Here is a 144179-nt window from a genome sequence, read left to right on the forward strand (position 1 = left end):
GTGATTTTTGAAAAAGGTAAACCATGTAGTCCCGCCGGTAATCACAGATAAACGATTACGATAGGCAACATTACATTGAAACAACATGGGATTTATAAAATTCATATTTTTATACAAAAACCGAAAATAGTTAGTTATAAAGGTGTAGTTACAATAAATTTGTGTATATTGAATATGCAAGGAGAAACAGGATTTGTCAAGTTAAAAATAAATTAATTTTTTATATGTACAATAAAATTTTGATTTAGAATTGGAGGAATTAACACAAAAAATATTTACACTATATGCAATAAATTTTTCATTATAACTCAATAACAAGGAAAGTACTCTAAATTGAGTAAGCTAAAATTGTAAAAAATGGAAGCCGGCCAGAATAATAATGCTAATGAAAAACATATACGTTCTTATAAAACGTATAATGTTTTATTGCCAAATAAAATACCATTTTTTACTTTGGTGCTCAGTGGAATGATAAGATCCAAGACGACATCGGCTTCATCATGAGGCCTACTCCCTACATAAATGTATATGCTTTATTATCTAGACCATCCTTTCGTTATTCGTTCTATTCGGGAACATTCTTGTAAAGCTTTGGCCACCATGGAAGGGTCCATCGTTGTGGCCCAACATTGCAATTTACTTCCAGTTTGTTTTATTTATTTCTAAAAGTAAAAAGTAGAAAATCGTACATTACGCTTATAAAGCAAGCATTTTTAATTGTGTTTCAATTTAAAACATGTTATCAGTTAGTATTTGTTCAATTTTTCGAATTTTATATTGAAATTGGATCTGTAAAGTAAAAAGGTGCATTGGGTCGACATGAATGACGTACAAATATTTTTTTTAATATATTTTTTTCCGATTAACACGCGTGACAGTATTGTTTAGTATAAAAAAGTAAAATGAATTTTATGAATTAAGCAGAATTAGGTGGCGAAGACTTATTGAAATCATACGAAACATAAAACTAAATCGATTACCCGGATATTATATATTTTAGATTTTATTTCACTAAAGAATAGCCCAATTTACCATATAATAAAACGAAATATGGTGTTAAACATACTATCTAATAATATTAGATTGTGAGATCTAACAAATCGTGTGATTATGCAGTCTGTGTGAAGATAAAGTGTAATTTGGTTTTGGGATCAGAATTGGAGTTTTTCTGTGAGCTGAATATACATGTTGTGTTGGTGTCTCACAACAATGATCGATAACGGCCAATTTCAGGTTAACAGCCCACAGATTACGCGAAGAAATCTCAAGATTTTTATTTTGTTTTATTGCCTTGCCAAGCATTGCGTTTGATGAAATTTCAAAGGATTGTTCGACTGCCAATTAGTTACTTAATATTTTTGCAGCATATTTCGATTAATTTTCAGCTTAACTTGATAAAAACGTTGTTTTGGTAGAAAAATGTCAACTGTAATAGTCGAAAATGTTCTTTAGCTTTGAATAAAATTTTAACTTTTTTAAAAGACTAATGCCTGAATTCACACAAACCAAACACAAAAGATTGCAAAATGCTCAAACGAGGAGTTGTGTCCAGGAAAACGGCTGTTTTGAAAATTAAAAATAACAAGTATATTTTACAGAATTTTTTTATTTACTTATATTTTTACTTTTGAGATAGATGGAGATAGATAGATCTAGATAGACAGATAGAGAGAGAGAGAGAGAGAGAGAGAGAGAGAGAGAGAGAGAGAGAGAGAGAGAGAGAGAGAGAGAGTGGTAGGGAATGAAAAAGCAAAAGAGCAGTGTGAAAGTGAGCGAGGGCACTATTTTCACTTCAATTTTCCTCAAGCCGGTTGTAGGTCATTTTTAACCAACATTACAATGAATCATATTTTAAGGATAAATTTACCCTAAATTGTTATAAACCATATCCAAAAGACAGCAGTAGTCGAATTTACTTGACCTCTCATATCTTTACCATTCTTACGTATTTTAAATTCATACAGTTCAGGATAATTGGCTTACAAAACCTTGTAGCAAAAAATTATTAATTTTTGACTAATCTATTTCTTTTTAGAATTACACGTTCAAGCGGGTTTGTATAACGTCCAAAAATTAGCGTTAATTCTGAGCTATTCTGTATTATAAATCCGTTATTAGAATGAAAGTTTGGAATGGTACAAAAATGAGGGGTCAATTAAATTTTTATTATTCTGGTATGCCACGTGTTTTCAAATAAGCGTACTAGAGAGGGTACATTTATTCTTAGCATGAAATTGAAACTTTGTCGTCAGTGTACCTTATCGTAAACCGTATAAATAATTGTTTTCAATTATGATTATAAAAGTAAAGAGTGTCATTCACACTTCCTTAATATATTTTTGAAAAGGTTCTTAAATTTGAATGTGTCGTGAATAAACGGCTTATTGCCATTTGTGCTTACTTTTATAAAAGCGTACATTTTATTTATTTATTTTTAGGTCTGTGTGTGAATTTTAACAAAATTGAGTACACTTTTATGCGTTTTTTCACGTAGAATCCCATGGTGCGTATTATCTTATTTAAATCGTATTTACTATTCAATTGTTATAATTGCTACTTTATATTTCCGCTCAAATTCGCTCTAGTCGGCGCGGCGCAGGCTTGTTAATGGGTTGAAGGGGTGGCTCGACTCGGCTAGGGGGTTGATTCGGTTCAAATAGGGTGTAAAAGGTTACTTACTGTCCGCTGAGCATAAACTTCCTGAAGGGTGGCGCATGCGTTCCCTCCGAGGCGAACCTTTGAAGAACGGCCGACGTTTCCATCAGTCTCTTGAGCGGCTCCTCATGAGAAACATCTCTTCACACCCGGTCTAGATTCCGGTATGTATACCACAACTAGATGTTAGAATAAACCGATGATGATCTCGAATTCGTTAAATGAATTCGTCCGCTGTTCACATTATAATAATATATCGCGGGTGGAAAATCATGATAGGGATCTTTGTTCTAAATTTAAGTAGAATAAATTCTAACGCTAGAAACGAGGCTAGTTGGTATTACTCTATCTATACGTTGTTGTTATACGGTGAAATTAATTTTTTTTTAATAAAACATTCTATCTTCATGATTTGAATTGAAATTACAACCATCAGTATTAAATATTGGTATCATAAAATATTATGTGCAATAGTCAATTTGTGCGCCCACCTATTCACCCACTAAACAGTTGTTTATGAATAGGTAACTTCCGGAACTCCATACAACCTCATTATTTTGCTTATAAATGAAACGTGGTTTTATAAAATTTCTGAAGACAAATATACGTAATTTGTAAGGATCACGTGGCGTCCTGAATAGTTCAATTTATGTTAATGTTGTTTTGGAACATGTAATGGATTTGCAGATAATTAAACAGAATATTGAACCACAAACATTTCGCAGAATAGAATATCTTGTTGTAAACGTTGGTAAGTTCAATTCATTCATAGCATTAGACATCGTCATGTTTTTGGTCCATTCCACTTAGAATCAAAGTTCATAAGAAAACTGTATTCATAACACAAAAACGGCACAGGGAATGGAAAGTTTTTAAAACTCTCCTCCTATATTTCAAAGAATTTTAGCCAATATAATTCAAAAATATGAACTAGATAAATTTTATGCCAACAATATAGATTCCTCTCTTCAAAATCATTTGAGGAACATTTCAAATACATTAGATTATTTTTTGAAGCGGTTAACAAAGAAGGCTTTATGTGGAAATGAATGAAATGTGGTTTGATAAACATTCTGTGAATGGTTTAAGTCATATGATAGAAAATGGTAAAATTTATTCAGCCAGTACTAAGTCATTGTCCTAAGATAATCTTAGTACAATCCAAAAATATAAAAGTCAAAAATAATAACAAAAAATGTTCGCCAACATTTGGGGAAGATTAATTTTTCTCACCAATTTATTAACCACTGTGTACAAAGTTAGCGCAATTACAAACTTTATTGCGGAAAATCGTAAAGTACAAACAGACGGGCTAATGTGAAAAGTGTTTTGAAGAAATTAAACAGTACCTCTGTTCACCCGCAATTTTGTCTTTTATGACAAAAATAAAGATACAGTAATAGAAGTAGAGTCAAGTTTAGGCTTAGGAGCAGTTCTCAAGAATAAGGAATTTTATACCCAGTAAGATATTTTATAAAGATATTAACTCCAAGTCAAATAAAAAAAGAAATAATATATAATGCTTGCAATAAAAGAGGCAATATTATATTGGCAACATTATTCCATCGGTTAAGAGGTTGTAGTAACATCAGAACATGTACCACTTATAAACTTAAAATCTAAATCAAGAAGTGATGAAGCATTGGGCGATTTGGTACTATATTTGGCTCAAAATAACTTTAAATTCATTTCTAAAAAAGGTAAATATAATATAGAAGCTCATGCTTTATCTAGAAATCCACTGTTGGATGATCAAAATTCCAATAAAAATAAAATTGAAACCTCACATGTGATTTTAAGGGATGGTGATAAAATCTTTAAAATATCAAATAACCGAAAAAGAATTTATGTTTCTGGAAAGTTTGGTTAATATTTAACAGATAAAATACACCAATATTGTAGACATATTGGTAGCTGTCAGAGATAGTAGTCAGATAGCTGAGAAATTAATATCGTTTTACTTTTTCAGGAATAAGGATAAATTAATTAATCAATTCTCTCTCTTTTCACACACTTTCAATCCAATGTGTGTTATCACTGGGACTTTGAAATTGTGCTTATAATTTTAAAAAGTAACTAAAATTTTATCCAAATTGTAAGTAAAATGCACAATATTACATGATGAACTACAGTTCGTAAATTAGACTCCACCTTCGAATTTTGAATTATAATTGCATAAAACATGTTTAGTTCTTTCGAATTATGATATTCTAAGCAATATAAGGTTTGTGTTGCATCAATCATACATTTTAGTTTCTCCGTCATCATTATTTATCACAAATTTAAAATCATTATTTCTGAAAGCACACTGTGCTGTTTTATTCACAATATTTGCTCTAAATACATGTTAGTTGTTGTTTACAGCTTAAATCGAGTTTATGGTTATACAAAATCGCATAAACTAGTTCCCAAATTATACACAACAACAGAATAAAAAAGTAAAATTAACCTATTTACAATCTATATGTTAAATACCCTCATAGTGATTTTAATAAAAATGACCAGCAGACAATATTTAATTATTTGTCTATTAAGAATGTACGTAATATTCCTTTTGTGAAGTCTCTTATCCATTAAACATTTTAGTTTATTCACAACCACGACTCCTCGTAAATTCTAAATGATTGTTAGTAGAAACTTCCGTCATGTTGTTCAAATTTCGCTGTAAATATTAAAAAGTATTTAGGTTTTCGATTAAAAAATGAATACTAATAAAGTAGTACAATCGATAAAAAACTCATTTTTGTTAGAAATACTAACACTACATATAACACACACAACATATAATTACATATAATTTACTTAATATTAGTATTTGATAAGCAAACAAGAAAACTGGAACCATAAATAACCTAAAACAAAATACCACAGTGATAAAAAATTCCTCAAAAATCACTACAATAAATCATAAATAAATATAAATTACAGTCGACCAGGGTCAAGAACAGTTTAAGATTCTAGAGTTCAAAACGTACGTTGCATCGTTCTTTAAAAATTGAAATTATTGTCGAGTTTTTGATGAAATTGTTACTTTATATTCTTCCAAAGAATCCTGGTACTTACATACTGTTTTCTATTATGAAAATCGACTGGAAATGTGCGATCGAAGTTATAACGGTGATAAAACTGTATATGTACAGCGACTAACAATATGACGTAAAATAATATTGTATTTTAGGAAGCTCCCAACCTTATTAAAAATGTAATCAAATCGTAAGATAATGTTTGAAATTACTATAATGCAATGCTTACAATGGATATTTTTTAAGGTATCGTACGGCAATATTATATTAAAATAATAACTAATATTAACTGCCTGAGAAAACATATACACTAACTAAAATCTAACAGTATTAATTGAACGACTAGATATTGCATTAATTATTCTTATTTTTAAAAAATTACATCTTTTGAATATTTTCGTTTTTGATTTGTAACAAGTGGTTTGGAGATGACTAAAAAGGAAGTATAAAATAAAATTTGAAAATTATTTCGGACAAAAATACAATAAAGTTACACAATTTCATAACTTAATAGAAGTATTATTTAATAAGTAAACAAAAAAAATTGGAGCCATGAATATGTACCTAAATCGTAATCCATCGTGATAAAAGTTTCAGTGATTCAAATTTCGCAAATTGCAGTCGACCAAGGTCTAGGTACGTTCAAGATTTTCGAGTTTGCCTTTTAATAAAAGGAGCATGTTTTGTTAACTTGGGAGGTTTTACAGTGTAGAATTGTTGGTTGAAAGACAATTAATTACTTTTGAGAAAGGATCTCTGAATGTTATGCGTACGGGAGGATGTTAAAACTTCGGTACCAAATTTAGATTTAGATCCATTTGACAGATAATGATTAACTAATTAATATCGAATTATTGACTGCATAAAATTGTTTTGAAATTTGACTTGTAAAAAAGTACTATTTATAAAACATTTGTTGATACATTTTTTGGACAAGAATTTATAAGCTTACAAAATCAAACATACACAGTTTTCTATATATTGTGATTGTTCATTTCTGATCAAAACCCTGACAAACATCAAGTACTTGGTTACGAATAGATGAGAAATATAATGTGTGTCTGTATTTACTGGCTTAAAAAGGGGTACGAGGAACAATTATTATTTGTATGAATGTATTGATTGAATGTAATTAAATAAAATTTGACAAACCAAATTACATACGCCGCACATTTAATACGTCGCAACCAAGAACCAAACACAATAGAAACAAAAATTCATCTAGGGTTCTAAACTTCGTAGAGGTCATTAGACGATTGAAAAAAGACTAAATGCTGGGTTCACCGAGCTTTCGGCACTTTATAGTGCCATTATCAGGGCCTATTTTATTACAAACGCAAATCAATAAAAAGTAACATACAAATAACAATTAATGTAATAAAATGATATATGTACTTTCCCAAGGTCAAGAAAACAATTAATATAAAAACTATTGTACAATTGTTTTGGGTTTAAGGCTATGGAGCATATGGCCAGCATAATTTTTGTTCTGACTAGCAATTTCTTTCAGGTACTTTTGTGATCACAGAGAATATTTACAAAAAATTTTTTTTTATATATTTAAAATTAAATTAATATCCCTATCTACAGAAACTATGTACAAAAGATTTTAATTACCTCTACGAAGATTGCATCCCTACGTAGATTATCTGCAGGTCCATCAACGAACATCAAACAAAAATACTTTAAATATAACGCACAAAAATGACAAAAACTAAACGCACTGGAGAATTTAGAGATACACAAACAAATAACACTTAAAGACGTACAACTTATAAAATTTACAAACCAACCACACCATTAAAAATACAACACAACAAAAAACGCACACGTTTAAAAGAAAACAACAAACAATGCAACGCCCCTTACTGCAAACACACCTAACGACAACCGACGGACCCAATGTCATATAAACCCTAATCGGACAAAATGACGGGCAATTTCTCACCCGACGCTATGCCGGTTCAGCATGAGTTCATCGACTATCAGACCCACACCCGTCATCTCATAATTTAGCGTGAAAGTAAAGACCTCGAGAATATTCGAATACGAATGAAGTTTGGTGTGTGAATGTAATTTATTAGCGTGAATCTTCGCCAATTACCCCGAGGAATATCAAGTACACTAGGACAGTGTGAATGAGGTCCAGTGTGTGTGAGTAATTTATTTACCGCATGGAGGGGCCCTTCCCCAATTAACTCAAGGAATATCACGTATACTGCCAAGTGTGAACGAAGTCTGGTGTAAATGTAATTATTAGCGTAAACAGTTCCTTTCCCAATTAACAGAAGGAATATTGAATATCCTGGGCGGGATACATTACCAGATTAACTTGTTTTAAACGAATATATTTTGTTATATGTGTGAAGTCCGTTAGATTATCATTTGTTTTAATTAATTAAGGTTTTTAGTTGAAATAAAAAAGTAAGTGTCACCAGCGGGATTCGAACCCGAGATTGGTCGCCGAGAATCAAATAGATTACACGACATTTGAAAAATGGCAAAAGAACGGAAAATTCAAAAGGTGTGGTTGAGATGGGAAGTTAGTGGCCGAGTGGATCGAAGTCACAATAGCTCAAGTGGTAGAGCAGCAGCGTATCTAGCCGAAGATCGTGGGTTCGAATCCCGCTCGTGACACTGACTTTTTTTATGTTTCATTACTGACTTGTTTTTATAATTCATTAACAAAGGACATTCTGAATCTACAGTTCCGGCAACCGCCGGGCAAAGATTACCGCCGAATTTCTTACAAAAGATTGGAACCGGTCACCCAAACCCCATCAACGTGTATATTACTGGTCTACAGGATCAGAACAATGAATAAGAAAAACTTATATGCGAGACGCCAAAGAACAGAACGGAAAAGAAGTGAGCTGGCAATGACTAAAGGTGCTTGCCGACAATAAAACAGTAGAATATATTATTTACGTACCATCTATACATTAAATTTTTAAAAAAATTACTTAAACCCTCCATTTGATTTTTGTTTATGGTATGGTGAAAAAGGATACTAGGAAGCGGAGTTTGCACTCCCCAAGCACTGCAGCTTATTGTACCGATTTTTGTTTAATTTCTTCTAAAAAAATATGCGTACACGTTTCAACATCTTAAAATACATAAAATTTAACAAATTTATAGAATAATAATTGTTAATAGGCAATCATACATATGAATCAATAATTAAACTCACGTGATACTCGCGACAAATCACCGTACAAATATATATTTTATATGCAAGAAAACGTTAACTAACTGCAATGTCATTCGTATTTTTCCGTCAGAAAGATGAATTTGAATATATTGATTTCAACCTGCTAAACTCACGTTTTCAATACTGCACCCTTTTAGTGAAAGCCTTTTAAAAATATGTTATTAATTCTGCTTTATTTGACACAAACGTACGTTAATGCATTAATAAATAATGGCATTTGGCATCACGTTTTTTGTTATTACTAAAAAGCACTGTACACATGTAACACAAACTTTTTGCAAAAAAAAAAATCTCCGTCATATTTGCATTTATTTCCTAAAGTAGGATTATTTATTTATAAAGGTATAAAGCTATTTTAAACCATTTAGAGTTAAAATCGTTTTAAATTCATTTAAAATTAATGCATAACTGTAAATCAAGTTTTATGGATGTTTATTAACAAGAAAAATAAGACGATCAATAAATACCATTTCTATATATTCACAGTTAAAAGTATGTGATTTATTTAGTATTATTACATCTGCAAAACTGTGTAGATGTAATGATATCCCTATGTCCGTTCTCAACAAAATAATTCTAGTGAAATTATATTTTTCCACGATTCCAGCTTAAATAAAAGTCCAGAGCAAATCCAACATGCTTAAATTAATTAGTAACGTGGTTTGCGCCCACTTCAGATATTATATCTCACAAAGGAATTCACTAAAGGTGAACTTACAGAGCTATAAAAAGGAAAAAATTAGAAGGGAATTTCGGCAACATAGCATATTTCCTTTATTACAGGAATGTGAATTGAAACGGAGACAAATCATCCGAGCCTTTTCCAATGAGATTATTATAAAATTAGCTAGCTCCACGTCGAGCTCTGCAGATGCGTTATTTATTTTTTAAAGCACTATGAATAAAGCAGCTTTAGCTCTTATCGGATTATGCTGAAATGCCATGCCGGCCGAAACAGTCGCCGCTTTAATGTTTAAAACGCATTTCTTAATCTACAGTATTTACTAGTTTACTAACATGAATGAAATGTTTCCTCGATCTCACCACAACGATGCATTTTCTAAATGTTACTATTATGTTGTTGAACTATATGTTGACGCTGGAACACAGGTAGAACTGTAATACACTGTGAGCTTGTTCTTTCTACTAGATAAATATATTTATTATTAGCCCAGTTCAGACTAAGAAGTGAAATTTTCATCCTTAAGTAATTTTTATTTGGAGATCGTGAGATGCGATCTGGTGTGATGTAGGTTTACAAAAACATTTTCTTTATCGTGTCAACGTTTCGATCTTTATTGAGATCATCTTCAGGGCCTGGGATTTATAAACATTGTTTAAATTCACTATTTTCGTGGTCCCCTTGACCAATTTTATCTTTCAATTAATTAGGGTTTTTAGTTGAGATAAAAAAGTCAGTGTCACGAGCGGGATTCGAACCCACGATCTTCGGCTAGATACGCCGCTGCTCTACCACTTGAGCTATCGTGACTTCGATCCAGATTTGAAAAATGGCTAAAAGGAGGGGAATTCAAAAGGTTGTAAGTTGAGATGGGAAGTTGGTCCCCGAGTGGATCGAAGTCACGATAATTCATTTGGTCAATCTGACCACGAAATAAAATGGAGTTAATACAAATGATGTTACAAAACCTATTTTTGTGTATAAAATATATATCCATGCCATCATTTGCATTTCATAATAGGAAATAACTAAAGCATGTTTAATTTAATAAGATTAGGTTAACGACAACAAAATCATAACGTTAACGAATACAAGTCGATATTTTAATTTTTTAAAGTAGATAGTCTTACACACACACACACACACACACACACACACACACACACACACACACAGAGGGAGAGAGGCACACATTAACATACATTAAATTAAAGATCGTTTTATATGTATACAGGGTAAGTTAACTTCTTCGTTCCATCACGATTCAGCCAAACTAAAAGGAATTAATGTTTAACAAACAGAACGTGATTAAAAATTAATATGTTGATGCTTGAGGCTTTTGAATATTCTCAAAAAGGATTAAAATGTTTTATCCTAAAAACCATCACCAAATGAAATTTGCACCGGACCACAGCGACCTGTTAAACAGCGTTATCTGAGGAGATTGTTGTAAAATTTTTCTTTTGGTACCATGATCAATTACGTTACTATCAATTAAAATGATAAATAAATAAATGGATTCTAGTTTCAAGCAGTTGGTTAAGATTTCGACTTGAGAACCGTGCCTACATATAATAAACTGATTGCACTGTTGAATTTAGCGTTAAATAACTTAAAAATGTGTATTGGTATCTTGCCATTTGATATAGTTAAGTCGTTACCTATATCCCGTCATCCAGGAGGTTGCAATTTATTCACGTTTCCGTAGAGACCACCGTAGGAAAAGTAATTGCATAAATTGAATTTATATAAAAAAGGATCAGCCCGCTTTTTCTGCCGACTCGTCCGTTGCTGCCGGGTCGGCTCCGCCAGGTCCTTTCTTGATACTCCTATATAACGATAACTGTGGCCAATGCTGAAATAGTAAGGTAAAAAAAATTCAGAAAGTTAAGTTTAAGTAATCAAAAAAAAGAGTTAAACTCCCCCTGTATATAAAAATATAGAAGTTTATTGGTTAAGCGAACATTGAAGGACTTAAATTTGCATTGTCTAAGAGGATTTAACCATTTTCACCCCATTTCAAATTAACGTTCTATACATTTTTTCCTATTTTTATAGACTTCATCTTTTGTGCCATCCAATATATAGCGTTTTGGGTAATATTGGGGAACAGCTCGACCAACGCTCTTTTAACATTTCCTTGTTTTTACAATATACGATTTATTTTCTTCTTTACGTTTTCCATGGCAGCCGTGTTTAATCAATTGAAATGTAGTTTAAATTGTCTCAGAAATATTTTTGCCGGCGGATTCTTCTCCAGTATTACTAAATTAATAGAATGGTCTTCGTTAAGTGACGGCATTGTTATCGAATGTTCGGTTCACTTTCTCTAAATTTACTCTGGAACACCAGGGATTGATAAAGTTCATTTCAATACACCGTTCGATTATAATTAATATGCCTCTTAAATCTTTCGGTTGAGAAACTTAAAGGGGTAGGGGCAGTTTTTAGGACGAACAGTGGGTTTGTTTTTATATTTTTATTTACTCTACTTGTAGTCAATGTATTTAATTTTGATACGCATTTCCTTTTTAAGTTGGTAATTTCTGGTTAAGCATCAGGCATCAAACGTTTACCCAATTTCAGAAATTTCTCAACGTCATATCGTTAATCAAAAATGTTGCCACTTTTGGGTACTATTTTATCAAACACTAGTTGGTCTATGTTCTTATATAACCAATTCGTATCTAGCGCTTTTTTTGTAAATAGTGGCTCGTTATTTTTGGAAAAATTCCGAAATTCGCGTCAATATGTCTCACCTTTTTTCATCAGTTAACATATTATTTATCCGTTCTTAGGTGTTACTTTTCTCTGTACGATTCTTTTCCCTATTATTGATTTACAAAATGCACAAAAAAATTGTTACAACATAATGAAGAGTTTTGGAGAAAGGTTTACCGAAATTTGTTAACATGATGTTAACTATATTCACTGATATCGCTTGATTTGTTAAGGATTTCAAATTTCATATAATGACAAACGAATTGTTTGATTTGGAGGCAAAAACCAAGAAACCAAGTTTGAATTTAATTGCGAGACTCGTATTTGCGTCGCTCGAGGCTAGGGGTTCGAATCCAGTCGTAGGCCTTTGACTTTGTATGAGTTTAATTTGGAAAAAATATTGCACTGTCGTTGAGCGCTTCTGTATGACAGCCTTTACAAACACGAAACAGCTGTCAACACTTTCACGACATCCGATAACATTTGAAGACTAATTGGGAAATCTTGCGATTATTCTCTAGGCATAACCACTCAGTTAATTCAGTATAATCGACGACTGAAGAGGGAAATAATCAAAGATCATAATGTCAGATGGTGTTCTCAGAATTAAAGCTCTAGACTAAAACACATCCCATTTGCTAAGGAATTTCCATTCAATTTTTATTTTTTCTTTATTTACAGGTATTTTATATATTGTCTGCGTGATTAAAATTTTTGTCATATGTTCCGAGTGATTATTATAAACGTTGACCAATTTAAGTTGACAGCTTTTAGCAAAAGACACTTTTGCAATTCATGTCGAGAGACGTGGTTGTAGAACTCCTTTAACCTGATGATGCGCTAAAAGCTCGAAATCCGGGGCGTTGGAAAACAACTTACTCTGAGTAGAAACTGTCTTTTTAAAAAGGATTGAACACCGCACTCACTCCACCATTGATCATTTCTACCTGAGGAAGCTTCCATAGGTCATATCAGAATGACGTGTGGTTTCTAGTGAGTAATAAAACTGTTTGGTGCAACTCTTTACGTTGCCATTCTTTGTATTGTTCTGAACCGCGTTAAAACTGGCGTTATCTCAGAACCTTTTGTCACGAAAATAACAGTGATTTGATTGTACAAAACTATCACACAATGTGGTTCTAAATAAGGAGAAATAATTCAAGGAAATTTTTAATATTTGTTTAAAAACATATTTAACAAATATGTAAAATTGTTCTTTATTTATGGAATTTAATAAAACGAGAGGAGATCGTTTTGCGGGCTCTTTTGTAAGGGGAGAGTCAAAAGAATTCTCTTTTCTTACAACCAGAAAAGGTCAAGTTTGAAGAGTTTACTAATATTTATTTATACCATTATGTTGGCTTCAGTCAATATACGTCGTATAAATTGTATTCTAGTAAAATATCTATTACATTAAGAATCTTCCGACTTTATGTATTACAAACATACATATTAAAATAGTAATATGACTACAGCTATTAACGTAAAAAAATCTTCTTGTGATCTTTCTTGTTGCGATTTTGTTATAATTAAGTTGATCTAGTTAAAATAAATATGCTTATATTACAAAATACAAATGATATGACTTTCTTTGATGGACATGAAAGGCCACGTATATGTATGGTAAATGAAAATATAGCTTTTCTTTACTTTATTTGTAATAACATTCCAAAAAAAGAAAGTTTATTATTATATTTATAATTGTGTTGTTGTTTGCATAATTGTTACATAGTCAGCAGCAGGAAGTTTTCATTTTTTATCCTTGAATTTTATTTAACAGACAAATGGCGAGAGAGAGACATAGATAAATAGATAGATAGAAAGAGATAGAGAGAGAGAGAGATAGATAGAGAGAGAGCGAGAGAGAGAGAGAGAGAGAGAGAGAGAGAGAGAGATCGTGATTGTAAAAATAAATTAAGCCATGTTTACGTCGAATTCAAATTTCATACTTTATTTTAGCTTAAATCATTGTCAGTGAATGAATATGTGTACACAATATTGTCTGAACATTTTAAGTATGGAAACAGAAGAAATGCTTTTTACCTTAAGTAATGGCGTGGAACAAATGAGATAAAAAGGTGTTCACCAGAAGGCGAAAACGTGCTTTTTATTGGTCGGAATTCGTCTTGAGCTCATGTTTAATTTATTAAATGTGAGACCGTTTTTAGCGATGATACTTCTGAGAATGTAAACACGATTCGCTGGATGAGAGGACTCCTTTAAAAGGGTTTGTAATGAGATTCTTGATTTCTAATGGGGGAATCGGGCGCCTTGCAATTTGTCCCCAATTTGCAAATACGCAAATGTGTAACGGGGCCTTTTTTTCAAATTTGTTCCTTTTCGACGACGGTGGCTAACTTGAATTCATGTAAAGGGTTAATCGTATATATTATTAATCGTAATCTACCTTGCAATCGGTGAATTTCCCCCGGAATAAATAATTGTTTTACGGTGTAATATACGCACACAACTACATTTATTTTAAAAAACATTTTTGAAATTGTATTTCTGAAAATAAAATCTACTTGTGACAGAACTGCACAATATAAAATTAATTTAAAGTTGTGGCTTACTCCATGGGACGAAAAGCTATATAATTCACGATGTTTGTAAGATGTTAACTCATGTTAACTCGAATAGAGAGTAAGAGTGTCCAGTAAGATCGGGAACGCCCCTTCTTGTCTTAGCATGTTAAATGTTAATTTTTCTGCAATGGTGTGGCGATTGGTAGAATCAGAAATAAAGCTATAACAGTCCTTGAAGGCTTGTATTGTTTGTTACGGTTTGTTTTGTGTTAAATTGTAAGATGCCAGAAGTTCGAAAAAAAGGAAAATTGATCAACTCTTTCATATAAAATGTTATCTATGCATTCCAAAAGTACTAACAAATGACACGCTTCAATTCATGTCGACATAACTAACTTGTATCCTAACATCTAACAGCCTACAACTTCATAAGATAGGGGAAGTAATTATAAATGAGATTATAAGAACAGGTCAGAAATTAACAAAAGAAATGTATTGGTCTGATTTAATTAATGCGTATTTAAGAATAAAAATACGTGTAAACAAAAAACAGCTGTTTAATTCATGGCTGCCATGTTGGTTACCTACGCCCTAACGGATAGCAATGTGATTACATTTTCGACCTAACATCTAACATCGACCCTGGCCTGTTAGATCGAGCAATGTTAACTAGCCGATTCTTACGAGTGTACGTCATCATTTTTCTCGATCTAACAGGGCCTAACAGACTTAACAGGGTTAACACACGGGTCGTGAATACCGCTAATGTTGAACTTCTGTAAGCAGGATTGGATTAATTCGTTGATAAATGGAATGTCGAAGTCGTAGGTAATGGCAAAAAGGAGGGAAAATTCAAAAAGTGGGGTTGAGATTGGAAGTTATTGTCCGAGTGGATCGAGGTCACGATAGCTCAAGTGGTAGAGCAGCGGCGTATCTAGCCGAAGATCGTGGGATCGAATCCCGCTCGTGACACTGACTTTTTTATCTCAACTAAAAACCTTAAGTAATTGAAAGATATTAATTGGTCAAGCGGACCACGAACTCTAGTGAATTTAATAATGTATCGGGTTGTCCGGAAAATAATGCAGGATTTTAAGTTTTCATTAAAAAAAATCTATATAAAATATTCTGTTTACGTTTACAGGATTACTCATTTGTATGAATGTCAACACTTATTAATCCTCTTCCAAATGATATTGTTTGTTTACCTCTGTAGCATTCCGCTACTTGGAAATAATTCAGTCATCCTTATAATGTCAAAGCGAGAATTTCGTACGATTTTCTTTTACGAGTTTAAACTCGGCCGAAGCGGAGCCCAAACGGCTAGAAACATTAACCAAGTCTGGGGCGAGGGTTGTGTTAATGAGTGCACTGTGCAAAGGTGGTTTAAAAAATTTCGGGAGGGAGATTTCAGCCTTGAAGATGAAGAAGGTCGTGGAAGGCCTTCCTCTCTTAATGATGATGTTCTGCGATCAGTGGTGGAAGAAAACCCCAAAACAACTGTTCGAGAACTTGCAGAGCAACTCAAAGTCAGTAAAACGACCGTCGCTGACCACCTCAAGGCGATTGGAAAAGTGAAAAAACTCGAAAATTGGGTTCCACACTCATTAAACGATCGCCAAAAAATCAGCGCTTTGATGTTTGTGCATCACTTCTTTGTCGAAACAAAAATGACCCATTTCTGGCCAGAATTGTTACATGTGACGAAAAGTGGATTCTCTACGATAACACTAGACGTTCTGGACAGTGGCTCGACAAAGGAGAAGCTCCAATACATTTTCCAAAGCCCCCAACTCATCAAAAAAAGGTAATGGTTACGGTATGGTGGGCTTCATTTGGTTTAATACACTACAGCTTCTTAAATCCTGGCGAAACCATCAATGCTGAATCATACTGTAACCAAATTAATACCATGCATCAGAAATTGGCAGTAATGAAGCCCTCTTTGGTCAATCGGAAAGGGCCCATTTTGTTGCATGACAACGCTCGACCACATGTGTCACGTGTAACGTCACAAAAATTATTGGAGCTTGGCTATGAAACTTTGCCTCACCCACCCTACTCTCCGGACCTCTCGCCTACTGACTACCATTTTTTTAGACACCTGGACCACTACTTACAACACATAATATTCAAAAATCAAACGGAACTGGAAAATGCATTTATTGACTTTATCAATTCTAAAAATTCTGAATTCTACTCAGACGGAATTAATAAGTTACCAACACGTTGGGAGAAATGTATTGAGAGTATGGGAAATTATTTTGATTAAAGAACATTGCTTTAAAGTAACTAGTTTCTTTTTTTTTGTTTAATACCAAAATCCTGCATTATTTTCCGGACAACCCAATAATTATAATAAGGGTCGAAACGAATCAAATTCGTTAGGAAATGGACCTCTGTAATTCAAAAGGATTCATTTGACCAGACTTTCCGGGAAGATCTAAGATTGGACAGAATTTTCTATTTACTCTGACAAAAATTCAATTCCCTGTTTCAAGGTTTTTCAATAGTACTATTCACCGGTCTCAAAATGATTTTTGTTCCAGCGATAATTACTCACCCTAGTACTCATTCATTCACATCAGCGGTTTAGTCAATTATTTTCAAATTGTGGACTGTTTACTTGGAAATTATATACGTAATATTTTTAATTATATGGCTACATGGTAACTGAGTTTTGCTGTTCAGATGGTTTAAGATCTTTAACCCTGCAATATTTTCTGAAGTCAGGTTTGGACTTTTTTTAGAAATCTTTGTCTCAAAATTGTAACGAACCGATCTAAAAACCTCAACACAATTAATTAGTGACCGTTAGTCGATGATTATTTAGAAATCGTGAGGTGCGGTCTGGTGTGATGTAGGTTTCAGAAAAACATTTTCTTTATCGTGGCACGTTTCGAACTTTATTGAGATCATCTTCAGCGCCGGGGGATTTACAACATTGTTTAATTTTAACAAGTACATGTAGGATGTGGAAAAAAGTGAATTTATACAATGTAAAAAAATATTTTTTATATTCAATTTCTTATCACTCAAAGTGTTTGTTTTCTGTCGTGTTGAGAGTGCCAGTGATATATTGCTGTTGTATGTTTATATACGTTGGATTTTGAAGGGGTGGGGAAAAAACATAAACGTAACTTTTTAAAATGGTTTACATCAACAGAGATAAACACAGCATCAATTACAGAACAGACACATGTAAATTCAGTCGCAGGTACGCCAATATCATTAATCAAATTCAATATCGATAATATACATATATCATCACATCACACAAAACATATAACATATAAAACATTCATCACATTCACACATCAAACATTTTTACATAGTATAATTTTTCAACAATTTAGCTTTCCTTTTCCTAATGATCTCCGTCTACATATAAACCTGAAAGGATAATCTGGCCGAACCAACGTTTTTCCCATCTTCGGCTCTTTTCACCGCAAAGAAGCCGACTCTTTATACAAAAATGTCTTTTCTATACCGACTTCCCCACCCTTTCAAAATCCAACGTATATAAACATAAAACAGCAATATCTCACTGGCACTCTCAACACGACACGCAAGAATGGCACAATTACGCAGATAACAAACACTTTGAGTGAGTAGAAATACTTTGATTGAATATAAAAAATATTTTTTTGCATTGTATAAATTCACTTTTTTCCACATCCTACATGTATTTATTAAATTTAAACAATGTTTGTAAATCCCAGTCCCTGAAGATGATCTCAATAAAGATCGAAACGTTGGCACGATAAAGAAAATGTTTTCCTAAAACCTACATAACACCAGACGGCATCTCACGACCACCAAATCACTATATTTTAATTTACGTAATGACAGAAATATTCAATTTATATATTGATTTTTTAGTATTTTGTGTGGTATATTTCGTTTGGCCGACAACATAAAAAAAAAATTATAAATAAATAAATAAGTATCGTGTTAGGTTTTGACGGACCATTACTAATTATCTGTTTCAATTAATTTCAGGTAACGAAGAATTACATTAACGTTAATTGCGTTAATTCTTTTAAAACGTCTAGTCAGATTAAACACCATAATATAAATTATAATTAACTTCCTTGCTCCCGGGCACGAGGGTAAACTGCGTCCACATACAAAACACACAAACACACATACTGACATAAGCACACAAACACTATACACACCCTAGGGCTACCGCCCCTAGGAAGGTTCTTGGGGAGAACTCAAATCCTCACGTACTGGATATGGCACCCCAGTACGGACACAACTCCGCCACACTTCACACTATGTGGTGGCGAGGCGGGGAGCTTGGTACACCACTGATGATTGATGGANTGGGAAATTATTTTGATTAAAGAACATTGCTTTAAAGTAACTAGTTTCTTTTTTTTTGTTTAATACCAAAATCCTGCATTATTTTCCGGACAACCCAATACTTATTAATATGTGTAACTTAGTAAGGAGCTTTGACAATTAGTCTGAGCCCCTTTGATTGGAAGTAGTCTGGAACTTAAGTGGTCTGTAGATCCTTGTTATTATGTACAGTAAGGGGAAAACATTTTTTACATGTAAATGTACACTATGTATATTTTTCTTCATTCAGTGTTGTCCTCAAAGTTTTGCACCAGTCTTTTATACGCTTAAGGTTCACTTGGATGTTGGAGGTTGCTTGGAAAAGATTCGGTTTCATCAAAGTATCTCCGCGCAGGGGGTAATGTATAGCTGTGTTAATAGTATAAAGAATGGGACCAGGAATCCTCCCTTGTGGGACGCGGCCTATACGGTCATTACTCCACCACGCTCTGAAGCAGCGATCAATAAATAATAGTTATGTATATAAGTTTAAGTTTTATAGAGGCATGTCTAGGTCTATTATAGAAAGCTACGTAAGCAGATATAGAAATAAGGTGCCAACGCAATTATTTACGATATAGTTATTACCAGCCTGCAACTTTGAAATTCTATACAGAAAATCAAGGGTGCTTATATAGTATGGGTTGGTGTTTTTTAATCTCATTCGATGTAAAATCAGCTTTTACTTTTATTATGCTTGAAATCGTAGGTTTAGATATTTTAAATTATTTTTCATATTTCTTAACTTTATAAATTATTAATTAAATTGAATTGATTAAATTATTATTATTATAATTCCTAGAAAGGGAACATATAAAGCTCGTTGAAAGATTGAAAGAATTTTTTTTCAAACTGGCCTTATTCCTGATTTTTAATATAAATTTAATATCTAGGATAATCCATGCATCATTCTTCTAATAATTTAAATATAAATGTTTTATCTATTTTAACCTTTCAAAAACACAAGTCAAACTTTAAAATAATTTACATCATTGAAGCAGAAATAATGAAAAATAAATAATCCGCCTGGCGGACAATACCAGCGAGAAATGTCTTGTTACAAAGGACACAGGGTATCCAGGGAATAGCCAGAAGAATAGGGCCTAAGAAAAATCCTTCGGGAACGTCCACTTTAATGAAAAATAGATGTGTTCAAAATGAAATCTTGTTTTATTCGTAGGCAACTGTGGTTTAGCTTACGTTAATGTTCTACTTACCATTCAAAATTATACTCAAGAAACATATAGTGAATATACTTTAAAGAATATTGTTAATTAAATGAAAATAATGTTAACTTTCAACTATTTCAAACCAAATTTATCTGCAAAATTGAATGAAATATGTTGTAATGATGTAATTTAATACATATTTAATTATACAATTTCAAAACCTATTTCAGCTAATTAAATTAGTTTTGATGGGATGACATTCAAACTTAGAATGATATAGTTACAAATATTCTTTTTTAATTTATTATATCTATATGAAAACATGGTTTTCGTTCATTTGTCAACGTTCACCGTTCAACATGCGACTAGAAAATAAATAATAATAACCACATGTATCAAAATAGTCTTAAATTAAACCGAACCCGTAAAAAGAAGTTCGCTCTGAAGTCTATAATAATCCTAAAACCGGAGGAGAATTTCCCAGCAAGCACGTTAACCCACATTTTGATATGGCAACAATTTGGGAGGGTGGAAAATTTGATTAAATTACATTTTTAAATAATTACAAAACCGTTTTGATTAAAGTTAGGGATTAGTCTAATTACCGTTTAATTCCCCCTGTGTTTATTTTCCTTTGCCTAACTAATTAATTTTCCTACGAGTAGAATTCAACCGAAAATCCCGACTGGAGAGGCCATCAAGCCGTTTCTGCCAGGATAAAGCCCTCGGTCAGCTTGACTGGGAAATAAAACGTAATAGGGAATAAAAGTTTAAGGACGGTGCGAAATTACCGGCGAGCTTGAGTGTACGGAATCACTTTTTTGCCTCTTGGCCCTTATAAAATTTAGTTCGCCTACTGGGGAAGAAATGCGGATTGAGCCTTTGCCAACATTCAATTTCCACACCGTGTCGCATAAATAACCGGACTGGCTCCTTTTTATGACCACTTACAAATAATATATATTATCTGAGCTGGAGCTTAACTAACAAGGGACGACCAAGTTGGTGGGTCACGGATTTTTTTAAATGGAAATAATAGTCTGATTTTAATGTTTTATATGGTTGTAAAATGCTTAACAATTTCTTTAAACCGAATTATCAACCATGAAAATCGGTCCGCGAACTTTTAAGAAAGGAATCTCAGTTGCAGAAGGTCGTTGACATTATAGTCGTTTCAACCAGATATGCGGATAATTCTCAAAAATCTTAAATTTTAGGGGCCAAAAAATCGAAAAATTTCAATTAAAAATTTATATTTAGGGTTTCTCGAGGAACTAAGACGAAATTTCATATTAGTTTTACGAATAAGGAAATTTATGTCCTGGTCTATTTGAAAAATATTTGGCTTTTAGAAATTATTTATTAAGGTTATTGATAAATTATCCTTTTTATCTAAGGTCTTGGTTGAGATGAAAAAGTCGTGTCACGAGCGGGATTCGAACCCACGACCTACGGCTTCTATCATGGAAGTCATGATAACTCAACTGGTTAGAGCAGCGGCGGATTTAGCCGTAGTTCGTGGGTTCAATCCAGCTCGCGACACTGACATTTTCTTCTCAACGAAGATCTTAGATAAAAAAGTATAATTGGTTAAAATAATTAATCCTAATTAAGTACAAAAGCGAATTTTTGGGTTTTATTATTCGTATTATTAAAATTATGAATGGTGAACACATGATACTTACCCGATGCAACACTATGCGACGCTACCCGATGCTACCGACGCCTTGTCTCGTTTTGGTAGGGTGTGCACATCTGTGCGACGTCATGCGCACGCCATGTACAGTCACACAGCATGTATCACAGTAATCACTATCACAATCGCAACGCCTCTTTTGTTCTTAATCACTATTTTGAGCAAAAATAAAATGTTAGTTAAATTTTATGAGCACAACCATGTAATAAATTGTTTGTTAAACTTAATTGTTTTAAATAAAGTTATTCCGATGTTTTGATAAATTTTCTTCCTTACCATCATAATTAAATAATTTTGATAAAAACTCTTGAATTTTTGATATCGTTTAATTTGGTTTACATTAAAATAAGAATGTTGTAATTAATAGAAAGACAAAATTACATATACATTGTTTGAAATAAACTACAAAAAATGTGAGTGTCCTGTTATGACGCTTCTCCAGAAAACGGTTTAATTTTATGAGCAAAACCATGAAATAAATTGTTAGTTAAATTTTATGAGGAAAATCGTGTAATGAATTGTTAGTTAACTTCATTATATCCAAAAAAAGGTATTCCGGTGTTTTGATCAATTTTCTACCAAACGATTGAAATTAATTTTTTAAATAATAAACTAATAAATTTTTGATCTCGGTTAGTTAATTTGGTTTATATTAAAATATGTATGTTGTAATTAATATAACGACAATAATACATGTAGTTTGAATAAAAATATGAGTGTCCGGTTCTTTTGTCTTCGACTGTACTCCATGCTACCCGACGAAAATCTGGATAGTGCGGATCGCGTAGCGTAGAGTAGGGTAGTGTTGCGTGGCATCGGGCAGATGTGCACGGGGGTAATACAATCTTATGGAAAAACCGACTTGGATTTGCGACGGGTAGCATCGGGTAGCGTCGCATAGCGTTACATCAGGTGTGTTCCCCGCTTTATTCTGTAAATTGTGAGATGCAGCGATAAAATGTTATATTATATTCTATAGGATTTAATTTTTTTTTACAATTTTACTATAGGAATGAACGTGTTAGGAATAAATAAAGGAATGAACAGAGACAATGTACATAGTTAAACACTCTTTTCAGTATTGCAGAATGTTTGTCATATATATGTATGCGTTATTTGTTTTAATCGTATACGGTTTCATGTATGTTTTTAATATAACTTTTTTTTAATCCTCGTTTATCGTTAATGTTGCAGTCACAGTAAGAATGAAAAATGAATTATGCAAATGACTCTACGTACAAAATGATAAACGAAAATCACGCTTATATTCCCGCTTGCATTGGGAACATCAGAATTGACCGTGCATGGCTAATCGGATTCCGGGGCGGTTTTATTATATCTGTTAATTAACGGTCTGCCGTCGACATGTGCAGATGAAAAACCGATGTACACTGCAGCTCCGTTGGAGTGTAGTGATTTACGAGTCTGAGGGCAAATCCTTTGTGAGGGAAATACGAAAATAAATAAGCAAATTGCTGAAAAAATATTGTGTTTGTCGGGAAGAATCGGTGTAATTTATTCTTTTTCGCATGGCGCCATGTTTGAAGTAATTTAAGTCCGAGGTGCAAGACCTCATGTGACGTGCGTTGGCGTAATACAAGACGGGTCCTTTCATAATAAATCAAACGGATCCAGGGATTGAAGATAATTGAGAAGCACGTTACGTCGAGAAATACTTCTTTGATAACGGTTGACGCAGATTCACACATAGGGAATTAATAGCGTTAATGACATGTTAGATCTCGTTTTTCGTTTCTTAAAAATATATGTCAATTTTACTCAACATAGAAATTAGGTTGTACCATTTTGGTTAAGAACATAAAATTACCACCCAGTTTTAACTGATAAATGAAAAAAGACATTATTTCGTTTAACAAAAAAAGTATATATAACTACCAGCCTTAGAAAAATAAATAGGTAAATAGATGATGAGGGAGAAGGAGATAGATAGAGAGGGAGTTAGAAAGAGGAGAGAGAGAGAGAAACAGAGAGAGAGAAAGATATAGATAGATAGATAGATAGAGAGAGAGAGAGAGAGAGAGTGAGAGAGAGAGATAGAGAGAGAGATTGCTTTATTTAACTTAATTGTCTGTTTTACATAAAGTATGGTAGATATCCATTTACAACATGAATTTTTACTTTTATTAGGTTTACTTTTTGTACTTACAATATTTTGTTTAATTTTTTTATTATTGTATCTAACAGATCCATTAAAATTAATTATCAGTTAAATTAAACAAAGATTTTGCAAACATAGAAAAATCAAATTGTATAAACTTTTCCTTTATACATATGCAGTTTCAGTATATTCTATTAATCTATTAATCGTGCTAAGAGTACATACATGCAAGATATACTTTTAGAGTTTTTATAGGAATTTTGAGATTCACATGCTTTTAAATAATTGGGAAGTTTGTTATACAGTTGAATACTTCTTGGAATAAGTGAATTTTGTTATGATCGTGTTCTGCATAATGGATTTATATACATTTTATTTAGGCGTGTATTGTTGTATCATTTCTACTAGGTAGGATGGTTTATTCGTCAATCGCATATTATTAAATATAGTTAATATTTTATTATGTCTTCTATTTTCAAAAGGTCTAAGGCTTTATATTTGTCATGAATTCTTGAATCATATTTTAGGTTGCTTATATATCATATACATGAATTTAGGACAACTTTTAATTGAGTATTTAGAGAGAGAAAGGGAGGGAGAGGGAGAGGGAGTGGGAGAGAGAGAGAGAGAGAGAGAGAGAGAGAGAGAGAGAGAGAGAGAGAGAAGGAGTGAGAGAGAACAATAAAATTAAACATAATATGTTTCCGTTGTCAAACCTTATTTTTTAATACTTATTTTACAATGGTTCGCAAGAGCAGAAGTCCAACCCTCGGGGTGTAGGTGTTTTTGAAAAAACATTTGTAAGTATGTCGAATGCAGGGCCTCAGGATTCGAACCCGGGCCCTTTACCTTAGAGTGATGAGCGCCGTATCACCGCCTAAACCGTAGCGGCCACCGACGCCCCTTCAACCCTTATTGTTTTTACCTGTTAGGAGACGATACAAGACATTTAACATAAAAAGTTGTTAAAATAGTTAAAGGACGGAGAAATAATAAAACTCTAAATAATGAAAAAGGCATGTCGGTGTGATTTGCCTTCCAGGGTTTGCTTCACACTTATTAATGGGGTCGACACCCAATTTCCTTGATTTTCTTCTTGACCTTATCGACCAACGTTACTCTTTTGAATGTAACCAAATAGATCGTTTTCACCCGGGCTAGAGATATTTTTCTTTTTCGGGACCATTGTTGGCTGAAGACTGAAGGCAATAATTTTGATGAGGAAGTAAAAATAAATTAGTATAAAAAGAGTTCATTTTTCAAAGTATATTTTGCTATTAATGTAAAACGTAAATAATATAACTTTATATTTTTTCATTTATTTATGTTGCTTTATATTTGTTGCTAATGTTTGAGCAATTATATTCTTATTTAATGGTATTCTTATTTAAATCTACTGTGCCTTGATCAGAGAAGTCCAGGTATATCACCATTCTTCAGACCGCGCCACAAGGTTCCTCATTATTTATTTTTTCTTTTTAGTTTGGGTATTTTAGTTAAAGGATGAGTCTGACAGTTTATCCGGCTATAGAAACTCAATTTAATAACTAAAACCTGAAAGCTCATCACTAGGCTTTGAGATCTTTTTTCAATACTGTCCATTTATTGAAATTTCTAATGGAACAATATTGAAAAATAGGTCAATCTCCCCGCTGCCAATAACCTTAGAAGGTAATCGGAGAAGGGGGAGGATGAGGGTAGAAATGAAAGGGCAGCTAAAGGTTAGGCCTGAGCTTTATGTGGAAGGGCTAATCAGGAGCGAACAGGGTGGCCCTATCCAGAGCTTTTCTCCACCGAGACCCGACACTAGAGCTTCACAAGTCTAAAAGCAGATAGGCTTTACCATGCAGGGTATCTAGTGCATAGTGTCGTTTGTCAGTATCTCTAGAATAAATAGTACAATGATTTTTTGAGCATATACTCATTATATATGCTTAAGAGTTCATTAATGAAAAACCGATTTTTCAAGAAAAACAGCGCTCGTTATCAATATTTAACATTTACAAATGGAAAGACTAGTGTACCGTTTATATTTTTAATTATATATATTTTATATTTAAATGTTTTTACATAACATAAATTGCCACAATGAATTATTATCAAATTTCATGTACCAAATGTGTCAAAAACGCATTCTGCTATCGGAAACTGCTTGCAAAGTAATGGAAAATGATTTTGGATTGAAAATCTGACAATAGTATCCTAACAATAGATTTCCCTGACAAATGTATGTCACATTCTAGAATACAAGAAATCTTTTCTCCTTGGTCGTTATCAACTTTAAATCAATCATATAACTTTTCATGGAATTTATTTATTCAGTCATAACAATCAATGCCAGATTGAGAATCTCAAATGAATGTGGTGTAAACAATACGCGTGAAAGATAAGAAAAAGATTAAACAACGCATGTAGTATCGCAGAAGACCTGACCTGCTTGTCGATCCCTTAATTACATTGATCCATCCATAATAATTTAAATATTCACGTAATTTTCGAATTAGTTTTTCAAACAATGTTAGCAAATCAAGCATTTTTTCTTTCTCCATTTTTCTCAAGTGAATCCTGTCAAAAGTACAAAGAAAATATTCTAAATAATTGTTTTGTATTCATACCAATAAAAACGACAAAAACACTATATGTATTTAAAAATTCCTAGATGCCGAAAAGCGATCTGTGCCCACCGATGTGCCCTAAGACTACGCGGTCGCTTTTGGGCTAGAGGTGCCTATGGTGTTATTCCTGTATGGCCTATGCGAAGCCTTGTCAGCATGGTTTTTATATATTATTGTTTGGGAAAATTCAAAAAGTTTTAGTCCCAGCAAATTTGGAACTATAAGCTTTCTAAATAATAATATATAAGGAGGTTCCATTGCAAAGAAGTGCAAAGTTTAAAAGAGAAGTTGATCATGGTTTTTTCCTTTTTCGACGCGTGGACCTGGAACTGCCACAGTTTAGCAGAGTTATTCTATTTTTTGAGCCCAGAGGTTTTTCCAGTCTCCTTTTTCTTTATTTGAAATTAATAGTTTTAAATCAGCTGGGGTCTAGCCCCAACCAACACGACCTTCTTCCCAACTGCATCGATTCCTATTAGCTAGTTGTTCAATGATCTTATTTGTTTGAGAGTCTTCTCCTGAACTTCTGAACTGCACTAAGCTAGTCGGTACATAAGAAAAAATAGCTGTGGTTTTTATTTTTCGTTATGATTAGTGCGAGAATATGTCGTTTAATTCCGCCGTGTACACGGTCGAGGCGGGAGGGAATGGAAATTTTTCTCCCTCATGTATGGTAAAAACATAAAACATATTTTTAATAAGTAATAACACAACAGTAATAGATAGATAGCATTACCCTTGCGACCAATCACCTTCCATGTTCACCAACAGCATTCCAGTCAGACAACTTTGTTTTATATAAAATTACTCATCAAAAATTACTTATATTAATTTTATGATTAATGCTTCATTGGCCACTGCAACTAGACTTTTCAATTCGATATCGTATAGAATTGAATTTTTCCTTTCCAATAGGGATAGCGTCAAAACTGCAGTTGTGAAAAGTCATTGAGAGTTATATAAACATTAATAATTCCTTACAGATTAGACCTTTAAACGTTGAATTATTGTTGAATTTTATAAACTTTGTATTTAAGTTATATTAAAAATTCAAAATGCTAGTATGTTAAATATATTTATATCAGATGATTTATATTCTTTCAATCAATTATTCTTTTTATGTAAGGTTTTGGTTGAGAAGAAAAAGTCAGTGGTACGAGCGGGATTCGAACCCACGACCTTCGGCTCAATACGCTGCTGCTCTGACCACATGAGCTATCGTGACTTCGATCCACTGGGACACTAACTCTCCATTTCAACCTTACACCTTTCGAATTTTCCCTCTTTTTTGCCATTTTTCAAATGTCGAGTAATCAGGATTCGATTCTCAGCGACTTATGAAGTGGCACGTAAAGCTGCTAAAAAAGTAAAAAGAATAATTACTTGAAAGAAGTAATTTGTTTAATTAGACCTCTGTACATAACGGATTATTCTTTATATTATTTTGTCTGAATTTAGATTAAAAATGCATAGATATTGGAGAAAATCTTTTTTTTTTTTTCAGATAAACGTTAAAAAACCGTATCTTCTCGACGGAAAGACTTAGAAAACCCGTTTTGCAAGCATTGTAATTAATTAATGTTTTTATAACTCATACCAAACGAACTCGTATAAATCACACCGGATTTGGATTGTTTTTATAAAAATAATAAGAGAATTTCAACCAATTTTGTACATTGAGTTAAATATGCATTATAAGATAAATAAAATCGCAATGTTGCAACTTTGTTGCAATAGTTAATCACGACAGTTGTACGAGCAGGGGTCGATTGGATTTAAACGTGAAACTTCAGTAAACTGGACTTAGCGAACTACAACTTTTGATGTTTAAACTGCCTACCTTATCGAAATAACAATGACTTCTTTATAGTTTAAACTGTTTTTTATTTTTACGTCAAAAAGAATAGAATAATTTTTTCGCCATTAACTATTTATCTATCACCCCTTAAAAGTCGTAACCCTTGTAACATATTTGCATTTCGCACTTTATCGAAACCTAAATTACTTCCAAAATAAAACACTTATATTCTCAACTAAATACAAATGTTATATTGTTATATTGGGTTGTCCGGAAAATAATGCAGGATTTTAAGTTTTCATTAAAAAAAATCTATCTATATAAAATATTCTGTTTACGTTTACAGGATTACTCATTTGTATGAATGTCAACACTTATTAATCCTCTTCCAAATGATATTGTTTGTTTACCTCTCATTCCGCTACTTGGAAATAATTAATTCAGTCATCCTTATAATGTCAAAGCGAGAATTTCGTACGATTTTCTTTTACGAGTTTAAACTCGGCCGAAGCGGAGCCCAAACGGCTAGAAACATTAACCAAGTCTGGGGCGAGGGTTGTGTTAATGAGTGCACTGNAAAAAAAAAAAAAAAAAAAAAAAAAAAAAAAAAAAAAAAAAAAAAAAAAAAAAAAAAAAAAAAAAAAAAAAAAAAAAAAAAAAAAAAAAAAAAAAAAAAAAAAAAAAAAAAAAAAAAAAAAAAAAAAAAAAAAAAAAAAAAAAAAAAAAAAAAAAAAAAAAAAAAAAAAAAAAAAAAAAAAAAAAAAAAAAAAAAAAAAAAAAAAAAAAAAAAAAAAAAAAAAAAAAAAAAAAAAAAAAAAAAAAAAAAAAAAAAAAAAAAAAAAAAAAAAAAAAAAAAAAAAAAAAAAAAAAAAAAAAAAAATTAACTTCCTTTTTAAGCATTTTGTAAAAATTGCCATTTACGTACTCTAACTCGCAGCAGACAGTAGTAGAGTACAATAGAGTAATTGTTGAAGAAAATCAAATTTTTCTAGTCCATATGTTACTGCTTTTAACAATCTTGAAAACATCCGTGTGTCAACCGAGTCGGGCCTATTCTGTGTCGGGTGTGAACGACGTCCTTCGTGATTCTGATCTTCTGAGGGACACTTACAGTTGCCATAGTATTTATTGACTACAGGTAAAGATATTACCGAAATGAGTGAATGATCATGTATTGAACTGATTGACACTATACCGAGTGTGTTTACTTTCGCTATTTTATGTTTTACGAAAACGAGATCGGCTTCACGCCATTTTCAGTGAGCTGTACAAATGTGTCTCGACTAGACGAAACTGATACAAACCCATTTTTAAATTTCAATTTTACGATGTGCTAGTAAAACATCGAAATGCCGTAACGTGTCCTACAGATACAAGCGAAAAGGAAAAGCTGGCCATAATGATTGAAAAAAATACAAATAAAAATGAGTTTAATATCGAATATTATACCAATTGACCATACTTAATTACATGATATAATATAAATTTGCGTGGAATAATGTTCAACGTGTGCAACAGCATTTGAGGATTTCAGCATTTAGGGGTTTTATAACGTGCAAGCTCATCTCATTCGTGCAAATTACATTATTTTGGGACGCTATCAAAGTCTCTATTGTTTGACGTCTATCTCCCTTAGAGTCAATATGACCAAATGAATTTCCACGGCCCGACGGCCACGGCAATTGCATCGGGAAATAATACGGTTTTGTCGGTGGAGGGACAGGAAAAAGAAGGGGGCCTGTTTGCCGCGAGATAAACCCGAACCCTGTGAGATTTAATTTAAATTTGACATTGCCTTTGTACCGGCTAGCTTGTCTGTCAGAGTGAGTTCGTTAAGGTTGCTATCTCAAAAGGGTCGAGTGGGTATGCCCGTGTTTCAAATCAATCCTAACCGCCCACACGCCCCTATTCAAATACAGAAAACATAACAATTTATTTCTACATGTAAATGGTTGGCTCCATTAGAAAACAAAATAATATTTTTAATATTGTGTGTATACATCTCTTTCGTATGTTGTACATGCGCTAAGAGCATGTATTACATTCGTCAGCAAAAACTGTTCATTAGTATCTTTTTTATTTAGGACAACGGAGTTTTATAATATCACTTGAATTACATGGTTTACAAAACTTTAGAAAGAATACGCCCCTTATTGGCAAAACACACATACATACACAGATAAGTTGATGAAATACTATCTAGTCTACTATAGAAGACGACAGTCAACATCTACAACTTAAGAAGCCACATAATGACGTCTTGAACGGCTAACAGAAAAGCACAACTAGAAAAGAATATTAGGGGTATTCACGATGTTTGTAAGATGTTAACTTATGTTAACTCGAATAGAGATATGTCTAGTATTATCGTGAACCCCATTAGTTTCTTAGCATGTTTATTTTTCCGCAATGCTGGTAGAATCAGAAATAAAGCTATAACAGTCCTTGAAGGTTTGTTGTTGTTTGTTTTGGTTTTCTGTTGTGTTAAATTGTAAGATGTCCGAAGTTAGTAAAAAAGAAAAATTAATCAACTCTTTCGTTCAAAATGCTATCTATGCACTCGAAAAGTACTAACAAATTACTCACTTCAATTCGTGTCGACTACCTAACTTGTAGCCAAACGTCTAACAGCCTACAACTTTATAGGATAGGGGAAGTAATTATAAATGAGATTATAAGAACAGGTCAGAAATTAACAAAAAAAATATATTGGTCTGATTTAATTAATGCGTATTTAAGAATAAAAATACGTGTAAACAAAAAACAGCTGTCAAATTCATGGCTGCCATGTTGGTTACCTACGCCCTAACGGATAACAATGTGACTACATTTTCGACCTAACGTCTAACATCGACCCTAGCCTGTCCTGTAGATCGAGCAATGTTCACTAGCCGATTCTTACGATCTACGTCATCATATTTCTCGATCTAACCGGACCTAACAGACTTAAATCACCTCATTCTACATAAAATGGCCGGATTAAAATACATGACTGACGGAAGAAAAACAGTACTGTTGACTAAAAAGACACACGATAACGAACTAAAACCAATAAAAACCATAGCACAAAAGAACAGCGAAAACACAAATACGATGCAAAATAATAAAAAATTCACACACAATAATTTCAAAAAATATAAACTAACTGGATCACATCACACTTATAAAGGTAAAGAAACGTACAAACTAACGAATCGAGTTAATATAGTAATCATTAAAATAGCACAAGACAGACCACAAAAACAATACGAAAACTACAATACTAACACTAAACACTGACCTAACCGACTTGAAACTAATGAAACATGTATGTACTTCATAAGCAAGCAAATATTTATAAAAAGTGATCGGAAATACAGGACGAAAAGTAAAGAAGAGATGCAGAGAACATATAAGAACTTTAGCGGCAACGGTAGAAAATAAAATTATGCGATACACCTTAAAGAAAACGTCATGAAACTCAGCAATACTAAAAAGCATGAAAGTACCTCAAGACGTTCGAAAAAGACGAAAAACAAATATCCTACAATTCTTAGAAAATACAAACTCAATAAAAATTCACAACAATTCACATAAATCGTTTAAAGCATTCAAAACTCTATATGATTATACAGAAAAAGACAGACTTGATCGATACAAAACCTGACTTAATCATACAAAGGCGTTGAAATAAAATGTATGAGATTATTCGGACACACGCACCCCACTTCATACGACCTTATAAGCGATACTTGGACTTCAGAAAAACACACAGGCTAAACATTGAAGATGGCCAAATGCCAAAACGCCTCGTACAGACCAATCCAGCGAGGATAGGCAGACCAAAATATCGGTAACGACCAAATCATAATTCCAGGATCATAATTCCGCAGACCGCATGGGGAAAAATAGATCACTGGTGAATTCATGGCTATTAGACGGATTCCTAAATATGATGGACCATTACATCTTTTGTTTTACATTATTAGAACGCCAAATTTGGCGTTAAAGTAGCTACTTACAACCTCACAAATCAGATGCCAGTATGAGATATAATCTTATACACGGAAGAACTGAGCAATTTTCAAATGAGGTCGGTATATCTACAAAGCAGTTTGAACATACTTTATATCAAATAAATTGATTATTTTTTAAAATAAGTAGTATTACATTGTCCGAAAAGGTCAAATCAATCTTTACTACCGTTGAATCCGACGAGGAAGGATTTTTGTCGCAACAGTTGCTCACTAAAGATGACCTGAAGCCGATCACGCATGAGTGCAACGTAAACCGCCGAACATAGAATGGCCTGGAGTGATCATTTCAACATAAATTTTGCCTAGTTACTGAACGTACACCAATAAATTTCATTCAACCTTAATACATACAACTGAGTATGCCGAACATATAATTTTTGCCGCGTTACCTCCAAATCACAACTAATCTTTCCCTATCCATGGCTTGAGGTTTTTTATTTCCAAAAATAGGCATTGGATTGGTAAATTTAAATATAATATTTTTAAGCTGACAATTTTGTTTTAATTAATAAATTCATAATAGCACCAGTCTATTAATAAAGTAAAAGGGGTGCGTCGCCTATGCTGCAACAACGATGGCAACACAAAAACAGATTCGTCAGAGAAGAATAACATTTCAACTGTAAGATTATAGGATATTGCTTTTTGGAGCCGAAAAGTTCATCCGGTGTTTGAATTAAGTGCCAAATTGCGTTCCTATTCATTTTTTTTCTCCACGCAAATCATCGATTTGTCCGAAAAGGGTTCTCTGCTTTCCAATCTAGTTTAGGACATCATAGAATATATTTCAGACATAAACAGCCATTTTTTGTTACTAGGTGATAATAATAGTAATTACTATTTAATATTGATTTTGAACTATATGCTATCATTTTTTTTAAGGATATATTGTAAAGCGGGTGCAAAAGAAATTGTAATCGAGGCGTGCACAATGGCGATTAAAACCAAAGCAGAGAATTTATAGAATGGCATCAATTAAAAGCTTGGAGGCCTTATTCCACCTTCCTTATTCCAAACATCATTTTTAGAATTATATATGTCAGCATGAAACTCGTGCAATAAAAAAAGTTTGTTTTTTTATTGATGGAAAACTCGTGTTTCATTAACTTCAGAGATTTTACCATTTACTGGCTTTTCACATGCCTAAATGGTTATTATTGCTTTACCTTATATACTATTGTGGTGGCATCAGTCGTTTTATTATCCATTAAGCTGTGGATTGATAGCGGGCAACTGATTGGTTCGCTACGTTAGGGTCGTAAATTTAGCTAAATAAATTTTTAATATTGCTATTATTTAATTGCAAAATAATAATATTTGACTTTCATGCCAAAAAAAGCTCTTGGCTAGGGATAGATGAGTTTCCTACCAATAAAAAAAAAAACTTACCAACGAACCCTAACCATCCTTAATCAATCATCACTTTTAGGTGACCTTTTAATTTTTTCGGAATATGTAGGGCTCAAAAAAAAAAAAAAAAAATACAAATCGCCATCTAAAACAAATATAATGGGATATCAATAGTTAAATTATTATGATTATTAGTACTAAATTAAATTATTAAAATTACGAGCACAATAGTACAGCATGAACTTTTCGATTAATGAGAATAATTTTCAAAACAACTATCACGACAATCCCTTTGGTTCACTGAAAGTATAGGAAGTATATAGCAAGATGAACTTTACAAACAGATTTTTAAAAAATTCTTGATAATTTTGATCCGACAAATCGAAGAAATTAAAATTCGCCAACAATTAACTGAAATTATTCATTCAGAAAAGCAATAAAACCAACTTTTGCTGTAGGACTAAATCTTTCCACTTCCTAAATGTTCTACTAAAATTTACAGAATTATTATTCAATATAACCGAAATGTACATTTTAATTTGATTTATATTAAAATTATTTATGAACTATAGTGAAAAGCCTAATTTATATGTAACAAGATTGCAGATATATATTTGGATGTCGGGAGTTGCGGTCTGGTGTGACGTAGGTTTTAGAAAAACATTTTCTTTATCGTGCCAACGTTTCGATCTTTATTGAGATCATCTTCAGGGTTCAATGTTTTTTCTCTTTCTTTTCGTATTTTCTCTTTTCACCTTCCTTACGCCCTCTTTCTCTCTCACTCTCTCATTTTTTATGTTCGCATTCCTTTGGCACTCTTAACACGACAAACAAGAATGACACATCTACACGGCAAAGAAATACTTCGAGCCCTGAAGGTGATCTCAATAAAGATCGAAACGTTGGCACGATAAAGAAAACGTTTTTCTAAAACAAACCTACGTCACACCAGTCCGCCTCTCACGAACTCCAAATAATCATCAAGTAACGGTAACTAAACACCACACATTGTAGATATTTGGGACAAAAAAAAAAAAAAAATAGAATTTACATAATAATTTTTTTTTGGACGTTTTTTGAAACAATAATAACTTGAAATATCCATTTGGGCCTGTAAATTGACGGAGTGCTAATATTGCGGTAGTTATGGAGAATTGGCACATTTTTACTCACGCTACCTCTCCGTGAAGGACCGTCTATATTATTCTGCACTCGTTGGATATAAATGAAAGTTTTGGTTGAAGATAATAGTTTACAGAAGTTTTAAAAAACCTCTAACCACCAAAACATTGGAGAAAAACTCGACAGACACCCTCTCACTTAATCTCTTTATTTTTTATTTTCTCTTTTTACTTTCCTTACGCTTTTTCTCACTCTCTCTCTCTCTCGATTTTTATTTTACGTCTTTGCCTTTCTTTCTCTCCCCCTTCTTTTTCTCTCTCTCTCTCTCTCTCTCTCTCTCTCTCTCTCTCTCTCTCTCTCTCTCTCTCTCTCTCTGTCTCACTTTCCCTCTCTCTTTCTCTGTCTTCATTTTTATTTTACGCCTTTGCCTTTCTTTCTCTCCCCCTTCTTTTTCACTCTCTCACCGTCTCACTCTCTATCTCCATTTTTATTTTACGTCTTTGCCTTTCTCTCTCTCTCCCCTTCTCGCGCTCTCTCTCTTAATCGTGTATATTTTATTTTACCTCTCACCTCCCAATCAGTTGCTATCTACCTACAAATTTACTTATCTATCTATCAAATTCTCTTCAGTGACAAAAACTGAACTACAATATAAAAAAATCCGACACGTTTATTTTTTATCTACATACATTTCTTTATTTAATATATTAAAGACTTACTGATAAATTATAATATTTACTTTATTACTTGCTTAAGCCAATTTACAGCTTTTTTTCTGTAGCGCATTATAATTAGCGTGTTTTTTCTAGGTAAGTGGAACAAGTTCGCAGTTTCGTAAGTAGTTTTACAAGTCTCACGTGTTGACGTGTGTAGTTTTACGAATCATTTATCGTCTATTCTCTTTCTTTCTATAATTAACACACATTAGCTAAGGCGATTTTCGTCCAAATAAACGGAACACGTTCGTGGAGGAATTTTAATTAAAACTTTGCACTAAAACTGATCGATGTACCGCTATCGCACATAGAGAGTTCCGATACTGGTTTGAGGTAATCCCCGATGTAATAATGGGAAGAGACAATTTGAAAAGACTCGAAAGAAAGTGAAGCTGAGATTTATCGATGAGAACAAAAACTTTTTTCTGCGAGTAATTCGTTAAAAACTGTCCCGTCTATATTTTATCAAGCAGCCTTCTGCGTTAATAATCCAGCAGTAATGTGTCGCTTAAAATCACAAATAAGTCTGACCTCAATAATTTTTCGGTTGATGACTTAAATTTTGGGATGGACTAAAATTGATTTTTTATTTCTGACTTCTTCTTGCATAAAACTGCAGTCTGAGGCTTGAGGGAAAAGGATTTTTGAAAGAACGCATTGCGGCTTCTTGTCACTGGTGATCTACCGAGAATTTTAATGATCCACTACCCTAAAGCCCTTTTAACCATATTTTACATTTAAGTGGCTTCCGTCCTGCAGGCCCTGGAAGGCAGCACTTGAAAGAAAATTAATTACCATTTAAACTACTCCCGACCCCCTTTTACTTGAGATTTTTACTCATAGTAAAAGGTGAAAAGTAACTATTATATCCTTGTAGAATATTAAATCCTTGGAATTAAATTGATACAGAGCACTTGTAATATAAAAATCTCCATAATGGAATGACTTTCTTTCATATAATTCCTCTAATTTACTGAAAAACTTTTTCTAAGATTTCTCGCCTTCTGAATGCCTCCGATTTTTTTTTATATCACCGAAATGGTCATAACATTTAAACGACTCCGCCGATTTACAGGAACCTTCAGGAATTTAGAATCGTATATCCTGCACGTAGGAGGCACAATGCTGATCCTTGTATAAAAATGACTGGAGATATTAAATAAAACATTTGGCTTTTTTGTTGATTTCATCCTTATTTTTCTCACATAAATGAGTTAAAAATGAAAGCTCGCTGATATCGGCTTAGAGAAGAGAAATGCAGCTATTCATCCATTATAATTCCGGGGGCATTTGAAAAATCCAGAAGAGTTATGAATTTTTAAGTGTCATCGGAGGAAAAAAATCCGGCGAATCCAGCCCACAAATGTCTCTTTTAGAATAGTTATTAAATTAAGTCTAATTTAATTAATTCTAACTGGGTTGAGGTGGGAAGTTAGTGTCCGAGTGGATCGAAGTCACGATAGCTGAAGTGGTAGAGTAGCCGATGGTCGTGGGTTCGAATCGTATACCCTCCCGAATTTTCCTTTCTGCACCATTGAAATCGTATTTGTCCTTCTCGCTCTCAGACTTCAGCCAAAAGTAATTAAATATTATATAGAGATTTATTTATTTATATTATTTTTTATTCATTTATTTTATTTTTTACTGATGGGATAAGAGGAAGGTTTTACATAAAGTGGATATTTTGCAAATAACTATGGAACATAATTATTATCCACTGTAGGTATAAAATGGAATCAAGGTAGCTGAAGCGATTAAATCCCAAAGTAAACAAACCGCCCCGGAACTCAATTTAAGAAATGGAACAAGCCCTCCATGGATCGATAGCATTTCATTTTAAACCGTTGATTTACAGCCCTGGGACATCATTGTACAATTCGAACACTAGGTCGGGAGTGTATAAAAAGCCGGGTAAAAGTTTCGGCAACACACCCTGAAAGGAGATAATGGTAGCTTTTTGCCACCGCAGCGGTACCTGCAACATCCAAGTAATTAAAAACGACCCCCTATTCCTAACAGTCGGGGCTGAAGTGATAAGAAGAAAAAATGCAATGGGCACTTATATAGGGAAAACATTTTCTTTTATGACTGCTTCAAATAAACGCCGGCTCGTCATGTTGACGAAGAAACTTTTTGTACCGCAATATCCAGATCTCTCTTATTCGCGTACTCCTTGTTCAGCCAACTCAATAATAATATTCTTGTTTACATAGAAAACTCTTTAAGGTCTAAATGAAAACATAAAACGTTAATTTTTTTTAAATTCCATTATTTATTGTGAATTTATGTATTACCATACCTATAACAATATATTACATTATTGAATTTGATCGCATCGAGTCTGGTCGCTTAAACCCACCCTCTCCCTCTCGCTCCCTCTCTCTTTTCCCCTCCCCATCTATCTCTCACTTCTCTATCCATATATCTATTTATCTGTGTAGCTAGTCGTTTAAAATGGCTGAACATTTTAAAGCACTAATGTGCTTTGTATTGCATATGATGAATAAGATAGGACTTTCTGCACAACTGTTGTCTATCCAAGTAATCCTTTGTTGGAGCTCTCTCTCTCTCTCTCTCTCTCTCTCTCTCTCTCTCTCTCGCTCTTTCCCCTCTCTCTCTCTCATTCCTCTCTCACTTCTCTATCTATATATCTATCCGTCTATCTATCTATCTATTTCTTAGCCTTTTACTCTCCTCACACTACTATTTTCAGTCCAATTCGCATTGATAATTGAGAGACAAGGATGGAAATGGATAATTGGAAAATTATTTTATAGCTTTTGCATAAAATAAGTTTGTTGTAAATGTTATCTACAAAATTATTGATATGAAGCATAAGCATATACACTTAATTCAAAAGGTTTTGTCCTTGTAGAAACATTTTTCTTAAATGAACCTCTTTACATTCTTGGGTATCACCGTATTTGATAAATCTCTGACATTCGAAGACCTGTGAGATATTTATTTAATGTAACCAAGGTAATGATATATCCAATAAAACAACATATTTTTGTATACTGTACATACATTCGTACACGTAAGGAATTTATTCTCCTGATTTTCTGTCGGTCACACTTCTCCCGGGTGGCACATCACTGACTCCTGAGTAGGTTTCTCGGCCAACTTCGTTCAAGGCAACGTGAAGGATAATTCGGATGGAAGATAGTAGGAAGGCTTAGTGAGACGAATGGTACGAATAAATATTCAGAAAGCGGAAGTTCTGAGGATTTTTGACTGGAACGCTTGGATGGTGTATTGGCTATGCTCGTAGCATAAATCAGCTCCTAATGTCCAAATAAATCGAATTATGTTTTGTAGACTAGTTTGGTTATCACAGTCAGATCTGATTTTGATCCTAAAGTTTTCATACTTATCCAAGTCTGCTGTTCAATACTTGTCAACTTATTCTAGTTTTGGATTTTTTTAACATTAATGATTTACGTGCATTTGTCTTCGTTCAATTAATAATATAATAATATAATAATATAATAAAGATGTTTATTGACAAAAATTATTTACCGTTATACAAAACGAAATATTTCGCTTTACAACATGCTGGAAATGCTAACAACCGTCTGCTGATCGTTCAATTTATGTTAGGTTCGTTACTAGATTTTGAAACAAATTTAACGTTATAAAACATCAGTAAAATGCACAAATGTAATACATATCTTCCTATAAAGTTCTTCAGAAGCATTATTTTGAAATGTTATTTTCAGCATCTTCAATATATTTTTTAAATAAAATTGAAGCTTTAAAAAGAAAAGCATCGCCATTTTATCGAGTAGAAAACAAGAAGAAATAGGTTTTAACCCCATGGGTAGTATGTCTCTATTTGAATTCTCGGAGGGTACGACACGCCCTGGGAAATCCTCGCAGTTTACACTAACGGCTCCTCCCTCACAGTTTACTAACGCTTTCAGCCTTCTTTTTACTCACGGATAGACTTATTGCTGGGTCGTTTTTCAACCGGTACCGTCCCTTGTAACAGGCAGGCAGACCTCTGCTTTTGACCGAATCGCTGGGTAATTAATTTTCACCCTTCTTCCAAACCGGTTCATCGGCTTCCGACAGGGATGTCGGTACTGGATTTATCGGAAACGGCACTGACCCATGCTCCCTTGTTTAATCCCCCTTCCACTTTTATCCCGTTCCTTCAAAATTTTCATCTTAAGGCTTAATTTGTTTTCGTTAGCAGGATATTGTCGTTTCGTTCAATAGGATATCGATAATTAAATCGGTTGTATACTTCTAGATTCACAATTTTGTACACTGAAGCCTGCAGTTTTCATTTCCTCAAACACAGCAGGAAGCCTTTTTCTTGCTTTTTTCAACGTTTTATAAAAAAAAAGGCTGAAATAATTGACAAAGTTGTTTAAATATAATTTATTTATTGTTAGTTACACCTACAACTTTCATTACAATAAGTAAATTCGATAATTCATTATCTAACATGTTAATTAAAAATTATGGGAGAAGCCACCAACTGGTGATATTGCTTATGTATATATATCTNTATATGACTGTTGTTATCCGATAAATGTGGAAAAATAGAATAATAATAAAATAATAAATGAATGAAATTAGGCAAATAAAATTTTTTTAAAAACTTTACTTAAAATTTATACAGTTTTATAAAGTTTTTAATTTTTTTATTTACCTAATTTCATTCATTTATTATTATTCTATTATTCCCTCCATTATATAACAACGGTAATTGGACACATTTTAACACTATTATGACCATTGTTGCTATTACTACATAATTACATATATATATTATTAGCCAAATTGAAGCCACCAGATGTACAAATGAAAACAGGATTACCAATTATTTCTCAACGAGCATGCGAGTAATTATCAAAATTAGTGATTCCCCATTGGTATAACGTTGTATGCTGATGTTTTGGTAGCATCATTTATTCTGGTAGCAATCATTCGAAAATTTCATCGTTCAACTGCTGTCAAGTTTTATCGCTAAATTTACTCTCTCCAATCACACTATGATTTTTTTGAGGAAGGGAGGGAGGGAGAGGGAGAGGGAGGGAGAGNAGAGAGAGAGAGAGAGAGAGAGGAGATAAAAATGTAAAGTGAAGAGAAATGCAAAAAATATGTCCACAGTCCAATCATCGTAACTCTTAATATCTCAGCCTGAAAAATATTAACAATATGTAATTATTCCCATATTACCATTCAAATTAATAATGAGTGGACGTACAGTTTACTTTTTTACAATAACAGTAAACCTCTCTAGAAGGTACAGGAACTACTGTTATTTTCATTCTTTTACTGGAAGAATTTCCTTGTGAGAATATCGAGGCCTGGCAGTATCCAAGATATTATTTTTTTCATAAAATTCTGTAAAGATCAGAACTCAACATTTATTGGGGGAATTGCATAAGTATATGATGGGTATTGTTTAGAACTTATGAGTAGTAAAAATTACTGAACCAAACTTTATTGGACTAATCGATCGGTGAAATTCTCGTTGATTTATTGAACGACTTTTGTCAACGTTTGACATGACATTTAGCGACCATTAATGTTACCTCAAACATGTTTTAGTTTCCCCGTTTTCTCTAATGTAACAACCAAACCTATTAAACAAATGTTTTCAAATAAAGAGCCGTCGTTATTTTTCCAGAAGGAGTACTCCGTCCGTAAGACAATTTACATCCCTGCTTATTCAGCAAGGTGGCCCATTTTATTTACAGTTTACAGTTTAATTCAATGAGAGAATTGCCCCCTACTTGTTCAAAGCAGCGTCAATTAATCAAGTGTGCATTACCAAAGTAGTTTTAATATTAATAGTTGTGTTTTTTACAGAATTTTATTTTGTTATTTCTCAAATGTATCTCAAGAAAAAACAAAATGGTTAAAAGAGGGTATCGGGTCTGACGATAATCTTCGCCGTTTATTGGTTTTCTAAATTAAATAAATTAAAGAGAAGTAATAATTCCACTTACTTAATGGAAAGTTAATTTTAGTCAATTTTTTTTTACAAATCATACACAAAGTTGTGCCAATGTGAAACGGTCATTAGTGAAATTCAAATTCAAATTTAATATACAATCATTAAATGTTACAGGTATTATGTTTTTAACTTCAATTTTGGTTCATTTAAGTCGAATAAATCGAATTAAGTAACAGAATAAAGAAAGTTATAATTAACAAGTTTTTAACGAAGAAATTTTTTTGAGTTTTCATCACAAAATAAATCTGAAAGCAGACAGGGTGCAACCACAACACATAGTACAAGATGTGATGATTTTTATGTTTTTTTATGTAAAAAGTCTTTTAAGGATCAACAAATGGTTTAACTCGTAATTTTGTTAGTTTACACGCCATTTTCAAGCGACCTCTTAATACGTTTCTATGCGCTCTTTTCTCAAAATTAATAATAATAACAAAATATATAAAATAATCAAAATGAAGTTGAACTTCTTTTTTACTTGATATTTTGGATGTAGATAAGGCTCAATTAAAGATAACTAGTAAATGTTTGCCATGTTTTTATTTCGCCCTCCTCAGGATAACACAATTGAAACAAAAAAAATTGAATGTTTTAGTATGTTACCATATATGCCGCAACAAAATGACTGAAATTCTTTTACAATTTATAAAATTGAAAATAAAAAGATTTTATTAGTTTCAAAGTGTAGGATACTCCAGGACATTGCCTCCTTAATAATATATTAATATAAATATACCAAAATTAATTTTAAAAACCAAAACAAATGGTAATTATTGCAAATGGCTAATTGGCAAATGAAAATAGTTGTGGGTTCGAATCCCGCTCGTGTCACTAACTTTTTCATTTCAACCAAAACCTTAGATAAAACGATTAAGTAATCGAAAGAAATAATTTGGTAATAGATTTCGCCGAGAATCGAAACTGATTACACGACATTTGAAAAATGGTAAAAAGAGGGAAGATTCAAAAGGTTGTAGGTTGTGAGGGTCCCAGTGGATCGAAGTGACGATAGCTCAATGTTAGAACAGCGGCGTATTGAGCCGAAGGTCGTGGGTTCGAATCCTGCTCGTGACACAAAATTTTTCATTTCAACCGAAACCTTACATAAAAAGATTACATAATTGAAAGTTATTCAGATGTCGTGAGATGCGGTCGGGAGTGATGTAGGTTTCAGAAATTGAAAGAAGTAATTTGGTCAATAGACCACTAAAACGGAAATGGAAAAAAATAACATTCGTATCATAAATAAGAAACATGAATAATTATTTTTTCTAACCGAATGCTCACATTTTTAGAGAAATTAAGAACACCACTATAAATTGCTCAAATTATCGATTTACGTTTTTAAATTCTCAACCTTAATCTGACAACATAATCATCTGACCATGATAGACATAATATGGATACATATTTTATTTTATTTTGTACTCTATACTTGATTTTTTTAATTATTGTGTTCTTCTATGTTTTTGGTCGTAAATATTTTGTTGCCTATTTTATTATTAAATTTGAACATCACTTTTGTTGCATCTCTTTTTGATCGTGTTCGAAGACTTTCGTATATAACTTATACCTCACTGCTGATATTTGTGTTAATATTTTTCTCAGATACGAGTTTTTTTTTATTATCTCTTCTTAGATGTCATAATTTTTAATTATTAGAGGTTATTCGTTAGAACTTTAATTATAGTTAATCTTTTTTTATTTTCTTCCTCAAATGTGTGTGTTATGGCTTAATTTCATGACCCTTTCAAAAATATGTTAATTATGTATAAGCAGTACGTCTGACGGACCAATCCAGCGAGAAAAGGTAAACGAAAATAATCGGTAACTACCAAACAATTAATAATGATTAGATTTGATTACAAAATGGCCAAAAGTGAAACTATATTTAGTAATAATTGAAAAAATGTTTTATAATGGGGAAGGTATTTTAATGGGAATTATTTCATTGGTTCAAACACAACAGACTTGTCATTATCATTTCAAAGCGAGGTTTCATTGTTTGAATCCAACATATTTATATTACAAAATTTACTGCCAAAGAATAGTTACTGACATTTGTTAAAATTATCTGAATTGATCTACTCCCCCTACAATAAAAAAAGTTCAATGATGTTGAAATGTTCTTGATTATGATACAATATAATAGTAACCAGACGGGTTGTAAAATCAGTCTTATGTAATTTTGACAGAGAGCAATATGAAGTTTGGATCTTAATGTTTAGGTTTTTTTTATTTATCAGTTTATTTTGAATATGTAAATGTACAATTTTATTGAGTTTTCCCCTAGAAATATCATAGTCGCATTTCTATTTCGAGAGAGTAAGAATTCATTTCTGATTAATCATCCTCAAGATCTTTCAGAAGCCGTTTGCTTTTTTACATTTTAATTTATTTGTTTTCGATTCTATGTCTTTTTTAATAAAGAACAAAAATCGAACGATTTCAAAGGATAGTTCACACTTTCCCTTTTGAATGTTTATACCATCGAGGAATTTCGTGGTAGGTGAGGTATAACCTTAGACGCTACTTTAAGGCTAAACAGGGTATAAATTCTAAAACCATTAGCCTGATGAAATCTTCGGTTATCGGTAAAATGTCCCCGTCGTCATGTCTTAAGATAAGACGGAATATATTTTTTTTCTATCTTAAACGAATGCCGGCCTCCGTGTTACTCCGGCCTGAATCTTGGTTGCATTAGTCTCGTAATGATGTCTCAAGTCAACAAGGTAAAAAAGTAGACGTTAATACAATTTATTTAAGTTTAGTGGATCTTGAAATATGTCCAGATGGTATATACAATGTAATAACATTGTTTTTATACTGACGTCATTATTATATAACGTAGTTTTAATTTTTTCTGGAATTTATAATATGTCAATTCATCAGAAATAGTATTAAATCAGCATGACTGGCATTATGGTTTATCTCAGAATTCACTAGTTCAATAAATACTTAAAATTACGTAAAACATATTAGTCTTGAACATTGAATTTAGGTTTATCATCCATTATTATATACCCCGAGAGCCAAAATAAGTGGCCAATAATATTAATAGTTTTAAATTTCTCTTAGACAATCCTCCATGGATTATCTTACAACAATATTTGGTTCTTTTAAAGGATTAGAAGTAAATAAAGCATAGATAAAATCTCGCACTTGTGTTTACAATTGGATTTTGTAAATAAATCTTTGAATAATCTCTCTCTCTTCTTTGTTGGTTTTGTGTAAAGCTTCTTTTGAACGTTCCGGTGGTTTGATATTTTCTTTTTATTTGTACGATTTTTAAGTTTCGAATTTGTTTGAGTGATGGTTTTAAGTGATTCATATCCGGTTAGAATCATAGCATTATTGGACGATGGAAGAAGTTGAGCGTATGTGGCCAGGGTGGATTCGAACCCGGGACCTTTACCTTACAGTGAGGAGCGCCGTTTCAACGCCTAAACTGTTGCAGCCTCGACGTCCCTCGACTTCATCAAACAAGTTAAAAATGCTATTGTCAGTTTACGAACCGTAAGGCGACTTTTAGAAGCAGGATTACAAGCAAGAAGGCCTGCCACTGATCAAGAACTTCTGATATGGCACAGAACAACTCGGTTAAGTGTCGCAAGAAATCACATCAATTGGTCTGAGGAAGATTGGACTAAAATTGGATGGGCGAAAGTTTTTATTTTTTGAGGTCTTTTGATGGCGGAGGGAAGGTTTGAAGAAGAATATGAGAGCAGCATATTTCCCGCATATTTTCTTATATAAAACGACATGTAACCTCTAATTGGTGACAGTTTTTGCAAACTTAACAATGCAAGCCCCACACATCTAGGATCGTTGGTGACTTTTTAGAACGGGGATCAATTCAATGTTTGCAATGGTCAGCATGAAGTGCATACTAAAACCCTATCGGGACGAGTTGTACGGGATGATAAAAGATTGCCTAGCGATGCCAGAGAATATGCTTGAATTAAGAATGGCGCTGTTGGAGGGTATGAAAACATTCCACAGAACTACATTCAAAACCACATATAATGCACGTCGAATGCATGCGGTTATCAACGCAAGAGGAGGAAATACTCCGTTGAATATTTTCTTCATTGTTTCCATAGCAACATTTTGGGTAAAATTGTTTTATCTTTTATCAGTTTAACTAATTTATTTATATAGCTATATTATATTTTTCTTAAAAATATCCAGTAAACAAAAAAATAAAATTATTACAATTGCAAGTATTTACTGAAAAAAAACGAGGGTGGCCATTTTGGCCTCCCAGCGTATTTTATTGAGGCAACTTGTTTTGAAAATTATATTTTTCTACCTGTAGAAATTCTCCCTAGCACAGGATATATTCAATTTTTGCATATTACATCATTACGACGTAATCGGTTAATAGGCCGAGCTAAATTCCAGTCAACTAATTATAATTTTCACCGACGATGTAGTCAGATTTTCTGTTTAGGGGAATGCTTGAAATTGCGTCAATGTTCATCCTTTTCTAAACTCACCAAGTAACAAGGCTAATTTTGTTTTTGTTACAATCAGCACTAAAAGTTGCCCGTTATATAAGAAATGTTGGAAATACTAATCAACGCTTTAACACGGTTTTATTTAAAACGGAGAGCCAGATTAAGCCCCGTTTTAAGGATTAAAGATATTTTTGTCATAAATGGATTACTAATGGGTTATAGGATATACGGACTAAAAGTATTGAGACCATGTCATCAATCATGTCGAACTACCTTTGATATACTAACCATGCAAGATACAACGGGAAAAAAGAAAAAAGACTGAAAACAACGCGTATTTCACATTGGCGGGTTATGTTTAAAAATGAAATTAATTCAATTCATTATTCTTTTTTATCGAGGTCTTGGTTGGGATGAAAAAGTTAGGGTAACGAGCGAGATTAGAACCCACGACTTTCGGGTAAATACACCGCTGCTCTAACAACTCGAGCTATCGTCACTTCGATCCAGTGGGACACCAACTCCCCATCTCAACCTACAACCTTTCGAATTTTTTCGCCTTTTTGCCATTTTTCAAATATTGTATAATCAGGATTCGATTCGCAGCGACTTATGAAGTTTCCACGAGGAGCTGTTAGTTGTGTGATTACTTCTTTACTTATTATATTAATACATACATGTTTAGCGGTCATAATTGATAATATTAATTATTTCAATTAATTATTCTTTTTTTATCTAAGGTCTTGCTTGAGATGAAAAACTTAGTGTCTCGAGCGAGATTCGAACCCGAAGACGAAGGCCGCTAAACATGTATGAATTAATAAAATTAATTTTAAAATAATTGTCCAACCTAATAACCAGAAAATAGTAATACTAGTATTGAGAGTATAAGTAGCAAATTATTATTATTTTTACTTTTTTTGAAGACTGACTTGAAAACAACTAAAATGGAATGGAAACGTGTAGATCGCCGAAAAATTACATTAACAAATGACAATCAATAGAGATTTGCCCCTGAGAGCAGGAACACCCGAGCACGCGATCCGTAGAATACATGGTGTATACTTTATGTGCAACGAAAACATTGAAATTTGCATTTTAATTGAATTAATTTTCGTTTCGATGATAATTGTTGAATCATTACTCTTTAAATGAAACGTACATCATTTTGTAATTATTAACAGGAACATATGTGAAATATGATTTTTCTGAAGTGTTGCATTTATGACAATGGCCCAACCACATATCCTCTAAATGTTCTTTTTCCAATTATGACCAAATTATAAAAAAATACTCCTTTTAATTAATATTTATACTTATCAAGGATTCAGTGATTCAAAATTCAAGATGGAAAATCATTCCTTCTGGCCCAAGCTTTTGAAAGCGTCGGACACCGAAGCATCTTCCACAAACTTAAACGTTTCCTACCCACTCCTTATTACCTTATCATGTACTCCTATTTAATTGACCGCTGCTTAGAGCGAGGTGTGGCAACGAGTACTCAAATATTCAACCAACACAACCCGGTGTCACACAAGGGAGCATTTTTGGCCTCACCCTATATACAGTCTATATTCCTGATTTCCTAAACATCCAGATATCATCATTTTTACCTATGCGCATAACGCCGAAATTCTGCCCTCCAACCTGAAATTTATTCAAGCTACCTCCAGCATGCAATAGCACCTCGAGTTTATCAAAGACTGTTGCTAAAAGTGGAGTCTGATGTAGGAAATTTTTGTAAAAATTACGTTGCAAAAACAGCTACCGATTTCCGCTCAAGTCAATTACTTAAGACTATACTGAGCAGGCTAACGTGAAGCCCCCATACAAAACCTAGGGGCATCAACTTTAAAGAAGACTTGGACAACTAGCAAACTCAACCGACTCTATACAAGACATGAATGCGACCACTTTGGACAAACAGGGTGGAACTATTTGGTCTCACTAACCCATATAAAATCCAGTGCATCCATTCTATTCAAAAAACCATTTCTTTGTCAACGAAATGATTCGACCACTCTTCCATAGTTTCACACAAGCTCTCTATGTATCCTAACACTAATACCCAATTTTTACAACAAATATGAGTCATTCCCCCCAAAAAAGAAATAAAAATTAAATTTTAAAATTATTAAAAATTTCATGGAAAAATAGTCAATTGTAAATCAAATACAGTAATTCCTGTCTACACGAAGGCTTTACGTCTAACTGAGATCTCTCGGACGAGAAGAGCCAGACTCTTTTACGATTCAATTCATGAAAGAAAATTCAAAGAATAGTAGGGAAAATTGGCAAATCCTATGTTTTAGCAGTTGATGTTTAGTAAGTTAAATTGTTTTCTTTTGACGATGAGGGAAATAAAACGTATAAAAACTACCATTTTCCCGTAATATTTTTATTCCTTTATTATTATTTAAAATTAATATTTAAAATACTGCTCAAGTTCGTAACTTTCTTTGGAATAGGTGACAGAAAACTCTTGCACGACAATTTTTAAATCTACACTATAGCTAGATTTTTCTCTGGAGAAATTGTTAATCAAGTAATAATAAACTGACAGAGCAAGGTCTATGGTACATGGTATGTGCGAGTAGTTCGATACCACGAAGATTTCCTATCTTTCCTCGGTCCGATGGGAAAAATGTGCCTTTCTGAAACAGAATCTTCCAATACTTTGAAAATTTCTTCCGTCCCGTCCCAATATATAGCATAATACATCTTTCAGAAATTATAACGAAGAAATCTTTCTTAGTGAAAAACGCGCATTACGAATTGGGCTTAAAATTTTGTATTGGCCACAGCCGTCACTGCCCTTCATGCAAATGATTGTGAATCAACCGCAGTCAAACATCAGAATTGCACCTCACATTTCTTCACGAGTGACAACCAACCGTTCGGTGAAATTTCATGTCATACGAACTAGTTCTAAGTTCATAAATCTTACAAACTGATGTTCGCAAGTTTTTATCTTAACAGAGTATCTCTGAGGCCTATGATCTAAAATTTTTCTAATCTTTCACACCTTCTCGCGCGCACGAGTACTTGTGGCTCCGTTTGATTCAAAAGCTTCCTATAGAAACACGCACAATACACAATCGTATCAAAGTCAAAAACCGAACACTCGTATTTTCTGGCTTATTTCAAACTATATGTATTTTTATCGAGATATTTACATTTTAATAAAAAAAATTACGATAGTTTGAAAGAAAATTCACCAAAACTCTGGAAGATCATTTAGTCATAATGTCAAATTTAACAATTTATTACCTAATTTTCCTCTTAATCGTGCATATTACCTCATCTGGCATCGCAGGAGGGCCTAATGTCTCCTAGGCATAGAGTAAATAAGTGATCGGATATCGTCTTGTGAAACAGAATCCCGTTTGGAGTGAGATTGGAGTGGAGATTACTATCAAGGCAGCCGTTAAATGACGGTTTCATAGTGCTGTAAGATCAATAAAATGATCGTCTCTAGCCGTCGTACATCGCGGTCGGCCATCACCTTTTCTTCGATCGAGACTTCCGGTGGTCTTAAACCTCTGTATCTACAGATCATCGTGGATGGTGGAGCGCAGCATACTTAGAACTGGGACTACGTAACGGACGCTATGCTCAGGCGAAATCTTCTCGACTTAAAACCATGCTTTTAATAAACAAATATTTTACTGTAATCAAATTTATTGTTTTATCAAAGAAAACCTGGCTCTGCAAAGGATGATATTGAACTGATTTTTCTTTATTTTTAACCCTCGAGGAATATCGAGTACTCTGGGGTCAGTGTGTGACGTCTGGAGAGTAAAAGTAATTTATTAGCGTGAAAGGAAGGGGTTGCTTATAGCCCCGCCCCGAGGAATATCGAATACTCTGGGGGAGTGAATGTGACCATACATCTATGTTTGTGGTGATGTACATATATGTATTGTATGTTTTGTTATTATTCTGCATTTTTCAACCTGAGATTCAAACGAAAGACTAGCACTCTAGAATATCAACTTAGTATATATTTGAAATCAGAGAGTCAGTAACCAGATCGAGACGCTCAAATGGCTGCAGTTTAAAACAAAATACGCGCGAAAGAAACAAAAAGAAGGAAAACACGCAGAGGGCCTGCGATGACCTCAGCTGTTTGTCGGCCCATAAACTTCACACTTTATTACAAACTTCCCGCTTTATTTTTAACCTAAAGAGTGTAAATGTAAAATGATTAGTAACACTCTTTAAAGGTTAACAAGTTAACACAAGGTAAGCAACAAGTTATTAATGTTGTGTTTATTATGTTTTACGTCAACTATTAATCTTTATACCTAGTTATTATGGAAAATAAAGAAATAAATACAAGTGTACATTTTGTTTTATACGCAGTATGCGTCTACCAGAAACAGATGATTGGGTTGAATGACTTCGTTGCCCCCCAAAAAAAACACTCGGGTATCAGTATTTCATCAGTAATCCCACTTTGAATAGGATTGACTAGACTTTAGCTTTTTTTATTCTTCACGGATAACAACAGTTATTATTATTAAAAATATTTATTAAATCCATTATAATTAATGGTCTATTGACCAAGTTACTTCTTTCAATCACTTAATCTATTAATGTAAAGTTTTGGTTGAAATGAAAAAGTTAGTGTCACGAGCGGGATTCGAACCCACGACCTTCGGCTCATTACGCCGCTGCTCTACCCCACTTGAGCTGTCGTCACTTCGATCTACTCGAACACCAATTCCCCATCTCAACCTACAACCTTTCGAATTTTTCCTCTTTTTTACCATTTTTCAAATGTCGTGTAAGCAGTATTCGATTCTCGGCGACATATGAAGCGGCCACGGAGAGCTGTTATTGAAGATATATTTCGTTTTACTTATTAAATGTATTATATTTAGTGGTCCGATTGACCAAATAACTTCACTCAATTAATTAATCTTTTTATATGTTTTTTTATGTGAGGTGTTGGTTGAAATGAAAAAGTTAGAGTAAGGAGCGGGATTCGAACCCACGACCTTCGGCTAAATACGCCGCTGCTCTAACCACTTGAGCTACGGTGACTTCGATCCACTCGGACACCAACTCCCCATTTCAACCTACAACTTTTTAAGTTTCCCTCTTTTAATTCATTTATTTAATTTTCATTAATTAAAAACTAACAATATTAAGTATGTCTGGTGATTAGTGACCGTTAATCGATATTTATGTAGAAATCGTGAGATGCGGTCTGGTATGATGTAGGTTTGTAAATCCCAGGCCCTGAAGATGATCTCAATAAAGATCGAAACGTTGGCACGATAAAGAAAATGTTTTTCTGAAACCTACATCATACCAGACCGCATCTCACGATTTCTACATAAATATTAAGTATTTCTACCTTCGAATTGACTTTCCATAGCACAATTCTGATTTCAGATTTTTTTTTGGTGGAATGTGAGGTGTGTAGGTTCACAAGTGAAAGGTTCAACTCTGTACACGTGTGTATGTATGAACATCCGTGTGCAGAATTGAGTTTATAAAAATCTGTTATAAGTAATCTGGCTCTTGTTAATTAGAACCAACATAAATTTACAAGTTTAATTCGTACTTTCAGTTATTTCAGATCAATTGGCCTTCTGGCCTCCACTTTTTATTGTACCGTAAACAATTCATTGTCGAACGCGCCGGGGAAAATAACAAACAAAAGCGCGGAGGGGGCCGCGCGAAGAGGTGCGATAAGGTGTAAAAACAAAACAAAAAAGGAAAAGTGTAAACAAACTGCCGCACGCATTGGTGGGGTTGTGGAAAGGGGAATACGGCAGAGGGGAGCGAGATTTCACAGAACCATTAGTGTTGGTGCATTGAGAGTGTTGCAGAGAGGTGCTTGCTCGGTTTTTGGACATGTGTCGCGTGGTTCGGAGGTGCTTAAATGGCCTTCAATTGCTTTTGGATATCCCTTGTGGAGGTATTTGAAATTCTTAGCCTTGTTGAACACTTATTCGATACAATTTTTATACCAAATATTTGCTTAAGAGTTAAATTCAACAGACAATAGTACAAAAACATGGATAACACCTAAGCACAAATATTGTCGTGTTTAAAAAAAGGTTTTATTGCTAACAATACAAAAGAACTCAACAAAATCATGAAAATAAAACTATTAAAAATATATATTCTGTGAATATTCCCTCACTGTTTTATTTAATAACAGACATTTCTTGTACTAATAGATTCATACACTTATAATGTAATATTATTTATTTAATGGCATTTCCAACTATTCATAAAAGAGGATATTTCTCAATTTAAAATTATATTTGATGCTCTCAGATTACTATTCAATTACTTACTTGAAATGGGTAAAACTGGATATATATGTAATATAATTANATAAAAGAGAAACTATTCAATGATAAATTATCACTCATATTATACTAAATTCTCTATTTCCCTAATTTACAGGATAATTAATATATAGACACGTTGATCTTATTTATTTATAACAAACGATGGATATCTAATTAAATAAATACAACAATTTATCATTGCTGTTGCTAATTATCTACCTACAAAATAATATTAACACCAATTAACTGCAATTTTTTCTCAATATTTAATGATCTACCGATTTTTTTTTACCTAATTGATTTACATATCCTAATGAATTACTATAGTATACCAGCGGTGCTAATAACAAAAAAAGTTCATAAATATGTGAGGAATTTAAATTGAAAAACAGAAATAATAATAACAATCGGGATGGTTAAGGAGTTCAGCTCGCATTTGCCACGCTCACGGTTCTGGGTTCTAATCCTGGGGTAGCCGGTGATTTTTTATACGGGAATAACATTAAAAATTATTGTCAAGTAGTTTGATCTGTCGACAGGAATTACATTGTTTTACTAAACTTTTGTATCCCAAATAACGAAAGTTTTAGTATAAACAAAAGACTAAATGACTAAAGGATAATAAGACTTAAAAAATAAGGAGTAAAATATCCAAAATCATGATGAGACAAATTCACTTTTCAGTTATACTTGATGTAACAATAATTAGTGTATTTTTCCTAATAACAAATTGTTAATCAGGAACAATTAACTAAAAACAATAAGAAATAAAATGTATAACTTATAACAATAAATAATTTAATTTGATTTAATGCAATTGCTTTGCATTCCAGTGATGATTTTTCCTACAATTTTACAACTTAAATACGTATAGTACCCTTTGTTAAACAATACATCAAGTCCATGTTATCAGTTCAACTTTTACATGTACGAACTTTTCACCGGCTTCTTTACTTTTACAATAAATCGTACATAAGTCATAAAGCGTGAAGTGTATAACATTTTTTATAACTTATTAAGTAGTTCATTAAATCAGCTCCACCCTTTTTGGAAGTGCTTATCAATGATTTTTGGAGGTTTAAATTTTGATTGAATTACATTTTCTTGACGATGCTTATTAAGTAATAATCAACTACAAATTTGTACATATAAATCGTATAAAACAAGTTATACTATTTTAAAATATGTGTTTATAAAAAACTGTGATAATGTAGCCTACGTAATGAGGAAAACGAACATGTAGTTGTTGCAGTAAAAATAGTCATACGATGTTTACGTTAAGAACTGTGGATGAATTTATTTTCTGATATCATAATATTTTCAGCGCATCTGTACGAACAGTCAAAATACAATCCACAGATCGAAAACATAACAAGAAATAAAGTAAAATCAAAGGTTTTTTGACATTCTAACAACAAAGAGGGAGGTTAATTGCTTCTCACGGTGCGGCGAGGATATCGTTAACAGATACTTTCTAATGCAAGACTTCATGAGAGAACACTCGAGAAACTTTATAATTAACAGTTTGCAGAAAAATTTGCAGAGTGGGCATTTTCGTAACGTAATGATAGCTGGGTATGTTACTTGGTTTTACAGATACGGAAGGTCAAGCTTCAACGAAAATCACGAACGCTTCGTTACTTAATTTTTTGTTTCTCAAAACGAAGTTAGCAGATTTTAAATGGAGGCCCACCAAACCTTTCTATTATGTACTCTTGATTGTTATAAATTAACATAAGAACAACCAAATCATACGGTTTTTTTACGCTGACTAGAATCTTGAAAATAGAACTTCTCCATGTGAGATATTAAAACATTTTTGGAGGAAAGAAATTATAAGTAATGTAACTTCATAATTTATCTACAGGTATAAAACCTGTACAGAGAGTTCACTTTCAATTTTTGAATTATTGAACTATTATTAGCAATTATACACATTAAAATAAAAGTAAGTTAAAAGAAGACTTGGAAAAATTGCCATTATCCTTTTACTTTGTATTGCTTAACTAAAACAGTTCAATTAAAATATTTTGATAAATTGTTTAATCGTCAAACAGTAATTTACATTAAAATTATGGTCGTTCTATTTGCAGTTTGAGTTTGACTGTGTGAATATACAATTGTTTCTAGTGTTTATTGTCATAACGTTTTCAAGTTTTTATTTTATTATTGCCCATTTTTGTTATAACTGTTTACAGTTTACTACTTTTCGTATTATTCGTGCAAACGAAGTTTTATCTCATCAGTAACTCAAATAAATTTAAAAGAATTTCATGTTTAAAAATCAGTTTTGACTAATAAAAGAATCATCCGGCCTGTTGTAAATATGTAAATAATTAATCAAAGCAAATAAATTAGTGTGACCCGTAAAGGTTTGTAAAATGAATCAACGAACACAGTTTATATTTTTAACGTACTTTCTTATTTCTCCCTTTAACTGATTTAAAAATATAATCGACTTGACAATAATAAAAACGCATTACACGGAATTCGTTAACAAGGTGGAAATTGTTATGAATGTTCTGTATAGGATTGTCGAGAGTAATAAAATTGTTATCGTTTGTTTTGATTGCACTTGTAATCCCCCCGTTAGGCCCCTTTACTCTGCACTTAATAACTTTTTCGAAGGCAAAATAAACTTCATTGAAGCTTAGCGAAAGACGATTATTAAATAGATTTTGAAATGTTACCACTGCTAATTCAACAATGAAATTACTTTACTTAATCGTATATAAAAGCAATATAAGTCATTGATCACAGAAGACTTTAAAAAATCGTATTTAAACCAATTTGTTATATTTTTGAATACATAATGGTATTTCTTTTTTCCCCTAAGACTTATAAACTCGTTCCGGGTTGAAAGCAGCTGCTCCTAATGTGATAGTAGAGAAGGATATATTGATTGAGCTTCTTCTAGAGAAGAGAAATTCTCTCTCGAACCACAAAACTTTAAGAATTCGAAGTGAATAAATTCTAGCATAATATTCTTACCTAAGTAGCCGTAATACTGATAAGTTCTTTGTTATAGCTAAGTTGTTTCAGGTTTCATGTTTTTTCGTAATAATGCCTTGGCTGTCTTTGATTTCGACTGATAATTTTTGAATGTCAATTCTTTTTTAACGAAAAACACGGAAATGAATAAGTACGAAGTATTCAGTGGAAATGTAGTGCAATATAAATTTATTACAAGTAGTCGTGATACATTTTGATCTGGTAGTTGTCTCCAGCGATTTGTCTTGGTTATTTCCTGGTAAATGACTCCATACCGTAGCAACACGATAAAGAGTCAATTTCATCTAAAGAACAATTAAAAGTGGTGGCAAACGTTTTAAAAATGAAAAGTCGAAAGGTTTTTTTTTACGTGTGCTATTTCGGAACTAATAGTGGCCTAGTTAACCCGTGTTCACGTATTGAATAAAGGAAACTCTTTCAAAGTAGGACTTTAGTTTACTTACGACGTGTTAATAAATTATAAAAGAAGTGTTCACAATAAAACAGAAAGGAGGAAATAACTTGAATTTCGTCAGACAGTTTTGAATAACCCACATTTGAACAGATAATATAACAACACGTTTTACTTATCTCTGAGAATAAAGGGAAATCAGTCATTTCGTTATTATTGACAAAAAAACGACAGAACTATTCGAAATGTTTTATTTAATCCACTAATGAGCAGGTACAAGCAAAATAAATATACTGTTCTATACAACGGACCACGTTAGTCGCCATACTTTATATTTGCATCCCTTTCCATTCTTATGAATTTAAGTACTATATAAAAAATTTATGCCAAGACATGACCTAATTATCTCCACTATACTTCGAAACCTTCTCTACAAGGCCAAAGTATTTTAATCGCAATCTTGTTTTATGGAAGTATTCCTTAGACATTCTCATTACTAGAGTTCACAAACTTCCCAACCACAGATCCTCTTACAGACGCAAAATCCTTATTTCTGTTATGTCCAAAACCCTTGAAAAGCCCCTTTTAAAACGTCCAATACTGTAGATACATATAAAATCATTCCTTTTCATCGATTCGGCTTCCCTCCCCATTATTCCCCGATCCAGAGTTTCTCTGCTCTAGAGAATAAAGGGTAATTATTATTAATGTTATATTATTGTTTGGTTGCGTCTCTAGATGGTCAGGGTTGTTGTTGTGTTGGGACTCGCACCCAAACATTCTTAAGTAAGTTAAACGCTTCCTACCCATCCATCAAGGTAAGGCTCTCATCCTGAAATCCTATTTAACTGACCGAGGTGCGGCACGGAATATTCAGATGCATGCCGTCTTCCCACAAGGGAGCATTCTCCTACCTTGCAGTATATCATTTATATTGCTGACTCTTCTATACAGCCCAATATCATCATTACCACCTCGCCTAAAACCTATATTCTAAAATTCTGCCTTCTAACTAGAATTTTATCCTAGCAACCTCAAAGAACTCCTTGAGCTAAGCAAAACGGCTGGTGCAAAAAGTAGATGACAAGACTGAATAAGGAAAAATGTTCCAGTGTGCATTTACATTGGAAAAATCAGTATTGCCCTCCACTGTACACCTACAAACTTTCCACCCCTCGGGTGCAAGGCCAGAAGTTCCGGCCACAAAATAATGGTGTATCCTTGAGAACCTAACGGACACTCTGAAGCGCAAGCTGGCTCGTGTTTCCTGGGGCGCAAGGTCGCCTTAAGCAGGCGCTGCTTGCATTTGGACGGCAGGACCAAGGAAGCGAGGATGCTAAGACTACGCCTACCTAGTCCCTCGAGATGCATTAAAGGATTTGCTGGCTTGAGGGCTGGCCGCGAACGGCGGGTGCTGCATCAGAGTCACACGCGGGTTATCGTGCCAGATCCTGTCTATATATATTTATACATACGGACGGGGGAGGGTGCATAACCATCCGAACAGCGGGGCAGCGTATTTTCGTTACAAGTTCAAGCCCAGCNATATATATATTTACGGACGGGGGAGAGTGCATAACCATCTGAACTGCTGGGAAGCGTATTTTCGTTCCAGGTTCATGCCCAGCTGCATGGGTAAAGAATCGCAGTGGCAGAGTGGTGAGACCCCTGGCGGGTACCTAGAGAAGAGGCTGTGTGTCATTCGTGGCCGTGGACCGTAGTACTTGTGTATGACCTTCCGACCTCGAGGTATAGGATGGATGGGATTGCTTAGAGCGTATAGCCAACGAGGAGCTATAACTACGCTGCCGGCGTCCCTTGAATGCGTGAGGAATGTTGGACGGGAGCAGATGCTTGTCGGTAGTCGGTGGTCGTCTGCCTTTACCGTCTACGGGTTGGTTAGAGTTTCCACTAAAATTGAAACCGCGGCCGGAGCGCATGCGGAGGTTTCGACGCTAGAGGAGACCCAGGGAAATAGAGATGTCATCTCTATCTAGGGAGTGCGTGGAAGGCTTGGACGATACATTTCGAACACTTTTTGGAGTATCCCTTTACGCGAGGCACTGGTTAAGTGCACATCGTTATCCCGCCCCCTCGGAAGGCAAGCGGGAGAAGTCGATCCGTCGGCAGCATACGGCGGGATGATGTAGGCTTCTCCACCTAACCTCACGGAAGAAGCAGATTTTCCATGCGCGGAGGTCGCTCTAACTTGAGAATCTAAACGTGTGATAAGGCCTGACGGCTAGGTGCGCACGCTAAAGAACCTCAATGTTAATATAAGACCCTAGTGTGAACGTATGTACACCTACAACAAAAAACTATTGACTTCTAATCAAGTCAGATACTTAGGACAACAAACTGACGTGGAACTAATTATCAGAAGACAACTACGAAGACTTTTAGGATCGAAATCTGTTTTTACCTTTCAAACTTAACTTATTCTATGGATGACATTAATGAAACTCTGTTCATACACCATCTACAGCCGTATCCAATTTTTCAAATCAAGAGTCCTCAGACAAATTTACTCGACACTAACTTCACTCTCCACAACGATCTAAGAATTCCTTTTGTTAAAGAACAGATTCAATCTCGTTTCACTCCAAGCTTCAGATCCATGATTATTTGGAGATCGTGAGATACGGTCTGGTGTGACGTACATTTAGAAAAACATTTTCTTTATCGTGCCAAGGTCACTAAATACCACACACTTAAGATCTATCCTAACCCTAGTGCACAAGCCCATAAACGTTCCAATCCGGAGAACCAACAACGTCGCCTTAAACGACCATGACCTCGAGATTTCATCGCTCCTTAACCCCCATATTGAGTACCATTGTTGGCAGTTTTCTTTAACTGTACGCTATGACTGTGAGAAAAAACCCATATATGCACCTATTTTTAATAAGTGTACTTATGCGAACAGGATACAAATAAATTATTTATTAAAAAACCTTTTCACGCGTTTTATAATAATTTTTGAATTCGGATGCTTTCTTGTGCAAGAACTTTTGTAACATTTTCTTACAAACGTTCTGTTTGGAGACTTTTGTTTTTCTTAAAAACAATAGCTTTCTAAATTCGACTATTGTCACAACTTGTTAATACAATGGTGTTTATAATTACAGCATTGACTCATACCTCGAATTATCTCTGTCGTTCCAGGTTTGAATTTTCTTCTTAAAAATCACGTTTGATAAATCAAACCCGCTGATATATATTTTTTAATGAATCATATTTTAACTAGGATTTAATTTAAAAAGTGAGCTCGTCGTGTGATTATCCGCTGTTCTCCGAGTGTCGGACATTTGGTCATTGTTGTTAATCTAATCTCCGCCTACGTTCCCTGGTTTGTTTGTTTTTCAAACTGTTTCGCCTTCGTGCCGACATCATTGTAACTGATATTTCTGTATTGCTATCTTTTGTAATTTTATGTCGGAATTGACGAAAAATGTTGGTATTGATTCTAAAACGTCAATTTTTTACGACAAAATTTAGACCAATCTTGTTTTTGACTCGCCAAATGACTATATTTTTAACAAAAATTAAATAGCTACTAATATAAGGGTTAATTTTCTTTTGTATCCAAGCTCCATGTTTCATTTTTTTGCCTATATATGACTTTTTTTAAATAAAATCAGAACAGGCCCGTTCCTTTTGTTGATAACAATGATAAGCGTGAGAAAGGCCCATTACATTATTTGGTCATTGAGGGTGGCAATTAGCCTAGGAATACATTTTAAAACACAGATTCTATCATTAAAGGAGGGTTTGGGCAATTTACTTTGCAGTTCAATTACTCCTTCCTTCCTGATGTCAATTACACATAAACAAATTTGCATAATAGTTTAATTGCATGCTGAATATCAGTTTGTCGCAGCATGTTCCAACGGAAATTTAATTGGAGTATAAAATGAATAAATTATATTTGGCATATTACTGTAAATTTTAGTCATTAGAACATCGGATTAAACAAATTTTATTTATATAAACTTTGCATTAAAATGAATCTATTTTTTTTAATTCAACATTTTTTTAGTAATTGTTCTACAACTATTTTTGTTATCTGTAAAATTTTTGTCGATTAAATACATTCGAATACCTACAAAAAACAAGGTACAAAAGTCATAACATATACTATAATAAATAAAGTCGTTGTGAAATAATGTTGTAAATCGACTAAAATTATGTATAAAAAACCATTATATATTGTTGTTGTTTTTCTCAGGGGGGATGATGGTCAAATAAAGACGACAACCAACTTTTACTCCGCTCCAAACAATATCCAATGCACAATTACTATTGTGGAACCGTTATGATTATGACCATGACTACTTAGACTGGTGTCCTCGAGGCCTTTTCGTGCACTTCTCTTGATGTGAGAATTGCCTTACCGAAGTAGATGACAGCCGGATGTGCCGATTTATCTGGTTTCTCATGACAGAATCGACATGTTTCTGTCCCTGCTTTTCAGCCTCTAGATGGTAGTTAAGAGAGCAGTGGTAGCAGCAATACATAAGTCTATAATTTTCATCAAAAATTGTCTGCTGCGAGGGAATTCCTTCCTTTCCTTGTTGAGAGATTTGTGAATTTCTCGGTCTGACTAGTTGCATTTAGTGTACTGTGGGTGAGAGCCTTTTGTGCCGGTTGGTCAGCCTGATGTTTCCTTCTAAACCTTCTGGTCTCGGAACTCACCTCAAGGTATCCTCTTTGTGTTAGCGGCCATTAGACAATTTAGGCTTTCCCAGACTAATTTGGAGCTTCAAGCACACTCATATAGTGCCTTTATAGCTGCCTGACTGATCCATAATTATGTAAATCCGTGCCCATTACATTTCCCTCTTTATCACCTCCTGTCGCAGAGTTGGATTGCATGGACCTCAGCTTACAATTTAAGGAACAAGTCGAAAGGAATTTGCTTGAGTGTACGAGTCATCGTTGCCATATTAGAGCCACTTCTGAGGGTTGAGTTTACCTTTCTTCTGAAGATATTTGTTATCTTCCATTACATCAAAACTATTTTACCAGCACTGTTTTTGTTTTAAGAAATTTGTATTTTCTAAACAATTTACAAATAAATTAATAAATCTAAAATATAAAATCTGCAAATCAATACACTTTCGAAAATATAAAAATTTAAATAAATGGACCACGAAAGAGCGGTCGCATCTACGGCGCCTGTAAGTTTGCTATCTCTCATTGATAAAATATCTTTGAAAATTAATTATCGGTACCTAAATTGATTTCATACATCATTGAAATCTGAGTTGGGATGTAAACGAAATATGTCGGCACCAGCTTAGACGCAAACTGTCTGCATATTAATGTCCTTGGCCATTGAAACATTGAGATTTAGCTTGAATCTTTTAGAGCTTACATAAGAAATTAATTGAGTTCAAAAATTTGACAAAAATAAATTAATTTCATCTATTCGAACATATTTTTTGTACTATATCCATTTTCTTTATCTTTACGACTTGGATAGTTTAATTCACAGACCTTGTACATAAAACGGCCAATTCAAGTAGATTATGCTTCTTAACCTCCGTACTACCGCAATTTGAAGTTTTATCTTTCTAGATACAGTTATCGAGAGGTTTTTCACAAGGATTCATATAACCATCTTTTGAATTTTTAAAATTGCAACTCTAAATTGAAGGTAATTAATTAAAAAGCTACAATGTAGTAATGTAAATATAGATAATGTAATTATAATATGAATAATGTAGTGAAATCGTTAAACCTTTTTTAAAATTATGTTAACGTTACTATTAGAATTATAGAATCTTCTATAAAATAATTGCTAGTTACAATGTACCTATGTAGCCATATAAAGAAAATAAAAAGATCAATTAATCATTTTATGTAAGGTTTTGGTTGACATGAAAAAGCCAGTACAACGAGCGGGATTCGAACCCATGACCTTGGGCTAGATTCGCCGCTGCTCTAAACATTTGAACTATCGTGACTTCGATTCACTGGGACACCAACTCCCCATCTACAACCTTTCGAATTTTCCCTCCTTTTTGCCATTTTTTCAAATGTCAAATCAGGATTCGATTCTAGACCACGATGCGATAGACCACTAAATATAATGGACTTAATAAAAATAATGAAATTATTAATAAAAAATGTTGAGAATAAAAATTCCCTCTAACTCTCCATCTCTCTCTCTCTCTCTCTCTCTCTCTCTCTCTCTCTCTCTCTCTCTCTCTCTCAATTTAAATCTCTTTCTTTCTCTTGCTCACACACCCACACACACTACACTTTCTTAAAAAGGAATCGTTAAAAAGTTCAGTACTGACTGAGACGGGTGAATTAGTTAAATAAATTCAGAAAAAATAATAATTTTTAATAGTTCCTGTTTTACTGTGAAATCATCGGACGATTATTGACGCCCATCCATTTTAAGTATAGAAATTCCATTATTATCTGGTTTGAAAGTTTATGGTCCGAGAGGAGACAATAATACGTTTTAATCACGAGATAAAACCATTTTTCCTGTACTGTTAGAGCTTGTTCACTAGAAATATGATCTATCTCGTTACCCAGTGATAATAACGCTGCCACGTTAGTGACTCACGTTTCAAATTTTCAAAACCCGGATCCCTTTGTTCGAGGCGTCAATAAAATCAATCGGCTCCAGCCTTGTATTACCTGACTTAATCACCACGGCTCATTCTTTGAGGCACAATGCCTTTTTGAAATCGCTACTTCAACGCCCAAAATTGGCGTACGATTAATCTTAAACCAAAAGATGTAATTGTGCGTTATACGGATATTTTTGGAAGTAGACTATTCCCAATGAATTCATTCCCGTTGATCTAAACTTTTATTGTTATGTTAAACAGCAAGATCGTCGATAACAAATTTAAAAAAAAATGTAATCCGTTATATTTAGTGGTCTATTGACTAAATTGCTTCTTTCAATTAATTAATTAAAAATTTTATGTAAGGTTTTGCTTGAAATGAAAAATCTAGTGCCACGAACGGGATTCGAACCCACGACGTTCGGCTAAATACGCCGCTGCTCTACCACTTGAGCTTCGATCCACTCGGACACCGACTCTCCATCTCATCCAATCATTTCACAATCAAGCACTAATAAAATCGTCAATGGCAGAAAAACCTAGTGACGTCTATAGCATGCATATATTGCTGGGTTTCAATATAACCACTACCAAGCTATCGTATTCGGCGAAAATAAATAACAGTGGCATTAAAATACGCGTAATTAGACCTTTCGAATTATCCCTCCTTTTTGCCATTTTTCAAATGCCGTATAAACAGGGTTCGATTCTCGATATATGAACTGGCCACGGGGAGCTGTTAGTGATATTATACTTCGTTTTACTTATTAAATTCATTATATTTAGTAGTCGGAGTGGATCAAAGTCATACCGCGTGTTTAGTTATATTTTTGAATGTAGAGTGTTGGTTCCAAGGGGATCTATTGAGGAAATAAAGTCCAAATTAGCGGAGACATTGGTTGCTCAGAGAGGAACAGAGTTGTAGATTGAAGGAAATATGATTCCTTGTTTGGTCAGATTAGGTTTCTTTGAATCTGATCCTGCATTTCTTTAAACATTCTTCTAAACTGAAAAGATTGCCCTAGAGGTTTCTGAAAGCCACTAGGTAGTAAATCAAGGTTTGCTGCGGCGGTATCACCTTCATATTTGAGGAGTAGTATATCGTTAATGATAGAAATGTCTGCTACTATATACTGGATAGAGAATAGGACAAAGTATGTTGCCTTGCGAAACTCCCACTTTGTTATAGTGGATAGGTTAGAAGAACGTTTCCTACTTGAAAGTATGGGCCGGAATAATAGGATTTCATGATGAGGTAAGATTAGGTTTTTTTACATAATGAGACGATTATTTTTTATGAAATGATTATTATTATGATGTTCTTTCTGACTTTTAGGTATTACACTTGCAACTTTTTCCTCTGAATTCGTTCAGTATGAATGAACAGTTCAAGAGATTTGATTAATTATGCTTATTATTATGCTTATTACTTTGTGTTTTACGTTCTGTAATGCCGAACGATTAATTGAAAATGCAAAAAATTTTAAATCGCGGATTATAACATGTTCGAATTATCCAAAAACTCTTGTGGAACCAATTGAGATCTATTTCCATCTTGTTTTTTCATTTTTATTTAACTTGTCTCGACATAAATCGCGGCAGCCTTGTTGCCTTAAGGTTTAGGATTTATTTTTACTGATGACCGGATTGTATCAGGAATGCGGGTAATTTGTCAACAGAGACTTAGAAGCCGTGGGGGACGATATGTCAGGAGGAGCCCTACATTTTTTATGTCCCCTTGCAATTGCACCGCCCAAGGGTTGGGGGAACGGAAAAAAGATCCCACTCTACCACTGGTTTGTTCTTCTACACTATGTCATCGATCTTACCAACTATTTGATTATTTTAAAAACATATTATTAGAAATATCAGAGTCTGTTTATGTTATTTTACTTGACTACAATCATTTCCACCGTATTACTCTTGACAAATTGCTGATAAAAAAAGTTGTAGATCTGGCTCATCAAATTTATTATTTAACTAATAAACTAGAATATTTACTATAAAGAATTCAGAGGCTTGCCATTGCTCTAAACTTAACCTAACCAATCTCTAGCGTCAAATTTTAACTTTGCCACAAAATTTACTGTATTTCTTGCATAAAAAAATTATAGAAACTATTATTTATACAAAATAGCATTGAAAATATTAACCCAAATTTAATTTAAATTTCATAGGTGTGTGGAAAACTGGAAAAGGTTCAAGCTTAAGATTTTTTTATGCTTTAGTGGTCAATTGACCAAGTTTCTTCTTTTAACTAATTATTCTTTTTATGTAATTTCTAATCCCGCTCGAAGACCTTAAGATAATTAATAACTTACAAGTTGGAATAGCTAACTAAAATATTATTAAAAAGCTCTTTGTGCAATTAATGACTCAAACAAATCCTGAAAGTTATTTTCAAATGTTAGCCCGTTAATTTCAATTTACAGACCTATTAAACTTACTATAAAGTATATACGTACATAATTAGAGACTTTATTATACGATTTTTCCATAGAGAGTTTATTTGTATATTTTTCTGTTCCCATAATAATTACACATTTTATTATAGGGTAACACCAATGCTTATATATTTGTCTGTACGTATAGAATAGAAATAGAAATAATTTTGCTATGCTATTTTAAAATAAATAACCTTGGGGGAAATTCCTGGAAGTCGTGGTTAAGTTAACTTATAAATCGTAAATATCAAGCTCTCAAGAAATATTACATTACTGTAAAGCGTGAAATGTTCAAAATTGTAACTTGGATTGTTTTAAAAGCTATTTATTTAATAATTTTTCAAGACTAGTAAACCGTAATAATTTCTATTTATTCATGTCATTCATGACTATTATTTTCCCTACTTACCGTACCGTACTAGTCAGAAATCAATTGAAAATAAATAAACGTGCAGGGTGAAAAGTGGTTTCCTGAGATGTAATTGTCATAGGGGGTTCACTTTTAAAATTTACAAGTTGTGTCCGTTCTCACATTTGCTGAAATTTGTCACAAGTAAATATCTCACCCTTCAACAAACGATAACGAGGACAGCACAGAAACTATCGTTGACATCAACAATGAAAAAAGAAGCATTTCTGAAGGAACTTAATTGAAAGGATAAGGTCTTAAATATCAAAAAGGATTGGGAAAAATGAAGAACCTCGATCAAGGCAAGCATTATTTCTTGGTACGCTTTACCTCTAGGGCGAAGGAGGTGCAGGGAGAGCAAATTGTGGCAACAAACAAATAATACGAGCCCCAGTACTCTAGTACCTTTTAAGCAAAAATCCTATATGTACTCAATTCAGTTGCAGAATGAAACAAATACAAATCTATTATGTTGGATATTCCGGAGACTACGAATCACTACAATTGTATAGGCACTTGTGTAATGGTATGAACCAACGCGGTACTGCAAAAGGCAGAAGGGACACTGATTTTCTTATTAACAGACTCTGGTGACCTTAATCCGCAGAAGTTCTGATTTTGGGATGTTTAGCATACGCGAGGAGGACAATGTAAGTGCGTTTAGAGGAAGGAGAGAAAAAGGGAAAATAAAGACCAAGACAGAGCAAAAGCGAAATGGTATATAATAATTAAAAAAATGGAAAGCTACGTAGATAAAAGGAAGGGAAAAAGAAATTGAGAAAGAAATGGGGAAAGGTAAATTAAGAAAGACATGTCTAGATAAGTGTGAGGGGGAAATAAGAAAAGAAGAGTGAGACAGAAAATGATAAAGATAGAGGATATGTAGATATAAAGATAGAGAGAGTCAGAGAAAGTAAAAGAAAGATACACAGACAAACAGAATGAGAAAGGCAGTGATTCAGAGAAAAAGAGAGTAGGAAAGGACTGAGAAATAGAGCAATGAATCATAAATATATAAAGACAAATTAAGTTTTTTAATTTAATTGCAATGAGAACAAAATGACAGAATTTAACACTTATTTATTACAATCTTTGCGTGGACCCCTTCACTTAGGGCAACTCGTGTCACTTATGAGTGTGAGCATATATCAGTGCCACAAATCAAACAAATTAATTAAAGAAAAGAAAAATCGGGACCTGACCCAAAAAGTTAAAACAATAACCTTTTAAATTAAGCAATATTAAAATTTTAAGAAAATAAAATAAAGTGATCAGTGAGCTACGTATCTCCTTGCCATTTACAATTTTAACAAAGAGGTTCCTTCAACAACGATGAATAAGAGTTTTTATTTGGAGATCGTGAGATGCGGTCTGGTGTGATGTAGGTTTGGAAAAATATTTTCTTTATCGTGCCAACGTTTCGATCTTTATTGAGATCATCTTCAGGGCCTGGGATTGATAAACATTGTTTAAATTTTTCAAGTACATGTAGGATGTGAAAGAAATATGAATTTATACAATGATAGAAAATTTTAGATTAAAAAAATGAATTTATACAACGCTAGAAAATTTTAGATTCAATCAAAGTGAGTATATAAACCTGATTACAAAATGTCAAACGTAATTTTCAATTTTTATCAAGATAAAACGCAGGACATAGGATAATATGTAGAAATATCCTTTACTATTTGTTCTGCTAATCTTCGAGAAAGGAAAAAATGTCTATTCTGAAAAATGCTGCATAAAGTTAAAGTTAGAAATAGAAAAAAAAAATATCAGGGGAAAAACCCACCCCAAAGGAATGGGCATGGAGTCGGACGTAGTTTAGCAAATTCTTTTTACACTATAACCGCTGTTAACCCCCTCGTATTGAATTTTTAATAGCCACCATTAGGGAAGTAGAATAAAAAGAGAAGGAACGATTAGAAAGGCCGTTGGGGTGGTTTGGCATTAGGCTTCACTTCATCACTGACATTCTTCAGTTTTGCAAATGCCTTATTAATTACTTTTTTTACACAAGACCCCTCCCACTAGCCGTTATGAATGGGCACACTTTTCCAACGGCTTTAACGGCCAGTTTCTGATGAGTTGTGTGAGTAAAGGAGTAAAAAAGGTTGTCGTAGGTTTTCTTTCGCTGATTTTGTAAAAATTATATCGCGGTTTCACGCGGTGACACAATCTGAAAACGTTGCTGGGTAGAAAAAGAAACGCCAGGAACTGCATGTTTCTTATCTGTTTAAACTTAATTTCTTTAAAAATTGAAACACCTTAAGAAACAATTCTAGTATGACTTTCATTTACATTAAAAACGTTCATATCAAGTATATTCAGGTCACATATCAGCATCATAATTGAAATTAATGAAAAATTATTACCGTAGATTTTAATTATTCTTTCAGATTTACGATTGCAATAATCCTTTTATGAGTGTTGAGCTGATTAGACATATGACATTGTATTAGTCACTTTCAGAAATATATGAACTTTACTCTAAAACCACATTGACCATTATCATTTAAAAAAATCCCGAGTTAAGATTTGGAGAATTATCAAGCAGATATGGACAACAGTTAAACAAGATTATTAATTTAATTTAGTTTAAATTTAGTTTAATTTGACAAGTTTTTATTTCTGCTGAAGATAACCGAGCAATAAAGAATTGGTAAAGAAACGGTGGCAACGTCCGAGAAGTTCTTGCGCTTCGACAGGACGGTCGATACCTCAGCGAGTTTATACTGCATAAGAAAGATCCACCCTACTAAGTCTAAGAATCGGCCATACGCGGATACCACATAAACCCTTATTTTTAGGCCAAAGCCCTTAATGTGTCCGACATGCAGATAAAGTTCGCTCAATTTGTCCCATCTGATGGTGACATTCCTTGGCTAAATATAGAGAGCCATCCGATAAGAAAATTGTGCTCGAGTAAGGCAGCGAATTTTTGGGTTTCGTATTATTAAAATTATGGTGAACACATGCTAAAGCTGGGAAACACTTACCCGATGCAAGCCATCCGACGCTACTCGACGCTAGCGGTGTGGTGGTAGGGTATGCACATCTGTGCGAAGTCAAGCGCACGTCACACAGCATATATCACAATAATCACTATAACGATCACAACGCCTGCCATTAAAATAGGAATGTTGTAATTAATATAATGACAAAATTACATATACTTAGTTTGAAATAAACTACAAAAAATATGAGTGTCCTGTTCTGAAGCGTCGATGAAAATTTTATGAGCAAAACCATGAAATAAATTATTCGTTCATTTTTATGAGTAAAACCATGTAATAAATTGTTAGTTAAATTCATTATATCAAAAAAATGGTATTTTGGTGTTTTGTTCAATTTCTACCAAACCATTAAAATTATTATTTTTAAATAAAAACTAATGAATTTTTGATCCCGGTTAATTTGGTTTATATTAAAATAAGTATGTTGTAATTAATATTACGGCAATAGTACATGTGTCCGGTTCTTTTGCCTTCGACTGTACTCGATGTGACCTGACAAAAATCTGGACAGTGGGGATCGCAGAGCGTAGGGTAGGTTAGCGTAGCATAGCATCGGGCAGATCTGCACGGGGGTAATACAACCTTATGGAAAATTGGACTTGGGATTTGCGTAGCGTCGCATGGCGTTACATTGGGTGTGTTCCTAGATTAACGCGGCCCTGGGCACTTACTCCGTCTACACTCGCGGTTATTCTGTTTTACTGAAACGCGCTTCAGCTTCCTACTACTTCCAGTACTATAAACAATACAATAAAACATTCCTGTTTCCTCCAAAAATCGGAACGTAGGTCACGTTCGCTGCCGTTCTTAACCACAATGCATACTCTTATCGGGTGGCATTCTCACCCTAGCTACTGAGGGTTCCTACTCCCCAGATGTCATCCCAGAATTTTCAGAAAACATAGCAACTAAAATGTATAAGAATTTAAAATATCAGATAAAACTTCCTTTTTAGACAAAATATTAGGAGAAATACGATTTACTTAGTCATCTGGGTTAGCTTCTCTTAGCGTGAAATCATCAGTACGATAAAAAGCTTCGATTTATTTAAATTTGTAAATAAAGATTTATAAAAAATTAGGTAGCAATGGAATGAAATCTTAAAAGAGACGATTACGACGATTGAAGATTATCAAGCTGACAAATGACACACCGCATAATCAGTAATGGGTTATCTCTAAACATTTGGATCAACATTCCATTTAAAGTATTTATATTCTGCATGTACAATGGGACAATGGCACAGATTTGATAAAACGATTTTTGTCCAGTGTGCAAATCTAATTGAAATTCTATTTTCGAGCTGTTGATAAAGCATGCGATTCGGGTTAGAGCAAAACTCTAATTTTAGTTCCTGGTGCCACATGCCTACACTTCCTTATAGCATAGTATAATCTTAAGAAGCGAGGTCGTTCGAGGAAAACGATGACATTTCTCTCGCAATCTCAATTTTAATTCAGCATAATTTGCTGCAAGGAACACGTACAAAATCGCTTAAAGTTTTGTTGAAAACCATACCTATTAAATTAATTGATCAAAATTTTGACGGTCTAACTCGTCTATCTTTTTGTCTTTTTTTGTGCCGACTTCCTTCTTTCCTTTCCGGGGAGATCGCAGCAGTTGGGCTGGCAGTAGCACTAGAGTTGGCGTGATTACCACACTTTTTTTAATAGTTCGTCTGTGTGTGTGTGTGAATTTTTAAATTTTTTCTCTAAATATAACACTTCCCTGTATAAAGTTTTAATTAGAGCCGCAGAATGGGCCGATTACTAACCTCTCTTACATTAGAGAGAGAGAGAGAGAGAAAGAGAGAGAGAGAAATGGCGAGAAAGGGAGAGCGCATCTGAGACTGTCAAAGATATGTACACCATCCTTACGTTAGAGACGGTGTGAACGAGAAAGAAAGAGAAAAGTGAGAGAGCGTGGGAGAGGGAGGGAGAAATAGAAAGAAAGGGAGAGAGAGAGACTGTGACTGGCAAGGATTGGCACAGATACACCACTCTTACCTTAGAAAATTGGTGAGAAGTGAGATAGAGAATGAATGAAATTAAGGCAGACAATCATGTACAGCCCTCCAAAATTTGATACAAATTACAGATAAAGAGAGAAAGGAAATGGTAGAAAGAGTCTAAAAAAGAAGCAGGTCAAAGTAGGAAGGTAGATATAAAGTTGAAGATAAAGAAAATCGGTAGAGAGATAGAGATAAAGAAAGCATAAGAAAAGGTTTGATTACGGAAAAAAGTGTTTCAGGTTATCTACGATTTTATCTTTCTATACATTCCTTGCGGATTATTATTATTATTATTATTATTATTAACATTGAATTAAACAGCAATTGATCCTAATTAAATTTGTTGGTCGTAAACCGGCACATGTAATAAGCCATAATCGTGTAGGAGGTCTAATAATGTGATAAGTCATTTTTCATTGACCCGATCCCCTTGGGAAACCTCCCTTCTCCAATTAAAGCAATTTCCTCGCTCTGAAACCACCCCCCTTTTCTTGAGCACGGGCGTCCTCGGAGAAGAGAAGCCGCGTAGGAGGGAAAACAATTTATCTTAGTTAACCGCCGTCGGCCTGGTAAGAAACAAGGATTTTCACCCCGAAGGGGGAATCTATTTAGACCGGGAAAAAACTTTCCTGTCGAGTTGTTTGTCTCAGAGCAATCACAGCAGATAATTGGGCTGACTTTTACAGTTGAAAAGGCCGTTTTAACGTTTCGTTCCTATCGCTTCTCGTTTATAACTATATTCTAAACAAAAATATAGAATTGTTGCATTTAAACGATTGATGAATACGTGCTGACAAAGTTTACAGATAATTTAGTATTAATATTCATTAATTATGCGTGCGTGTATTCTGTGTATTTCAGTTTGTTCTGTTAGCATGTTTGTGTGAAAGTAATGACTGAATATTTTCAATTATTATTTTAACCAGAGCTTGTTTATTATAGATTGTCCATTATTATATAAATTAATAAATAACCAATAATTTGAGTAAAAATATTATTAATTTATTTGATACAAAAATAAATTACGTTTGATTGTTTAGAAAGATATTTCATCATTAAATAATTAACACACGTGTATTATTTCTTACGAATAACAGAAAGAAACAACCAATATGTCTCGAAATCAATAAATATATCACACAAGTTGGCAAGCTTGTTCCACAGTAAACTAGAGAAAGATGGGCGGATTTGCCAAGGCTCAATCAATCGTTAAATAGAGTTGGCCAAATTATTACAGTACGATTAATGGCATCACAGCATTACCTGGGCTATAATGATACTTAATCCTATTAAAACAAACAAGCATTGAAACCATCATTAATAGTTTAGATTGATTTGCCGATGACCTGCACTCGGGAATGCTTAAAATGCCTGACAGTTCTTACTCACATTTACATGGATATGTATGTACATAAATATGTTTACATGCACACATATATTGCATGGATGGAGAAAATGTGGTGTGTGTGTGTGTGTGTGTGTGTGTGTGTGTGTGTGTATTATGGAGAGAAGTTGATAGGAAGTTAGATATAAACAAATATATGTCAATATGTGTACATATGTAAAGACAAATTCATACACAGATCGAAAGATAGAGAGAATGAGTGAATGAGTGAGTAAGAAGGGGATAGGGAAAAATGTAAAATAAGGTAGGTATAGATTCATGGATGTTGATTTTGAAGATATATACTTCGAAAGATAGATAGAGAGAGAGAGAGAGAGAGAGAGAGAGAGAGAGAGAGAGAGAGAGAGAGACTGAGACAGACAGTCACGTAAAGTACAAAATTACCAAGACACTGATAAAAGTTGAATATTGATAGAAACAGATAAACCGTAAGAAAGTATATATACCTAGTCCTGCCATAAGTTCTGTTACAAGAAAAAGGGCCATTAGGGAATAGAGAAACTTGATAATTTGAAAATATTGGATATATTAGATTTTTTAAAATAAATTTTTTTTCAAATTATTAAGTTTCTCTATTCATAATGGCCCTTTTTCTTGTAACAGAACTTATGGCAGGACTATGTAAAGTTAAAAGTTAGAGAGAACGAAAATGTGGTGCGAAAGAAAAGGGATAAAAAGACAGAGAGAGAATAAGAAAGAGGGAGAGAGGGGAAGAAGGGAGACAGTAAATGTGAGCGATAGAAAAAAAGAGAGAATTAAGTTTTATCTAGAGACGCAACATTTAGTCAATTGCTCGCATTCTTACATTAGAGAGAACGTAAAAGAGACATACATAAATTGAGTTAGATTGATTACGAGTTACGGAAGAAAACAAAAATGTATTTGAAATACAAGATCAGCAGTGAGTAAAGTATATAGTATTTGTAATAATAATAAAATTCACAAAAATATTCTTTATTGCTGGCCTTGCGATAATGAAAATGAGCTGATTTATAGATATTTATTATCATTATCATATCAAACTGAAATTGAAATATTATCGTAACTTTATGTTAAATGCACCTAAAAGTTCTAAAGAGCCCGAACTAATATCTGATTTTGTCTGTTTCAGGAACAAAAGCGGAAGTTGTTCCACACTTCTGTATACGAATCGGAGATTCAGTTGAAAAAGCTCTACATTCAGACATGTAGGCGCCTTCCAGCTTATGGCTGTAAGGTCTACCAAGTCAAGGAGCTTCTTCGAGGAAAGACAAAGAAAAAGGTCAGATATATCACTAAGTATATCTTAGCCGTATCATAAGAAAACAATATTTTTGGAGATGTAAGTTGTTTATTATTGTACCATCGTGTATATAAATTATGATTTATTACAATCACGATTTATCTTCTTATTGATTCGTCGGCTGGAAGCGATGCGATTTCGCCGAGAAGTTTTGCAAATAAAACCACCGTTGGAAAAGGAGAATCGTTTGTACGGATTAGTTTACTGTCGCGCATCGATGATCATTCATAGCGAGGAGTCGCGAAGTAGAAAAAGGACCTTCCTCGGCGCTTCCTTAAACACAGAAACATTAAATAAACCGAGTACGACGGTGGAAAGGCTGATAAAACTTTCACAACGGGGTCAACTTCAATATTTTTTCAATATAATACAAAAAAGAAAGAGAAGTTTTCCAAGTTGAAAATTAATAATCCTATTTATAATTTTGTTAGAACTATTAATTTGTCCCTTTGATTTGCTAATTCGTTTTATTTTCAAAACCATCGTCTTTTCAATGAATATGTCTTTTTTCATTCCACGAATATGATCAAAGCGAAATAAAACCGTGAGATAATCTAGAGCAATCAGTAACATAACAGCCAGTATATAAAAACATCTCCTAGTATTAATTACATCTTTTTATATCTGTGTGGTTCAAACAGATTATTTCCAATTCGAGGGGTTAATTAGAAATATTAAGAACACCCATTAATTTACCTAACATCTGGTATACTTGTAGAGATAAATATATACCACTTTTACACCCCTCATGGTATATAGTTGTCCTACAGAATATCAAATTACAATTTTACTACTTGTGCCGAGTAATTTTTGTTACTAGGTTCCTAAATATGTGAAAAATGTATTATATATATTATGAAAAATGTATACGAATTATCCCGGTACTCTTTTTAATTTAATTTAACTTTAAAAATGTATTGCTTCCTTCTGTAAAAATAAAGTGACTGAGAGACTGAAATATAAACATGTTATGTACCTATCTGCGAGTTTTGTATAAGAAAAATGGAAAGAATTATACTGAGGACGTGATTGTATGAAACAATTGTTGTAGATGAATATTTGTATATGTAGATTAAAAATTCTCTATATATCTATATTTATCCAGCTAATAGACAAGGGGAGTTGTTCCACTTTCCCACTATTTTTATTATAATTATTAAGATTCAATTAATTAAGGTTTTTAAGTTGAGATAAAAAAGTCAGTATCACGAGCGGGATTCGAACTCACGACCTTCGGCTTGATACGCCGCTACTCTACCACTTGAGCTATCGTGACCTCGATCCACTCGGACACCAACTTCCCATCTCAACCCCACCTTTTGAATTTTCCCTCCTTTCTGCCATTTTTCAATTGTCGTATAATCGGATTGGATTCTCGGCGACAAATGAAATGGCCACGGAGAGCTTTAGTGAAGTATACGTATAACGTTAGTGAAAAAAGACTAAAAAGAGAGAAATTAAAACAATGTGACGATGAAATAAAGCGTATGAGTAAGAAAAAAAAATAGGAAGTGTCACAGTGAATGATTGTAATAGATATATGAGATAAATACACACAAATAGAGGAAGATATGAATAAATAGTTTTATAGATAGATATGTTGATTCCTGCACGAAAATAATGATAGATGCAAGATAGATTGATAAAGAGAGAAAGAGAGAGAGAGAGAGAGAGAGAGAGAGAGAGAGAGAGAGAGAGAGAGAGAGAGAGAGACCGACAGACAGACAAATTGCTCGGAAAACTGCATGAAGATAAATGAAATATGTCCATCACGAATGGGATATCTAGGTCTTTGTGGACGATTTGGTTATTGACATAGAAGGGAGTGTTAAGTATGGACTTTTAATTAAAACTATTGGATTGATAGACGGGGATAGTGTTATGGTAGTTGAATATGCGGATTAATCTTTTGAAGACTAGCCGTTCAAAAATCGAGCAATGATTGGGAGATGATTTATAGGTCTGCATAAGGATGGGTCGCTAGACGATTTGTAAAGATATATAGTTGGATATATATATATATATATATATATATATATATATATATATATATATATAGTGAGATAGAGGAAGAAAGGAGAGAGAGAGAGAGTGTGTGTGAGAGAAAGAGAGGAGTAAGGGATTGAAAGAAATTGAAAGAAAGGTAGATATAGATAGATGTTTATATGTTTTCGTATGTAAACATATATAGATAGATATATAGCAAGAGGGAGAGACCGAGAGTGAGAGTGAGAGTGAGATTTAGAGTGGGAGAGAGAGAGAGAGAGAGAGAGAGAGAGAGTGATAGAGAGTGATAGACAGACAGACAGAGATTTAGAGCGAGTATTGCGTCTGCTTGTGTATTCTGTGTTTTCTCTCAAGAGATTACTCAACGTGCTAATGCAAGGATCGATTTCATATATATTATTTTTATAAAACAAGCTAATTTCGCCGCAGAAGGAGAAATCTTATGATTATATATCACGTCAAATGGCGTTGAAAAGTTCGGGTTAAAGAAAACCGCAAGAGAGAGCGAGGCCGAACACTTCCCAACACAGGCGACGTACCGTCAAACCCGCCAACGGGTTTTCATTGTTCACCAACATGCCTCGAGGATATGCCAAGATCATCGCAAACTCGAATGCCGGCAACTCTTCAAATCTTCCAAGCTTCTCGGAAACCGCGATATGCAGTTGGCCGACCGATTCGCCGCTTCGGCTTTATCCTTTATATTTATAATCCTCGCTTATACCCTGCCATGATGATATGGCATATTATGATATATACGCAGGTCGACATAAGATTATTAGTCGATTCGGGAAAAACCATTAGCGAACTGCTCATCTAACTTCCTTACTTTGATATTAATTTCACGAATGTTGGTTTTTCTAACTTAAACTATTACTTTCTATCAAAATTCTCTAGCTAATTACTGTAAAATTCTGAAGGGAGAACATTACAAAACTTAAAACATTACATTGGGTCAAGGAAACCAAACAAATTTGCATAGGCTACATTATAGCAATTTACTTTCTTTAAGTATTAAATTATTCTACTCAGTATCTTCTTTGCGTGCTGTGACATTTTTGCCCCAAACTCTCTCCAAGAAAAGATATTACAGAAAGTCTGTAATTTTCTACAGCTGTATTTTATGTTTTCTAAAGTATTACATTGATGTATTGAAATGAAACAAGCATAAAGTATATTTATTTTAAATACATGTTCAATAAATCATCGTAAATTAATAAAATTTCAAACAAAAATAAAAACATTGAAAAATGTGGAATATTTACGGAAATCTTGGCTCAATCTCTCTGAAGTCAAACCTTGTAAGCTTCACTCTGCCATGACAGCAACGAAGCTTGGCGAACTTCTTCTGGATTGATTTTATATAAAATCACTATAGATCGCATTTATATATAAAATTTAATATAAGAAAGTGCGGTCTAAAGTGGTTCCTTCAGCGTGGTTAGAAATAACCGGCCATATTTGAACATTTGTTACAAATTGCTAAACAAAAAATTGCAGTGACGGTTTATTTTTTGTTTTAATTTGATCAGAATTAATAAAATAGCGATTGAGAGAGTTGAAAATTCGTGAAAACACTCAAAACTTAGCTTTCTTTCAGGCCAAAGAGTTATAATAGAAATAGAGTAAAATTTTACGCCTTCTGGTTAATAAAGTCGGTCTATTTTTTCGATGAATACACCTAATAAGTCCTCTTATTTCTAATTTTCCCAAATTCTCCAATTACACCGTGTTTGGTGTTTCAGTTGATTGTCAGTGTAAAGTTTATTCACTCGATATAGTTTGACCAGCGCGCAACAGGGTATAATTCAAATTTGGCTATTTTTTTTTCGAGGGTTATATCAACCCTCCGGGTGCCGGTGTTTTTGAAACAAGCCCATTTATAAGTATGTCGGGTTCGAATGCAGGGCCGCTGGATTCGAACCCGAGACCTTTATCTTACAGTGATGAACGCCGTGTCAACGCCTAAACCGTTGCGGTCACCGACGCCCCTTAAATTTGGCTATTAAACAGAAATGTATTTAACTACAATTCTATACTAAGAAAAAATCTAAAAGAAATAAATGGATGATGGAAAAAATAAGGAAAACAAACAAAACGGTTGTTAATGAAAAAGGGTGATGTTTTTGCCCTTTGATATGAAACTCCTTCGGGAAATTATTTAAGTCACGTGATCTTCTTTCTCCTTTCGTTTCTTTTTTTCCGCCTTAGGCCGGATCCTCTTTTCTAAGGTAGAAATGAATTTTATTTGGGGCGGAAAACCCAGTCGATCCAAGGCATTTCCTCGCTTATATTTTCATCTGTTCTGATTTTGAGCATTTGCTTTTCAAAAACTATACAAAAATTGTCAATTTTCTAGTCAAATACTTCGGTTTATGAAAGTATAATAAGTAGGTCCTTTTTGTCGAAAATTTTTATTCATTTTTCACGGTAATATGTAAATAGGTTTGCAAGGTCGTAACAGCTGTTACCATCCATTTATTCTTTAGTTTGCGTCGTAACGCCAACGTTGTACTATAATGCAAAACTTGAGCACCAGGGTGAATCTGGCTTTCGTCCCCTGGCATATTTCTCCTTTTACTCAAACAAAGTCTCTGCATTTTAAACTGCAATGTTGCCGCATATTATTTAATGGAGCTAAAAAATATCACGTGCTTTTTTTGCAAGTTTTATAACTAACTAACTTTATAAGTACATATCATGGTGTTACAAACTCGCTATTGAAAAACATAAAAATATGTGACGTTTAGCAACAATACGGATGGATACAATAAGTAAATATATAAATTGAAAGTTGTATAGAATATACAACTGTATAGATATGAGAGTGAGAGAAAGAGAGAGGGGGGTGCGAGCAAGAGCGATGAGATAAATGAAAGTGTGAGAAAAACAGACAACTAGGAATAAAGATACAAACAAGAAATGTGTGGTTGTCGGTATGAGAGAGAGAGAGAGAGAGAGAGAGAGAGAGAGAGAGAGAGAGAGAGAGAGAGAGACCGACCGACCGACCGACCGACCGACCGACCGACATACAGACAAGCTGCTCGGAAAACTGCATGAAGATAAATAAAATAAGTCACGGATGGGATGTCTAGATCCTTGTGGAAGGTTAGTGATATAGAAGGAAATGTTGAGGATGGGACAGAGGACTTTTGATTGAAAGGATTGGATTGATGGACGGGAATGGTGTTAAGGATAGTTGAATATGCAGATTAATCTTTTGAGGAGCCATTCAAAGATTTAGCTACCATTGGGAGAAGATTTATCTGTACGATGATGGGTCGCTGGGGGATTTGTTTGGTTTAAGAATTGGAGGGTTTTATGTAAAAATGTACAGTTATATAAATAAATCGATCCATAGAGAGCATGAAGATAAATAGAAAAGAGGGCTTCCTATAATTTAAGGAAATTGGAGATGTTGAAGTTGCTGCTAAGTTTTAGCCAAGATTTTCTTACGAGCAATAAGAAAATATGGCTAGTTTACAAAGTTTTTTATCTGCCATTTTTTAAACTGTATTTTTTACTTCGTTATCTTACATAATAAACCATTTGGTATTTAATTTAAGAAAAATATCCCACCGGCGTAGAATATAATGATAAAATAAAAGAACAGAGAAAAATTGTTTTAGTTAAATAGCAATTTAATTAAGATAAATCAAATCTAATTTATAAAACAATAAAAATTTCAATGATTCTTTCACAGTTCGTACTATTTTTCATATGCGATATACGATAATAAAATAGAAAAAAATACTTTTATCCAAATAAAGTCAAGGAACGCATCAATAAAATATACTTGATTAAACAGGTAGCAACTAGGATGTATGTAATTCTGTCGAAAAATCCGTCCTTTCATTCCTTTAAAACTCGAAGTTAAAAAATAGTTTAAAATTATCCTCTTTTGAAAAATAATTTGATGGGTGTCAAAGAAGATTAGCTCAGTTAGAGTGTAAAATGATTCCAATTAATTTTCCTAGATCCACAGCTTTCCCGTCGACGTCGTGATTGATTGTGAGGGCGGAGGATTTTAAAGTTATTAGCCGAAATTAAGTTATCGTTCACCATTCTGTCCTTTGTCTCGGCTGGATTTCCCTTAAGTTCAGCCATTCATCTGGCTAATCGAATTCCGTTAGGCTCGCCATGCTTCATTCGGATAACAGTCTGTCGACGTATTATTATTGTTTCTTGTGTTATTTTATAAACTGACGTTAAGCCTTCACAAAACTGGAATGGTAGAGATTATAGAAATACGACGAAAGCATCAAAGGTTGTGTGGGCGTAAGGTAAAAAAAAATGTCAGGAATGAGACGAAGAAAATGGGAAATAAAAAATACCTAGAACGAGCTTTGGCAAGATATATCAATAGAAAAGAACAATAAGTTTTATCAGTAAAAATGAAATCTGTTCCTTTTTTCTTTCTTAACAGATAAACCTAAAAGAAGAAAAATATATTGACCCAAATTCAGAATTTCATTAAGTTAGAAAGAATGAAGCAGTCCGCATTTCCGTCTCTTGTAAGAAATGTAAATATAAAAAATATTTTCCTCGAGTTTTCCTTTAGTATAGCCAGTTTCCACAGTTTCAGACTATTAGTTTAAGTGCAAGAATGATCGATTTGATGTACTGTTAGACTCATTACATTTAATGCATTGAAGTACTCCATTTCAAGTAATTAATTATCAGGAGATTAAAGCGATCTGGTATTTTATGAGTAAGGTGTAAAATAAGTTTTAAACTATCCGTTTTCATTTATGCTTTTCGATTATCCTTTGGCATTAATAGAATTTTTTGTCTTTAGGGATAACATGAATTATATATAGATCGTGTACACAATTCCTTCATCGATGATTAATCGTCCCAACTTGCGAATCGGAATGTACATCATGTAAACATTCAAGATTCTATCATACTGGGAATCACTAATATCGATTGGGAGAATAGAAGAGAGAGAGAGAGAGAGAGAGAGAGAGAGAGAGAGAGAGAGAGAGAGANGTGAGAGTGAGAGAGAGAGAAATTTGATTTGATTTGATTTTATAAACGATTTATTTTTACAAATCTCGCAGAGTAAGGTCAATTTGACCTTTATTACACTCAATGAGAATTTTTACAATTTGAACTTACGTCAAATACGCTTCTAGATGATCATATGTACATAGTAATAAAAAAATAAAAATTTATGCTGAATGTAGAACAGTAATAATAACTAAATACAAATTTACATTCATTTAACTTTAATAGATGACTAAATAAATAAATCTTATAATTACAAAATTTAGAAACAATGTTGTAAATTACATACATTTAAAATAAAATTTTCATCAGTAAGAAATCTATTAAAAAACAAATCCTGTCCAAAACTTACATATTTGTGCAACATAACATACAATACACTATAACAGTTTGAATACTTGATGGGTATAATAAATTCAATTATTAATAGTATTTGCGAGAGAGAGAGATAGATAGATAGTGAGTGAGTGAGTGTGAGAGGGGTAGCGAGGGACGGAGAGCACAGAGAAACAGAGAGAGGAAGGTAGAAATGAAATATAAAAATTGGGTGAGAGAGTATATCCACCTACTTAAAAATGTAATGATTGATATATATTGCTCTATTAATAAATATACGGAAGGATTGAGAAAAATTTAAATAGATGGAGAGAGATTAAGAAAGGAGAAATTATCAATTATGTAATGACAATAGATAGCAATCACATTTAAGCCGTTTTCATAACCTAAATTGTTTAGACAAGTTAGTAAAATTTTGTTGTTTCGTGTTTTAGGCTTCAAGACTCCTAGGACTTGGGCAAGACCACCTCGTCTTACTCGACAGCAAGACTAAAATCCTAGCCAAGTCTCAAAATACTGCCGATCTCTTACAGGTAAATCTTATTACTGTCTAATCAAAATTTTAATGATTGCATTATTTATGACTTAAAAGTATTACCAAAATGTCGGAACACGACACTCTTTTCATACAAGCATGCTTTACAATATGAACAAAGTCTGTTAGGGCTTGTGACGTCGTCAGATCGAATCGTATTGGACAGTTGTTCGGATAGCTTTTCCGCATAAGATGTAAGCACCGGTCCGCATTCAAAAGTTTCTCCTTATTTTCCCAGTGTAGGCCACTAGCTCTATGGAATGGCTCTTTGGACGCGAACAATCAAATGTTATCGCCACTCTTCGACGTTGGGGAAAAGAATAGTTGGAAAAAGGAGAATCCACGGTCATCCGGATGGTCCGACACTCGCAGTAAAAATAAGATTTTATTCTTTCCATCCACCGGTAAAAATACATTTTTCTATCATTGTTTTTCCAATATACGTCATCTGGGAGATGCCTATTTGATGTGCACAATTTCTTTCGATCTATAATTTGGAACTGTATTGTTCAAATAACAGTTTCACACCTTGCGACAAATTTCAGAAGACTGGGTTTCAGGAAAACAATTTCACTATTTTATGTCATGGAAACATGTTTCGTACGAAAAATATATTTTTTTTTTTCAAAATAAAAATAGAACCATCGGTTTTACTTGTAATATTGATTATTAGAAATTTTATCACGGTTCAGAAGTTTTCTTGGGTTGTCTTACAAAGGAAACAACGGTCGTGGGTCCATCGATTTCAGGGGAACTGTTTTTTTGTAATACTAGTCGAAAAATATTAAGTACGTGACCGACCTTTCCGCCAACTGGCCCTAGAAACGAGAAAAAAGCTATTTACATAAATACATGTTTAATATGGTTTTCTGTCTATTATGCATGTATTACAATGTTTAAGAAAATAAAAATAAATAAAAATTTATAATAACGTATAAAAATTATATATATATATAATATATACATATAAATTTTTATAAATTTTATATATACATAACTAGTTGTTTTTTTTCTCTGTGATCAGAAAATAATATAATATGGAGGATTTATTAAATAATAATAGCTATATAAAACAAAAGGCGCTTCCAGTAAAGTGCACCAACAAAATTGTTTTGGGATATAAAACAAATTCGTTTTCGTTTTAAGCACTCTTAAATAAAAAACCCTGAACAAAAATTTTCATTTCAAATTAATAAACATTTTGGGTCGGGTCAGTAGGGGTAATTTGTTTTCTCCGATCACCGGATTAAAATTAACTTAAATCTCATAACTACTCTGGAGTGGATTGCGAGTCTGGGATTGTATGCTGAATTTGGGCCACTTTGAATATTTCTTCTTGGTTCTAAATTACTAGTTAGTTCTAAATTACTTCTTTCAATTAATTAATCTTTTTATGTAAGGTTTTGGTTGAAATGAAAAATTTCAGTGCCACGAGCGAGATTCGAACCGCGACCTTCCGCCCAATACGCCGCAGCCCTAACCACTCGAATTATCGTGACTTCGATCCACTCGGACACCAACTTCCCCCTCAACCCGCCTCTAGAATTCCCCCCCCCCTTTTTTACCATTTTTCAAATGTCGTGTAATCAGGATTCAATCTCGGCGACGAATGAAATAACCACGGGGAGCTGTTAGTGAAGTTATACTTTTTTTACTTTGCCGTGTAGGCATCCGCCACTCCAGTAGATATATTTCGTTTTACTTATTAAATCCATTATACGTAGTGGTCTATTGACCAAATTACTTCTGTCGATTAATAAATCTTTTTATGTAAGGTTTTGATTGAAATGAAATACTTTGCTGTGTCGCTCGGGCATAAATGTATGTAGGAATTTTATTGGAAATAAGTTTTCATTTACAGCACTTCGTTTTAGAAAGAAATATTTCTGTAATATGTAATCATTGGACGAAACAATAGTATTACATTTGAAGCAATCTTCAGGAGAAATGAACTTTAATGGAATCGTTGAACCTACAGAAGTATGCTCTTAAGTTAAGAGTGAGCTCACAGTGCACTGATAAGCAGAAATTCAACGAAGATAGTGCTTCAAATTCTTTTTTAAAGTATTCATTATGACACTTAGTAGGATACATATGGAAGACGTGTTTTTGTCCCTGTATTATTTGTGCTTTAAGTAGATTCAAAATGAGCAAAATCATCCCAAGGTTGCTACTTAATTTTATGAGTTTAAAGAGCTCGGTTGTAGTTAAGCTAAATTTTTAAAATTGTAATGTATGTTAATTCTCTTGGGCTTGTAACTATTTTAAATCTTAGCCTACGGTTGGGGATTTACATTGTGCTGAATCCATAAACGGCCAATTTGCCCGGAGGGATATCGCTTCAGTCTGTCCGGGAAATGCAATTTTCTCCAAAATTCCAATACCAGCGACCGGCTGAAAATAGATTCGCCAGGGGCTGCCAGCCAAGACTCCTACCGCAAACCCTCCGGCGGATGGACGCCCTCGGCTAATGGTAATAAGGAACAGGTCGGGCGGAATAATTTAAGGGCGTAAATATCACGGGCATCCGTCCCGGCCGGTTATTCCTTCTATCTAGTACCAGGTCTACCTTTTTACCAAACCCATTTCGAATAAAAGCAATAAAATCCAGTGGAGTTTTACGCATACCATATTAGTGTCGTATACTTGGAAAAATGACCCTGGGCGATCCAACTGTCTAGTCATATATGGTATTATTTTGTGGGAAAACATTAATTTATTCAATTTGTCCTGGGAATACGTAAGCGGTAATAATCTATTGTCCTGAAAAAGTTGGATTCTTTTGTTCGTATATCTTGATTTTTTTAAATTAAATATTCACTATTGATCTTGAATTGCATTTGGATCCGCTGGGTCATTAACTTGTAGTTTGGGTATTTCGGAACATTTTAGTCTATTATACGCGTTTCGGCTTCTCGCAGTGTTCATAATTAGTCTGTGTCTTATGTCTATACATTCGGACGACAAAACGTGAAACTACTTTACACAAGACACTATATATAAACACCGATCCTTTGTAAACGTTAGTAACTAGTAGCATTCAGTAAGGTCAATTTGTCCTACTTGTTTCCTCTTCAAGCTCCAGATCTATCGAAACTTGATGTCGCTTGTAGTTCCTTTACTGTCTTACCAACATTGCTCAAGGAGAAGGGCAAAAAGAAGGAAGCAACGCAGCAGATATTAGGCCTCCTCTTCGGAGAGACCTCTGACGCGGCTTAAAAAGAAAACGACCCGAATGTCATAATAAACGACCGGGACGAACACCGGAAACTCCTCAAAGAAGCCGACAGGCAAAGTTAACACCGACATTTCCCTTTAATATTTCACGACTATAGGAAACGGACCCAACTAAAAATAACACGAGCTGAAAAGCCTAAACGTGTGAGTACAGCGAGGAACACACTTACCCGATGCAACGCTATGCGACGCTACCCGACGCAAATACAAAGTCCAATTGGACCTCTTCCGGTAATGTGCCTCCGCCCCACTCGACCGCTAACATCTCTCTCTGGTCCCATAAGGAAGTGCTCCTTTAAAGGAAATCATAAATACTGAAACATTTTATTTTAGGTAATTCGTGTAATAGTAATTAAGAGTATAGATTGGTAATAAAGGAAATCACATTTCAGTCCTGGGGACCAAAATTTAACTATTTTACTAAGGATGTCTTCGAAAACATCCACATTTCTTGCCGTACATGATTGCCGCCACATAAATTCGCATAGATAGGAGTCCAATAAATTACTGCTGTGGTAAGATTCTCCCGGTGTAGGGTTTCCGGCGCGAAAACTGAGCTTCATCAATTTCCACAGTGCAATTGGGGCCACCAATGCTCGAATGTCTACGCAAAAAGAGTTCGAACAGACTTCGTGCATGTAGTTGCACCAATCGACGAACGTGTTATGATTTACACTTAACTCTCTTTCACAATATTTAACGGTTACTATTTCGTATGACCAAGCGTATATGGATAGCACGATGGTCGAATATGGCAGTATTGAGCCAGTTAGATAAATGTTACTTCTTAACGCCAATTCCGTTTTGCATCTACGTTTGTAGCCCCTCCACTTGTCACGAGATCCTGTCAAATGCAGCCTCGCGTCGCGTCCTCCTGTACATCACACAGCTAGTGGAAGAACTTCCTTTCCTGAAGGAAACGAACTGCCGTTTCCTTGGTTTTGACAGCGTCGTATAGTGCGAGAAAGTGCATTGTTATTTAACACCGAACTGTACACCTTGACTCAAAACATGATAAGAAAGATAGGATAAGAGCCGAACCCAGAGACCTGACCCTTGTCACGATCTCTGTCACCGAGCGCGGTCGAGTGGTGCGGAGGCACATTAACTGAAAAGATCCGTCCAATTTTCCATAAGATTTGTATTACCCCCATGCACATGTGCCCGATGCTATCCAACGCTACGCTCTGCGATCCCCACTGTCCAGATCTTCGTCGGGTAGCATCGAGTACAGTCGAAGACAAAAGAACCGGGCACTCAGTGTTTATTCAAACTACATGTTTTATTGCCGTACTATTAATTACAACATACTTATTTTAATATAAACCAAATTAACCGAGATCAAAAATTCATTAGTTTTTATTTTTTTAAAAATTAATTTTAATGGTTTGGTAGAAAATGATCAAAACACCGGAATACCATTTTTTGATATAATGAACTAACAATTTATTACACGGTTTTGCTCGTAAAATTTAACTCACGATTTATTTAATGGTTTCGCTCATAAAATTACACCATTTCGTCGAGTAACGTCAGAACAGAACACTCATATTTTTTGTAGTTTAATTCAAACTAAGTATAGGTAATTTTTTCGTTATATTAATTACAACATTCTTATTTTAATGTAAACCAAATCAAACGATAGCAAAAATTCATGAGTTTTGAATTTTGAATTCATGAAAATTTATGAAAACACCGGAATAACTTTATTTAAAATAATTAAATTTAACAAACAATTTATTACATGGTTGTGCTCATAAAATTTAGCTTACATTTTATTACAAGGTTTTGCTCAAAATAACGCATTAAGAAAAAAAGAGGCGTTGCGATTGTGATACTGATTATTGTGATACACGCTATGTGACTGTACGTGACGTGCACTTGACGTCGCATAGATGTGCACACCTTACCAAAACGGGACAAGGCGTCGCATAGCGTTGCATCGGGTAAGTGTGTTACCGCTTAAAAGACAAAAATGATCAGAAACGACCACTAAAATATATTTTATTGTTTACACTCGAAATATTTAATTTCGGTGCTAAACCAACAGATCATATTTTAACTACTCAGAAGCCCCAAATATACTCGGAAGGAAACAATCATTCAACAAGAAATGAAACTAATCTACATAAACGAGATACGATAAAAATTTAAAAAATATATTTCTTTTACATGCTCAATTTTCTTTTTCTGTTTTCAGTGGCAGGTAAGCGGAGGAAGATCCCATGACAGGCTCCAGCTCGACTTCAGGGGGACTCGGTGGTCCCTCGTCGTCCCTTCGGTCACAGCAATGCGAGACGTCGGACGTGCCTTATGGACAATCCTCCAGGATCTAGACTCCCACTTCCTCGACGAATATGCCCTTACCCCCGCTCCTCATCACGGTAATTAAAAAATAATTTCAATAACGATAATTCTGGTTAAAAAATCTTAATAAAAAATCGCATGAGGTGGTTGAAAATGTAGCTCATATAAATTACAGTACATTTTATACTTATGTTCTAATTTTTGCAGCTGTTTATATTTTAAATGGACCTATAATACCTTTTATTCATCATAATGATATTAAATAGGCTCTAGGTAAAAACGTTGATTTTTTTTCGAAGACATTAGGGGATTTTCTACATCTAAAACACATTTTCTGGCCCCGTGACTGATTCTCAATAATAAGGACGATATGTGTGGCGTTTTATCTTTATCAATAAAACCCGAGTTTCTCCATAAAAACGGACAAATGTTCTGAACCATTGGTCCAACAACGAAATTGAACAAGCCACTAAAAAGCTGATTAGATTTTCATTGAAAAAACATATCCTGTCAGGTTTTTTTTTTTCAATTTTATTTATAACAGAAATAATGCAAGTATTTTAACATTTTAAATTGGCAACATTTAGAAAATTTTCCTTTACATCACACCAAGTTTCTGCTAGTCAACATTGTACAAATTTTCCAAAAACTTTACAATTAATCTAGCTTTCCAGCGGCTTACTTACATTTGGAATCCTACTTAAATTGTAAGAGAAAATGACGCAAGAATGTGAAACATACGCTATCGGGTGAAAAGGGGTGAAGGGATTGGACAAACCAGTAATCACCAAGGATTCCCTCATAATCAGTTCTTTTGAAATTTTGGTCCATTAAACTAGCATCAAAGGAAAGAAGAAAAAAAGTGTATTTCGATCATAATATTTTATTTCATTAGAGTTACAAATCGAAAAAAACACAAAAAACTATTGAAAGTGCCCACGTACTCTATCACACCCCTCTCAGTTGCTACTGCCGTCGTCCCTCCAAACTTTAATAGCTACCTCAGCAGTGCATTCTGAAGAAAATTTATATACGCATATCATCCAAAGTCCGTCAAAGTCCTGAAAATCGAATTATCACCCTGCTAATGACACCTACTTAGGTTTAAGAAGATGCAAACTTTTTTATAGAGAAACTAGAGCTTTACCGAAAAAAACGCAACACGAGAAATAAATATATCTCTTATTATTGATGATAGAATGGACTAGAGAATTGTTGGTTGTCTTTTGATCGTAAAATACCCCCTGACGGTTGACACATCATTCGTGAATCACCTTTTAGACATCGCAATTTATATGCCCTAAAAAACAACAATAAAAAAAGATAAACATTAAGCAGTTTTATTCAGATTATGAGTTGTTCTAGTCGTAATGAACAACCGTTCAAAATGGAGAGTAAATTTTAAAATATTAAACTATAAGCATTGTCTTCCTTAAATGTGGAAATGTCATCGTATGATTGGATTGATAATTACATTGTTTTAAAATGTGTGGTGTAAAGCATTTTCTTTATCGTGGCAACGTTTCGCTCTTTATTGAGATCATCTTCAGTCCTCAAAGTGTTTGTTTTCCGTGTATATGTGTCATTGTTGTTATTACGACACACAAGAATGACATATCTACATGGAAAACAAACACTTGAGCCCTGAAGATGATCTCAATAAAGATCGAAATGTTGCCATGATAAAGAAAATGGTTTTCTGAAACCTACGTCACACCAGAACGCACCTCACGATCTCCAAATAATCATTGTTTTCAAATTTTAATTATACAGTGAAAACTATTTGTCCTGTGATCTATGGATACCGCGCTGAGTTCAATTTTATGAAGACTAAAAAATATTCAATCAAATTTCTTTAAATCTTTAAATTATAGAGCGCGGAATTTGAACCATTTTGTAACTTAATTGTTGCTCAACCATTTAATTTCTAATCCTCCTCTAAAGAGGAAATTCTATAGTTTTTTTTTAGTACAAAATATTTGTTTTAAAGAAACACATGCGTTATTCCTCAGAGCCGAGGAGTATTCAAAACGTGTAATTTCCGATTCAGGATGGGAGAATTACTTTCACCAATGATTCTGAAAATCCTGACGGTATAACTCTTCAATCCACAAACTTTTTCCATTACAATATTCTGCTTAACTTTCTTTGGGTTATTACTGTTGGTAACAGAAGAGTAATTCTCGTTTTGATTGTTTTCAGTTGCAAAAATCATTCCTGTTGAAAAATAAAAAAAGTAGCTTAGGTACAATATTTATTTAAGTACACGGATATCGTTGGTTAGGTTTATGCTTACATACATACGGCTAATCTTATTTATTTTGTAACTAATTTAATCTAACAATCGCGCGCGCGCGCGCGTGTGTGTGTGTGTTTGTGTGTGTGTGTGTGTGCGCTAATGTTAGCAGGGTTTAATTCTCGCTCTTACACTTTCTTTCTCTCTCCCTCTGTTTCTTTCACTCTGTCTATCTGCCCATCACTCTCTCTCTCTCTCTCTCTCTCTCTCTCTCTCTCTCTCTCTCTAACTCTCTCTCTCTAACTCTCTCTCTAACTCTCTCTTTCTAACTCTCTCTCTATCTACCTATCAATCTCTCTTTCATGTCTGTTTCTGTTTTTAAGTTTTCGTTACGTAATAGTTTGGATTAAATTCAATAATAATAAAAAAATATATAGGACAATTCCATGATACTTGTTTTTTCCGTACCGGCACTAATGCCTTCCTGGTTCTTGGCAGGTGTATTGAAGGGCCGCGGCCTGGAGGTGGGCGACTCTGAAGAGCTGGAGGGCCTCCAGCGGCTCCTCCACTTCCCGGAGGAAGTCAGCCTCAAGCTTGCCGAAGAGGAGGATGCCCTCTTTTACCAGGTGCCCCCGATCGACTACCTGAGACAAGTGACCCTCGACCTCGGAGGCAACCCGCCCCCGCAGCATCCGCCGCACCATGACCCGACGAGAGCCTCTGTCAGATCTTTAATCAAAAGGTTCAATGAGGTGAGAGCTATTTTTTTAACTCCTACACATTTTTTAAATTATTTTATCAACTTACGTTTAATTAATTGAGTATTCCTACACATTTCATCATATGATGATGGTTCTCTTTATGTATTTTTCAACAATGCTGTATTTGATCATTTGGGCTAAATTTTTGAATATATATTTACATGTTGAACCGATCGGCACTGATCACTTTATTTGTGAGAAAAAGCGAAATGTCCAAGGTGTGGTCATTAACGTAGAAGTAGTTTTTAATATTTTTTAGTCTGGTTTCAAATTTTACATTTTTTTTGGAGAAAAATTATGCAGGGTACCTCAAGCCCAGTTAATTCAAAATTTCAAATACTATCCTACACATCTTGACAGATCATTTTAAAGGATGTTTTACTATGAAAATGATGAGATTAGCAAGTAATTGAGTTAATAGGAATATGATACGAAGAAATGGACGCGTTATATTATTTAAAAGTATGGAGAGTGATTTTTTTTCTACAAGATCTAGATTCTAAGATATAAGATAGTCAAATAAATGCAATAGAAATAATGAGAATAGTTGGTGGAAATGTTTTTAACTAAACACGTCCAGGTACATTAATCATTACTTCAGTTTACTAAAGTTTATTGCACTTGTTTAAAATTTGCTTTTCGCCATGATTTCAGGTCAGCTCGTGGGTGACGCATTTGATCATTTCACAGCCTACTCACGAGGATAGAAAATCCGTACTGTCATGCATCCTCAGGGTGGCCCTATCGTGTTGGAACATCGGAAACTTCAACGGTGCTATGGAAATTGTAGCTGGACTAAAGTATGTCAAAACAAAGACCCTTCCTGCTTTGTTTTTTTTTTAAATTTCAGACTTAAGAAGAATATCCATCGGGGGAAAAGGCTTTGGGGCAGGGGTTTCTTTCGGCCTCCAGCCGCATTGGAAAGTTGTAGGCCGGCGGAAACTACTTGCCTCAGACCCTGTTATCTACAGACACAATAAATCTACTATAAATTACAACACTTTATTATAAGAAAAGACTGTATTATCTTAAAACCTTTGTCTACACCTTGGCTGACTAAAGATGTAAATTAATAATTCCACGCTCCAAATCTTATCTTAATTTCGGATTAAATCCGGTTTAAAAAAAGATAAAATAAACACTGTTATCGAAATTATGAATCACTTCAATGGGCAGTTTATAAAGAAAAATGTTGACTCTACTTTCTCTTGTATTTTTAATTTATCTGTTGATAAAAAACATTTATAGAATTTTACAATGTGTATGTGCAAATCTGCTTTCAGGTCGAACAAGCTCAAGCCGTTTTGGCTTTCTATTACCGAGAAGGAACCAGTGCCTACTTTAGACTTTCTTTCAGCAGCTCTGCTTTCAGTGGAGTACGAAAGGGCGCTGAACAGGGCCCTGGCCATGCCGGAGTGCAGGGTGGTGCCCTTCTTCGGCTCCTTTTTAAGGGACCTAAGGGACATTTTGTCGACAACGCCGAGCCTCGTAGTACTAGCCCCGGCAGGAGACAGAACCCATCTAGAGGTTAGGCCAACCAACATACAAAAAACAACACAGAACCAAAATGTCATCTCAAAAACAGACTGTAAAATCGCATTCACAGATTAAGATATGTAGAAACTAATCGATATATTTTACAAATTTAGAAGAAAACACATTAATGACAACAAACGGTTGGAAAACAAGGAACCGAGGGATGGCACAAAATAGAAAAGCGTTTGACCTAGTGCCAGTTCAACAAGATACAAAGAAAATACTAAGCAATTGAGTAAAAATATACTACAAACGAAATACGAAACCACCCTGATCAGCACAAAGATAGGGCTTACTTGCAATCCAAGACATTACACAACACGTTCAATACACACTATACAAAATAAAAAGAAAATGAACCGAAAATCATAAAACCCGACCGGGGAAAATACAATAAACCTTTCAAATTTACAACTTTATTCAGCTACCTCGATAACTTTCTACTCAATCTTTAATTAAATCAAGTTCGGCGGCTAGGGTGACACTTGAATAGGTATATTTATAATTAATACGTATTTTTAATGTAATCCCAGGCCCTGAAGATGATCTCAATAAAAATCGAAACGTTGGCACGATAAAGAAAATGTTTTTCTGAAACCGACATCACACAGACCGCATCTCACAATTTCCGAATAATATTTACAATATTCCTGTTCCCACGTCGAACTCGTTTTTGGTGTAGATATATTATTAGCTCTTAATGAGGCACATTTGTAGAAGGCATAATTGAAATAAGATACTTATTAACGAATACTCTTCGTCTATGAGATCGTTCATATACAATATTAGTTCATAAACAAACAACCCCGAAGAACACAACCCGTGACCCAATATTAAAACAAAACCTAACAAACCTCACAAATTAAAAATAAATAAACGACAAATAACTATACCTATATGGGCCACAGAAGAATAAGCAATTAAGCACTTAATATCCGTCCGAAATAAACAAACAAATCCTGCTATTACAGCAGCCAAAATTCCAAACCCAACCAAAATAAAAGAAATATTAATATAATACATATGTCCTTTCAGTTAAGTAATCTTCATGTAAAAAGTTAGTGTCACGAGGAGGATTCGAACCTACGACCTTCGGTTCAATACTCAAACCACTTGAGCTATCGTGACATAGATCCACTCGGACACCAACTCCCCATCTCAACCTTCCTTTCGAATCTTCCCTCCTTTTTGCCATTCCTTTTTTCATTTGGCCAATCGGACCACGAAATATAATGGATATAATACATATGTATAAAACATATAATTCGAAATAGCCCGTAACCTCCTAACTTGAATAAAATACCACCTAGAATCATAAAAACAAAAACCTCAACATGACCCTTAGGCAGTCGAAAATGAAAAATATACTTAGGTAACTTAACTAAAAAAGCCAAAATAATCGATAAATGCAACAAACTCTTTGCTACTCCTTCACCAACAGCCTTTACCATTTACCCTTCATTTGACTCTATTACGTATTAAACTATGCAACGGAGTTGACTTTTTTAATGATTCCCCTAGACAGTTTACAAATTGAATAATAAAAACACGGTAATCTAGCCTAAAAATGTCCTTATCATTTTTTCCTGTAAAATTTTATAAATACTATGCCGAAAGTATGTCTGTTGAATGAATAAATGTTGGCAACCTTTGGCCAAAGATGCTGTGTAGCATTGCCTGGTACATAATAAAGTACATGTATTTTTATCCATTTTGAAAAACACAAATGGTAAATACAAATTACAAACTACAGTATGTTTAATATTTCAGTTTATATCCGACTACAACGGTGAGGACCATTATTTCACGAGGATCGGCCCAGGTGGTCTTATCAACCTGGACAAAATTTACAAAACTCAGGCTGTGATGGATAAAATCGCCTCTTTCCACCAACACTACCACGCAAGGGTCAGGGATATCGAAATATTACGGGAGCAATTTAGGTAATTATTATTTATTTTCTGTGTTAGTGTTGTTTCTAGGCAAAGAAAGAAAATAATAAACTGTAACTGTATTTGCAGTAGTATACATACGGTGAGTATAGAAAGGCCGTACATGACCGAAGAGACTGAAGACGCAGATAACGAAATGGACTCATACAGGCCTGTGCAACCACTTCATAATGACCACGGAGTTAGTTTTTTCCCTATATCGTCTCCAAATTCCGGCCTTAATCACCATATCCTACAAGTATGTGTATGGCGATCGTACAAATTGGCAAGAATTTCACTTATCTTTTTTTAAGATGCTGCACCATGGGAGTACAGCTGTTCACTGGGAAGGAGAAGCCGGCCGTTCCTGCCTCGTTTACGTGAGACTCGAAAGGTCCTGTTCTCTGATCTCCTGGGCGAAGCCGGCTTGGTCTGGGCTGAGAACGGCATCACTCCAGGTGCAGGATTACAACCTCAGTTCCAACCCAGAGGAGAACGTTTGTGGCAAATGGACCGGCTCGACAGCCGCGGAGACTGGACTGGAAGAAGGTTTCCTGGAACTCTCGTTGGTCAAAGAAATCGCCCTAGGACCCAGGGACAGAGAAAGCCCTGATCTTTCTAATGTTCTCAGAAGGTATGGGCTGGAAGGACATTCTGTCAACGAGGTTTGTCTAGCTCTGGTATATGGAATGAACCTAAGTGACAACAGGGTTTTGTTTCTACTGTCGCCTCCTACGCTTTGCAGGTACTTTAAAATTGTTTGTGTAACGGGTTTTAAGTATAGTATCTTGAACTATCAACCAATATTATAAAAATAACTCGTTATGTAAGGTATTGGTTGAAATGAAAAAGTTAGTGTCACGAGCGGGATTCGAATCCACGACCTTAGGCTCAATATGCCATTGATCTAACCTACTTGAGCTATCGTGACTTCGATCCACTCGGACACCAACTGCCATCTCAACCTATTTTTCAAATTTTCCCTCCATTTTGCCATTTTTCAAATGGGTTCGAATCCCGCTCATGATTCACCTACACACTACCTTTTTTTTCTTAACCAATACCTTACATAAAGATTAATTAATTGAAAGAAGTTATTTGGTTAGTCGGACCACGAAAAATTAAGGATTATAAAACTAATTCACTGATTTAGTAATTTCGGCTTAGCAAGAAAAGTTTAATTCTTATAAAGTTTTGTAGCCTTTAAAAACAAAATGTTTAACTTTTATTTACCTAAACACACTTAACTTTGGATAAGTGTATGACTGGTGTGAATGCGCCTTGTACAATGGTAGTGTACGTTTTGGCAGAATGATAACGAATGTTTGTGCTTTGGGTGATTCGAACCGATGGGGGTTCTGATCATACTGTCTCATCGAGCTCTGTTGAAAAGATACTCTGAACTGATGTATCTCAGAAAACAGTGGTGGTTGTATGGGTGTAGGGTGGTTAAGGCCAAGAAGTCCCAACCCAAGTTAAATAAAAGCAAGAGGTAGCATCCATCAAAGTCACGTTCGACAGAGAAGCTCTCTCGTTGCCTGGTCAGTAGGAAGCTTGGATGATTCTGAATTGGAGAAGAGTTTCTCACTCTACGTCTTTGCAAATTCGCAAGAGCACAGTGTTGTGGAACATCATTTTTTATATAGCAGTTATATACTGAAGGAAGTAGGTCGTGAAAAAAGGCCTGGGGCGACGGTGGGAATTGAACTCACGACACTGGGGTCTACAAGCTGGAAGTCTTATCACCCTGTCCACTCGGTTACTGCGGTCCCCTACACCTTTTTAGATTAGGTTTTTTTTAAAGAGAAAAAATTACTATAATTTCAATTCAAATTCGCCTGAGTAACTGGTGACGATAGTCGTCCCTTTCTATTACGACGACCTAAAAGGTCTATTATTTAATTGTTCCTTTTGTATATACATAAGAAAATGTACTACCCACACACTCACTAGCAGGTGAATATTTATTTGTTCATTTTCTTAGTCGTCAGTGTTGCCTTTCATAGTGGCTCTACTATTTCCGTGCCAATGCTTTGCAGTCATATCAGATATGGTAGAAATGATGAAGGTGGGTTGAGTACGTAGATTCACTTTTATGTAAAATATGGTTCTACTCAAAAATTTGTTGTTTACAGCTATCCCAATTTCACGCTTAAAGCTCATCATCAGGTTGGTGGAGTTACAAGCGCGTCTTTATTATCTTAATAAATACTGTAAGAAAATATATTTAAATTAGTGATTAATTTGCATGTCGTTTTATTAAATAATGAATACCAGCAAATACTTCTCACTCATGGACCCAAAAAACTACAGGTTTCATTTGGCTCGTAGTCATATAGAACTGAAACTCCCATTAACACCTGCTATTTATAAAAAAGAAATACAAATAATTAGCACCTTAGCTAAAAACAATGGATATCAAGAATTATTTATTGATAGGTTGCTAGTAAAAAGAATTTAAAAAAAATAAGTTTAAAAGAAGCAACAATTGGACTCGGCCACCCCACCAAACAAATCATTAGGTTTTCGATGCTTACTATACATACGTTGGGGACCTATCAGAAAAAGTAGATAAAATCCATAAACGAGAAGGTTTTAGAGTAGGTTTTAGAGATTATATAAATAAAAAATATAAAATTATTTATATATATTATATAATAATATATAAAAATAATGTATAAAAAAATAACATATAAAATTATTTATATATTATATAATAAAAAATGTATCAACAACTGAATCCATCACTGATACAACAATTCACACACATCCACAAAACACATATTCTCAGCACATTAATATTATTTATATTCGCTACTTTATACGATCAAAAAGACAAGCTCATAAAGAATGGCAAAGAACACGTTACCCTTCAGATAAACGAAAACTGAATAAACTAACACATCAGCTGACTACGGAATTACAAGTATACATAGCATAAGCTCCTACCGATTCAGACGATTTACTGAAGCACTAACAACAGAAAACAAATCGCTCTGGGCGGCAGCTAAAAATCTTCTATCTTACTACAAAATATCTACCCCTCTTCGCCAAGTCGACAGCAGTTGGGCAAAGTCACATGAGGAAAAAGCGAATGCTTTTGCCTCTTACCTGAACACAGTGTTCACCCCACATGTCAACATAATAGACCATACTTATTCACAACTTATCAAGGAATATTTACACTCACCGATTCTATTATCCCTCCCTCTTAAACCTTTTTTACCTTCTGATGTTCTTTCTATCATACAACACCTAAAATCCAAGAAAGCTCCAGGTTTTGATCTTATTTCCCCAAAAATTCTCCAACACCTTCCATCATATTCATTACATACCTATTTAATTCTGTTCTTAATCTGTAAGTAGGTTCTTCGATCAACCTACTTCTCTATAGCTTGGAAGCACTCGTATATTCGAATGTTCCCTAGGGCAAAAAAAGCCAACACATTGTACTACTTCATACAGGCCAATAAGTCTACTCCCTACTTTGGGTAAAATTTTAGAAAAACTCCTACTGAAAAGAATTCATCCGATTCTAAATTCTCAAAACATAATCCCAGACTTTTGGTTTTCGCAACCGTCACTCAACTGTCCAGCAGTGTCACCGCGTGATAGACATTATTTCCTCCTCCCTTGAGGTGGGACAGTACTGTTCCGGAGCATTTCTTGACGTAAGCCAAGCTTTTGATCGAGTATAGCTCCCGGGCCTGCTGTTCATACTCAAGGGCATCCTTCCATTCACGTACTATCTCGTACTGCACAGTTCCTCACTGACCGATTCTTCCAAGTCAAAGAAGGCCATTCCCTCTCTGCATATTTTCCTATCCATGCTGGTGTTCCTCAGGGTAGCGTTCTGGCCCCTGCACTATACCAGGTTTTTACAGCTGACATGCCATCTCATCCCGAAACCATCACAATCAAATTTGCAGACGATACGGCAACTCCGACCTTGTCATTTCCACTCTAAACCTCCAACAACACTTCATACTACTAGAGTCTTGGTGTAAAAAGAAAAGAATAAAATTTAACACAGACAAATCCACCTATATTACCTTCACTCTTCATAAAAAGATCTCCCCCCCCCGTTTTCATAAATAATATTCCCCTCCCAACTGCGGTCAAGGTGCGGTACCTCGGACTGTACATCGACAAACGCCTGACGTGGAATCCTCACACACGACTGAAATGTCAGGAGGTTATGACACGATATAGAGTTCTTGCACGACTTTTTGACAAACGTTCTAATTTACCTCTCAAAAATAAAAGGCTGCTTTACAACATCATAGTTAAGCCGATTTGGACTTACGGACTGGAAGTGTAGGGTTCAGCCAAACATTCCAACATCCACCGCATTCAAACTGACCAGTCTTCGTAGTAGTTAATACTACGAAAAATATTAGATGCTCCATTTTATGGTTCGAACCAAACTACACATACAGATTTACATACCCCTTTCACAAGATGAAATACGTTTCTGTTACCGTAAATTTCATAAAAACCTCCCAACTAACGTAAACCAGCACATCAGAAACCTCGCATCCCGACGAATCCCCTCAAACCCTCCTCGCCGACTGAAGAGACAATGGCCGCGAGATCTCCTAGGAAGTGATGGTGATGACAGTGAAAGTGATAATGTCACACGTATCAATTAAACAAACAATATTATTGTAACATTGGAGTAATTAGCAATGGGTGTTTTCTCCACTCTTGGTTTTAATTTTGTATATATTATCTTGCTCACTGTTACTTGTTACCTAATTTAAGGTAGTTGTAATGTACTACAAATTTAAAAAAAAAGTAAAATTAAACATGTAGATAAATGCATAAATAATGTAATAGATTTTGATACACATCCTATTTTAAAAATGTATCTAAATAATATTTGACGTACACATTAATGAAATAAATTAATTCTATTATTAATAATAATAAACTGAGGGAATCAAAAACCCAACATCTTTTACGAACATTTCATTGGCGGTGGATCGGCGGGTTCACTCCTCCTTCAATCTGATGATGAGCTTTAAGCGTGAAATCCGGATATTTCTAGAAAAAGCAAACATAAGATATTTCTAGAAAAAGCAAACATAAGATATGTTCCAATGTCAGCTGTTTTTTTTAGAGGTCTTTTTGGTCTGGCTCTTATAAAGGTCTATTACAGTATTTTCCTTGATTCCTGCCGACTGAGCTCAAGTAAAATGGCAGATATCTCGAAATTTTCAGTTTTTCCAGTATGTTGTACATAAGTGGGATATTATTCTTGATTAATGTTTCATAAACCTAATTGCATATTATAATTCAAGTATTATAAATTTAGTGGACTGTGGTTGCCATGTGCCATTCTAGTTGTTCTGGGTTTGAATCCCGCCATGGTCCATGGGTTTTTAATCGATCATAATAGGAAAAAGTGTTGTAAAGTGGTTTTTACATTTTGTACGCGACACCAAATGGAGAAGAAAGAAATTAAATTACTTTTATTATAAATGTACCTGCGATTTGTTTTTAAAGGCTTTTAGATCATCTTCAGCAATGTAATGAAAAGTACTGAAAACAATTAGTTGTTTATATTCTCATCTTATAAATTCAGTGCTTTGTTTCATTTTATTTGTTCAGGCTGTGGTACAACGGACTATCGTGTGTGGTTAGAGGTCTGAAAAGGCATCTCCTATCGAGTGACCGAAGGATGTTCTGGCTGAAAGAGCAATACCTCCAACTTTTCTATGAAGAAAGCTGTTCAGGTCCTTTGGCAGTGGATGCAATCAGGGTAACGGATCTGTAATATTGGGTTGTCCGGAAAATAATGCAGGTTTATGGTTATAAAATAAACGATTATAAACATTTTTTATTGATTAAAATATCCTCCATCACTCTCAGTACTCTTCTCCCAACGTGATGGCAACTTTCTCTATACACTCGGAATAGAATTTTCAGTCTTTATTATTAACAAATTCTATGAAAGCATTTTCTAACGACTTTTGTTCAATAAATTTTTTACGTTGTAAAATGGTGCCCAAGTTAAAAAATAATAGTCGTTTGGCGGGAGGTCTGGAGAATATGGAGGGTGAGGCAGAACCTCGTAACCATGATCCAACAATTTTCGTGTTGTCATATGTGAGATATAGTCCGAGCATTGTCGTGTAATAAAATCGGCCTTTTACGATTGACCAAAAACGGCTTCAATAATGCCAATTCCTGGTGTATTGCTTCAATTTGAGAGCAGTACATTTCGGCATTGAATGTTTTGCCGGAATTCAAGAAACTGTAGAAAATCAGCCCAGCAGAGAATCACCGTCACCTTTTTTTGGTGGCAAACGTCTGCTGTTATCGTAGAGAATCCACTTTTCACCACAAGTAACAATTCTATTCCGAAAATGTTTGTTTCTGTTTCGGCAAAGAAGTGTTGCACAAACTTCATAACGTAGATTTTTTTGGCGATCGTTTAAAGCATGAGGAACCCAACTTTCGAGCTTTTTAACTTTTCCAATTGCCTTAAGGTAGTCAGCTACAGTCGGTTTGCTAACTGAAAGATTCTCTCGAACTTCATAACGTTGATTTTTTAATTTTTTATTATTATTTTTTAATTTTAATTTTATTTTTTTGGAGGTCGTTTAAAGCATGAGGAACCCACGAACTTCATAACGATGATTTTTTTGGCGGTCGTTTAAAGCATGAGGAACCCACGAACTTCATAACGATGATTTTTTTGGCGGTCGTTTAAAGCATGAGGAACCCACGAACTTCATAACGATGATTTTTTTGGCAGTCGTTTAAAGCATGACGAACCCAACTTTCGAGCTTTTTAACATTTCCAATTGCCATAAGGTAGTCAGCTACAGTCGGTTTGCTAACTGAAAGATTCTCTCGAATGCATTGCCATCGCTACATACTTCATTAATGTTTCTGGCCGTATGGGCACCGTCCCAACCCAAGTTTACCCTCGTAAAACGAAGTTACGTAAAAACGCGCGATATCTTAGTAAAGACTGAATTATTCTCAAGTAACGAATTGCTACTGAGGTAAACAAACATCTATTTTGTTTGGAAGATGATTAAAAAGTGTTGACATCCGTACAAAAGAATAATCCATCAAACAAAACGTTTATTAAATAGAGAGGTAAACTGAAAGAAAACAAGAAAACCTGCATTATTTTTCGGACAACGCATTAATTAAACTAACATTACTTAAATCAGGGCTAATAGTAGCTTTTATAGGTGTTCGGTGGTAGGGATTGGGCCAGCACAGGTCATATTAGTGGGATGTCACCTCCCGATAATGGTACCTTGAGACGCGGCGCATCGGCCCGGTTTATGAAAAAGAGGTCTTTCGGGAATATACAAAGTCTCAGGGTTAGTATAAAATATTTTTTGAGAAATATATTATAGTTTTGCATATTTGTAATATGAATAATACATATTAAATATTTGCTAACCTAAACATTTATATCAGCCGGATACATGCCAAGAAGAAGTGTCAAGCATAGTATACAAAAGGGCATTACCAAGTCCAGCTCTACCACCAAGTAGATCTAGGTCGATATCAAGTGAAATGGAAGCAAGACCTGGCACTAGTCCTCAGGGTTCCAGCGATCAGCTTGATTCTTCTAGTCCAACTCATCACCACAGGTAAATTATTCTTCGTTTCTACGTTGCTTTTCTAAAATTTGAAGTTCGACCGTTTATGATCCTAAATTTGTCTGTCAGGTGCATTTCAACATTCAACTAAATTAAGATTTGAGTTTATTTGTTGTTTTATTAGTTATACCTCTTTTATTCTGGTGAATTGCTTAAATTCACCTGACAGATAAAATCAAGGAAACTAGCCAAATGGGGATTATTGCGGCTGAATAAACTGCAATGCAAGTTCATCATTCACAGATTTCAATCACCCATTTTCTATAAACTAAATATATTTTGGCAGGGACCGAGTGAAAAAGGAGATTATTTGGCCTGTCGGTCATTTTCGACATGGGTCAATTACACATGAAACACAACTTGACTTTGTTGACTTCGTAACCCTATTTCGTTCATTCAGGTAGTTTTAATTTAGAATTTGATAAATTTTTTTTAATACCTAGGAAATAGCTAGAAATAGGCTTTTTCTTCTTTGTTACATCTTTCAATTTATTTTTACAGTTTACGTGCACGTAAAGACCTTAAGGATCTTTTCGACCAGTTTGCAATGTCTTGTAGGAGCATGTCAGACAGCTCTCTTAATGATGGTAGTCTTAAGAGTTCACCAGAACACTCTGGAAGGGCACCTAAAATAGGTTTGTAAATTAAAATAGAAAATGGAATGATTTAGTTCTCAATTGATAAGAATTTAACACAAAAATTTAATTAAAATTTAGCCAAAGGATATTTTTAACCATATGGATAGTCAATAGGCAAGAAAAAATGAATGGCTCGTTCTTTTTATCTTTTAATACATTTTTCATATTGCACATTTTTTATTATTCTTCTTTATATTATCTATATGGTTTAATTGTCAACAATACACTTTGTACAAATAACTGCCAAGCTACAACATTGATAATTTCTTAGCCAATGACTAAATTTCATAACATTACAGAACTTAGCAAAACAAATTTTAAAGTTTTATATACATCTAAACATTCAACTGTTGGGGGTCAAATAAATTGAAATAAAGTTCTTACTTTGTTAATATTTATTGCCACATTTGATTTAAAATTAATTGATAAATAAAATTTCTTTGATTTACTTATATGTACACAAAAATTTTAAATATTTATATATTTTTTAATAGGCCTTCTAACTAGAAACAGTTCAGCCGACTTGCTAGATTACAAAAACACCCCGGCAATGCAGAAGAAAAAAATCTTTGATGCGATCGCAACATCCAGCATAATATCAAACCGTGCCAGCGTGGACTCCTCAAAGTCCCAGGTCATCCAATTGAGCAGTTTTGCTAAGTTCCTCGAGACAAAACAGCTAGAACAATATACAGAAGAAGAAGTCAAGGATTTAATACAGGTTAGAATTTGTTTTTGGAGTTTTGGTGCAAATTTTTCACCGTGCTATGTTTTTTTCAGCGCCATGAGCCAGACCCAACGTTGAGGTCACATAACTGCTTATCCTTTGAGGGTTTCGCCAGATATTTAATGGACAAGGAAAACTTTGCCTTTGTCAATGAAAAAGTGAGCCCTGATGAAAGGGAAATGGATTATCCGTTGTCACATTATTACATAGCTTCATCACATAATACCTACCTTACTGGTCATCAGTTAAAAGGAGAATCATCTGTCGATCTTTATAGTCAGGTATTTTTCTTTTGTTTATGTTTGTTTAAATCTATTAATTTATATATATATTTTTTAGGTTCTTTTGAGTGGATGTAGATGTGTTGAGCTAGATTGTTGGGATGGTGATGATGGTTCACCTCTTATTTACCATGGTCATACTTTCACAACGAAGATACCTTTTAGATCTGTTGTGGAAGCTATAAACCGAAGTGCCTTTGTTACCTCACCATACCCAGTTATCCTTTCGATAGAAAATCACTGTTCACTTCAACAACAAGCGAGAATGGCTCACATATTTCAAGTACTACAATAAATTCTTCAACCATGCGGTATAGATTGACACTGTGTTCATGTTTTTTAGAATGTGTTTGGTGAGAAATTGGTGACCAAATTTTTATTTGAAAGTGACTTTTCTGATGAGCCTTGCCTTCCATCTCCTGGACAGCTCAAATATCGCATATTGATTAAAAACAAGAAATTAACCGCTGAAATTCCACCGCCTTTTCCTATTACGAGAGGAGGAAAGACACGTGGCCACCAGCTACCACCATCTGGGCGAGCCAGCTCTATAATTTCAAACACAAGTGGTGGCTCAGTTAATGATGATTTTAGTGATGATGACGATGATGAGGATGAAGATGAAGATGAAAACATTGAAGGTAGTGTGTTGAATTTAAGTAAAAAATTATATCATTTACCCAAAAGGGAGGCTACACATGTAGTATCACAGATTTTAATAAATCTATTTCTAGTGATACTAGGTTAAAAAATATTAGTCTGGCCAATGAACAAATATATTTTACGTAATTTCGAACCCAACATACTTACAAATGGGCTTTCAAAAATATCGGCTCTCTGAGAGTTAAAATGACCTCAGAAAGAAATTGTCTTTGAAAAATACATTCATTTTAAGCAACCTGTTACACCATTAAATTTGAGTTTTCAATGCAAACAAAAAATATATTTTTTTGGGGTGGATATCCAGGGGCATTTTTTCTGTAACTGATGTCTGGTGTTCCACTTAAAATTCTTAATACCTCTGGATTTCATTCAAATCCAACATTATTACAACTGTTATTTTTTATTTAACTGTTCTTTTATTCTAGTAGAACACCTGACATTGGCAATAAAAAAATTACCCTTGCCAAATCCAGCTCAAAACTGTCTGTTTTTGATTGCAATGAAAATTTGTATTTAATGGTTTTACAGGAAGCTTAAAATGAATTCAAATTTTTTAACACAAATATTTTGCGCCTATTTTACTATTTTTTTAGTGTCGGTATTTGCAACTGTTTATATATCAAACCTAATTGAATTTGCAATTAAGATTGCATACTCTCTTATTCTGCATAGAAATTCACCTGTAATGATATATAATATCATTGAAATACATGCATAATAAAGACAGAAAAACATATTTAAAAAATTACATAAAATAACTTTTTCCTAGTCTCCAAGGGCCCATTGGCAGGATTTAGAAATAATAAAAATAAACTAAATGTGTTTAAAATAATAATAATAAACTAAATCACATCAACGTTATGAAGTTAAAATTAGTGTTCTCATGTTCCTATCTTCTGCTTGGTAGTTTCTTTGGTTGCACAAAATGATTACAAAGGCTCAGTTTTGATTAAAAGTAAAAATATGTCATTTTGCTAGCAGCTGAATGTCCAAGAACGGATTCACTGTCAAGTCATGATTCTGCATTGAAAACACCATCAAGATCAATTGGAAAAATTAGCCAGCCTGCAGATATAGATTGGGCTCTTCTTGAAGATGACCAGAATGCCCACAAAGCTAAAAAACAAAGCAGTCAAATTGCCCGAGAGCTCTCTGACATTGTTGTATATGTTCAGGTATATAATTTTTTAAAATTAATTTCATTTTTAACTTTTAGTTCAGTTTAATTGGAAATTAATTTTTTATTTTGTTACTAGGCTATCAAATTTAGAGGTTTAAACACAATCAGTCCAAATAGCTCAGTGAGGTGCAAGAGGGTGGCTGCTGTTGCAGCTGTAACATCTAGTGTCATCCTGAAAAAAGGAAGCGGAGCGTCATTGACTGGTGGACCAGTTGGACTCAGCAGTCCGTGCCCTTCTGATTCACACTCGTACCCAAAAGGAAGAGCAAATACATACCATCCGTGTTATCAGTGTTCGTCATTGAATGAAAACTCTGCCAAGAAATTGTGTCGGAAGCAACCACATGCACTGATAGCACATACAGAGACACAGCTTGTGAGGACGTATCCTGCAGGGATGAGAATCGATTCTTCAAATTTCAATCCTGTCATATTTTGGGCGTTTGGCATTCAGATGGTTGCTTTAAATTATCAAACTGAAGACGCAGCCCTTCATCTGAATAGTGCAATGTTCGAACAGAATGGAAGGTGTGGCTATGTTCCTAAACCTGCAGTCATGAGAGACAGATCTCATATGATGTACCGGAGATTTAACCCTTGGGAGAAGGAATTTGATGGGCTTCATTCATCACAAATGATACTGAATATAATTTCTGGCCAGTATGTAAATCAGACAAACCTCACAGCAAGTGTTTATGTAGAAGTGGAACTCATAGGTATACCAGTCGATTGCAACAAGCAAAAGACAAAAGTAGTTCAAAGAAATGCCTTAAACCCAATTTGGAATGAACCATTCTTTTTTCAAGTTATGTTTTCCGATTTGGCCTTTTTGAGGTTTACTGTCGTGGACTCAAATACAAATCATCATGTTTGCCAAAGAGTTTTACCTTTAAAGTGCCTGCGGCCTGGTTATAGACATGTTAGGCTGCGTACACCACAAAACCAACCACTTCAACTATCGACCTTGTTTGTTTATTCCAGAACGGAAGAGGAAAGTGTCAGCCAAAGTGAGATACCTGGAGACAGAGGCAGTGAAAAGAATACGGCGAAGCAAGAACTTCGACCTACTGGAAAAAGAAGAATGTTTTTCCTAATGGTGTATGGGGTTGTACCAGAAGAGCAGTATACAATACTAAAAATTACACAAGAAAGTACCACCCAGGAAGTTGTGCTGCAGGCTCTTCAAAAGTCCGGTCAAGGTTCAGAAAGGGTTCACGACTATGTACTAGTTGAAGAAGTGTCTCGTGGTTGGGATCGAAAAGACAGGGAAGCTCCACCCACCCAAAGAGTACTTGATCCCCAAGAGTGCCCATTGCAAGCACAGGCCCAATGGCAAGGTGAAGGAAAGTTCCTACTTAAAAGAATGGGGGATGATCCCAGTAGTAGAGCTTGGTTATCCTCAATAAGATCAACGAGAGTAAAGCAAGCTAGAACATGGGATGAAGCTGACAACTTTTTAGTCTGCGTACATAACGTATCTCCTGAAATACCTTATGCAATATTAAAAGTTCCTCTAAGTGCCTGTGCCCAAGATGTTTTGGCACAAGCTTTAGTTAAAGCTAGACGAATGGAGGACCCTACAAGGTTTGTCTTACTAGAGGAACTAAAATGGGGGAATACACATCAGCAACGTATTCTTCCCGATGACGAAAATATATTTCGAACTCAAGCACATTGGCAGACGATCGGGAGATTCATACTACGAGAAAGAGAGATAAGAAGGCAAGGGGGAAACTTGAGGACGACAACTTTAGATAGATTAAGCAAGGGTCTTGCCAAGCTGCCGGTCGGTGAAGCACTTAGTGATCCTACTGCTAAAGCAAAATTTCCACTCAGCGGGCTGAGTCGTAGTGTTAGGGACACAGGGTCATGCCGTAGACAGCGAGAAGTCCATTCAGAAGGGGAGACCCTCTCTGATGACGACTTGACACCAGATATGAGAACAGCCGTTTCAAGGCTAAAACGTGTTTCTTTAAGAAAACTGCGTGTCTGGAAATCATGATTCATACTTTGCCCCATGTCGAACTAAACGTGTGCACAAACTTCTATAACCCCACTTCACAACCGAAGTCTAGTCATTATAAAACTTTCTGTGATACTATTATGTATGTATATTTTATTATGATTTCAACTTTATGTTTCTTTCATATATTTGTTTTTAAAATATAAATAACTGTTTTGTACAAATTTTTTGTATTTATTTCTTTAAATGTATAGTTTCTCGCTTTTTAAAAATCTTCCTCATGTGTATATTCTACTGTATATTCTTTTTTCTACTTGCTTGTACAGTATTTATATAAATTACATAATTAATAATTATTATAAATTATATATATAGAGAGAGAGCACTTATTGTGAATAACATATAAAACAGTATTTGTTATACATTTTAAAGTTACTAATATGTAAGTTAATAGGTTTAAAAGACAGTTTCTATAAAAACAAAAATATTTAGTAATATGATATATTGTATTAAGTTTATAAAGTTTATATGATGTTTTTTCTTTAGTTTTTTTAATTGTATTGGTGCATTGTGGAAGAAAAACAATAAATGTCAAAACAAATATGCTAGTCGATCCAGGGTATACAAAAAACAAAGCTAAATAATTTCACACAGAATGATGAGTGAACCAAAAAATTCATTGACCAATGGAATAAAAAAGAAATAAATAAGCCTCTTCATCTAATGCATTTGATAAAACAAAAGTTGTTGCAAAATTCTCATATTACATTTTTAAGAAAAATCTTGTTTTTTTAATAATTATGTTATAATTTTTTATATATTAATAATAGCGTTTATTATAACGCATAAAATTGTGTATGTCAGTTGGTCATTTTTATTCTTTTCACATAATTACTGTATAAATAGAAAAATTTTGCAAAATCACTCGTTATTTGTATTAAAAGCTTTAATAAAAACCACATTGTTGACTAATCACATATCCAATTTAGTATTAAGCAGTTCACAGGGACACACACGCAAAAAAAAAAAAAAATATTGTCGTTGTGGAAGAAATAAAAACAATTCAATGCCTTGTAATTTAAAAATAAAAATGTTTTGTTTTTTTTGTCAAAAGAAGTTTTCATGTATTATTACATTGAAAAGCAGTTTTTCGCTGAAGAAAGTTTGTTTAATTGAAATTTTCCACCTGCTCATTTTCAGAATTTTGTCGCGCTAAAATCAGCTTTTTTTTGGGGGGGGGAGAAAAGTCCCAGTTCAAATTAAAATTTTGAAATATGACCCTATGCATCCTGACAGATCTTATTGAAGGGTTTTTAACATTGAAAACAATGGTACAATCGGAATTTAAATTGGTCTCAAAATGACAAAGTTATGGCAAAAAGTTTAAAAAACGCATTTCGTTCGTTTTGTTGTTAATTCCAATAATTTGCTTCTTCACTAAAGTAAACATTAATTGCCTTTATTGTTTACAATCTGTCATTGTTTGTCAAACTCGCATTATGAGAGGAAATCTTAAATTCTGGGAGTAAATAAATTTTACAATTGGACCTATTCGTTATGTTCAGTATGCAAATCAAAATGAACCGAGTATATTTTTCCGAAAAACTGCGAGTACGACTGCTTTATTGATAGTGGTGGTATCGCGCGTTGTGTAGCCGAATTGTTCTTCCAAAAATTTCCTGAGCGCCCCAGAGTAAATCACAAAAGGCTTATTCGTATTGCTCGCGACGAGGAGATAAGAATCTGGTGCATCACCAAGAAACCGGCAGGGTAAATTGGACGAGAAGCTGAATATTTTATTGTATGTTAGCGAAAATCCGAATTCCCCACTCCGAAATATTGGAGGGATTTAAGTTTTTCAAAAAATAAAATTAGAGATGTACTCCGGACTTACAATTTTAAGCGGTAACGGTCTCATGCCTCTCATCTTCTCCAGGTACTTTGGGACTCTGATTATGACAGGCGTCTAACGTTCCTTGCACAAATGTCGATCTGGGAGGTTGAAGAAAACGTTCTTCCATTCATCCTACGGACTAATGAATCCAAGTTCACCTCTAATGGGGTACTAAACTGATGGAATTTACTTACGAACGTGGGCAGAGGAAAATCCGAGAATTTCGTACTTACGTCATCAGGTTCACAGTATCAACGTTTGGTGTTGACTTCTCGGAAATAAGTAATTGGGCCTTATTTCTACGAAAATAATTTATATGGTGCTCAGTTTCTCAATTTTTTGAGGGAGGTTTTACTAACACTATTAGATGATTTCCTCTACAACAAAGAATGCGTCTTCAGCTTGATAGATACTTCGCACACAATTGTTTGCGCCATTTGACTATTTTCTGTGGGCCATTTAAAAAGCAGAGTCTAGCCAATCATAACCAAGCACTAAATTGAAGAGCTGCGGCAAACGATAGAAAATGCTTGTCAATCCATGTCCCCTGAATCTATGGCTCCGAGCACGGGTGAAGAGTGCTAAAAAATCTTTGAATCTTTAAGCAAGGCAACTAATAAAATCACGAACACACTTGACTAGTTTATGTGGAGCCATTAAAAACAGTGTCTAGACAATAAATATTTTAAATATTAATATTAATTTTAAATCTAGAATGTTAGTTTTTTTTTAACTAAACACACCAATTTATTTTAGCTAATTAGGGAGCTCTGAGGAAGGTCCAGGGACGTGGCCGAAATGCATTAGCAACTGAAATAAATATGTTGCATAAAAATAAATCAGTATATTTACTTTTAAAAAAAACCAACATCCTAGATTTAAAATAGTTTTACCTCCAAATTAAGTTAAAATTATTATTATTATTTGTTTGTAAATAAAATTTGAATTACGTATTTCTTTAAATTTTTGTAGTCTTGTTACCAAGATTATCTGATGGAATGAACATTTTTAACCACCAATAAAAACATTACAGGATATTAAAAGAAAATAGAAATGTTTAAAAAAAAGGCGAAATGAATCACAGGATATCTTATATAAATAGAAGAAATGAAGGAAGGTCAGACTTGGCTTTGAAGGAAGGTCAAGATCAAGGAGAAAGCAGCCCCGCCTCGTACATTAAGAAGTACGAGACCAGGGGCATCTTTCTTCTCTCTTTTTATAATACAACTCGGCTATTTATTTCATTCAATCCGTATTTGATGAAATCAGCTTAACCTAATAATGCCCGGAGGCGGGTAACGCGAAAATCCTTAAGTGTTGTGTGTTTTTATGTATGTCTTATTGTTCTTTCAACAGTAATTTGATAACCTGATGGAAAAACGAGAGGGTATGAGAGAGACAGTGAGAAAGATGCTTCAAAAAACGCAAAATTTTCCGTTTTAGGCGCAGTTGGCCGGCGATGACTAGTACACCTTTCTCGTCCCATAAATAATATTCCAATACTGAAGATGAATTATTATTGATTGAACGAAATAAACCAACAAGGGGATTTAGGGAATTAAAAAAATTTTCCCGATTTATCTTATGAGATATTATTCAACTTGATACAAACTGCAATTTTAATTTTTCACCAAAAGCAGTTGTATTATCAGATAACTTTGATAGATATGTCTTCTTATAGCTTTAGATAGCCTTTTTATAAAAAAACCACACCTTAATACCCCCAGGGAAAATATTTTAAATCCATACCATTTAGAATTACGTAATGGTAATAAATGGTTGTAATCAATAGGCTACTATTAAAATTGATTATACCCGGTTCATTATTGTAATCCACCGAATCCTCGTGTCGGAGGGAAAGTACGATGTTTGTAATGAAACGTCTCGTAAATTTATGAATTCCATTTAACTTTTTTTATCATCTCGTCGGTAGCCGAAAGAGACTAGAGAAACCGGATGTACCGACGGAATTGAAACATAACTGCCCTGAGAAATAAAATGACATCAGTCCGTTGTCTGGAGTTACCTCTGATTGAATAATTTCTAACTTCTAAAATGAAACTTATTTTAGTTACAACTACTTTCACACTAATATGACCAATATTTACTAAATACCAAATTAATTTCGATTTATTCAAATCTTGAACCATTTTTGTCTATATGTTTAGTATTTTTGTACAAACATTTTAATGACACTTATTGAATTAGATTGTTCTAAATTCAATAATAAAATTCATAATATAATATAAAATCTTTCAATTAATTAATTTTTATGTAAGGTATTGGTTGAGATAATAAAGTCAGTGTCACGAGCGGGATTCGAACCCACGACCTTCGACTAAATACGCCGCTGCTCTACCACTTGAGCTATCGTGACTTCGATCCACTCGGCCACCAACATCCCATTTTTTAAGTTATTTGGTCAATCGGACCAAGAAACCTAATCGATTTAATAAGCAAAATGAAGTATACTTCACTAAAGCTCTCCGTGGCCATTTCATTTATCGCCGAGAATCAAATAGATTACACATTTGAAAAATGGCAAAAAGGAAATAAAATTCATAAGGTGGGGTTGAAATGGGAAGTTGGCGTCCAAGTGGATGGAAGTTTTACACACATTTACATTTACATAAAAGTAAAACAAAATATTTACAAAACGTACTTGAAAGAAAGATGGACTGCAAGCTTTAGTGGATGTTGAAAGACTTAAATACAAGTTGGTGTCTTTTAAAGTTAACAGATTATCAACTAAAATGCAATATTTTTCTTTTACTTTAACTTTTGTACAACAGTGCAGTTATATTACGTTAATTTCTAAGTTACGACCATTTTATCTCAAACTATTCCTTATACATTCAGAATTATCTTGTAAAAATTTAGTAAAATTGATTAAGCAGTACTTGAAAACAGTTCATAAAATTTTTCCATGTAGATACGATTAGCCTTGTTTCCCTTTATGTAGAGATTTTAGAACTGTTTCAACATTACTTACGGGTAAAAATTAATTTCATGGAAACAGTAATAATAATAATAATAAATTATACCATGTTCCAGGTGATATACAGAGTACATCTAGTTAAATGTGACACCCACTTTTGTAGAAAAGGAAGTTATATAAAAAAGTTTTGCTGGTAAAAATTAATTTGATGGAAACAGTAATAATAATAATTAATAAATTATACCATGTTCCAGGTGATATACAGAGTACATCTAGTTAAATGTGACACCCACTTTTATAGAAAAGGAAGTTATAGAAAAAAGTTTTGCTGGTAAAACCCCACATATTTATTCCCAGGGATCCAACATTAGTGGTCTAAACATATTTTAGGGTCACAGTAATAGGTAATTGAGTCTGTAAAAATTAGGACGCCCCGATTTTCTATGCAAGAAAAAATGGAAATGTATCAAGACAACTTAGATTATTCGGATCGTGAGATGCGGTCTGGTGTGACGTAGATTTTAGAATAACATTTTCTTTATCGTGCCAACGTTTCGATCTTCGTTGATATCATCTTCAGGGCTACTTAGATTGCGGTAAGATGTGGCGTGAAGCTACTAGACTGTTCTTGCTTACTGTTTGCTCAATAGTCTGGTTTTACTCTTAATGAATTACTTACTTAAGGATTAGTTTTTCTAGTGGTAATTAATCTGTGATTCTGTACATGCTGGTTACTTGGCAATATTAAAAACAAACGGCTCACCGTTAATTGCAAGAATTGAGCAAATACCATATAAAAATTTATTGATGGTAGTAATTAAGTTTTATTGTGAACTAATTTACTTAAGTGCTTAAATATTAAAACAATTAATTACTTTTATATAAATTGCAATTTCTGTTTCTAGGTGTTCTTTAACACTGACATGTACCGCTTTATTAATTTCTTTTCATCTTACTGGATCAAGTAACACAATAACAATTTAATATTAAGTTACTCTGTATTTGTGTGAATTTGGGTTTTTAATAAGCATGCCCTGATGATGAAGGAATAAACCACCGAAAGCTCGGCACAGCCCAAAAATTTGTTTTCTCCATATGATCTCCGATGACCCAAGCTTAATATGACATAACTTTCACAGAATAGATGTTTTGATTTTCCACAATACTGGGGATTTTCAAAATAGTGTCCACCGAATTCCAAAAACTTATAAATACATACAGGATTTCTCTAGATGGACGGTTGGCAGATATGGTACTATGGACGGCGTGGTCTGCCTACAAATTGATGTTCCCTAAAATATGAGGAAAAGAGATTTTCTTGAATGGGGTGTTTCTAGTTGAGGAAGTGTATAAGGCTAGTTGGGAAAGTTTCCAGGTGTCCGAGCATGAAATGGCATAGGTATAAGTTGATTTTTGAATTTTCGCGGGAATTTGACATGCAGAGGAAGCTCGGTTCACAGCGGAATTTCGATTGTTTGCTTATGAATATTTAATTAATTATTATTTATGTTCATTTTTTTAGTTCCTTGTTTTATGATACATATTTGTGTGAAGATCTATTTATTGTTAGATGTACAGGGTGTATCAACTTCTCTAGTCCGCCCATTTAATTAAATGATTAACTTTACCAAAACATGGTTCTATACAACCCCAAAGTTAAATTTGGTAAGAATTCGCGTAGTGGTAATACATTAACATAACTTTCGCATTTAGCTGGGAAATAATATTAACTTTGTTATTTTAAATAGGAATCACATATTTTTATTATGCAATTCGATTCTAGAGTTTATTTTATCCCACTGTTACTGAAAGGAAAATTTTGATGGGATCGACCATTTTGAGTTACGCCCGACGAAGGACGCGTGAGAAGAGTATGTTTTTTGTAAAAGATCGCTTTCCCCGTTTATTTCGGAAATGGAGTTAACTGGGTATATGATCCATGCTCACACAAATTCTGGTATAAACACAGGAAAATACGAGGGTGTCTCCTATCCGGAAACCTCTCTCTGAAAAAATAAAGAAAAGGATATCGTAACCATTAAGAAATCGTAAGCAACCTGTAGAGAATAGACGCAGACCTTCCTCTCTGCCCAACATCAACAAAAGCAACAACCACATTTACATAACAACCATATTGTGTATACATATCTGTTGGAAAGAGAATACTAAGATATGCATTTTTGTGCGATAGAATCCAAATGATTTCATGAGGATTAACTTCGAGAAAATAACGAAAAATAAAATTATAATAAGAGATGTCGTTGACAATCCATTTAACTAGACGTAAGAAAATATCGAAACATTGATATTTTTAGTATATATTTACAATTAGATAAGGAAGCTAAAACAAAATGGAAGATAATACATAACGCAGTCCAAACAAGTCAGTACATATATTTTGCTTGCAAAAGAAAAAAAAATCGGCATAACTCAGAAATGGTCTATTCTATCAAAATTTTCCTGTCAGTAAAAGTGCCATAAAATAAGCTCTAGAATCAAAATGTACAATAAAAATATGGATTCACATTTAAAATAACAAAGTTAGTGTAATTTCCCAGCTAGATGAGAATGTTACGTTAAATCAGTTACCACCACCCGATTCCTATCCAAAATTAACTTGGGGTTTGTGTAACACAATTTTTTGCTAAGTTTCCGAATTAAATTAGTGGACTATAGAAGTTGATACACCCTGTTTATATAAGTATTTATTAAATAGAGTTATTGATGTATGCCCCAAGGCTAAGCAAAAACAAAAATCCCTCATTCAATTCTTGCGACAAATTGGTTGAATGTAGGATTACTTTTTTGGCATTTCTACAAATGTTATGAAGAAAATTTCCGATTTACGATCCCATACTCTCTGTACTAATAAGTCAAAATTTACTGAATTTAACAGCACAGTAACTTAGATTATTTGGAGATCGTGAGATGCGATCTGGTATGACGTAGGTTTTAGAAAAACATTTTCTTTATCGTGCCAACGTTTCGATCTTTATTGAGATCATCTTCAAAGCTCAAAGTGTTTGTTTTCTGTGTAGACGTGTCATTGTTGGGTGTCGTGTTGAGAACGTTGAAACGTTGGAACGATAAAGAAAATATTTTTCTAAAACTGAGACGTAGGTTACAGGGATAATAATTATGTTTCATAGTTATTTGCAATATATCCATTTTATGTAAAACCTTACTCTTATCCCATCAGTAAAAAATAAAATAAATGATTTTTTGGAGGTCGTGAGGTTGAGTCTGGTGTGACGTACGCTTTAGAAAAATATTTTCTTTATTGTCGAAACGTTTCGATCTTCATTGAGATCATCTTCAGGACTCAAAGTGTTTGTTTTCCGTGTAGATGTGTCATTCCTGTGTGTCGTGTTGAAAGTGCCCAGTTCTCAACACGACAGACAAAACTGACACATCTACACGGAAAACAAACACTTTGAGCCCTGAAGATGATCTCAATAAAGATCGAAACGTTGGCACGACAAAGAAAATGTTTTTCTGAAACCTACGTCACACAAGACCGCATTTCACGATCCCTAAATAATCATTAACTAACGGTCACTAAACACCGCACATGAAAAAATAAAGTTGATTCCCTGTTACTATGACATTAAAAAAATGTTTTGACCAGTTATTTTAGATCCTTGGGAAATACTCTGGGTTGTTACTATTTACAACTGTTTTCTATAGCCCTTCGTTGTCCAGAAAAGTGGGTGTCCCAATAAAATATAGGCACCAGGTTCATTCTGGTGTTCAGAAACTGTTTTACAATAACTTTTGTTCTCTTAATCAACAGTCATTAGCAGTTAATATTTTTATATAATGTGACTTATTCTAGACTAATTCAACCGATATAACTGATTAAATTTTAACATTACATTATAAAAAAATGAAATATATGGTACATAAAAATTCAGTAAGCAGCTGTGGCCATGTATAGGGCGCACGACTCCTACTTTCTGCGCAAGCGGTCAGCTGGATTTTTTAAAAGGGTTATTCGATAAAAGTATTAAAAAATTGTTAGACCCCTCGTCCGTGTCACCCAACGTGTAGATGGACGTTTTACGACCTGTAACCTCATGACAGGAATTACTTGACTCTACATCCCTGCAATTTTAAACCAGATATGTTTTGTATATTGCGTGTTCAAGACGACTTTTTCTGTTGACAAAATGAAACATTACATGTATGCTCATTATCACCTTCACTGCATGTTGCGAAATGAACATTTGATTGTATTGCGTGTCCGTTTGTTTAAAATTATTCATATATACAGCAATAGTTCATATCAAACCAATATTGTCTCTGGAAATTAATGTTGCACTAGTGAGTAAACATTCAGCAATTACTCAGTTTAGCTTTGCCGAGCTTCTCATCGCCGTCCTAGCTAACACAACAGCAATAAACTTATCAATTTGCGGTCCTGTATTATTTGAATAATATTTATTCTGAAGATGATCTCAATAAAGATCGAAATGTTGGCACGATAAAGAAAATGTTTTTCTAAAACCTACGTCACACCAGACCGCATCTCACGATCTCCAAATAATCATTAACGAACGGTCACTAAACACCACGTATATCATTATCTTATTTAATGTGGCAAAAACAGGTATGAATATAATTTAATAGAATCGAAATAAATAAAGATGACGATTAGATAAAACTGCCGCATTGCTACCAGGATTGAACAAACTCAGGTTGAACAAAGCACTAAAGACAGTACAAGATCCTAGTAAGAGGGCAAACATACATACACTCACCTAAATTAGCATAATTAAAAAACAGCCTAATCTATTCGTACAGCTATACCAGTAAAAACAGCAACGATAAGTTGCTAAAAAAATATTTTAAATCACAATTACAGTCAAAATCAATTGTAATTCAACGTTTCTGCATTGTTTTCACGTATTAAAAGGTTTCTAGTGTCCATATTGTCAGCAGTTTTGAAATAGGTGACCTTATAAGATATTGCTAGATACAAGGCTTACTGACCGAGTGATTTTATGGGCAAGTAGATCGCATTGGGCGGGAGAACTTTCGCCGATATATCATAACTCATACTTTGCGAAGTGGAGCACCGGCGACAAAAGGCAAACCTATTGACTCTGCAGCAGTTAACATTCGTGATTTACGGCTGAACGAATATTGAAGAATATCAAAGATTCGACCTTTCAAAAACCCTATCCATTCTTCGTGGTCTGTATATATACTTCAGAGAGTCCTTTTTTTAAAATTGTATTTACAATACATATTTCAGGCCATAAAACACAATTTATGCAAATATATAGTTCATGGTTTTTAAATTAAACGATATAGTCTTACAATTAAAATAGCTCTAAGCAAAATTGCATTAATTTATGCTTAAAGTTTACCTTTCTACTTTATCTAAGTAAATGTACGTCTGTCAATAAAAGTTTTATTAACACTTTAAAACTGTGTAGAGTAAGAAGTCGGCCATCACAACACAGGGACACTGTTGTTTACTATCTGGCACTTACTTTGGTTTATTAAGCAATAAACTGCAAGTAACTCGAACGCGTACTAACAAATGACAATCCGTTGCCAGTGTGAGGTACGCACGAGGAAAATATTTAATATAGTTTTCTAACGAGGAATTTATTTATTTAGCATTTTCCTCCATCACCGTTTACACTATCTAACTCATCTAATAGCGAGTCTATGGCGTATTCAGACTACACATTCACTCTGAGTATTCACGAAAGAACTGCAAAACGAGACATATTCAATATAACCACCATTTTCCCTGCAAAAATCAAAACAGGATGCCCAAATACTTACTGCCGTGCTCAAACACAATTCACAAAACAACGGATGGCATTCCTTCTCGCTGTCTGTATGGGGCCTAGGAACACCCTTCAATTATGTGAGGCATATCGAGCAATCTATTTGTGGTAACTTAAAATTTATCTGGTTCTGTATAAATACTTAAAATCAAGACCAATAATTTTTTTCCTATTTTAAATATAATTAACTTGAGTAGTCAAATAATAATAATAATAATAAATAATAATAATAATAATAGTGTAATTTGTGTTTCATTATACAGGGTGACGCATGAACATATCTCAATAATTCAGTTAATAATTTTATTCGAGATATTACATCAAAATTTCACGAGATTTTCCCAAAAAACTCGTAACTCATAAAATATTAATCCCACTGTAAATTAATGCATCAGCTGAACATTAAATATCCCGTAAGTTTCAGTTAATGTTTTCTTGTAAATTTAAGAAAACAACGTACAAAATCAGTTAGGATATAAGTTAATCCTATATTATCATAATTGACCATGTTAATTATTACAATTAATTATTCCTTTTATCTAAGGTTTTTGGTTCTGGTTTTCAGAAGTTGGTTCCTCGGACACAAACTTCCCATCTTTATTGAGCCGAAGGTCCTGGGTTCGAATCCCGCACGTGACATTAATTTATCGTTTCAACCAAAAACCTTAGATAAAAGGAATAATTAATTGGAATAATTAACATGGTCAGTGACAAATGAACAAATATGGATTAACTTATATTCTAACTGATTTTGATGTTTTCTTAAATTTACTTTAAATTTCAATAATAACCTGAATTATTGAGATATGTTAACTGGAAAAATCTAGTTTATTAATGCAGTTACAATTTGTTTAAAAATGTACATCCGTTGTTATTAACCTCATAACAACATATAAGAACAGTAATAAAATAAATGAACAATTATTCTGTATTTAAAAATTTAAAGAATTTTAAGATTTGAAAAATTCGTATTAAGTTGTTTTTTTACGCTTCTATATCAACCCTGACATTTAATGCTCTAAGGAACGAAATTACGTTTTTTCTACTTTACCCTTATATCAATTGAAAATGTCCTTCAAAATTTAATATACGATAGTTAACTGTTATTATCGTTATAAAATATTTCAGTGTCACAATAAATTCGTTATTGGATTTCATTTGACAGGACTCATAAATGATCACAGTTATAAAAGGATTTTTTTTCTTGGGCAAATTGATAGAAGAAATTGATCATGCTGTAAAATAAAAAGTGAAAAAACATAAGCTTGCCTTCTTTATTGGCAGATTCTAGGATATACAAGAAAGCTCTGAGGGGTACTTTAAATAAAGAAAAATTTTCACAAAAGCGCTTCAATGTTCTACTCTTAATAAATGTCAATCAGAAGTGATCGCCATATTTTAGTATTTAAGAACGTAACAAATAGTGTTTGAATTGTTGTTTATTTCTAGGTTTATAAAACAGAAGTATGAAATGATTGATTGGTTATCGACCAGTCATAACAAACATACAAATTTTATTAAATTTAATAGCAGATAGTACCAGTTCCATCGACCGTTAATATAATAATGTATAATAACTGATAAATACTCGGGGCTTGTCAATTTACTGTCTGGGTCGGCTAAAATACCCTGGGGAATGGAATTGGAAGCTCTGCGGGTCGTGTTTAAAGGCGCCGTTCTACCTATGCTTCTTTATGGACTGGATGTGTGGTATGGTTCTGTACATCAGGAATACAACCCATACAAATTAACAGAGTCAGAGGAAGTCCCCCTGACTGATGGCTACTAGATTAATTAGGGCTAACAGAACGATATCGCATTAGGCAACCTGTGTATTAGCAAATTAAATTCATAATTACTTTCTTGCTAAGGAATTGGCCATTCTCGGCAAGAGTACACGAGGATTGGACCAACTGTAACCAAACTGAAATAAATAATTAGACACGCACACGCACGCCAACACACACACACACACATCAAAAACAATTTTTCTATACTTGTCTTTGGAGTACATATCTATAGTAATTAGCTATCTTCTTAATGCGGAAAACTGTACAGGATGTATCACGTTTTCCTTCAAAATTCCTTGCCGTGCTTCACCCCGGATTTAAGTGTGTTCCGAACGCTGAGCAATCACAGGAACCTTTCTCCAACCGAAAAAAAAGAAGTTATCGGTTTTGATTTTGTCACGCGGTACATCTCGTGACTCGGCCTACGGATCCTCCGGGGTCGGGTGAAAGCTCATCCTTGTTCAACGAACAAAAGTGAAATGTTTACATTACCGTCGGCATTTCACCCGGTTAGACATTGAATGTTTCAGCTCAATTAAAATACAGTTTTTTTTAGAAATGTCTTTACTTTTCACAAATATTTTGAGAGAGAAAAAGAGAAAGAGAAAGTGAAAGAGGGAAAGATAGATTGATAGACAGGTAGATAGATAGATAGATAGATAGATAGATAGATAGAGAGAGTGAAGGATAGAGAGAAAGAGTGTGAAGGTGAGAGGGAGAGAAAGAGAGGTAAAGATAGATAGATAGATAAATAGATAGATAGATAGAGAGAGAGAGTGAGAGGAGGGGGAGAGAGAGAGAGAGAGAGAGAGAGAGAGAGTGTGAGAGAGAGAGAGAGAGATATATGGACTACAAATAGACGCGACAAATGTAAGTTAGAGAGCGGGAGAATCAGCGAGAGATATAAAGAGAAGATAGACAGAATAGCGTGAGTGAGAGTGAATGAGAGTAATAAGAAGAATAAATGAATGAGAATTTGGGCACAGACAGACAGACTTCAAGGAAGTGAATAAGTTTCTAATTTACAATAAAAATATTTTGTGTGCCGTAACACAGTACGTTCAACATTATAATAATTATACCCCACTATAAATGTTGTAATTTAGTCTGTACACAAATTAAAATATTATTTTTAAAATTTATATTGAAGAACGAATCCTCAATGATTGAAAAGAGTAAAACTTAAGAGTAAAACATAGTCGTGTAAAAAGTGGAGTGATTGAGATTATTAGTTGTAAGTAATTTAAGTAAAGTAATTAGAGGAGTTAACGTCCAACTACCCGTCGGGTACAACCACTTTACAATCCATTTGTGAAATAATTATCAAATAAAATTCTGCTATCCCCGGATTCGAACCTTGAACCGCCAGCGTCGTAGCCCCCAAACCAATTGTTGACTGCGATTCCCTCACGTGAGCGTATTACTAAGTTAAAAACATGCGTTTGATGTAGTTTTATATAGTTAAATCGATTGATCAGGTTTACGATACCGAGTACCACGTACACGTTTTTAGGCCTAACTACCACCACCACTAAATATTGCAAAATGAGCATAAATAAAAAACCGGCATTCGGAATTGGTAAAGAAATTTGATCTGACGATTTTTCTCCAGGATCATGGTTGGGGGCAACAAGACCGATTGGAAATATCAGCCCTTAAAAAATCCCAGGAACCGCCCCTGCTCGTGATTTAATGTAGCCGAGAGTGAAAGTCAAAACAGTGTTTCTTCTTTCTACCGGTGTCTACTTCCTTTTTTACTCTTTCTCTCCTGGAATGATTTGGGAGAAAAGTAATAAAACGAGATAAAAGAAGAGTGTAGGATAGGGCTCAAGGTCGCATACCTGGACGAGCCACTTTACAGGGTATAACACTTTCTTTTTAAACGCCTCACCTGCCGAGTTTCTATGTTACGTAAACATCAAAGAGGCCTATTTTATTCTAATCTTTCATATATAGCTATAAGGTAGGTGTGTTTAGAGAGAGTTTGAACTTGAAGTTTACATATCAAATGTTATTTCACGCTTAAATTTCAATATCATTTTGCCTTCATTTTAAACACGAAACATCTTGATGGGATTAACATCATGAAATGAACTGTGAAGAGTGATAAGCCTTTCCTACCCGATTTGCATATTGTAGCAGTTGTATCGACTTAAGCCTTATTGATTTTAGAAATCGATGAAAGCGTTTAGATATTTTATTTTATTTAAAAATCAATTTGTTACATCTCAGTGTTTATCTTGTTTAGGAAAATCCTGTAGAATTTATTTACAATGTAAGATATTGGTTGAAATGAAAAAGTTAATGTCACGAGCGGGATTCGAACTCACGACCTTCGGTAGGTTGCTAGCTCAAGTGGTTAGAGCAGCGGTGTATTGACCAATGGTCGTGTGATCGAATCCCGCTCATGACACTAACTTTTTCATTTCAACCAATACCTTACATAAAGATTAGTTAATTGAAAGAAGTTATTTGGTCAACCTGACCACGAAATATAATTAATTTAATAAGTAAAACAAAGTATATCTTCACTAATAACTCTCCGTGGCCAATTTATATGTCGCCGAGAATCGAATCCTGCTTACACGAAATGTGAAAAATGGCCAAAAGGAGGGAAAATTTGAAAGGGAGGTTGAGATGGGGAGTTGGTGCCCGAGTGGATCGAACTCACGATAGCTCTAGTGGTTTGAGCAGCGGCGCGACGTATTGAGCCGAAGGTTGTGGGTTCGAATCCCTCTCGTGGGACTTTTTCATTTCAACCAACACCTTAATAAAAAGATTAATTAATTGAAAGAAGTTATTTGGTCAATCGGACCTCGAAATATAATGGCTTTATTTATAATGTTCTTTCAACCTTGTTTTAAAAATTGAAGTAATGAGCATTCATGAAAACTTGTTCAAATAGTTTTTTTTTATTCGAAGGAATGAAACGAGTTTTACACGATCTAATTAAATCTGACCCAGTGAGTAATCCTTTTTCGTCAAGTTCGTGAACAATCGCTGATTCAACGTAAACAAAAACGTGCAGATTATGCGGCTGATGGTCTTACAATTAGACGCTTAAGACATTTCCCATTAGGCAAAGAACAAGGATTTAAGCAGGTTGAAGTCGAGTAATTGCCGTGAAATTACCATCAACTGGCTAATTCTTACGTGTCTTGTCCTAAATAATATGTTAGAAATCTGTTTGCCCAACAGGATCCACCAAGTGGGATTTACAATCGAAAATCTGTCTTAAAAAAGCATAGATTTCAGATTTTGTTCGATGTATTCTCAAATGATGGCGAATTCTGATGAATATTATAAATCAAAGGGATCACATATAATATCTGAAAATCATTTTTAGGTCTTGCCGTGTGTCATTTTTGGAAAGCGATCCGGGTCTGAATAATGCTGGAAGTAGGTGTGACAGGTGAGAGAAAGAACTTTAACCTTGGGTCTTCTCAGTGAAAGTTGTTCTCATGAACCACGTTCAGTCATGAAAGAAATTTTTCATAGCTTAGAAAAGAATGCTGACATACCTGTCGATTGTCGGGTTTCCAAGAACCTAATGATTATACCACCGCAGACAGTTCACTCAGATTTTTAAAAAAATGTATACTATTAAAATAAACTGTTGTTATTATTACACAGCACAAACAAGAAGATATTATATAATTAATAATGTTCAACTTTTATCTGTTGTTATGTTTAATATAAGTTTACTAAATTTTTTTATTCAGGAAATACTATTTTTATTACAATTAATTAAGGTTTTTAGTTGAGATAAAAAAGTCAATGGAACGAGCGGGATTCGAACCCACGATCTTCGGCTAAATACGCCGCTTCTCTACCAGTTGAGCTATCGTGACCTCGATCCACTCGGACACTAACTTTTTGAATTTTCCATCCTTTTTGCCATTTTTCACTATTTTTATGTGTGACCTTATTTTATTTCCATCGTTTTGTATATATTATTTCGAGATCGTGAGATGCGGTGTGGTGAGACGTAGGTTTTAGAAAAACATTTTCGTCATCGTGCTAACGTTTCGATCTTTATTGAGATCATCTTCAGGGTCTGGGATTTATAAACATTGTTTAAATTTTACAAATACATGTAGGATGTGAAAAAAATATGAATTTATACAATGCTAGAAAATTTGAGATTAAACAAAATCTATACATGAATTTATGCAATGCTAGAAAATTTTAGATTTTAAAAAATATATGAATTTATACAATGATAGAAAATTTTAGTTTAAAAAAAGTGAATTTATACAATGCTAGAAAATTTGAGATTAAATAAAATATATACATGAATTTATGCAATTCTAGAAAATTTATGTAAAAAATGAATTTATACAATGCTACGAAATTTTAGATTGAATTTGTATAAATTGTATAAATCAGTTTTTTAAATCTCAAATTTTCTATCATTGTATAAATTCAGTTTTTTAAATCTAAAATTTTGTATCATTGTATAAATTCATACATTTTTTAAATCTAAAATTTTCTAGCATTGCATAAATTCATGTATATATTTTGTTTAATCTCAAATTTTCTAGCATTGTATAAATCCATATTTCTTTCACATCCTACATGTATTTGAAAAATTTAAACAATGTTTATCAATCCCAGGCCCTGAAGCTGATCCCAATAAAGGTCGAAACGTTTGCACGACAAAGAAAATGTTTTTCTTAAACCTACGTCACACCAGACCGCATCTCACGATTTCCGAATAATCATCGACTAAGGGTCACTAAACACCATACACGTTTTGTACATATTTTACTTAAAGAAAGGTAATATGAAGGGCGAAGAAGCAAAATATGTCGTAGTTAAAAAAGATGAGCAAATAAAACTGTGACCCTTGAATGTCGTAGGTCACATATGGAGCACTAATTACCATGTCCAAAAACACTGCATAAGGAAACACAAAACAACCTGCGAATTCTTCAACTTGCCGGTCTTGGAAACCACCCTCGATATCTCTCTTAAACCTCTATACATTCATGTACAAAATATAGGTTTTTGGGGTGCCAACAGATTCCTGAGGTTCAAAGAAATCAAGCTTGACCTAAGAAGAAGCCATCAGAAGGCCTCTAATCTGGGCCTGTTCATTTATTTTCACAAAAATAAATTGAGTTTCGTATTGTATTGTTTGTTTCTATTGTTATTTTATGGTGATACATAGAGAGATTTATGCTTAATTCTGATGGTTAAGGTCTGAAGCTTAATTTCACTAGAACTAAAAAACAATGACAGTACAAATTTCTTGGACTTAAGTGTTACCAAAACCGACAAACTACAATTCCGACAATAAAAAAAAAATATGACAGCCTAAAACTCTACCACTGAATAAAGAGAAATACCAAAGCTAACTGAAAACCATAAAAGTCATAGTAAATAATACGGCTACAATACAAACACGACCAAAAAATAATTAACAAAACGCAAAAAGAAAACGACCCCATAGAACAGACAAGAAATGGACCACATTTATATTATAAGGGAAGAATAGTAAACACTACCGAATCTACTTAACAAATCAGCAATGAAGAATGCGTATACAAACGTAAATCAACATTGGTTCACAAGTAGTATACAGAAAACTGTGGCGAAGGTTGAACCCTCAAAAGTACAGTAAAGATGAAACTACCCACGACGTAATAAAGTACGAAAAATAATCATATTGAAAACTTAGAAATATACAAATATAACAACTTGTCACTAAAAAATTTACAACTACACATATTAACAACCCATATATATCATTTACATCTTCCAATACACTATGCAAAATGGAAAGAAAAAAACACTGAAGATGGCGAAATGCAGATACACACCCAATAGCGGGGATAGGTAAACCAAATGTATACATTCTATTGATTTTTTTAAATTATGACAATACTGTTTTTTTGTTTTAAATTAACAATAAGATGGAAAGCATGTTTAAAGTTATGTAACTTTTTGCGTGAGGAAGCAATTATTTTCATTGATTTTTTTATACGCTTTTTATGTTTTAAGTGGGATTTTTTCCTTATATCTTAAAAATCTACATTATTTCAAAGCTTAATTTTATATAAGCACCTTTAAAAATATGTTTATGGTGTTTATATTACATGTTAGTGGGATGAGGTAACGATTTGTGTCCATTCCGCCCAATTCTTGCGCTTTACTGTACATTTTAAATGTCATAGGTGACAAATGAAAACCGTTATATCATCTCATTGGTACAATTAATGTGTTGAATTTGGTAGCAAGTAAATACTCCACTCTCCAAATGCACCATATTCGGCAGTTTCTACATATATGTCGGTGTGAGGTACACAGCCCCTGCCAAATTGCACCGAGTGCCTTTCACCGACCAAACCAGGAATTGCAAAGTCATTGAGAGAAATTATTTCATTTCTCTTCAACCAATCAAGCCTCTGTTCGTTTCAAGCCTGATGACAGACAGGTTTGGATCTGTAGCAAAAGAATTCTCATGAGACGTGTAATCATTATGCAACTTTTTGGAAGAATACAAAAACATTATAACGCACCTGTATAATTAATTTAACACTTTACTTCAATTATTTTTTAAAATAAAGTTTATATTTGTCAATCTTTTTATGTAAGGTTTTAGTTGAAATGAAAAAGTTAGTGCCACGAAGATTCGAAATTTCATTTCAACCAAAACCTTAAATAAAAAGATTAATTAATTCAAACAAGAAATTTGGTCAATAGACCATTAAATATGAACCAACCTTTGGGTCATTAAAAAATATTGAACGAGCTTTAAAATGTAATTAAGTGTTTATTTATTACTTTTGTTGTGCTATTTATTAATCTATTTATAATATTGATTTATGTTAAAAGTGTTGGCGCTTCTTTGCTGTTATTTTATTTTTATATCCTTTTTTAATAGTTTATATTGTAATGATTGTTTTGTTGTGTTGCTTAACTGTCCTATGCTTGGGCACCTGACCTGCTTGGTCTTTACGTAAATAAAAATAAATAAATATAATGGATTTAATAAGTAAAACGAATTAGAGCTTCACTAACAGCTTCCCGTGGCCAGATCATATGTCGGCGAGAATCGAATACTGATTACACGACATTTGAAAAATGGCAAAAAGGAGGGAAAATTCGAAAGGTAGGTTGAGATGTGAAGTTGGTGTCCGAGTGGATCGAACTCACGATAGTTCAAGTGGTCAGAGCAGCAGCGTATTTAGTCGAAGGTCGTGAGTTCGAATCCCGCTCTTGACACTAACTTTTCCATTTCAACCAAAACCTTACATTTTTTTACGAGGGTTCGCAACAGCAGAGGTTATATCAACCCCCGGGGTGCCGGTGTTTTTGAAAAAAGCCCATTTGTAAGTAGGTCGAGTTCGAATGCAGGGCCGCTTCATTCGAACTCGGAACCTTTACATTACAGTGTTGAGCGCCGTTTCAAACCGTTGGGGCCACCGACGCCCCAACCTCACATAAAAAGATTAATTAATTGAAAGAAGTAATTTGGTCAATAGATCACTAAATAAAATGGATTTATATTTGTCGTTGGTTTGATACCGTGGTGGTAGAGAGGATAGGGCGTACGCCTGGTGGTTCTGGGTTCGGAACAAAGGCCTTGGAATTTGAATTCGTAATATCCTAACATGGTAAGGGTATTGTAAAATGGGTTTGACCCCTTTTCACGACGTTCTACGCTCGTCCATCCTATATGGCAGGAATTGCATTTTAAAAAAAATAGTTAATAACAAATTTACATAGCCGTTATTCGTGTTTGTTGTATTAGCGGTCTATTATGAATTGCATTGATAGAACGAATTGTCAACGATCTTTAAAAATGTTTATACACTGAATGTGCTAATCATGTTTTCGTTCATTCATCGGTTGTAAAATACATTTTGTTGATACTCGTTTGTGATTAATAACGATTAATTAATACTTTTAAAAATGCCAAATGCTTAATAATTTTAAATGGCAAAGCTGTGTAAAAAGGCCAATTTTCAAGATTATGTGTTAAAAGTGCCTAGGTAGAAATAATTTATTAAAATTTAATTTTGACCGCATTTTTGCCCCATCTTTTTTCAGTCTAATTTATTTCTTATTAAGTAACCAATATAAAAAATACTTCTCTACTTTCTCACTTAAGATAACTTGAATAATAAACCAGCGTGAAGAGACGGATCCAGTTAATCAATCCATCAGTTAAACTTCAGTTATTAGTTCCGAAAAAATAAATTTGAGTCAGATAAAGTTTTAACTTTAATACCCTTAACATCATTAGCACAGTTTATTTAAGAAACCCTTATATGGTATAAAGTTACATAATAAAACAAATGTTTTTGGAAGATTTTTCATGTTGTCAGCGGGAGATTGAGTAAAGTTAACACGGATTCTTATCTCCATCGGCTTGCTTCAAATTTCAACGGATGTTTCTTCAAAATGTGTCCTAATTTCTGTGTCGTTGTAGAAAGAAGCGTAAACCTCGTCTAGAAGTATTAGAAAAATTCTTATAATAAAAAACCCCACAATTATAAACTTTCATTAAATCTTACACTTCAAAACACTTTCAGGGAGTTTGTTCCTCTTTTTATATTTGATCTTTTGATCCGATTAGTCTCGGCCCGCATCGAACCATCATTAGACACTGTTGGCTAATATAATTATACATTGCTTCGACAAATTCTTCGGTCGTTTAGGTTCGGCACGTGCAGCTCGATTGCACGTTCGGGTTGTAACGTCTCAATTGATGTTATTAACCAACGACCATTCACAAATTAATAAAAGCACGCAACTGCTTCAAAATTCACTTGAAGTGCAAACTTTAAGCAATACTTTAAGTAATAGTTAAACGTAGGGGGGCGTCGGTGGCCGCAACGGTTTAGAAGTTGACACGGCGCTGATCACTGTAAGGTAAAGGTCCCGGGTTCGAATCCAGCGGCCCTGCATTCGAACCCGACATACTTACAAATGGGCTTTCTTTCAAAAGCACCGGCACCTCGTTAGAAAAAAAAGTTAAACTTATGTTATTTAAACATTGAAGTCGGTTCAATGGACCAAAGTTAGTAAGAACAAATCGGTATACAATAAAAAACACTAAATATTTTAGTGTTTTAATTCACGATTTTTAAAACTTCGAATTGAAAATATCAAAAAAGATCGCTCAACGTACTTACGATACAGGTTGTGCAACAGCGAGCAAGAAGTTCCATTGGGACCAGGGCTAACTTTCTTAACAATTTTTCCCCTCCGAGCTTGATGGATAAAGAGTACTTGCACCCATAAATTTTATGTAATCAGGAATGTCATGTACTTTCGTTTTCGATGGCCATTATCCAACTTAGTTCCCGACCTAACACACTCTCCATTGTTCAAGTTGAATCTCATAACAAGAATTTTGTAAACTGTCGTTTGTGTTCAGGCAATTCTTGGTGGAGTTAAACCCGAAATTGGACTATTAAAGAAAAGTTATAGGTGTCAGAATATGCTTACGCCAAAAAAGTACTAACTACACTACGTTTTTTAATTTTAAAATAACAAAATATTGATTCTTCCAAAACGAAGACCAATCTAATCAATAAGAAAACGTCTTGAGATTCTAGTCTAATTTTAAAATTTAGATCGTTCAATTAGTCTGACCTAATGGTTGAATTTTTTCATTGCAAAGTTTTTGGAAGTACATTTAGTGCACACACACACACACACACACACACACACACACACATATATATATATATATATATATATATATATATATATATATATATATATATATACCGCAATTGAATTAAGAGAGAAGTTGGATATGTTACATTCTATTTTTCTATATTGTCAAATTTTTACATTACTGAATTTAACGTTGTCATTTAAAAATGATATACCGACATTTTAAACAGAACTTTCTATCGTTTCAAAACAGTTCTTTTTAAAAAATAACAACAATGCAGGCGCACTGACGCTAAACGAGCTGTAAAAAATATGATAAGGAATAAATGGCAGCGTCAGTGGACCTGCAGATGGCCCCCCGAAGGTCTGACCCGTAAAGAAGGAATAGTTTTTGCCAGATTAAGAATAGGCAGTTGACACATGGGCACTTGCTGGTGGGCCAATCCCCCCGCAGGTGTACCTTATGCAGAGAAAGGTTGCTCGACTTGTCCCACATAATCGAAGCGTGTCGTGCTTTGGCTCTCTGCATGGCGCGAGTAGGCATGCCGTCAGATTTAAACAGGGTTCCCCGACATAACAGCGAGCTTCAGGGTCTCTATTCCGCTTTTTAAGGGAATTGGGAATTTTTTATTGTATATGTTATGTTGTATATGTTAAGTTATGTGTTTCTGTGTCTAGTATGAGTGAATGTATTTATTGGTGTGAATGGGAGGGGCTGATAGCTTCTCTACCGCCTCTCAGTAGTGTGTATGACTTGGGCTGATGGCGGACATTTTATAAAAATACCCCAACGACTCCAATTTAGATTAGTTTATGAAAGGGGAACAGGTAGATGGAGGAATATCGAGTTCTCTCCATCGACCAAACAGAATGAGTGCAATCAACCTACGTTGGTGTGAATGTATTTATTGGTGTGAATGGGAGAGGCTGATGGCGAAGTAGCATCTCCATCGCCCCTCATGTTGCATGTCTGACTTGTGTCTACGGCGGGAAACTTTTAAAGTACCATCGATCCCAAATTAGAGTAGTTTATTGTAGTGAACAGGTAGATGGAGGAATATCGAGTACTCCATCTACTAAACAGTATGAGTGCGATCAATGTATATAGGTATGAATGTATTTATAGGTGTGATTGTGTAACGAGGTGTAGCGGTATTTTTGGGCTGAAATGACCAAGCTGTCGAATGCCCCTGTCAAAAAAATAAATAAATAAAAATAACAACAATACGGTAGACAATACTATCAATATTAACTGGCTCGCGATTTAAAGCCAATTTTGCTCTCTCTAAGTAATCACTTTTCATTTTTGTTTTTACGTTCATAAAAATTTAACCACACTGAAATACACATTATTACTTAAATATACACATTTTTCATTTTTTTAATGGGATAATCAATAGTATAAAATCAAATAAAAGCATACCAAAATAAATTATATAAAGCTTTCCAATTCAGTCCATTCAAATTATAATTAATTAATTCATCAAAGGCAGATTTGCCCTTAACAATAACAATGACCAATTCAATCAATGTTATGAAAAGGGTGTTTCATAGGCGCCAATTCCTGTTTCCGCTAAATAATACTGCCACTCAATATAATTACAATTAATATTTAATTTGTATTGATTTAATTTATTTGCTAATTTAAACTCAATTATTATTGGGAGAAATGTAACGGTATGTAATTAACAAGTTAAAATCTATGAAATATAACACGATTTTAACCGTCCACGTAAACTGAAACGTAAAAAGCTCTCTATTGAAAAAAACTCAAAGACAATAAACTACAATTCGATATATACAGAAAACTAGTAGCGATCGATGGAATCATACTAGCACCATACATACAAATAACCCCTCCCCAAGACACAATATGGTAGCGCTAAAATTCATGACAGATAAACAAAAAACATTACCACTGATAAAAACGTACAATACGAACTAAAAACTAGAACAACACGTTTAAAACTGAATTTCCATATTCACATACATAGGGAAAGAAGCGTACATACTAAAAAATCTATCTAAAAAATTAGGAATTAAAACAGCGTGGAATACCATGAATACAACAGGCAAACTTGTAAGGGAAAAAAAGACAAAACCGACTAATGTGATAAAAATAGCATATCTTCACAACATACAATTGTAGATAAAATAAATCGGACAGACAGGGTAAAAAATAAAACACAAATACAAAAAAAATATTTTAGAGAAAGTGACGGAAAAAATTCTAAGGCAGAAAACCATCACCCTAACAATACAAATGTAACAAGTATGAAACTACTGCAGGAAGTCCAAAAGGAAGAAAATGAACATTATTCAGAAATCGTGAGGTGCGGTCTGGTGTGATGTAGGTTTCAGAAAAACATTTTCTTTATCGTGCCAACGTTTCGATCTTTATTGAGATCATCTTCAGGGCTCAAAGTGTTTGTCTTCTGTGTAATTGTGCCATTCTTGCGTGTCGTGTTGAGAGTGCCCGTAGGGCCCCCACACTGCAAGAATGGCTACACAGGAATGACACATCTACACAGAAGCAAACACTTTGAGCCCTGAAGATGATCTCAATAAAGATCGAAACGTTGGCACGATAAAGAAAATGTATTTCTGAAACCTACATTACACCATACCGCACCTCACGATTTCTGAATAATTATCGGTTAACGGTCACTAATCACCACACAAAAATGAACATTCTCGAAAACTTCGCAATAAATAGCCACAACACATTTAACAGTAAAAAACACTCATAAGTACGCATATTAACGGCAGTATATATGCCCATTCAAAACACTATACCAAATTAAATAAAACGAGAACCGAGGATTACAAAAACCGATCGGAGCCGAGCACTCCAGCCCCACAATCTTACACAAATACTTGACTTCACAGAAATCGCACAGGCCCTGAAGGTAGAGACTGCCGAAACGCGTCGGACATATTAACCTAACGACATAGGCCAAAATACAGATTCGTAACTCCACTGATCACAGGATGGAATTTTATTAAAAATGTCATAATTTTTTTTACAGCCGTCTTTTTCACAATAATGAACAATAACTACTTTATCTCTATGTAATTGATAAACTCTTTTATTTATGATTTTTTGAATGTAATAATTGTCCCTTGATTTCAACATTAATTCAAATTGTTAGTGAACTTAATATTTTATAACCCTCTATGAATAACTTAAAAGAAATTCACAAATAACTTAAGTAAAAAATTTTGGTTTCAAAGAAATAGGATTTTTGTTTTAATTTAAACTTTTAACAATTACATTGCTCAATGTGGTAATCTTGTAGGTATGCATATATCAGTACCCACATACCATTAATATGGTACATAACACATAATATTGATATAATAACACATAATATAAATATGGTTAAGTAAGGATGCTGCACAGCGACAGTACATAACCAATATAAATAATGAAATATGCTTCATAAATAAGAAGAGCATGTAACGAATGTTAAAAACTTAAACAGCAATAATAAAAACTGGTAATTTCTTCAATCCGAGATTATGTCCGATATTATTATTCGGAGATCGTGAGATGCCGTCTGGTGTGACGTAGGTTTTAGAATTTTCGTTGTTGTGCCAACGTTGCGATCTTTTTTGAGAACATTTTCAGGGCCTTGTATTTGTAAACATTGTTTAGATTTTACAAATACATGTAGGACGTGAAAAAATGAATTTATACAATGCTAGAAATTTTAGATTAAAAAAACTCACACCAGACCGCATCTCACGATCTCCGAATAATCATCGACTAACGGACACTAAACATCACAACATTATGTCCGATGTTCTTCCGATATTGTGCCTAGCTACACGTTCTGCATATTCCACCAAGGTAGGATTGTTGCGTGCTCTAATACGGGTGTGTAGTAGGAATTAACGAGTTAATAAAAATATTATTGCTAGTTTTGCTTTATTACTTTTTTCTGTTGTTTAAATTAATGGACGTAACCATCTAACAAATTTTCAAGCTATTAATTTCACAAAAAAGCGGTATAAGTAAATTGTTTATATATGAAACACTAAAAGGAGTAAAAAAGTTAGTTAATAAAAGTTATTAGTTGGATATGCAAATTTAACTTTTTATAGTTGTTTTTATTAAGCTGAACCATAAGACACCAAGATTAAACTTTTTTATTAGAGTTAAATGTTAATGTTTGTTTTAACATTTTTTTAAACATTTAGTGTTAATATAGTTTATATATACAAATAAGGCAATTAAGAACACACATTCTTGTTTTAATGAAAATTACAATGTATGTAAACTTTCTTCGACACCCAAAGGGGCCCTCTTTTCAAGTGTGATAAGAAAACTGAACTAAACTCAGAAGATGAAAATGAAAAAATGTACTTGTAGTTGATTAATTAAACCGGGTTTTGTTAATATTAGAAAATATAACAATAGGAATTTTACCTAAAACTGAGCCTTTTCAAAATAAAATTTAGACTCAATAAATATATTGGTTTTAACCACTACACACACAATAAACAAACAATTAAACCTCTGAATTAATGGAATACATTTAAAAACAGAAATGTTTTATTTCTGTGAATCCTCGAACCGTATTATATATCTCACACTAACTACCAATTATTCAGGAAGCGGATTTAACTTTTAAGTCAAGAAATAAATTACGTAAAAGTAAAAATAATTTCGAAGAAAGATTACTGAAACCTCAATTTATAAACATATTATATTTTAAAAATCATAATTTGGTATTGTTTAACATTTTTAATAATAATAGGGGTATTCACGATCTTCGTGTTAACCCTATTAACTCTGTTAGGTCCTGTTAACCCTTCTGTGGAATAGGAACACACACTATCAACGAATACCTCAGACAGAAGGATAAAAAGAGAATGAGCGAACTTTGGAACTCACTTATTGGACACAGACAATCCAAGAATTTTCTAACCAACTTTGGCAAGAAAGAAATCACAGAATGTGTCAAAGGAAGCAGGAACAGACTGCGAATCCTAACAGGATTCCTGACAGGACACTGTAGATTAAATGGATCCAAGATGGCACATGTAGATTCTGCAAAGAAGCAGAAGAGACACCAACACACTTACTAACAAACTGCGGAGCTACACTAGCCCGCAGGAGGAAGTGTTTTGGGATGTACAATGTGACCATAAAAGAACTACAACCACTGAAACCGGGCCTATTAATCAAGTTTCTTGATGAAATAGGACTCACCGATGTGCTTTAAGCAGAGCACAGGGGATACAATAGCTCTTAAAGGGCGCAGTATACCATACCCTGAATTATTACATCTATCTATCTATCTAGGTCCTGTTAGATCGAGAAAAATGATGACGTAGGCTTGTAAGAATCGGCTAGTAGGACTGCTCGATCTAACACGCCAGGGCCAATGTTAGATGTTAAGTTTAAAATGTAGTCACATTGCTATCCGTTAGGGCGTAGGTAACCAACAGTTGTTTTTTGTTTAAGCGTATTTTTATTATTAAATACACGTTAATTAAATCAGACCAATACATTTCTTTTGTTAATATCTGACTGTCCTTACGCTCTCATTCATAATGGATACATTCCATATCCTATAAAGTTGTAGGCTGTTAGGATACCAGTTAGGTATGTCGGAACGAATTGAAGCGTTTCATTTGTTAGTACTTTTCGAGTGCATAGAGAGCATGTTGAATGAAAGAGCTGATTAATTTTCCTTTTTTATTAACCTCTGGCATATTACAATTTAACACAAAACAAAACCAAACAAACAACAACAAGCCTTCAAGGACTGTTGTAGCTTTATTGTTGGTTCTACGAAGCATTGCGTAAAAGTTTAACATGCTAAGAAAAGATGGGGGCATTCACGATCTTATTGGACACTCTTACTCTCTATTCGAGTTAACACGAGTTGACATCTTACAAACATCGTGAACACCCCTATTGGCTTTGGCCTGTTCGATCGAGCAATGTTAACGAGATTCTTACAAATCTACATCATCATTTTTCTCATTCGAACAGGATCTGACATACTTAACACAAAAACGTTAATACCCCTAATATTACTTCCACTTTACTTGACAAATCTGTACAACGTTGTACTCAGGATATATTTTCCATTGCAACAGAATTGATCAATGATTAAACGATTCATACATCAAATAAACCACCTCATCTTCCTAGTTCCTATCAGCCCATTTAGGGCAATCTATCCTTGCCAAAATTTTAGAAATACTACATCTCCGACAGTTATTCATACACACATTAACATTTCAACACATAAATTCACTGTTGAAACAGCTATTTATGCACGTGATTCGGACACCTCCAAGTTTGATCATATAACTGAAGAAAATTCTGAAGATGAAAACATAAAAAAATGTATTTGTAATTTATTAGTTAAACCGGGTTTTGTTACTATTAGAAAATATAACAGGAGAAACGTTATCTAAAACTAAGTCTTTAATCAAAGTAAAATGCTATTTTCCATTTAGACACAATATTCTGCCGGTACAATTTCATTACTAGTTTTATTATGGTCAGAAGGGCAGAAAGTCGAAAATAAAAGAGTTATGGGACGGAGTAGGAAATAAAATTCTATTAAAACACGACAAGTATATATATCAAGATTAAAAGTTTAAATTTGTGCCAGGTAATATTTGTTAAAAACTGCCGCTGGGTTTTCTTATTAAAGTGCTCCCTGGCAGGACGTTATATCTTAATATTAAACTTGTTTAATAAACTTTCATCAAGGGACAGACCTCGGCCGGCGCTGCTATGGGGGAACTGATGGGCTTGGCTTTTTGAAATTTAGGTAACGGTGGTACGGTGGTACGGTGGTACGGTGGTACGGTGGTAGATATTCCCCGAGGGGCGGATGCCTGGCCCGTTGATGCGCCCCTCAACCTTACGTTTATTACCGCCTGCCGGCTCGTAAAAATGACTCGCCGTTCATTAAAAAGTACAAAAATTAACTCGGGCCGTACGACCTTTCAAGTCGTACATCTTTTAACTTCTTCCAAGGGGCTCGTCCTCTGAAAAATTAATTTTACGTATTAATTAACTTGTTGGGATAAGCTACGCCTATTAAACTTGTTTTCTGGAGTATTGAATTTTTTCCCCATCCCCAGCTTTACCTATTGCGCACTAGAGACCACATAATAAAAGGAGAAACTTTCGAGGTACAAACTATTATTTTACTAAATTAAACCAAATTTGGTTGAAAATACTTTGCTTCAATTTAATTACAATTAATGTAAGTTTCCACGAAGATATGGAAAATATAATTAAAAAGCAAAACAAATCTTTCTAATAGAAGTTACGAGTAATTTGTGACATTAACTAGTATTTTTCTATTTGTAACCTAATACATCGCCTTCACTGTGAATATACGTATGATGTATAGCCAATACGAAATAATTATTCAATCCACAACGTTGACAACCACCAACGAAGTGGAGTTATTTAATTAGCAATGCAACGATGTAATTTTAATTTAATTTCATGTATTTTAGTAACTATAGTATCGATGTATACTCGATTGGCAAACAGGGAACATAATGTAAATGTATATATTAAAAAGACATAATTTTTACGAAGACGGATAAAAACTAATACGCACAGCAATAAACGAATAAATATTAGCATGTACATAAAAAATCTATACCTTTATATACAAGTATTTTTCATAAATAAAATAATTAAATAGCTACAGCTTGCATTTCTGTATTTCGTGCACAGTGACGTGATAAAGATTTAGAGATAATATAAATAAAGTAAAATATAATGGTTAATGGTATATACAATATTTTACTGAGAGAGCAAATTCGATTTCTAAATAATTAGGTAGATAAAGGGAGGTCGTTCAAGGGAGATAGAAAAAAGAGAATGAGAGAGAGAGAGAGAGAGAGAGAGAGAGAGAGAGAGAGAGAGAGAGAGAGAAAGAGAGAGAGAGAGAGGGAGGGAGGAGAGAAAGAGAGAGAGAAAACAGGGGTGAGAGAGGGGAGGGAGAGTGAGAGAGAGAGAGAGAGAGAGAGAGAGAGAGAGAGAGAGAGAGAGAGAGGAGAGAAAGAGAGAGAAAACAGCGTGAGAGAGAGTGAGTGGGACAAACTGAACTGAACTTCCACTTCTTATGTGTAATTATTAAATGATGACAATTAGAATGAGAGAGAAAGAAAAAAAAGAACCTAAAATGGGAGGAAGAGAAAGATGGGGATAGAAAGACAGAAAAAGTGGGTGAGTAATCATAAATACTGATAAATGTTGATGAGAGCGATAAAGTAGCCAAATAAAATAACATGGAAATGGAGAAATTACGAATATAGAAAAACAAACAAAAAACAGACAGAAAGTCATTAAAACAGATGAAAAACTAATCACAGATAGGCACGAACACCCGCACACACACACACACACACACACACACACACACACACACACACACAGACAAGAAGATTATTCATACATGCCTACATTCACTGATGATACGGCAATTCTTGCACTTAATTCGGACATATCCAAGTTTGATAATAAAACTGAACTAAATTCAGAAGATGAGAATTAAAAAAATTTCAATTAATTAAGGCTTTTAGTTGAGATGAAAAAGCTACTGTCACGAGCAGGATTCGAACTCCCGACCTTCGGCTTGATACACCGCTACTCTATCACTTGAGCTATCGTGACTTCGATCCCCTCGGGCACTAACTTCCCATCTCAACTCCACCTTTCGAATTTTCCCTCATTTTTGCACAGGAGCACTGTTTGCAGAACACTGAGTTTTTTATCTCAACTAAAAACCTTTATTAATTGAAAGATATTACTTACTCAAGCGGACCACGAAAACTAGTGAATTAAAAAAAATGTACTTGCAATTGATTAGTTAAACCGGATTTTGTTAACATTAACAATAGGGATTTTAGCTAAAACGGAGCCTTTAATCAAAATTAAATTTAGACACAATAATTATATTAGTTTTGACCCCCTCCCACACACACACACACAATAAACAAACACCTAAATCTCTGAATTAATGGAATAAATTTAAAAACAGAAATATTTTATTTTTCTAGTTTTTATAAATCCTAGAACCACATTGTATGTTTCACACTAACTTGTAATTGTTTGAGAAGCTGATTTAACTTTTAAGTCAAGAAATAAATTACTTAAAATTAAAAATAATTACGACGAAAGATTACTGACACCTCAATTTATGAACACATTATATTTTAAAAATCACAATTTGGTATATTGTTTAATATTTTTATTAATAATATGCTTACTTGATATAACAAACCTATACAACGCAGTACTCGGGATCACATATTTTCCATTGCAGTAAAAGTTCTCAATCAATGAAATGATTCATACGCCAAATAAACCTTCTGAACTTCCTAGTTCCTATCGGCCCATCAGGTTCCAATCTATCCTTGCCAAAATTTTAGAAACACTACTTTTCCGACGGTTATTCCCTATAAATGAAAATTCTAATATAATTCCATCATCAGTTTAGATTCCGTTTATTTCACTCGTCAACTCAACAGCTGCATGGAGTCGTTAACAATATCGCCTCTTCCGCCGAATAAAACCGGCATTGCTTGGGAATTTTATACATTATGGCGGATGTTCCTCAGAGAAGCATACTTAGCCCATTTATATTTTCAATGTACACTGCAGATATTTCTACCATGTTAACATTTCAACACATATATTCCCTGATGATACAGAGATTCTTCCACGTAAGTCGGCTGAAATGAAATATCAGTATGGTTCACAAAGTGGAGAATGAAAATAAACCTAACGACAAGCGTACAGATAAATTTAACCGTGCGTAAAAGTAGTCCAGTGTGTATAAATCTCATTGCCTAACACAGACCTTCTGCGCTATCTTGGACTTTTCATGGGTAAACGGCTGACTTGGAATTCCAACGAAAGATTGAAAAGACAAGAAACAAACTGGCGTTATTATTAAAAAGACTGCTTGATGTTGAAATCAAACTTTTAGTTTACTAGACATGATACATCTGTGGGTGGTCGATTGTGAAATGTGGGCTCAACCTAGGATTCCAATTCCCAAGTCTCCAATCAATTCAGCCTAAAATCATACGTCAATGCACCTTTTAAAATTTTCAAATCATACTATTTATAACGTCCAACACATCCCGTTTGTACACGATTCATCAAAATCCGCTATAAAATATTTCATCAATATTGAGCATCCACAATAATCTGCTTGTACGACAGTTATCGTTTCCCACCCTAGCAGAAAATCCTCTAAGACGATTGAAGCGAAAGTAGCCCCGAGACCTTATTAAGTGAAGATTGACGGGATTTCAGTGAGAAGGAATGTCGCCACTGGGCAACATTTCCTACAAGAGACTCAAATGACAAATCAGCAAATACTAATATATTTAGTTAATACAATATTTGTAGTTGTCAATATCAAATAAATGTAGTATATATATATATATATATATATATATATATATATATATGATAAACGTTCTTTCTTAATTCATTAGAGTTCGTGGTCGTATAGATCGAATAACGTTTTTCAATTAATTAATCTTTATATAAGGTATTGGTTGAGATAAAAAAAAGTCAGTGTAACGAGGGGATTCGAACCCACGACCCTCGGCTAAATTCGACGCTGCTCTACCACTTGAGCCATCATGATTTCGATCCACTCGGATACCAACCTCCCATCTCAACGCCATCTATCGAATTTCCCTTCCTTTTTGCCATTGTTCAACTGAACTTGTTCTTTTTAAACTGAACCATTAAATTATTCCCTAGAAATGTTCAAACATTTGATTATAAATATCCTCCTATATTGATTCTATATAATCTAATTTGATATACTGAATCTACCAATCTATTTCAATATGTGTATTTCAAAGTTACTATTTTGATTTTGGTGTTGAAAATAATTAAACCAAGTGAATCATCGTTCGGTCAGAGTGAGCCTGCTCAGTTGTAATGAAAAATTCTTGTTTACGAAGCCATCCTAGGGGATTGACGTGAAATCGTACCAATTGAGACAGCGAGGACTTACGACGTAAGATCAATCTGGGAACAGTTCATTAACTCCAAATACGCTCCGCTGAGCATATATCTTGATTTTTCATGTACCGGAAATCCACGACAGTCTTTTTAGTTTTATTATTTCCTATCTTTAGAAATGGAGTTATTCTCTTATATGTACGTGCTATTTTTTAGCGTTTTTCCCGATGAAGAAATCGAAGGTCGAAAATAGAGAAGCGTCTCGCGGCTGTGGTTTTGTTTGGGGCGGAAGTGTGGCAGCAAATTGGAATCTATGGCTTTGGGGCCATTGGTCACTTAGAGATATCCTAGCCCATCTATAACAGTCTTCGAGGAACATCTGAGCCTTCCATTCACTTTATTGCCATCCGTAGACCGTTTCTTATCGCTCTATTCCCCTATTTTCTGCCCATTTCCACGTCCACGCATGATAGTAGTAATAACAGCGTTTATTAAAGATTTCTTTTCGCTACTATAAATAAAAAGAAACCGGCGACGGGCAGTATTCGATTGTTTAGTTTTCACTTTAAAACATTTGTTTTGTATAGACAATGTTTGGAGATTAGTCGGAGTGAAAGTAATGGCAGATTTCAATCAAGCTCACTTCAAAAAAACAATTGTCTCTCCATGATATAAATAAAAATTTTCTAAACAAATTTCTAATCTACAAAGAAACTTTTTTAAACCATGTTGAAGATCTTCGGGACGTCAAATGACGGATAAAATAAATAGAAAAAGAACAGCTTCCGAGTTCGACCGAGCTTTCGGCCGTTTATATTGCCATGATCAAGCCCTAGATTTATTAAAACAATACATATAAATTTTTTGACAAGATAATACAATTGTGTAAAAAAATATCCAAAATTACAATTAACAAGGAACAAAAAAATAACATAAATTATTCATTAGAATACCTACATCCCCAAGAAAGATGAATTTACATACAGGATATAGGTTATGATTAAACATATTTGTGGTTTTTGTGATCACAGACTAGTTAAAATTAAAATTCGCCATAAATTTGGCCCTCGTTTTTATCCCATGTATATATTATAAAGTTTTAAATGTTTTAATCGAATTTTCGGGTAAAATTCTAATGTTAACTATTCTCTCATCTCTTGTCGCTCAACACCTGGCTCAACATGTGCAATCATAACCTATATCGTGTATGTAAATTCATCTTTCTTGGGGATGTAGGCATTCTAATGAATAATTTATGTTATATTTTGTTCTTTGATAATTGTAATTTTGGATATTTTTTACACAATTTTATTATCTTCTCAAAAATTTATATGTATGGTTTTAATAAGTCTAGACCCTGATGATGGCGCTATAAGTGGGCGAAAGCTCGGTTGAACCCGGAAGATGTTCTTTTTCTTTTATTTCATCCGCCGTTTGACCTCTCGAAGATCCAACTCGTAACATTAATTGCTGCAAATATATAACTTCAAGTTCACCATGTTGAAGAGTTCTTTTAGGATTTTTTAAAATTTATTTACTCGAAAAAAAAGTTAGACACTCTCCCTTGAAGACCATATTTTTAATAATTGTGATTATAATCGTTTTCTTATTACTGGCAGACAACATTTGTTAACATTAACATTTTTTAATATCAGTAAACCTTCTCTCTAATTCGAAGCAGTTTATGTTCATTTATAATGTAGATGTTTTGTAACAATTTTGAACATAATAACCATAATAAATGCGTATGCGACTCCCTAACTTAATATTATGCGTCTAGCATAATATATCAATCTTTATTTACTTATGTATATGATTTAAGAAATAATCAGAAAATTGAAACACGCGGCATCTGTGTCGTTCTGTGTCAGAACTGCGCCTGCAAATTGAAATATATCGGCTTTGTTGCTTGGAAATTGCTGTAATAATTCATAAATTTCATTTATATATTACAACCGGTTGTCTCAGTACGAAACAATCTTGTAATTGGCGCAAATAGCGCAAAAAAATTATAGAATCAGAATCAATAGCTTCTAAAACGATTCTACAAAGGAACTTGTCAATAAATATGATAAATTTTCAAAATGAAATGTTTCACTTTCTATTGAGGAAATAGTTATTTTCATAATTCTTTCATTTATTTTCATAAAATATTAGTATATGTTTTGTTTTTCAGATAAAAAAACATTAAACAAAATCCTTTAATTAAACATTTTAAATTATAGTTTTTATTTAGGTCAAATGATTTTATCCGCTTGTCGCTACTTATGTTTGCATTTACATGGAAATAAATAATAAATCTATGTATTTCGATTGCATCTTGTTAATTTCCTTTCCAGTGGAGTAATTTGAACAAGAAAAATTTAATGACTATGTTTGGTAAGAAACAATATTGTTCCATTGAGCAACCGATCATAAACCAAAAACTAGAAACGTACAGGGTGTTACAGGATTAAATGGTCTATACTACCATGGTGAATTCACTAAATAAAACATAGTTAAGTGCCACTAGAACGAAGTTTCTATATTGACTCTTTCCTGAGATATCAACATTTTTGTAATTGTAGTCTAAAATCAGATATTTTTACATAAAATAGTAATTTATCAAGTTTCTCGTCATTAAAATAAATATCTGATTATTTATTTCGCAAAATACATTAAATTTTCACAATATAACAATATATCCATGGAAAAATACATATTATACAAATATTCTGAATACACAATAGCCTCTCCAAGAATAACAAATATTGGGTTGTCCGGAAAATAATGCAGGATTTTGGTATTAANATACAAATGAGTAATCCTGTAAACGTAAACAGAATATTTTATATAGATTTTTTTTAATGAAAACTTAAAATCCTGCATTATTTTCCGGACAACCCAATAGCAATACCCAGGGTTTTTTGTGGAAATACTCAATCGTTGGTCATGCAATGACTTTTCAAACAATATTTTCGGGGTTTTCAGGAACGTTGCCTTACTTTATAAGTATTCCAAGGACATACTCACTTTTATATTTTTTTTAAACTTTTCTCAGTTAAATATCTTTTGCGAGGATGAAAACCCAAAGAGAGCAGCAACTCAAGAATATCGTACGTGCCATATTTTTAATGAACACTTTTATTATTTGGTAACAAAAATTAGACACATTCTTCTTGTGGCATCGCCAGCGAGGTGCCACGATTTGACCTCACTAGATTTTTACATACCGTGAACTGTGGAAAGTACAGTGTACAGCATACCTATCGAAACGCTCATAGAGAAAATTGAAATCATGTGCAATGACATGAAAGAAAGAAAGGAAGAAGTCCTCCATGCAGTCACGTCCGTTGCTCTACGTTCGCGCTTCTATATCCAATACAATGTACAAACAATAAAAACATTTCGAACATTTCTTCAGTTAATATGCAAAAAAGGCATAATTTAAGTAATTTTCGTTTTTTTTTATTTTCTATAATTATATATACTTTATGAAAAGAACGGACCAGATATTTGTGACAAACTAATAACTGTTTTCATTAAAAATATGACATACGATGTTCTTGTGTCGCAGGTCTCCCTGGTTTCGACATCACGAATTTTAAAGGTGCAAAGGATTTATCAACAAGAAACGTTCTAAAAATGTAAAAGTCATGTCCTTAGAATACTTTTAAAATAGACAATTTTGGTGAAATCCGCGAAAATTTTGATGGAAAAGTCATTGCACGAGCCACAATTGAATATTTCCAAAAATACATGGGTTTTGCCATTCGTTATTCTTGGAGCGGCTACTGTTTGAAAGCGCGAATTTTTTAACAGAAATGTTATCTTGTAGAAAATTGAATGTAGTTGCGAAATAAAAGTCACACTTGTATTTTAATGACCTAAAGTGGAGAAATTACGATTTATTAAAAAAAATGAAAATTAAAACAAATGATTTCAGACTAAAATCATAAAAATGTTAATATCTCAGGTCAAGATAGAACCTCGTTCTGGTGGCACTGAACTATGTTTTATTTAGTGAATCTACCATGGCAGTAGTGATATTTAACCCTGTAATACTCTGTACACAAAGAGACAACGTCACACAATCTTAATGCCAAAAATAAATAGAAAACGGCCGGCGAGAGGTGAAAGAAAAAATGTTAATATTACAAAGTGACAGTTCAATATTGATTTAGTAATGCAACCGCCATGAATATTCCGGTGAACTTTCATTAAATAAGAGGCGCTGTTGAATGTAAGAACGCGAAAAGACAGGGGATTTATTCAGTTTTAAACTTGTAGACGCAATACATCACAACCTAGCCCAATAAGCGCTTTTGAAGATAGAAGAAAGCCCCTTCCGTCGGAAATGCCTTTGAACATTTTTAATTAAGAGCAATTAATTAAAAATTTAATTACAAGCCGTTTAATTACCGAGGCCTAAAGGAAGGCGTTTATCCTCGAGGATTTAGGAGGGTTGCAGTTCAGAAATTGTAAAAAGGTTGATGTGAGGTAAAACGTGAGAAAATCACAGAACTTTCACACAAAATGATGACCCGTTTAGCCACGATGTGTTATAATTTGTTTTTTTCTGATTGAAAAAATCAAGTGATTTATTATTGATAATCAGCCGGAGAAAATATCAATAAGGATGTTTTGAATAGTCTGCCAAGTGACTTTGCGTATTCCTTGGAAAGTGAGAGTGATTTTGAAAACGAAAACGCGTTTTATTGCCGTGTCACTTATAAAATAACAAAGAGAAAGTCGAATGATTAAACAAAATTAACTTTTAATATAAAATTCGATCTGTTAAATGTAAAATCAACACGCAAATTTGAACAATGGTGAAATCAAACTAAGAAAAACCTTTTCTGTTCGCTCAGCACCTCCAAAAATTCCGCCCTCATCCTGACATACTATGAAACTCCGACCAGGCTGTTTACATTGAACACATTCGTTCCAGAACGACGCACTTAACCCTTTCCCATTTAAGAACATCGTTCCAGAACGACGCATCTCTCCTGCGAAACACCCACTTTCGTCATAGGGTGTCGTGGGTATTTATGGAATCGAATCGATACCAGAGGCTTTTCCTTTAGTACCGCATTAC

General features: G+C 33.9%; 1 protein-coding gene across 2 annotated transcripts; it reads left to right on the forward strand.

Moving 5' to 3' along the window:
• Nucleotides 1-51963: 51963 nt before the first annotated feature.
• Nucleotides 51964-106247, forward strand: LOC112126115 (1-phosphatidylinositol 4,5-bisphosphate phosphodiesterase epsilon-1-like). 2 transcript variants are annotated; one of them, XM_024228705.1, is made up of 21 exons: nt 51964-52134; nt 72907-73056; nt 80865-80963; nt 86403-86586; nt 89244-89497; nt 90161-90306; nt 90790-91033; nt 92813-92985; nt 93064-93232; nt 93288-93718; nt 98587-98737; nt 100185-100319; nt 100420-100595; nt 100891-101004; nt 101106-101239; nt 101737-101963; nt 102023-102250; nt 102309-102533; nt 102594-102891; nt 103892-104088; nt 104170-106247. In XM_024228705.1, exons 1-21 carry the CDS (start codon nt 52099-52101, stop codon nt 106093-106095), a joined length of 5697 nt encoding a protein of 1898 aa, XP_024084473.1. In that variant the 5' UTR covers nt 51964-52098; the 3' UTR covers nt 106096-106247. The 2 variants fall into 2 exon arrangements, with proteins under 2 accessions (XP_024084473.1, XP_024084475.1); XM_024228707.1 differs by having other exon boundaries at nt 103895-104088.
• Nucleotides 106248-144179: the final 37932 nt, after the last annotated feature.

The sequence above is a fragment of the Cimex lectularius genome, unplaced genomic scaffold (assembly GCF_000648675.2).
Source record: "Cimex lectularius strain Harlan isolate CLEC.00 unplaced genomic scaffold, Clec_2.1 scaffold246, whole genome shotgun sequence".
Taxonomy (NCBI): domain Eukaryota; kingdom Metazoa; phylum Arthropoda; class Insecta; order Hemiptera; family Cimicidae; genus Cimex; species Cimex lectularius.

Coding starts and splice junctions, on each gene's coding strand:
- LOC112126115 (XM_024228705.1), top strand. CDS start 52,099: ATGGCCTTCAATTGCTTTTGGATATCCCTTGTGGAG. Junction 93,233..93,287: donor TTAATCACCATATCCTACAA/GTATGTGTATGG, acceptor TCTTTTTTTAAG/ATGCTGCACCATGGGAGTAC. Junction 100,320..100,419: donor GGAATATACAAAGTCTCAGG/GTTAGTATAAAA, acceptor CATTTATATCAG/CCGGATACATGCCAAGAAGA.